Below are 144179 nucleotides of genomic sequence, written 5' to 3' on the forward strand. Positions count from 1 at the left end.
CACATATCAACCATCAAGGCGGCATGCGCTCCTCCAAGCTACACGCTCTGGCTCACAAGTTGTTGGTATGGAGCACACGGCATTTCCTGTCGTTACGGGCGACTCACGTCCTGGGCGTTTTAAACAGGGGTGCAGACCTTCTGTCGAGAGGAAACCCGCTCTACGGAGAGTGGCGGCTCCACCCGCAGATAGTGAGGCTGGTATGGGAGAGGTTCGGCCAGGCTACTGTCGAGCACGCTGCTTTACGCTTTCCCTCCGCTCTGCCTGATAAGCCCGACCCTGGCCAGGGTCGCAGTGAAGGGGTTGTCTCTGATCCTCATAGCTCCCAGGTGGCCCAAGGCACCTTGGATAGCAGAGATAATTCCTCTTCTATATGCGGAGCCTTGGCCCCTCCCGTTGCGCACGGACCTTTTGGCCCAAGCGAACGGAGAAATCTATCATCCTCACCCAGATAGGGTGGCTCTCTGGGCCTGGCCCGTGAGAGGGCGAATTTAAACACCTTGGGGCTTCCCCCATGTGTTATTGCCACGATTCAGAATGCCAGGGCCCCTTCCACTCGTTCTCTCTATGACTGAAAGTGGCGTGTGTTTGAGGAGTGGTGTGAAGAACACCAGCTCGTTTCATATCTGTGTTCAGTCGCTGACATTCTGGGTTTCTTGCAGGACCTTATCGATCGTGGCAGAACTTTTTCGACGATTAAGGTCTATTTAGCAGCTATCACTGCGTGTCACGCCGGGTTCAGCTACACTAGGGTGGGGCAGCACCCCCTTATCCGTAGATTTATGAAGGGCGCGCGCCGCTCCATTCCGGTCACCAGAAGTGTAGTCCCGGATTGGGATCTCTCTATGGTGCTGGAGGTGCTGGCCCAAAAGCCTTTCGAGCCCCTGGGGGATATCTCCCTCAAGCTGCTGTGCTTCAAGACAGCCCTGCTTAAGCTTTGGCTTCCGCCAAACGTGTCAGTGATTTGCATGCGCTCTCGGTTCATTCCTCGTGCACCAATTTCTCGTTCAATGGAGATAAGGTTTTACTTAGGCCCTATCCGGCCTTCATGTCTAAGTGCTTTCCAGCTTTCACTGGTGAGGTGATTGAGCTCTCCGCCTTTCACCCCCCTCCTTTTTCCTCTGCAGAGGACCAGAGGTTGAATGCTTTGTGCCCTGTGCTAGACTATGGATTTACATGGACAGGACAAACTCTTTTCGAAAGAGCGACCAGCTCTTCATCTCTTGGGCCCTGCTGAATACGGGGAATCCCATCTCTAAGCAACGCCTCTCTCGCTGGCTGGTAGAAGCCATCTCCTTAGCGTATGAATCTAGGAGCATGCAGCCTCCAGGTGGCCTTAGAGCGCACTCCACTAGAGGCGTGGCTGCTTCTTGGGCTCTGTTTGGGGGAGTTCCCTTGCAGGGCATTTCTGCCGCTGCGAGCTGGTCCTCTCCGCACACCTTTGTTAGGTACTAACAGGTCCGGGTGACACTTGATGTCACCCGGACTCCGGTGTCTCATGCGGTCTTAAGTGTGGGCTCTTCATAGCCATGTGCTACTAGGCCTGCTCTCCTTTCAACCCCATCTGCCCGACCTAGTGATGGATGTTTCCTTTTCATGGCTGGGTGTTTTATCACGAGCAGTGTGTTAAGTCTGCTGCTTTGTGACGTGCCGTGCACCACCTTTTTGGCCGTCCTCTGGCTTACAGGGCCTAGCTGTGAGTGTATTGGGCAACCGGGGAGTTGTCTATATCTCCCATTAAGGGGATCTCGAACACGAGATGGTAAAAGAGAACAATAGGTTACTTTCGTAACCCTGGTTCTTTGAAACATCGAGTGGAGAGATCCACCAAGTTTGCCCCGCTTGCTGCATGAGAAGCGAATATGCTCACTGAGGATAGGGAGCGCGTCAGGTGCCTTATGCACTCGGGTAAGATGCGTTGCCTTACCTGCCATTGGGCACGCGCTTCTGTCTGTCAAGCCAGACTTGGTGCAATTGGATGCTTCTGCAGAGGTCAGGTACGGATGCTCTTCCCATAGGTGGATCTCTCCACTTGATGTTTCAGAGAACCGGGGTTACGAAAGTAACCTATTGTTTTCCTGGTGCTCGTGTTCTCAATGTCGCTGCACAGGTACCCGCGATCCTGAACGAGAACTTCGGAGCGGTTGTTCTCCATGCTGGAATGAACGACACCAGGCTGAGGCAAACGGAGATCTTAAAGATGGATTTCAGGATTCTGGTGGAGACGGTACGCAGCACATCGCCCACAACGAGGATCATAGTGTCAGGACCTCTTCCCACTTACCAGCGAGGGGCTGAGAAGTTTAGTAGACTCCTTGCAGTAAATGAATGGTTACAGTCATGGTGTCGAGAGCACAAACTTCTCTTTGTTAATAACTGGAACTGTTTCTGGGAGCGTCCTAGGTTCTTCCGCCCTGATGGCCTGCACCCCAGCAGAGTTGGAGCAGCAGTGCTATCAGATAACATCTCTAGGATACTTCACACCATCTGACTGGTAAGACATCAGGAATTCTTCAACTATGAGAACACGCATACAACAGACCAAATAGTTACAAGTGAGCACACAGCCCATCTTATAGAAACCGTATCTATTCCTCGTGTAGTAAAACCAAGAATTAAATACACAAGATCCAGAAATAATCTTATTACAGTTAAAACTGAAAAATGCCAGATAAAAAATCACAACGAAGTTTTAAAGTTTGGTCTTTTAAACATTAGATCACTTGCACCCAAAGCATTGATTGTAAATGAGATGATCACAGATAATAATCTCGATGCACTCTGTCTCACTGAGACCTGGATTAAACCAGGTGATTATATGGGTCTAAACGAATCTACACCTTTAGGATATGTTTATAAGCATGAGCCCCCATCAGACTGGTCGTGGGGGAGGTGTAGCAACCCTTTATAGTGCCTCTCTTAATGTTAGTCAGAGATTAGGATTCAGTTTTAAATCATTTGAAGTGCTCGTTGTTAAAATTGCACTTTCAGACATACATAGAAAACTCGCTCTGGTCACAGACCCCCAGGGCCCTACGCTGATTTTCTTCAAGGGTTTGCTTGTTTTCTATCAGACCTCTTGATAAATTTTTATAAAGTGCTGCTTGTAGGAGATTTTAATATTCATGTAGATGATGCAAACAATGCACTAGGATTATTATTTGTCGACTTATTAAACTCTTTTGGGGTTAAACAAAACGTCACCGGACCAACTCATCGCTTTAACCACACACTAGACTTAATAATATCCCACAGAGCAGACGTCACTGATATAGATATTTTACCTCAGAGTGATGACATCACAGACCATTATCTCATACTGTACACACTACCGGTGGAGCAGACTAGCCGTGTTTCACCACGTTATCGACTTGGTAGGACTATTGTTCCGACCACTAAGGAAAGATTAATAAATAACCTGCCCGATTTATCTCAATTTCTCACTAAACCCATAACTGCTAATAATCTTGATGAAATGGTTAACAACATAGACCTTATCCTTACTAGCACATTAGACACAGTTGCCCCCATCCGGTTAAAAAAGGTTAGAGAACAAGCACCTGCACCTTGGTATAATAGTCATACGCATGCCCTCAAGAGAACAGCACATAATCTGGATAGAAAATGGAGGAAAACTAAATTGGAGGTATTTAGAATTGCGTTTAAAGACAGTATGCTCAGCTACAGACAGGCGCTAAAAGCTGCTAGAGCTGAACACCTGAGCAAACTCATAGAAAACAACAAAAACAATCCCAGGGTACTTTTCAGTACAGTAGCTAAACTAACTACAAATCATGGATCTGAAAATTGTGTTCCATCACAGTTTAGTAGTGAGGACTTTATGAATTTCTTCACTGAAAAAATAGATAACATTAGAAAAACAATTGTGACGGTCCAACCTCTGACAGCATCTCCTGACATTATCTCGCCTACAACTCCACAACTCCACTGTTTTAAATGTACAGGTCAGGAAGAGCTGTATAATGTTATTACCAAAGCTAAATCAACATCATGTCAGTTAGATCCCATTTTAACTCATCTATTGAAGGAAGTGTTACATACAGCTGGTGAGCCTCTTCTTAACATTATTAACTCTTCACTATCGTTAGGTCACGTCCCTTAATCCCTCAAGTTAGCAGTTATTAAGCCCCTCATTAAAAAACCTAATCTGGATCCAAACCTGCTATCGAATTACAGACCAATTTCAAATCTCCCATTTATGTCTAAGATTTTAGAAAAGATTGTCGCTGCCCAGTTATGTTCCCACCTGCAAGAGAACAATATCTTTGAAGAGTTTCAGTCAGGTTTTAGGCCCCATCATAGCACAGAAACTGCCCTAGTTAAAATCACTAATGACCTGTTTTTAGCTCCAGACCAAGGCTTCATCTTGCTGTTGGTTTTACTAGATCTTAGTGCTGCATTCGACACTATAGACCATGATCTCCTCCTAGATCGCTTTCAGAATTACATCGGCACTCAGGGACAGGCATTAAGCTGGTTTAAATCCTACCTGTCTGATCGTTACCATTTCGTAGAATTAAATGAAGATTTATCCAGGCTAATTCTAGTAAATTAGGGCGTGCCGCAAGGTTCAGTTCTGGGACCCCTGCTCTTCACAATATAAATGCTTCCATTAGGAAATATTATTAGAAGGCATGGAATTAGCTTCCATTGTTATGCTGATGATACCCAGCTATATATCTCAACAAAACCAGGCGATACAGCTCAATTAGCTCGCATAACTGAGTTTGTTAAAGAAATAAGAGATTGGATGACCCATAACTTTCTACTACTAAATTCTGATAAGACGGAGATTTTGCTCATCGGCCCAAAAACCAGTATACAGAAGCTCCAGCATCTCAACCTGCATTTAGACGGATGTTCTGTAACCACTAGTTCAACGGTAAAAGACCTGGGAGTTATTTTAGACAGCAACTTGTCTTTTAAAAATCATATCAATCAAGTTACAAAAACAACCTTCTTTCACCTTAGAAATATTTCTAAGTTAAGAAAAATTTTATCTATATCCGATGCAGAGAAGCTCGTCCATGCGTTCAGTAGAATAGACTATTGTAATGCATTACTAGGTGGATGTCCTGAGTCATTAATAAACAAGCTTCAGTTAGTCCAGAATGCGGCAGCAAGAGTTCTTACAAGGTCAAGAAAATATGACCATATAACCCCAATCTTATCATCCCTGCACTGGCTTCCTGTTAAGTTTCGAATAGACTTCAAACTACTGCTTCTCACTTATAAAGCACTAAATGGTTTGGCTCCCATGTATCTATCCTGTTAGTGAAGAATGCTCCTAAGAGATGTCCTAGGATGTCTGTAAGTTGGAGCTGAATAAAAGAAACAAACAGAGATCACAATAACTAAAAACATACAACTAATATGTGCATGTAACAACAAATGTAATAAGCTTACAATCATTATAGTTGTGAAGCTTAACACAGTATGCAACAGTCAGTTTAGATAATATAAATGAAGTGTGACCTAGACGCTAACATAACCATGTAGAATAATGTAGTTAAACATATACAAATAGACAATTTAAGTAAAATAATATAGCTTGATTTAATAAAAATGGAATAGCAAATAGCATTATAAAAGCAGAACACTTACACAGAGTAGATGTAGGGAAGATAAAGTAGGCCGCAAAATGGTTGTCCACACATAAAAACCTGAGAGCAGGAGGAAGCTGTGCCTGGCTGTACCAGAGGGAGTGAAAGTTGTATACACATTCTTTTCTTAAGTGACATAGAGAAAAGGCCGTAAATAAGGGTAATGGGGGAACAGGAAAACCCAAATATGGAATCACAGGAAGGGGACTTTGCTAGGATGAAGAAAATAGAAAAAAGTAAAAGTGTCATGTAACACCAGGGTATAAGAATGAGTGTGTGCAAAGTGTGTGTGCGCTTGATCATTTTGATGTGTTGAAGTGACCACCTTCTATGGGCTCATCAGAACGTGTCTGGAATAAAGAAGTTTTTGCTCTTTTTCATCCAAGACTGAAGATCTTTCATTGGCTTTTGAGGTCCATTTCATTTAATTTTATTAGGTTAAGAGTGCTACATTGGGAATTAACTGAAACAAAGAATCCACCCGTGATGTGTCTGCTCAGAGACGGGTTCTGAGTTCCGACAGTAGTTCCTGGGATAGCAAAGTCCACTAAAGGCGGTAGATCATTTTCACATTTAGCTCCTAACTTTGGAATAGTCTTCCTGACAGTGTTCGTGGCTCAGACACATACTCCCAGTTTAAGTGCAGATTAAAAACATATCTTTTTAGCAAAGCCTACACATAACATACGTCTCACACCATAACCTTGTGCTCCAGAACATCTGATCACATGCACATTATCAACTTGTGCTGTTAATATCTCCACTGCTTCTCTTTCTCTCCCCATCCCGAGGCATCCTGAGGTTGGCCAGCTCCAGTCATGTCCCACCTCATGATGATTATGGACCTTTGAAGAAGTAGATGCTGAACTCGCAAACATCCCAAACCATCTAGAGACGTACCAGTGCCAATTGGATCCCGCTACATGTGTGGTTTTGACATTGGACCTTCTGGACCTTAAAGCCACGGCTTGCTCATGGGGGATAAATGCACACCAGTCACCTTTACTGTTGATTTCTGTAAAGCTGCTTTGAGACAATGTCTGTTGTGAAAAGCGCTATAGAAATGAACTTGACTTGACTTGAATTACCCACTGAGCTATCAGTTCCCTTTTGTGCAAGCAGTCAATAAGCCTAATGAACCAACATGGCTTTTTTTCCATACTTCAACACCATGTAACTCATATTCAATGTAGGCCAAACAAGTCTTTCAAAAAAGACAAAGAAAAAAGCAATCTTTTCAACAGGTCTCTTTATTTAACAAATAGATTTACAGTTTAATGTCACAAAGAAGACAAACTATTAGATTTCAAAATAAAAATGTTTCCTTGGCTGTGCCGGGGATTGAACCTACAAAATTGTGGGGACCTGCTTAACGGTAAACCAACACCTCACCCACTGAGCAATCAGTTCACGTTTGTGCAAGCAGTCAATAAGCCTAATGACCCAACATGGCTTCTGTTCCATACTTCAACACCATCTAACTCATATTCAAAGTAGAACAAATAAGTCTTTAAAAGAAACAAACAAGAAAAAACAATCTTTTCAACAGGTCTCTTTAATTAATTAATAGATATACAGTTTAATGTCACAAAGAAGACAAACTATTAAATTTCAAAAAAAAAATGAAAATGTTACCTTGGCTGTCCCCACAACATTGTGGGGACCTGATGATCGGTAAACCAACACCTTAACCACTGAGCTATCAGTTCCTATTTATGCAAGCAGTCAATAAGCCTAATTAACCAACATGGCTTCTTTTCGATACTTTAACACCATGTAACTCATATTCAAAGAAGGCCAAACAAGTCTTTCAAAAAAGACAAAGAAAAAAGCAATCTTTTCAACAGGTTATTTTAATTACAAATTGATTTACAGTTTAATGTCACAAAGAAGACAAACTATTAGATTTTAAAATTAAAATAAAAATTTACCTTGGCTGTGCCAGGGCTTGAACCTATAAACTTGTGAGGACCTGCTGATCGGTAAACCAACACTTTACCCACTGAGCTATCAGTTCCCAGTCATGCAAGCAGTCAAGAAGCATAAGGAACCAACATGGCTTCTTTTCCATACTTCAACACCATGTAACTCATTCAAAGTAGGCCAAACAAGTCTTTCAAAAAATACAAAGAAAAAAGCAATCTTTTCAACAGGTCTCTTTAATGAACAAATAGATTTACAGTTTAATGTCACAAAGAAGACAAACTATTAGATTTCAAAATAATGAAAAAAATGTTCCCTTGGCTGTGCTGGGGCTGGAACCCACAACCTAGAGGGACCTGCTGATCGGTAATCCAAGAACTGACCCACTGACCTATCGCTTTCTACTAGTGCAAGGAGTCAATAAGCCTAATGAACCAACATGGCTTCCTTTTCGTCCTTCAACACCATGTAACTCATTTTAAAAGAAAGCCAAACAAGTCTTCAAAAAAGACAAAGAAATAAAGCAATCTTTTAAATAGGTCTGTTTAATTACCAAATAGATTTACAGTTTAATGTAACAAAGTAAAAAAACTTTTAGATAAAAAAAGCGAAATAAAAACTTCACCTGGGCAACACCGAGGTTTGAACTCACAACCTTGTTTGGACCTGCTGATCGGTAAACCAACAAATTAACCACTGGGCAACACCTGGGTTTAAACCCACAACCTTATGGGGACCTACTGATAGGTAAACCAACACCTTACCCACTGAGCTATCCCTTTCTACTAGTGCAAGGAGTCAATAAGCCTAATGAACCAACATGGCTTCTTTTCCATCCTTCAACACCATGTAACATTAAATGTAGGCCAAACAAAAAAAAGCTAAATAAAAATTTCACCTGGGAATCACCCACAACCTTGTGGGGACCTGCCGATTGGTAAACCAATACCTTACCCACTGAGCTATTTGTTTCTACTACAGCAAGGAATTAATAAGCCTAATGAACCAACATGGCTTCCTTTCCATCGTTCAACACCATGTAACATTAAATGTAGGCCAAACAAAAAAAAAAGCTAAATAAAAACTTTACCTTGCCAACATTAGGGTTTGAACCCACAACCTTCCGGAGATCTGCTGCTCGGTAAACCAACACCTTACCAACTGTGCTATCCCTTTCTACTAGAGCAAGGAGTCAATAAACCTAATAAACCAACATGGCTTCTTTTCCATCCTTCAACACTATGTAACATTAAATGTGTGCCAAAAAAAAAAAGCGAAATAAAAACTATGTCTTGACAACACCGGGGTTTGAACCTACAAACTTGTGGGGATCGGCTGAGTTCTAAGCTAACACCTTACCCACTGAGCTATCCCTTTCTACTAATGCAAGGAGTCAATAAGCCTAATGAACCAACATGGCTCTTTTTCCATCCTTCAACACCATTTAACTCATATTAAAACTAGGCCAAACAAGTCTTTCAAAAAAGACAAAGAAATAAAGCAATCTTTTAAATAGGTCTGTTTAATTAACAAATAGATTTACAGTTTAATGTAACAAAGTAAAAAAACTTTTAGATAAAAAAAGCTAAATAAAAACTTCACCTGGGCAACACCGAGGTTTGAACTCACAACCTTGTTTGGACCTGCTGATCGGTAAACCAACAAATTAACCACTGGGCAACACCTGGGTTTAAACCCACAACCTTGTGGGGACCTACTGATAGGTAAACCAACACCTTACCCACTGAGCTATCCCTTTCTACTAGTGCAAGGAGTCAATAAGCCTAATGAACCAACATGGCTTCTTTTCCATCCTTCAACACCATGTAACATTAAATGTAGGCCAAACAAGTTTTTCAAAAAAGACAAAGAAATCTTTACAACAGGTCTCTTTAAATAACAAATAGATATACAAGTTTATGTAAAAAAGGAAACAAACTATTAGGGGAAAAAAGCGAAATAAACGCTTTACCCTGGCAACAACGGGTTTTGAACCAAAAACCTTGAGGGGAACTTGCTGATCGGTAAACCAACACCTTACCCACTGAGCTATCCCTTTTTACTAGTGCAAGGAGTCAATAAGCTTAATGAACCAGCATGGCTTCTTTGTCGTCCTTCAACACTACGTAACATATTAAATGTAGGCCAAAGAAAAAAAAGAGAAATAAAAACTCTACCTTGGCAACACCAGGGTACAAAGAACCCTGGTGTTGAGCTATCCCTTTTTACTAGTGCAAGGAGTCAATAAGCTTAATGAACCAGCATGGCTTCTTTGTGCTGAGCCCTGGTGCTGAGCTATCCCTTTTTACTAGTGCAAGGAGTCAATAAGCTTAATGAACCAGCATGGCTTCTTTGTCGTCCTTCAACACTACGTAACATATTAAATGTAGGCCAAAGAAAAAAAAGAGAAATAAAAACTCTACCTTGGCAACACCAGGGTACAAAGAACCCTGGTGTTGAGCTATCCCTTTTTACTAGTGCAAGGAGTCAATAAGCTTAATGAACCAGCATGGCTTCTTTGTGCTGAGCCCTGGTGCTGAGCTATCCCTTTTTACTAGTGCAAGGAGTCAATAAGCTTAATGAACCAGCATGGCTTCTTTGTCGTCCTTCAACACTACGTAACATATTAAATGTAGGCCAAAGAAAAAAAAGAGAAATAAAAACTCTACCTTGGCAACACCAGGGTTTAAACCCACAAACTTGTGGGGACCTGTTGATCGGTAAACCAACACCTTACCCACTGAGCTATCCCTTTCTACTAAAGCAAGGAGTCAATAAGCCTAATAAACTAACATGGCTTCCTTTCCATCCTTCAACACCATGTAACCAAATAAAAAAAGGCCAAACAAGTCTTTCAAAAAAGACAAAGAAATAGAGCAATCTTTACAACAGGTCTCTTTAATAAACAAATATATGTACAGGTTTATGTAAAAAAGTAAACAAACTATTAGAAAAAATAAAAAGTCTAATTTGGAAAGTCCAGGGTTTGAACCCACAACCTTGTGTGGACCTGTTGTTTGGTAAACCAACATCTTACCCACTGAGCTATACCTTTTTACAAGTGCATGGTGTCAATAAGCCTAATGAACCAACATGGCTTACCTTCCATCCTTTAACACCATTTAACTTGTATTAAAACAAAAAAAATAAAAATAAAAATTTACCTTGGCTTTGCTAGGGCTTGAACCTACAACATTGTGGGGACCTGCTGATCGGTAAACCGACACCTTACCCACTAAGCTATCAGTTCCGATTTACGCAAGCAGTCAATAAGCCTAATGAACCAACATGGCACCTTTTCCATACTTCAACACTATGTAACTCATATTCAAAGTAGGCTAAACAAGTCTTTCAAAAAAGACAAAGAAAAAAGCAATTTTTTCAACAGGTCTCTTTAATTAACAAATATATTTACAGTTTAATGTGACAAAGAAGACAAACTATTTGATTTCAAAATAAAAATAAAAATGTTACCTTGGCTGTGCCAGGGCTTGAACTCACAAACATGTGGGGATCTGCTGACCAGCAAACAAACACCTTACCCAATGAGCTATCAGTTCCCTTTTCTGCAAGCAGTCAATAAGCCTAATAAACCAACATGGCTCCTTTTCCATACTTCAACATTATGTAACATTAAATGTAAGTCAAACAAAAAAAAAGCAAAATAAAAACTTTACGTTGGTAACACCGGGGTTTGAACCCACAACCTTGTGGGGACAAGCTGATAAGTTAACCAACTCCTTAACCACTGAGCTATCACTTTCTACTAGTGTAAAGAGTCAATAAGCCTAATTAACCAACATCGCTTCCTTTCCATCCTTCAACACCATGTAACTCATATTAAAAGAAGGCCAAACAAGCCTTAAAAAAAAACAAAGAAATAAAGCAATCTTTTAAACAGGTCTGTTTAATTAACAAATAGATTTACAGTTTAATGTAACAAAGTAATAAAACTTTTAGATAAAAAAAAAAAAAGCAAAATAAAAACTTCACGTTGGATTGATCCCACAACCTTGCGGGGACCTGCTGACAGGTAAACCGACACCTTACCCACTGAGCTATCCCTTTCTACTAGTGCAAGGAGTCAATAAGCCTAATGAACCAACATGGCTTCTTTTCCACCCTTCAACACTATGTAACATTAAATGTAGGCCAAACAAAAAAAAATCTAAATAAAAACTTTACCTTGGTAACACCGGGGTTTGAACCTGAACCCTTGTGGGGACCTGTCGATCGGTAAACCAACACCTTAACCACTGAGCTATACCTTTTAACTAGTGCATGGAGTCAATAAGCCTAATGAACCAACATGGCTTACCTTCCATCCTTTAACACCATTTAACTCGTATTAAAAGAAGGCCAAACAAAAAAAACGCGAAATAAAAACTTTACCTTGGTGGTGCCAGGGTTTGAACCCACAACCTTGTGGGGACCTGCTGATCAGTAAACCAGCACCTTACCCACTGAGCTATCAGTTACCGATTATGCAACCAGTCAATAAGCCTAATGAACCAACATGGCTTCTTTTCCATACTTCAACACCATGTAACTCATAATCAAAGTAGGACAAACAAGTCTTTCAAAAAATACAAAGAAAAAAGCCATCTTGTCAACAGGTCTCTTTAATTAACAAATAGATGTACAGGTTTATGTAAAAAAGAAAACAAACTATTAGAAAAATCAAAAAAGCAAAATAAAAACTTAACCTTGGCAACACCGGGTATTGAACCCACAACCTTGTGGGGACCTGCTGACAGGTAAACCAACACCTTACCCACTGAGCTATCCCTTTCTACTACTGCAAGGAGTCAATAAGCCTAATGAACCAACATGGCTTCTTTTCCATCCTTCAACACTATGTAACATTAAATGTAGGCCAAACCCAAAAAAAAAATCGAAATAAAAACTTTACCTTGGCTTGAACCCGAAACCTTTTGGGGACCTGCTGATCGGTAAACCAACACTTTACCCTCTGAGCTATCCCTTTCTGCTAGTACAAGGACTCAATAAGCCTAACTAACCAACATGGCTTCTTTTCCATCCTTCAACACTATGTAAAATTAAATGTGGGCCAAAAAAAAAAAAGCAAAAAAAAAAAAACTTTACCTTCGCAATACCGGGGTTTGAACACACAACCTTGTGTGGATCTGCCAATTGATAAACTAACACCTTACCCACTGAGCTACCCCTTTCTACTAATGCAAGGAGTCAATGAGCCTAATGAACCAACATGGCTTCTTTTCCATCCTTCAACACCATGTAACTCATATTAAAAGTAGGCCAAACAAGTCTTTAAAAAAAAACAAAGAAATAGAGCAATCTTTTCAACAGGTCTTTTTATTTAACAAATTGATTTACAGTTTAATGTCACAAAGAAGACGAACTATTAGATTTAAAAAGAAAAATGTTAATTTGGCTGTGCCGAGGCTGGAACCCACAAGCTTGGGGGACCTGCTGATCGGTAACCCAACACCTTACCCAATGAGCTATTAGTTCCTTTTTGAGCCGGCAGTCAATAAGCCTAATGAACCAACATGGCTTCTTTTCCATACTTCAACACCATGTTACTCATATTCAAAGTAGGACAAACAAGTCTTTCAAAAAAGACAAAGAAAAAAGCAATCTTTTCAACAGGTCTTTTAAATTAACAAATTGATTTACAGTTGAATGTCACAAAGAAGACAAACGATTAGATTTCAAAATAATAAAAATAAAAATGTTACCTTGGTTTTGAACCCACAAACTTGTGGGGACCTGCTGATGCGTAAACCAACACCTTACCCACTGAGCTATCAGTTGCTATTCCCCCCATCAGTCAATAAGCCTAATGAACAAGCATGGCTTCTTTTCCATACTTTAACACCAGCTATCTCATATTTAAAGTATGCCAAACAAGTCTTTCCAAAAAGACAAAGAAAAAAGCAATCTTTCAATGGGTCTTTTTAATTAACAAATAGATTTACAGTTTAATGTCGCAAAGAAGACAAACTATTAGATTTAAAAAATAAAAATAAAAACGCTACGTTGCCTGTGCTGGGGCTTGAATCCACAACCTTGGGGGGTCCTGCTGATAAGTAACTCAACACCTTACCCAATGAGCTATCAGATCCCTTTTGTGCAAGCAGTCAATAAGCCTAATGAACCAACATGGCTTCTTTTCCATACTTCAACACAATGTAACTCATATTTAAAGTAGGCCAAACATGTCTTTAAAAAAAGACAAAGAAAAAGCCATCTTTTCAACAGGTCTCTTTAATTAACAAATAGATTTACAGTTGAATGTCACAAAGAAGACAAACTATTAGATTTCAAAATAAAAATAAAAAAAGTTACCGGGGCTGTGCGAGGGTTTGAACCCACAACCTTGTGTTGAACTGCTGATCTGTAAACCAACACCTTACCCACTGAGCTATCAGATCCCTTATGTGCACGAAGTCAATAAGCCTTATAAACCAACATGGCTTCTTTTCCATACTTCAACCACATGTAACTCATATTCAAAGTAGGCCAAACATTTCTTTCAAAAAAGACAAAGAAAAAAGCAATATTTTCAACTGGTCTCTTTGATTAACAAATAGATTTACAGTTTAATGTCACAAAGAAGACAAACTATTAGATTTCGAAATAAAAATAAAAATGTTACCTTGGCTGTGGCGGAACGCACAACCTTGTGGGGACCTGATGATCGGTAACCAAAAACCTTACCCACTGAGCTATCAGTCCCTACTCATGCAAGCAGTCAATAAGCCTAATGAACCAACATGGCTTCTTTTTAATACTTCAACACCATGTAACTCATATTCAAAGTAGGCCAAACAAGTCTTTCAAAAAAGACAAAGGCAAAAGCAATCATTTCAACAGGTCTCTTTAATTAACAAATAGATTTACAGTTTAATGTCACAAAGAAGACAAACTATTTGATAAAAATGTTTTTTTAAATGTTACCTTGGCTGTGCCAGGGCTTGAACCCATAAACTTGTGGGGACCTGCTGATTGGTAAACCAACACCTTACCCACTGAGCTATCAGTTCCCTTTTGTGCAAGAAGTGAATAAGCCTAATAAACCAACATGGCTTCTGTTCCATACTTCAAGACCATGTAACTCATATTCAAAGTAGGCCAAACAAGTCTTTCAAAAAAGACAAAGGTAAAAGCAATCTTTTCAACAGGTCTCTTTAATTAACACATAGATTTACAGTTTAATGTAACAAAGAAGACAAACTATTCGATTTCAAAATGAAAATAAAAATGTAACCTTGACTGTGCCAGGGATTGAATCCACAACCTGGTGGGGACCTGGTGATCATTAAACCAATATCTTACCCACTGAGCTATCAGTTCCCTTTTGTGCAAGAAGTCAATAAGCCTAATAAACCAACATGGCTTCTGTTCCATACTTCAACACCATGTAACTCATATTCCAAGTAGACCAAACAAGTCTTTCAAAAAAAGACATAGAAAAAAGCAATCTTTTCAACAGGTTTCTTTAACAAATAGATTTACAGTTTAATGGCACAAAGAAGACAAACTATTAGATTTCAAAATCAAAATAAAAATGTTACCTTGGCCGTGCTGGGGCTTGAACCCACAACCTTGTGGGAACCTGTTAATTGGTTAATGTTAGAGTTTTATCATGCCCAAACGAAACTTAATTCTTGGAGAGGTTTTCCATATGACCTGCGATGCCCGTAGGCCTTTCTGATATCAGGAAAGAAGAAATACAGAGCAGTGCAGCAAATGTTCTTCCTCTTCGGTTTATTGCAGCCAGCAGAACATATATATACACACATCACAGAGAAAAGGCTGACCTAAGGTTGTTTCCTGTTTAGATAAGAGGATATACTAGCCGGAGATGTGTGAGCCCAGATAAGACTCCCTGTTTATCTAACATACTAACATCTTAAATATTCTATAGACACTGAACAGACAAAGGAATGTGTGTGAAACAGTGTGAAAACCATCTTAACACTAACAATGGCCACTTTAAATCATTTATTTTATGTTCATCCTGGGAACAGAATCAGTGACAAACTGCAAATGAAAAGATGAAGACAAACAAAACATACAGGTTCCATTTTATTATTTCCCTACATGCATATAATCCTTCATCACTCCAATCGAGGCCTTTATGGCCTGTCTTACCATCGTCATCAAACATGGCAACATACAAAGTACAATTCCAACAATCAATACAAGAATCATTCCTAAAACAAAATAGTGTTCAACACTCGTAAACAAACTCTTAATCTTCTCAAAAAAACTTTGTTAAGCAGTTGTTTCACGTTCTCTAAGACATCATGAGACAATTATTTCTCAGTGCTTGTTTAATATGTCTATAAGCAGTATTATCAGGTATGCTTAACAGTTTACTCTCTGAATAATGTGTTCAAGAGAATAAGAAAAATTCGGAGTCTAGTTACAACTATGCACATATTGTTATAGAATTTAGACCTAGAGCAGGTATCAGTCAAGTGAGTCATATCTTCACCCCGGAGGTGGCCCCCTTTCTACTATAAGGAAAGGATCTTTCCGTGGGCTCTCAACTGTTTCAGCCCTGAATACTCACTTAGGTAGGCTTCTTAGGCCAACAGACCAATTAGTGCATAGAATAAGTGGGTGCTGTTTTGATCTTGCTTGCGTGTATCCAGTGGCTGATAATCAGTCAGAACTCCAGGTCTGGTTACAGCTAGAACAGTCGCTGGACCCAGATACTTCGGCTCAACGACCTTGGTAGGCTTCAGACTTCTTACCAGGACCTGCTGATTAGGCACACAAGGGTGTGTTGGCTTATCTGTGGGCAGAGGAAGAGTTAGAGAGACATCAACACTGATTGAATTCAATTTCTCAACCAGGGCAGAAATGTAGTCATCCACCATCACTTCCAGGTTGCCTAAGGAAGAAATGCCAGTGCGTCCCCTGACCCATGGGGTCAGGAAAAGCTTGAACATAAAACTTTTAAAAGGTGACAGTTTAGTAGTTGAAGATGGGGTCATTCTCATTTCTGTGAGTACTACCGGGAGAACAACAGTCCAATTTCTGCCTGTTTCAATGCAGGCTTTAGTAATACGCTCCTTAATAGTTCTGTTTGTTCTCTCTACCACTCCAGCTAACTGTGGGTGATAGGGAATATTAAAGTCTAAGCATTTAGCCAAAAGTTGTGTTACTTTCGAAGCAAAAGGTGTGCCGTTATCACTTTCAATCACACTAGGAATACCAAACCTAGAGATGATCTCTTTCGTTAATACTTTGACAACCGTTTTAGCATTCTCTGTCGCACATGCAAATGCTTCTGGCCACTTGCTGAATCTGTCAACTATAACCAACAGGTATCTCAAATTTCCTACTGGTGGCATATGTGTAACTATGGCCACTTTGGCAGGGAGTTGAACATCTTTTAAAAAGTCGCCTATGAGATTAAAATGTGAAAACAAATATGGGATTTCCATCAGCTGTTTTAAATGCTTTTTGCTTCCATGTTTCGGCAAAATCATGCACAACACCATAAGCATACTTTGAATCAATGTATATAGTCACTACTTTACCTTCAGACAACTGACATGCTTTTGTAAGTGCCACCAACTCTGCAGCTTGTGCTGATCTGTATTGTGCTGTGTTTTCTGTTCCTGGGCTAGGATTCCCGCAGCCGTACCGCCACGTTCGTGCACATAGAGGTGAAAAGGCTTAGCATAATTCGGAAGACCTAGAGCTGGAGCAGACTGTACAGCCTTCTTGAGGGCAGCAAAACGGTCAGTCATCTCATGCGTCCACAGAATAAGATGTTATGGAAGAGCTTTGTGATCAATAGCACTACGCAAAACTTTATCATGCTGTGCGCAGTCAGGGATCCATGCTCGGCAGTAGTTCACCAGTCCCAAGAAGCTCTGCATCTGTTTCACAGTCTGAGGTCTTGAAAACCTAGTCACAAGCTGTACTCGGTCCTGCGATATCTTACGTTGGCCTTCTGAGATCACATGGCCCAGATATGAGACCTTTCTCTTCACCCACTGTAGTTTCTGGTGTGAAGCTTTAAAGCCAGCCTGAGCCAGGACATTGCAGACGATCACTGACACTTTGTGGCAGTCATGCTCAGTCAGTCCTGTGACAAGGATGTCATCTGCGTAGGATGAAGGTTGTTTCTGGCAGGTGGATATCAGCCAAAGTTCTGTGCACTTCAGCAGAGAATACGGCTGGCGAGTCAACAAAGCCCTGAGGAAGACGTGTCCAGGTGAATTGACGTCCCCTATAGGTAAACGCGAAAAGCGGCTGCGTCTCTGAGGCCAAAGAGACACTGAAAAAAGCAGAACAAAGATCAATCACAGTAAAAAAATCTGTAAATCGCTGGTAGAGTTAACAATGGTAGCTACATCGGGCACCAAAGGAGCTAACAGAATAACTATTTTATTAATCTCACGTAAATCTTGCGTTAACCTCCAGCATTTTTTATCTGCCTTCAAGACGGGATTAATCGGTGTGTTATAAGGTGAATGTGTCTCGATCAAAACACCTTGTGACAATAAATTGTCAATAACTGGAGCAATGCCAACATTCTTCTCTTTCAACAATTGATATTGTTTAACAAAAACCGGATGGTGTGTTTTCATGAGTGCATGATACGGTTTTACCAGGATTAAACCTGCCTCATCTTTGTGAGAGGCCCATAATTTAGGGTTAACTTCACCTAAATTTGGTTCATAAGGCAGGACCTCTGTACTACCCTGGAAAAAATCTTCCGGATATGGCTGTGGCTCGGTTGAGAGCATGAGGACAGAAGGAAAAGACAGTGAAACATTGGTTTCAAGAAACAGAATTTCCATTCCCATTTTGTGCATCATATATCTTTCTAAAAGTTTTAAAGGCGAGTTTGGAATTATTGTAAAGCTATGATAAAAATGTGTACCAGTCGGTGTCACCACAGGCAAAAGGTGAGTTACAGGACATGAAATTGGAACTATATCCATTCCCTAATAGATGAACTTCCCCTTTTTCCTAGGACCTCCTCCTTGAGTTTTGTGCTGAGGCTGGAATGCACCACTTCCTGTTGCAGTGAAGAGCATAACGGGTTAACTTAACCTGAAGCATAGTAGAAACCTCTAGCAGCATCTAAATCTCTAGGAAAAAGTATCTAGATGTGACACAATTTCAGTCCATAATGCCAAATGATCTAAATAAGGATTAGTCCAATAACCAGCACAATTCCTATACATAAAATCTTTGGGATTTTCTTCCGGCAATGGGCGAGAAATGTCATGACCCATCTTCTTTACACAGAACAAAGAAGACACACACAACAATTAACACTCAGACAATACACACAACACATAACACTCAACAAATCCATTCTCTCCAATTGGATCACAAATTTTGTAAGTTAGGAGAAAAAAATAGACTATAAAGCCAAAACAAGATTAAAGTCTTTTGAAAATTTTTAAAGTCTTTTGAAAATGTCAGTTTTTCTTTAGTTCCTTTTCTCTTTTCTCTCACTTTTTCTTTTTTTTTTTCTTTGTTTTAAAACAATTAATTTTTCATTTATCTATTTTTTCGGGCATACTTCAGTCAAGATCGCCTATATTAGACAGACCGTAAAAAACGTCTTCTAATCTTGCATCTTACATCTAAGGTGAGGAAAACAATCCCACCAAAGGAAATGATCATTAATTAAACAATTAATGCATAACCAAGATACGAACACACATGCAGCCCTATTGGCTGGCAAACAGGACAATCCACGCAAACAAGGAAGTATCCTAAAACTTACCTTGATGCGTGATCTCCCTTCGGATATTGCCGGAAAGTATCTCGCTTCTGACACCAAAACTGTTAGATTTTTATCATGCCCAAATGAAACTTAATTCTTGGAGAGGTTTTCAATACGACCTGCGATGCCCGTAGGCCTTTCTGATATCAGGGAAGAAGAAATACACAGCAATGCAGGAAATGTTCTTCCTCTTCTGGTTTATTGCAGACATAAACCTTATATATACACATCACAGAGAAAAAGGCTGACCTGAAGTTGTTTCCTGGTTAGACAAGAGAATATACTAGCCGGAGATGTGTGAGCCCAGATAAGACTCCCTGTTTACCTTACATACTAACATCGTAAATATTTTATAGACACTGAACAGACAGTTCAGACAGGAATGTGTGTGAAACAGTGTGAAAACCGTCTTAACACTAACACGCGGAAGCAATGACAGCCGCGGAAGGGGGGCGTGGCAGGTGGATTCCTGACACCCCCCCCAAAAGGGGCGGCACCGGATGCCCCCAACCCACAGAAAGCCTGGTGGGCCAGGGCATTAGGAGGAGGGCCCCTACGACCGTCCAGGGTCGAAGGGGGCTCAGCTGGAACCGCCACGGAACCGGGGAAAGCAGGGAAGGACCCGAGGCGGAGCGACCACCCATGCGGAGAGCTGGGACGGGACAGCGACCCCAGGGGGGACCCGGAATGAAGCACAGCTCAACGTGGAGGCCAGGAACGAAGCGAAGCCCTCAGCGAAGACTGGAGGTGGAGAAACGTCCACCACGGAGACTTGAAGCGGAACGAGACGTCGCCAACGGAGGAGCACGAGGCTGTCACGCCATCCTCGAGGACACCTGGTGGCGTTCCGTTGCCTTCAGGTGAGCACCCAGGGGAAAACTTCGCCGTTGGAGGAGCTCAGGGGCGAGACGTCACCTGGAAGGGAGCTCTGAGGCATGGCTTTGCCTTCAGGGAGACCTTGTGGCGATCCGTCGCCTTCCGAGGGACTGTGAGGCGAGCCGTCGCCTTTATGGAGACTGTGGGGCGAGCCGTTTGCCTCCACTTTCGCGGCGAAGGCAGCGGTTCAACGACCCTTCCGCGGCCAGGCGGCGGTTCGATGTCCCTTTCGCGGTCCTGGGGCTGAGCTGAGTGTTCTGGGGATCTCTGGAGCGGAGCGGAGCTCTCCTGGAAGCTCTGGAGCGGAGCCCTCCTGTAAGCTTTTGAGCAGAACTGTGCTCCCCTGGAGGTCCTGGAGCGGAACTGTGCTCCCCTGGAGGTCCTGGAGCGGGGTTGAGCTCTACTGAAGGCCCTGGAGCGGGGCGGAGCTCTCCTTCAGACCCTGGACTGGAGCGGAGCCCTCCTTGTGACCCTGGAGCGGAGAGGAGCTCTCCTGGAAACTCTGTTGCCGAACGGAGCTCTCGGTAGTGGGGGAGAGGTAGTGGAGATCCGCTGTGACCATCCCGAGTTTTCTGGTGAGAAGCCGGACAAAACGGGTGCACGAGCCGAATTCGCCTCCAGTCACGCTCCACAACTCACTGGCTAGAGAGAGGGATTCCCCAGACAGTAGAGAGGTGTGAAGCGCAATCCTTGCTCTTTCTGTTGGGTACAAAGGCGAAGACAGATATCCGTCTACGCTCCGTAAAAATCCGCCCCACTCTGCCCTGTCGCCGGAGAGGCGAGCCGGGAATTCCGTGACGTCATCAACGGCTGCGAGTTTTCGGGTTTTCCCAGAGGCGGAGCTTAGCTGCCGCTTGATCGCGGCCAAGCAAATCCTACCGCCGAGGTTTGGTTCGCGCCGGGCCCACGGCGGTAATCCGATCATGTCTTTTTTCTTTTTTTTTCCCCCTTGTTCTTATATTCCTTTTCAGGGGTCGGTTATACTGTCATGCGGAGATATGGAGGCGGAAGCCGAAATACAAACAAACAGAGTTTATTAACAAAAAGTCAACGCAAACACAAATACTCGCTGTAAAACGGATTATCCGGTGGTGCGCTCCGCGTAAACAATGAAAGCAGTACCGGGAGGAGCGTGGTAATCCGGGGTGCGCTTCAGGAGGGAAGCGCAGCGGTGGAGCGAGTGAGGAGTCCGAGACAAACAGGTACGTAGCTGGAAAGCGCATTCGCGATAAATACCACCATGAGCCTATACATGCATACTTAAACCGACAATAACCGACCGGGAGTGCGGGTGAACGAAGGGTTTAAGTAGGGGCTGGTGATGAGCTGGTGAATGAGCCTAAGGTGTGCCCAATGAAGCCGAGAGCTCAGGAGCACGCAGAGGCAATGACAGCCGCTGAAGGGGGCTTCTTGATGATGGATGAGTAATTTTTTTACATTTGGATCCAGATTGGATTATATCTGTACTATTCACCTATTTATCTTTATAAAGAGATATGTCTCTGGCCCCATTCTCCCTTTCTCCATTAGGTCATGCAAAAGCTATATCATGGTATCACTACTAGCCAGAGACTGTCAGATATAGACTGAGGGTAAGATAAGTAGCTCTGTTATCTAAGTGGTTAGCAATTACAATAACTGTATACATTTATAATAAAGTCATGAAATATTTATATGAAAATAGTGTGTTAGTAGTTCACTTTTAAGGCCTTGAAAGAGCACAGAGCTATGCCGAATGTCTGTAGTTATCTAATACAGATAATCCCCGAGTTACAATGGTAATAATAAAAATACATTCCAATAACCAAATCACATTAAAGTATTTTTGAACCTAAATTAACAATTAATGAATGTAGATTCCCCTGGCATACAACAGTCCATGCGAAATTAGGATTGAAAGACCTGGAATTCGCCAACCTCTTTTTTATTAATTTCCAATTGCCATTAATAATGAGTGTTTGAATATAGACAGATTCAGAATAAATTACATTAAGGGCTTCAATTTTAACAGATCTATTATATTCAAATTATTTAATGCATTTTCATGTAATCTAACAAAAATAATTTGCTTAGTAATAATATAATTTGTGGCTCAGTGTACCCAGAAGTTTCATTCTGGTGCATCAACAGTAAATGTACTTAATTTTGTTAATTTTATAAATTAATATACATTTATAAGTAAATAGTTAAATAATCTATTCTGTAATATACATTACATTTATATTCTATTATTGACCGATAGATGGCCCTAGAGAGTGGGAAGGACATGACACACACTTCCAGAACAATGTAACGGTGGGGTTGGCAACACTGTGTGTGACCTCTGGTGGCGCATAGATTACACAGTCACACAGATTTTGTCTTGAAAATGGACCCCATGGGGTCTTCAGAGAAAAACCTCAGTGGGCGTGTCTAGACACTGTTTGGGAGAAGCGTGTATGGCAGGGGTGTCCAAACTACGGCCCGCGGGCCAACTGCGGCCCGCGGGTCAGTTTTTATTGGCCCGCAGCAAATTCTGAAAATGTAATTGAATATGGCCCGCACATGGCGCTTGAGCTCAACTCTGTTGCACTTTTCAGTTTCAAAATTAAGCAAAGAAAAATATTTACCACGAGTCACCAGAAATGGCAGCACCGAAGAAACGCAAGATAGCAAGTGAGTGTAGAAGATTTCAAACACGATGGGAAAATGAATATTTCTTTAAAGAAATCAATGGAAAGTGTGTCTGTTTGATTTGCAATGAAGATGTTGCCGTGATGAAAGAGTATAATGTCCGTCGGCACTATGAGACCAAGCATCAGAGCTACGCATCGTACACAGGTGCTGAACGAGCACAGAAATTCAAGCAAATGGCAGCTAGCCTGCAAGCTCAACAACAGTTTTTTTTTCGTGCTAACAAAATACAGGAAAACGCCACAGCATTGCCCAGCATGGCAAACCGTTCTCAGACGGTGATTTCATAAAGCAGTGCCTCATCAAAGTCACAGAAGTAATGTGCCCGGAAAAAGTGCAGGATTTCAACAACGTGAGCTTATCCAGAAATACAGTGGTGCGGAGAATCGAGGACTTGTCAGCTAACCTGAAACTTCAGCTGAGAGAGAAAGCTTGTGCTTTTGATTTTTACTCGATAGCATGCGATGAGAGCACAGACGCCACAGACACTGCACAGCTTTTAATTTTTTTGCGGGGAGTCGATGATAATTTTTGCTGTACGGAGGAGCTGCTTGATATGATGAGCCTAAAAGGCACAACGACGGGTGGAAATATTTTTGACGCTGTGTCAGAGGCAGTTGAAAAGATGGGGCTTAAATGGGACAAGCTCTGTGGAGTAACAACGGATGGAGCTCCGGCCATGACGGGTGAGCGCAAAGGAATGGCATCCATGGTGTGCGTCAAGGTAAAAGAGAGCAGAGGTGAGGCTGTTAGGATGCACTGTATAATCCACCAAGAAGCACTGTGTGCCAAGACTGTCCAGCTGGGCGATGTGATGAACACTGTTGTAAAAACTGTCAACATAATTCGAGCTAGAGGACTGTACCACAGGGAATTTCAAGCTTTCTTATCTGACGTGGATGCTGAATACGGGGACGTACTCTACCACACTGATGTGCGCTGGCTCAGCCGCGGCTCTTTGCTGAAGCGGTTTTATTCGCTGAGATCAGAAATCGACAAGTTTTTGAAAGAGAAGGGCCAACCTCTTCATAAACTGAGTGACCCTCTGTGGCTGGCAGACCTGGCATTTTTAGTTGATCTCACTCATCATCTGAATACACTGAACAAGAACCTACAAGGCAAAGAACAGCTGGTGTCACACCAGTATGCGCACATGAAAGCCTTCTGTGTAAAGCTCCGCCTGTTTGAGACACAACTACGAAGCTTTAATGCTGCACACTTCCCTGCGCTGTCTGAAATCAAGTCTGCTTTTCCAAAGGCAGACCTTTCTGCTAAAAAGGAGAAATATGCTTCTGTAATTACATCTCTCGTGACAGAATTCAACCAGCGTTTTCAAGATTTTTCTGTCATTGAAAAACAAATCAAGCTGTTCTCGACCCCCTTCCTGGTGGATGCAGAAGAAGTGGAGCAGAGTCTGCAGTTAGAACTGATTGAAATGCAATGTGATGATTCTCTGAAAAGTCAACATCAGCTTCTCTCCCTCCCTGACTTCTATCAGAGTTTGGATCATGCCAAGTTTCCTCTGATGAGACGCCACGCAAAAAGAATGATGAGCCTGTTCAGCTCAACATACATATGTGAACAAACATTTTCTCTGTTAAATCAGAACAAAAGCAGACTGAGATCCAGAATGACTGATAGCCATGTCCTTCTGTGAAGTCCTTCGTGTCTCAACCACCAAACTTTCTCCTGACATCCCAGCCATCCTCCAATCCAAAGGACAGCATCACTGCTCCCACTGAGAGCAATGTTCTTCACATTATAGGTGAGTTAGAAATACACACAGTAATCATGTGTCAATATGTCACCTCTTGTGTGTGGCCTGGGCCTTTGCTTATTTTTCTGTATTTGGCCCTCTCCAAAAAAACTTTGGACACCCCTGGTGTATGGCTTTGCCGGTGGGAACCTCAATTCCCAACGGTAACATCGGTCCCCATGAGTCAGTGTGCATTCGGGTCGAAGTCCCCACTGGGATAGGAGAACAAGAACACACACACGCACGCACGCACGCACGCACGCACGCACACACACACACACACACACACACACACACACACACACACACACACACACACACACACACACACACTTAACTCATGCACTGATGTAGTAGGTGAAGTCCTCTCCTGGATCTTCCTCACTGTAGCTGCAGCAGCTGGGGGTCCATGGCATGTGCTACCTCCGTTGTATATGCGGTACCACAAGCACCTTCCCCGGTTCCTCAAGGAAGAGGCCCCTCTTGTACAGCTTTGATGCGTTCCACTTAGACAAGATCTCCACCCAAATAACAAATGCGTTGTAAGCAAGGCTTCCTTCTAGATTAGTTTTTTCGAGTATAATTTTCTGTATTGAGTTGGGCATGACCAAGCTGTCTGTCACACGAGTCACTGCCATCCTAGTGGGCCCTTGCACTGCATTTGTTTTCTGCAGACAGTTTTGCCTGATGCATATATGGGGATAAAAACCACTGTATTTCAGAATTTTTTTATGAGAATGTCTTGCATAGAGGAATATAAATAACAGTTTCCTCATTTGGTTCAGAATCAGAATCGGCAGAATCTACCTCTAGGTGGTCTTCAGACACATCCTCCTATATTTCACTGTCATGATTGAGGTCTGTCACACATTTACTTCTGCTGTTCATTTTGTAAAGCTCTGACAGAGAGTAAATAATATGTAGCTGCAGAGTGTAATGTTGGTAGGACTTTCACGCAGAAAATCTTTACATGTTTTGCCCCTCACCTGCCAAGTGTCCACTCAATGTGGATAGAGTTTGCCCATGGAAACAGAAAAGGCTCCTGTCAAAAGTCATAATACCTGCATTTTTGCACATTACAGATGAGGTCGAGAGATTCGGGCGAGAGAGAGAGTGAGTGAGTGAGTGAGTGAGTGAGTGAGTGTGTGTGTGTGTGTGTGTGTGTGTGTGTGTGTGTGTGTGTGTGTGTGTGTGTGTGTGTGTGTTTGAAGAGTGAGAGAGAGAGAGAGAGAGAGAGAGAGAGACACACTGGGGTAAAATATGTCTAACAGTTGCAAAGAAAGAAATATACATTGAGACTTCTTTTTGGCTTCAACTTTGACTGTAATGTAAACATGGAGGTGGGGGTATATTATTATTTTCATTTTATATGTTGATCACAGTAAAAAAAATAATTTTTTAAAATATAAAATGGGTCAATTTGACAGGCAACATAACACAATGGTTAAGTCATACAAATTAATAAAATAAGGCCTGTGCAGAGCATGTCAGGTTTAGAGCAAAAAATATATTTAATGAGAAATTTATGAGCCAATTAGTGTCAACCTGAGCCAAATGATCTGATTCCCAGCTGAGATTCCTATCATTAATACACCATGCTTTGCTATCAAATTAACTATTCCTTACCATTTATGACAAAGTATTTTAAACACATGATTTTAGCAGTTATTTTCTAATTGCAGACAAATATCAAGTCAAGAATCAAGAAACTTTTATTGTCATTTCTACCATAAATAGATGACCCAGTACACAGCGAAATGAAACAATATTTCTCCAGGACCCTGGTGCTACACACACAACATAAAGCTATAGAACAGAAAACACAGGGCTAAGGACTGCTAAGTGTCCTCACCACATAAAGTGCATTGTGTGCAACCTGGTGCAAACAGTGCAAGACAGTGTAGGACAAATAAACAAAACACAAAATAGCTCCGCCAATAAACCTGCTGTATATTGCACAGTGGGGTGTGTAAAAGTGAACTGAGCACGGGAGTGAACATTGTAATAGTCTGCACACTTAGGACCATGTAATATTTCAGTTTTTCTTTTTTAATAAATCTGCAAAAATGTCAACAATTCTGTGTTTTTCTGTCATTATGGGGTGCTATGTGTACATTAATAAGGAAAAGAAATGAACTTAAATGATTTTATCAAATGGCTGCAATATAACAAAGAGTGAAAACACTGTGTGTATATTGTGTGTATATATATATATATATATATATATATATATATATATATATATATATATAATATGTAAATATTTGGACTCATTAAGAGTGCAGGGTTTAGTAATGCCATTTGTTTCCAATTGCAAAAGCTCTCATATAATCCTAAGCATAAACGTTTTATATTCTCAGTGATTAATTGCATAGCGCTCCTTACTGTATAAACATAGCTATTTTGAGGTGTACCTCAATTTCTTTTTGCCAAACAGACGGTCTTTGTTTCCTGCGTTACTCAACAATATTATTTTAAGTATCTTTTTTTGTTTGCAAATCACAGTGAAAAAGCCTATAAATGATCGGCAGCTCTCGCATTTATTTAGTATCTAAAAGTTGTGTAAAGTGAATTATTGCAGATCTTGAATTTAATAGCAACACTTTCTTTTTGCCATTTCATCAGCTAGTTTGAAAAACACGATTTACATTTCAAAGGGGAAAAAAAGGACCTGGTACCAATAAGACCACTGATATATCCCACATTGAGCTCAAGGCACATGGAAACAATGCCTGATTTACTTATAATCTTTTTACTGTGTTACACCAGGTATTGGGTAAATTTAGTAGCTAATTAAATTGCTCTAGAATTTGAGCCATTTCATTCAGACATACACCAACAGCATGTGGTGTTTTGTACATTACTTCTTCTTCTTCTTCTTTCGGCTGCTCCCATTAGGGGTCGCCACAGCGGATCATCCGTCTCCATACCACCCTGTCCTCTATATCTGCCTCTTTTACACCAACTACCTGCATGTCTTCCCTCACCACATCCATGAACCTCCTCCTTGGCCTTCCTCTTTTCCTCCTACCTGGTGGCTCCATCTTCAGCATTTTTCTACCAATATAATTCATGTCCCTTCTCTGCACATGTCCAAACCATCTCAATCTCGCCTTTACTTTAAAAATAAAGTAACTCCGTTACCGTTACCGTATGGTGCGTTACCCGTTATTTAAAAAAAAAAAATTGGAGTGTAGTGTTTGCCCAGGACGGGTGTTCAAACCCCAGTGTCTACAAGCTGCCACTCTTGGGCACATGGGCAAGCCCTTTAACCCTATGCACTCCATGGATGCTGTATCATGGCTGACCCTGCACTCTGACCCCAGCTTCCTAACATCATATAAATAAGCGAAGAAAGAATTTCACTCTTCTGCAATGTATATTTAATAATAATAAATTAACTTTACCTTTACCTTCCTTAATGGCGTTGATTAAAATGATCTGAGTCGCAAAATTCCAGTGAAGTGAAACAGCGTTGTAATGAGCGTCCTCCACCTGGGGCGGCACTGTTGAGTGCAGAGCAGACGGCGACGTGTGTGTGATATAGGGGCAGAAGAAGACGTGTTGCAGCTGTTTATTATTACAGAGTAAGTGTGTGCATGTGTATGAACTGGACGCTCACAGCTCGAGGTAAGTAAACAAACATGCTGTCTGTATTTATATAATGAAAAGAATAGGAAACATTTCAGTAATAAGGAGGATTTAGCAATATGTCACTGTATCAGCTTCTCTGCTACACCGACCTACGGGACAGAACTAGCGAGCTAGCTGAGTGTCTAGCGGGGTTCAACAGTGCGGGAGAAGATGCTAATCAACATGCGGAGTATCACACCACCTCAAGCTCTAATAGCTTCAGTGTAGAAGCATTAAGTTCTAGATCTACACACCACTTCCACCACGGGGGTCATCTCTCTCTCTCTCTCTCTCTCTCTCTCTCTCTCTCTCTCTCTCTCTCTCTCTCTCTCTCTTTCTCTCTCTCATATTCATTCATAAATCTCGTCACTCCTTTAATTCATTCAAATTCATTTAAATTTTCACTTCATTCCTTGCTCTCTCTCTCTCTCTCTCTCTCTCTCTCTCTCTCTCTCTCTCTCTCTCTCTCTCTCTCTCTCACACACACACACACACTCATATTCATTCATTTATATATATAAATCTCGTCACTTCTTTCATTCATTCAAATCTTCACTTCATTCCTATCTCGCACTTTCTCTCGCGCGCTCTTTCGCTCATTAATTCATAAATCTCTTGTTTCCTATTACTCACTATCCCTCATTCACTCCATTCCTTTCTCTCTGTCTCATATCCCCCTACTTTATTTGTATTTAATTTAATTGTACTTTATTGGCAGGACAAAAACTTTACATTTATACTGCCAATCAATTAAATCTGGGCTGTATACAAATATTACAAATCTCTCTCTCTCTCTTTCCCATTCATTTACTCCATTCCTTTCTCACTCTATCTTGCTCTCTCATGGTTGGGGTACTTCTTCTTTCTTCTTCTTCTTTCGGCTGCTCCCATTAGGGGTCGCCACAGCGGATCATCCGTCTCCATACCACCCTGTCCTCTATATCTGCCTCTTTTACACCAACTACCTGCATGTCTTCCCTCACCACATCCATGAACCTCCTCCTTGGCCTTCCTCTTTTCCTCCTACCTGGTGGCTCCAACTTCAGCATTTTTCTACCAATATAATTCATGTCCCTTCTCTGCACATGTCCAAACCATCTCAATCTCGCCTCCCTCACCTTGTCACCAAAACATCCTACATGTGCTGTCCCTCTAATAAACTCATTTCTAATCTTGTCCATCCTCGTCACTCCCAACGAAAACCTCAACATCTTCAGCTCTGCTACCTCCAGCTCCACCTCCTGTTTTTTACTCAATGCCACTGTCTCTAATCCATACAACATCGCAGGTCTCACCACAGTCCTATAAACTTTCCCTTTCATTCTTGCAGATACTCTTCTATCACAAATCACTCCTGTCACTCTTCTCCACCCACTCCACCCTGCCTGCACTCTTTTCTTTACTTCCCTAACACACTCTCCATTACTTTGCACTGTTGACCCCAGGTACCTGAACTCCTCCACCTTCTCCACCTCTTCTCCCTGCAACCGCATCACTCCACTGCCCTCCCTCTCATTCACACACATGTACTCTGTTTTACTCCTACTGACTTTCATTCCCCTTCTCTCCAGCGCATATCTCAACCTCTCCAGGCTCTTCTCAACCTGCTCTCTACTCTCACCACAAATCACAATATCATCTGCAAACATCATAGTCCAGGGAGACTCCTGTCTGACCTCGTCCGTCAACCTGTCCATCACCACTGCAAACAGGAAAGGGCTCAGGGCCGATCCTTGATGCAGTCCAACCTTCACCCTGAACCAGTCTGTCGTACCTACTGCACACTTTACTGCCGTCACACTGTCCTCATACATGTCCTGCACCACCCTCACATACTTCTCTGACACACCTGACTTCCTCATACAATACCACAACTCCTCTCTCGGCACCCTGTCGTACGCTTTCTCTAAATCCACAAATACACAATGCAGCTCCTTCTGTCCTTCTCTATACTTCTCCATCAACATCCTCAAAGCAAATAAGGCATCTGTGGTGCTCTTCCTCGGCATGAAACCATACTGTTGCTCACAGATAATCACCTCTTCTCTCAGCCTGGCTTCCACTACTCTTTCCCATAACTTCATGGTGTGACTAATCAACTTAATTCCCCTGTAGTTACTGCAGGTCTGCACATCTCCCTTATGCTTAAAGATCGGTACCAGCACACTCCTTCTCCATTCCTCAGGCATCCTCTCCCCTTCCAGAATCCTGTTAAACAATCTGGTTAAAAACTCCACTGCCATCTCTCCTAAACATCTCCACGCTTCTACCGGTATGTCATCTGGTCCAACCGACTTTCCATTCTTCATCCTCTTAATCGCTGCTCTCACTTCCTCCTTACTAATCCTATCTACATCCTGCTTCACCAACTCCACATCCTCCAACCTTCTCTCTCTCTGATTTTCCTCATTCATCAGCTGCTCAAAATACTCCCTCCATCTTCTCAACACACTCTCCTCACTAGTCAACACATTTCCCTCTCCATCCTTTATTGCTCTAACTTGCAGTACATCCTTCCCAGCTCGGTCCCTCTGCTTGGCCAATCGGTATAAATCCTTTTCTCCTTCCTTAGTGTCCAACCTCTTATACAGTTCCTCATATGCCTTTTCCTTGGCTTTCGCCACATCCCTTTTAACCTGCTGCCGCATCTCCTTGTACTCCTGCCTACTTTTCTCATCACTCTGTCTATCCCACTTCTGTTTTGCCAATCTCTTTCCCCTAATGCTCTCCTGCACTTCCTCATTCCACCACCACGTCTCCTTGTCTTGCTTTCTATTTCCAGATGTCACACCAAGTACTTTTCTAGCTGCCTCCCTCATCACTCCTGCAGTAGTTGCCCAATCATCCGGCACCTCTTCACCACCACCAAGCCCCTGTCTGACCTCTTCCCTGAACCTCACACTACACTCTTCCTCCTTCAGTTTCCACCATCTTATTCTTCTTTCAAACCTTACTTTCCTCCTCTTCTTCTTCGCCTCCAAAACCATCCTACAGACCACCATCCGATGCTGTCTAGCTACACTGTCCCCTGCCAACACCTTACAGTCTCCAATCTCCTTCAGGTTGCATCTCCTACACAGAAGATAATCCACCTGTGTGCACCTTCCTCCACTCTTATACGTCACCCTATGATCCTCCTTCTTCTTAAAATACGTGTTCACCACTGCCATTTCCATCCTTTTAGCAAAATCTACCACCATCTGCCCTTCCACATTCCTCTCCTTAAAACCATACCTACCCATCACCTCCTCATCACCTCTGTTCCCTTCACCTACATGCCCATTAAAGTCTGCCCCAATCACCAATCGTTCTTTCCTAGGTACACCATCTACCACTTCATCTAATTCACTCCAGAATCTTTCTTTCTCCTCCATCTCACAGCCAACTTGTGGAGCATAGGCACTGATGACATTTATCATCATCCCTTCAACTTCCACCTTCACGATCATCACCCTATCAGAAACTCTCTTCACCTCCACTACACTCTTACTGTACTCTTCCTTCAGAATCACCCCTACACCATTTCTCTTCCCATCCACACCATGATAAAACAGTTTAAACCCACCTCCAATGTTCCTGGCCTTACTCCCTTTCCACTTGGTCTCCTGAACACACAACACATCTACCTTTCTCCTCTCCATCATATCAGCTATCTCTCTCCCTTTACCCGTCATAGTACCAACATTTAAAGTACCAACCCGAACCTCTACTCTCCTACACTGCTCCTTTTCCTGCCGTCTCTGTAGACGTCTTCCTCCTCTCCTTCTCCTCCTTCGGCCAACAGTAGCCCAATTTCCACCGGTACCCTGTCGGCTAACGATACCTGTGGCGGTCGTTGTTAACCCGGGCCTCGACCGATCCGGTATGAAATTCTCATTTGTGATCCGCATATTTGATTTGGCACATGTTTTACGCTGGATGCCCTTCCTAACGCAACCCTCCCCATTTACCCGGGCTTGGGACCGGCACTAAAAGTACACTGGCTTGTGCCCCCCTAATATACATTATTGCCAAAGCACCCTATTCATAAGATAGAAGTGATGTTGAGACCAGATTGCACACTTGCACACAGACTCAAACAGGTAACAGTGTAAGAATGTGACTGCTTCAGATCTCCAACTGCTTTCTAGCTGAGGCAAGCGGCTGCACATTAAACTGCTCTTATGATCAGGTGTGAGTTTTTCCCCCCTCAAACATATCGGGGTCGGGGTCACTGTCAATGTTTTCTTTAATGTATGATCTCTAAAGCAAACCTAAGATTTTGGGGTTGGTTTGTAGTCTGTTTTTGTCTCCTGATAGTGTTCGAGTTTCCTTTGTGATGTTTGCTTTGTGATATTTTCAGTAGGTATTGTAATTATGTTTTTGTTTTATAACTTGGCCCTGTATTTTTTGGAATGCAGTTTAGTCTTCTGTGGGAAAGGATTCTAACCCTGGTTCTCCTCCTCCTCTGTAGTTGGTGCTAAAGGAAGAGCTATATATATATATATATATTCTTTTTAAACGGATGATTAAGTTTTCATGGACTGGATTAAACATTCTTTTTCTAGTTGTTATTTTCAAGTTTTTGGGATTCTTCTGTTTTTGTAAACTTGCTCATGTCCTACCAGGGAGCTGCTGCACATAACAAGATGTCCAAACAGAGTACTCTCACTGCAGCAGTAGCAACATTGTTAGGAGCCACGCTTGGAGGACTGTTCCTGTGGCGTAGTATATATAAACAAAAGAAAAAATCTCTCAAAGTCCCAAAGGACACTCATCTATTGCCTGTGGAGCGACTTGGACCTCTGGAATTGAGCAGCAATGCTGTTCATCATTCAAAACAAGAGCTCACGCCACCATCAATAGCACAAACACCCAAATGTCTATCACTACCATCCATTGAGAAGTTACTTGAGGTGCCAGCAGTGGTGGTGAACTCATCAGACGAGTTTGAAGAACTCTGGCCCATGTTCCAGAGGGACCTGTCTGTCTTTCCTGTCCTGGGCTTGGACTGTGAATGGGTAAAGAGCATGCGTGTAAGAGGGGCATTTTCAGTAATTAAAATCCTTTGTTGTTTCAGACGGTCTTCCTTCACAAGGTGCTTTCTTTACTTTAGGTGTCCATCAAAGGCAAAGCATGTGCGGTGTCTTTGCTGCAAATGGCTACGTATTCAGGTCGCTGTATGCTGGTCAGACTGCTGGCATTCCGCGATGCCCAGCTGCCTCTTCCCAAAGGTCTGCTGGAGGTACTGAGAGACTCTCACGTGCTGAAGGTAGGCGTCGGCTGCTTTGAAGATGGCAAACGCCTGGCCAGTGACCACGGCCTGTCCCTCGTGTGCACAGTGGACTTGCGCTACTTGGCACTTAGACAAAGGTTAATATAGCAAACAACACATTTCTGTGTAGTCAAAAGAATTAGAGCAATGAAATATTTTAGATGATTAGCATTATTAGTTACACGCCACCTAACTGGGATTAGAGCCCTTGGCACTTGTGATTATATACATGTCACATAATTTGTGATTATTGAAGTGACACAAAATATTTTCATAAATTCCCCCCTATAGCTAGCATGTTTATTTAAAAATTGCTCATAAAATTTTATGCCCTGTGCATTTTAAGGGTTTTTTTTTTATATGGCAGAATCGCCCATACCTAGTTCCTAAATGATACGTACTAAATTGCACATGGAAATTACATTTTTAATATGTTTAATGTGTCATGTAAAGTGGGAGCTTTCTATTGTAAAAAAAAAAATAAATAAATAAATAAATAAAAATTCGGCATTATATAAACCTGCATTAGCCACCATATCAGTTTCTACATTTTGTAGACATGACAGAAAATGGATTGGATTCCATTATGTATATTGTCCAATCCAGAATGGAGCTGCAAACTTTGATAAATAAATCTTTTGCATTATGACTGCTGAGTGCCGTAAACTGGTGCTGTCAAGAAACAAAGTTGTTACTTGTGGTAACATGATTAAAAAGTGATTCGGCCATTGTATATGGCTGTGGTGCATCCCGATGCTTTAAATTCAAATGGATCCAAGGACTCACTACCATCTTGCTCTTTTTTTTGTTGCCTCTTAGATTAAACGAAATATTTTGACACCAAAGCTAAACGTTGCAGTCATATTACAATGTTGGCTTGACATAAAATTTCATATATAAACAGCATTTTTGTTGTTTGAACTATATTTTTTTCCTTAGCCCAAGTAGGAATTTTTTTTATTTTATTTATATATATATATATATATATATATATATATATATATATATATATATATATATATATATATATATATATATATATAATGATTTTGTTTCTGTTCACTCATTGCCACTGAGATTAAAGATTGCAGATATATTTTTGATAATTATTCAGAAAATGTTTTGATTATTTCCGTAAGTGACTCTTAATGACACTGCACAACTTTATTTATATCAGTTATACTTATGTGAAACTGAAGATGGTTTTATAATTAGTTGCTGTTTTTGGATTGATGAAGACATGCAGTGCTAAACAATGGGCTGAGTTTAAAGTCCCTGGCTGGAGACCTGCTCAATGTCACCCTGGATAAATCCCTGGAGCTGCGTTGTAGTAACTGGGAAGCTGAAAACCTTAGTCAGGAGCAGGTGGAGTACCTCAGTTTTTAAAGTTTTTATTTATTTATTATACATGTGGATTTTTCCCAGTTTATGACCATGTGACTACTAGACTTATGCATTGTAAAGACTTATTTGAGCTGGTAATGGTTTGCTAAGAATAATTCCTTCTCACAGACATGACACTTTCCTTGTATATGCTTTAGAGGTCATATGCAGCACGTGATGCCCAGGTTTCGGTCTCTCTGTTTCTTTACCTGCTGGGACTCTATTCTGGTCCGTGCCTGCTGACCGAGGAGGAGATATCCTTCTCAAAGTTGTCTGGCCACTGTCAGGGCCTGGTGGATGTGCCCTTCAGGTGGCGTGGTGAAGGTGAAGAGGGGGAACGCAGACGTCGGTGCCGCAGGTCTACTGTGGACAGTCCGGAGTCCGGTGATCAGCAAGTACCAGACCCACGAAGGAACAAGCGGAAACCTCTTGGAGTCGGATATTCAGCCAGGTGAAGCATAGGTTTTTTCATATATATACAGTGGGTACGGAAAGTATTCAGGCCCCCTTAAAATTTTCACTCTTTATATTGCAGCCATTTGCTAAAATCATTTAAGTTAATTTTTCTTGCTCATGATTGTACACACAGCATCCCATATTAACAGAAAAACACAGAATTGTTGACATTGTTGCAGATTTATTAAAAAAGAAAAACTGAAATATCACATGGTCCTAAGTATTCAGACCCTTTGCTGTGACACTCATATATTTAACTCAGGTGCTATCCATTACTTCTTGTCATCCTTGAGATGGTTGTACACCTTCATTTGAGTCCAGCTGTGTTTGATTTTACTGATTGGACTTGATTAGGAAAGCCACACACCTGTCGATAAAAGACCTTACAGATCACAATGCATGTCACAGCAAAGGGTCTGAATACTTAGGACCATGTGATATTTTAGTTTTTCTTTTTTAATAAATCTGCAAAAAATTCAACAATTGTGTTTTTCTGTCAATATGGCATGCTATGTGTACATTAATGAGGAAAAGAAATGAACTTAAATGATTTTAGCAAATGGCTGCAGTACAAAGAGTGAAAATTTAAGGGGGTCTGAATACTTTCCGTGGATGGATGGAAGGAAAGGAAAGGAAGGAAGGAAATTTAGACCTATTAGAAACACCGGAACACCATTTAATCAGCAAATTGTGTTAGCAGTGCAATATACAAAACCATGCAGCTAAGAACCAGCAGCTTCAGATATGTGCATCAATCTTGGGTATAATATATATATTTTTTTTATTATTATTTGTTTTGTGTGTTTCTGTAATTGCTGATTTTAGACTTTCAAAATGTACTCAATGGTGAAATAATGGAAAAACAATATCCAGTAAGAAAAGGAATGTTTGTGGAATCTATCTTGTATTGAGGTTTTAGCATAGTGCTTTTAATCAAGTGCTAAGTGAAGTTAGATTTTCATGGGTATGCAATTTTTTGCTGAATATTAACTAATTATGTGTAAATCTGCTAAATGACGCCCACTGTGTATTATTACCTTCAGAAAATCCCCCTTGTATGACAACTGCTTCCTTCATGCTCCTGATGGTCAGCCACTTTGTACATGTGACAAGAAAAAGGCAAAGTGGTACCTTGACAAAGGAATAGGAGGTACATCACAAGCACATCGACCTAATATTTACTAATAACTAGCTTTTATTTGTAGCTTGTTAAATGTATTTGTGTAAGAGACAGAATAGAGCATAACAGTAGATTGAATGGCTTTTGTGCGTTACTTGTATTCAGGGATGATTTAAACCTTGTAAATATTCTGCATGCAGTGATATTCAATTTGTCCTGTTCTTCAGAGCTGGTCAGTGAAGAGCCCTTCATCGTGCGTTTGCTGTTTGAGCCCTCGGGTCGCCCTGACTCTCAGAAAGACTATTACCTCACGGCAAAAGAAAATCTCTGTGTGGTGTGTGGCAAAGCGGAGTCTTACATCAGGTTTGTACTGAAGTATAGGGTAATGTATGTTTGTTTGTTTTTAGGGTGGACTGAATATCATTAGTCCGTTGTAGCTTTAGAATGTACATACACAAGAAACCAATAGCAATTTTAAATCTTATAGATCTTTTGCCCTCACTCTTTTAGAAAGAACATTGTTCCACATGAGTACAGACGCCACTTCCCTGCTGAGATGAAAGATCACAACTCTCATGACATCCTGCTGCTGTGCACTTCCTGTCACGCTGCGTCTAACGTGTATGATGGCTTTCTAAAGCAGCAGCTGGCAGATGAGTTCTCCGCCCCACAGGGTTGTGAGGAGGGTGTAAGGTTGCTGGAGGACTCGGATCGGCGGCGGGTACGGTCCGCTGCCCGTGCCCTTCTCAGTACCAGCAACAGCATGCCCCCGTCCAGACGAGAAGAGCTCCTGTCTGTTGTTCATGCGTACTTCTGCAAAGAAGAAGAGGAGAAGGAAGTCACGGAAGAACGGCTGCACACAGCTGCCAACCTGGAGACTAGGTGACAGTCAGCATCACACTCATGGACTTTGCAAAGTTAATTGTTTCAGTAGTCGGATTGTGTAACTGGAAGGAAATGAACTAATTAATCAAAATGCATCTTTTGAAATGAGGGTCGGTTCATCCAAATTTTAGGTGAATTGTCATAATTCACCTAAAATTATGCATCATAATTTAATTTGTCACTTTTCTTCGGTTGCATAAACGTACCCACTCCATAAGGTGAGGTGGTATTCTTCAGATTCTGGGCTGTTCCTTTCCTTCTCCATACTCCTCTCTTTCCATCATTCTGCTACAAGTTAATCCAGAGGATTCTATACAGGCTGTGTTAGATGCACACACTAATCTTTTCTTGCTGTTTTTGAGGCCTACCAATGGTTTACATATTGTGGTAAAACCTCTTGATTTACTGTGGCAAGGACTTGTCTTCAAAAGTCTCGATTGCTGACTTTGGTCAGCTCAAAAATCTTATCTTTTACCATGTCTACCATGTCACCTACCATGTCTATGAGGAGATTTTGATTTACATGCTTTATTGGCAGTAACCACACATTTGACTTCATATTAAGAGTTAACATATGCAAATACTGCATTTAAAAGCGGCTCTAGATGTTTTATATGCTCAATTGTATGTAATGCAATGAGTTAGTAACATGACACCTGGCCATGGCACCTTTATGCAAAACCAATTGTCCGATTACGTTTGGTCATTCGTTCCACTTTTTTCTCTTGATTTGGGTGTAAATCCCCTCAAAATGAAGCTGAAAGTGTATTATTTAATCAAATGCAGCACACTGATAGACAGCTAAACTTTTAATGTCTAGGCTGACCTAGGTTCTAATGCCCAAGTTCTGTGATTTCTTGTTGATTAATTAACACACAGAACTCGGTGGCTCTGTGTTAGGGCTGAAACGTTTCCTCGAGTAACTCGCATAATTCAAGTTCAAAAAAGAATCGAGGCAAAATGCTTAGTTTAGTAAAGGAGAGAAAACATCAAGGGACGTTTCCAAAGTTTGTGATCATTTAAAACTTAAACATGAAGAAAACGCCATACAGTGCGTTTACCCTTTTTAAAAGTAATTTGTAAGGGGTTTTTATTAGATTTTTATTAGATTTTTGTATTTATTTATATATTTGTATTTGCATTTTGATGTAATATGGCAATTAAATGCAATAAATGGGTTTAGTTTTCAGATTGCAACTTCAGCAATAAACATGTTAATTTTTCTAAGAAGGAGACAAATTACTTGTTCGTTTTAAGTTAGTTTTAACAAGTTCGTTTTACTTGTTCGTTTTAAGTTCGTTTTATATCTCTTGTATATTAAGTATTGCTTTTAAATGAAGAAAAAAATGTTCTCATCTGTTGAATAATTGATTACCAAAATCATAGATAGCTGCAGCCCTACTTTGTATTGTTTAAATGTATTTTTTCCACTATGCTTCAGTGTAAAAGGTTTTTAGGCACATTTACAGAACAATTATTGACTCCTGTGCAGGGACACAGTAGATTTTTCTTTTAGCTCTATACTTGGATATAAAAAGAACCAAACCATGTAGAGGTTTCACTATAGTTCATTGATTTTTGGCTTTTGTTAGAGTGCAAATCACCTGTTCGTCAAATCCTTAATGTGTTTTCAATTAAATATTAATGGCTTTTTTTAAGGGTAGACATTTATAAAAAAAAAAGTGTGTGGTATAATAAGACTTTTGTGTGTGTGTGTGTGTGTGTGTGTAGGATCTTTAATGAGAGCTATGTGCCACATGGGCTGAAGGTGGTACAAGCGTACGCTGAGCAAGGACTGCGTGGTCTGATTGACTTGGAGCGGCGCTGGCGTCAGCACTTCCTGTCCAGCATGCAGCCCAACTTCCTTCCTCCACTCTGGTCCGTGGACCATAACCATGAGAAATACCTGCGCAAGTACGGAGAGAACCTGCTCATTAATCTGACCTGACTCAATGCATGGAGGTAGGCAGAGGCAGTTAGGGCAAGACCCAGACTGCCCAGTCTCAAACCTGTGATGGAGATGGACTTGTCCTAATTTGATATTGACTCCTATATGAAGTGAGCCTGTAGATGAACTGGGAGAGACCAATCACAGGCTCTTGATTATGGACTCACTGTGAGGAGTTTGCACTGATCACTAAAAGGATGATGAGAGTTAAAAACAAAATGCTGCAGGAAGTAAACTGATGAAACGCATCATACGTCTGACATAGTGAGACCAGTTCTCAGCTTTCCCTAAAAAAAGAAACTTGTATATTTTTAACAGCTCAAACCTGCTCCTGATTTCTTAAAATAAAAAAATAGACGTCTAGATTATAATTGTTGCAGGTTTGCAGTCCTATTAGATATTTTGTATAATTGTGTTGTAAATCTCGGGTTTTGCGATATGGGGCTGTTGACCTATATTTATTTTTTACATTTTCACTCACACTTCTGTGATTACGATATCAGCGTATGTTGGTCCTTTTATGACCGACTTGGCAAGATTCTGAACACCTTAAAATGGGTAACTCATTTCTGTCTAAACTTTTTAGCCACTCTAATCCATGAACGATTTATTTTATTTTAGCATATGTTTGGGAAAGATGTTGCCACATCTTTCCTCCGTAGGTTTTTCCAACTTTCCAAACCTCAGTCAGGACACCTCAATGGTGCACCTTTAGTGCATCTTATCCCCCTGACTGCACTGATTTGGTGTATAACTCGTGATCGGAACACCGAGTGGCATCTAAAGTTCGCCCTGTAACAGCCAGCCAGAGAAACCGCTCCATTAGCAATAATGAGTAACGTCAATCTTTTGCACATGAGATTTCCACGTTTGAGCATGACGAATTTGACTTAAAGAAACTACAGCTTTTTTTTCCCCTCTTTTAATTTACATTTGTCCAGATGTAATTACATAAAAGCTGTTATGTTTCCTTAAATTGTTATTAAAAATATATATTTAATGTTATGATGTCTCCGAGGTGTTAATTCCTGTAGTAAAGTGTCCTGCTCATCCCACGATCCCACGCTGTTCGAAACACACGCCTTACACACAGCATTCCATTCACAATTTAACTTTTTATTATTTACAAAATCACAGTTAAATAAATAGTTTGTAAAAATGTATACAAAAGATTTTCTCTCTTAATATGTTTAAAATGAATGACTAACATGACAGTGGGTCAAAAGAGTCATTAGTTGGGATTTAACATTTCCTTCCCCCCCCCCCTTTTTTTTTCTTTTTTTTTTTCTTATTTTTTTACAATCTGGTACTGCAGAATTAAGGCCTCTTTGATTTTGGCATCAGAACAATCTGTCAGTAAAATGTGTCGTAGTCTAAAGCAGTGTCCAACACATGCTACCTTATTCACAGTATTTAATAAACTGAAACAGGAGAATGACCAGAGAACAATGACATCATCTATCGGGGAAAAAAGATGGCACCTTGTCACATTTAGGGCTCGTCACAGTTCGTAGGGTTAAGTGCATTATACCGTCACCTTGGTGTTCGTGACTCGAGTACTCTGAAACGTTTACCAGTGCATAGCATGTCCGGGGGCATTACGGTTAAATTACTGTTAAAAAGTGAGAATGTGTCAGACATGGATATCAAAGTCTGTGGAGATGTGGGTAATTAACTTGATCATTAATTATACCTCTATCTGGCTTGAGTCCTAGTAGTTACTGTTAAATACCAAAGTATCCATATTTCCACAACCATATATTCCATCTGTTCTGAAACTTTTGCTGATAAGGACTTACTGCTTAATCTTAATGATGTGGGTTTTTTTCCATTTTTTGTGACACACAGCACTAACACAATTTTCAGATTGTCAAAAAGAATCAAACACAATCATTTGTACTTCGGGATGCGGCGTTAACTAGAAGTGATTTATGGACGAGCTCATTTTTTAAACATGAAATAAAATACCTTTTTTGTATCCTGACAACAAATTTGATTGGTGGCGATTTACCCAATGATCTATTACTATTGCTGCTGTTTCTTCTTTTTTTTTTTTTTTTTTTTTCCTTTCTTTAACAAAATATTTTCCTAATGCCAGAATACAGGCGATAAACGGCTGGGATCACGATACAGAAAGCAAAAGCGTCAAGAAGTTGGACTGAGGCACAACCATGTATTCAAGACCAACTGCTCATTATTGCTTTTTCAGAATATCACTTAGAGCATTATTATGTTTTGTCTCTGTAAGATGTCACAGTTTACTACAGGCGAAAAAAACAAAAACAGCTGCTAATTTGTAACCGGAGTCAAACATCTCCCTTTCGGTAATCACTGTTGCGAAAATGATGTCGGAGACAACTTTTAGTTTTTAAGAAAACAATCTCTTGAATGCAGTAATAGGTTTTGCTGGTGATTTTCAGAATTAACTGTGTGTGTTCTTTGGGGATAAACAAGCTGAAACGGACATCATTATCCATAAACTATCCACTTGTAGTGTACAAACGTTCTTAAACTGTAGTATATCTATGTAGTCAAGCAAACTCCCCCTTCACGCATGAATTATTGTACTTGTCACACAAACACGCACACAGACATACATTCAGAAAAAGACAACAATACACACAGGCACTCGGCAAATGCAACTGACAACGTTGTCAATGTTGGCACAAATCAAGCACATTGGAAGCTTCCTTACTTTAACACTAAATCCAACATTAAAAAAAATTACTGTGGTGCATCTTAAGAAGAAAAAAGAAAAAAAAACAAAAAAAAAAAAACAGGTGCTCCACTTAATTTATTCACATCAGGTCTCCCAGTCTCATTTATATAATCAATCAGCTTTACGTCAAGTCCTTTTTCACACCTATACGGAGCCCCTCTTAGAGTGGGAATGAACAAATTAGGAATTTAGCATCTGTTGTGGATGTCAGACCGTGTAGTTATACTCAGCTGTAGGATGGAAGCGGCACTTGTTTTTTTTGTTTGTTTTTTTCCTCGCAAATTCTTGTTCTGTGTATTACATTTCTCCCTCCAGCACACAGCTGATGCTCTGCTCCAGCGCACTGGGCTGCAGTTTGGGTTTGAGACAAGCTGCTGGTCCCTGAAGCCTCTGGAGCTCCAGGATGCTGTCTATTGCACTCTGCAGGTGCTCACTCAGGCCACCTTCATCCCCCAACCCATCTGCAATTTCCAGCTTGCTTCTTTTAAGCTCTGGGGGGTGAACATCTGGAAATGATCCCTCTGTTCTTTTCAGTTTGTGCTCTGACTTTGTGATAAAATTGCAAGCTGTCCTGTCCATGTCCACACCAGCTACCGCTTGATTTTGCTCAGCGATTGTCTCTGTTGGACTGAGGGTGCTTTCCTGCCCCTCCTGTTTGCTCCCCCCTCTGTTAGTTAGCTGCACTTCTAATGTGCGTTTATGTCCGGTAAGGGCATGTGGCTCATCGCACGCAGAGTTGTGGATGACTTTGCGAGATCCTGACTCATGCTTGATGGTAAGGCGCAGTGACCCCCTGCTCCTAGAGCAATATGTCTTAAGACCTGGGGGTCTGTCTGAGTGTAGAGCCCATGCAGGGGGTGATGGGGGACTCGCTGAGGCTTCAGAGTGGCGTGAAGGCAGCATGCCACGGTGCCATGATGCTTTACGCAAAGACATCAAGAAGGACTCTGTTAAAGGATTCAAACATGATTACAGGGGGGGGGGGGAGTCTGTGGATTGCGCCATAATGCTATCTTATATATGAATATATAATTCATAGTGTTTACTGTTCACGCTGTGTTTGAAAGAACATGCAGTTGATTCAGATTTTTTCAATTTATATAACAGTCAGTATGCATTCTACTTGTATTTAGCAGTAAAATTGCCTGATAACCAAACATCCTAGAATATGATGCTCTTGTTTTAGAAGTAACTGTGCAGAGTGGAAGGGCTCACCTGGATCACCTCTTGCTCTGCGTCTCTCCTCCCCGAGTAAGAGTCGCTCAGACTGCAGGAACAACCGTTCTAGCATCACCATCTCTGCCGAAGGACTTTCTTGCTGCACAGGTTAATGACGAGGACCGTTAAACTGATTTCCAACGAAATGCCTTCATTGCTTATTTTTTGTCTCCAATCATTTCCAAGGTATAGCCGTTAATACAGCGGTCATTAGATCCTGCTCGTTTTTAAGCCGCTTCAGCTTTTAACGATTAAAAATGCCGGCCCAGTTTGACCGAGTTACAGAACATTCCACTTCTTTGCCTTGAAAATTTCTGGCCATATGAAAAGTGTTTCCTAACTGTTGGCCCCCAAATACATGTAAATACCTTCAAATAATCTTAACTTCGATATATAAAAGACAGCTTGAAAAGTAAGTTTGTCGTTGTCCAATTATTAATGGACATGACTATATTTACACTATTTGGCCAAACTTGTGTGTGCACCTGACCTCCGAACCCAAGTTAGTCCAACCAATGCTGTTATAGCAGCCTGCTTACTCTGCCTTTCCGTTAGATTTTAGAATGTGGCTCTAGGCCACAAGGGCAATAGTGAGGTCAGACAGTGATGTAGAGTGAGGAGGCCTGGCACAGAGTCAGCATTTCAATTCACTCTGAAGGTGTTTAGTTGGGTTGAGGTCTGGGCTCTGTGCAGGTCACTAAAGTTTTTCCACACCAAACTTGGCAAACCATATGTGGCAGAAGGCATGTGGCCAAGCGCTGGTTTGTGACTAGTGGGCGGAGTCTAGGAAAGTGAACAGTAAGGATCACACACCTGTGATGAACGTTCTTTTTTGCAGTGAATGAGGAAGAGGATAAATAAGAGAGAGGAGAGCCTCAAGAGAGAGACGAGCTCTGTGTGTGTGTATGTGTGTACTTGCCGCCTGCCTCCTATTTTAACCTCTCTGAGCCAGAAAGCTCTCCGCACCATGTCTTTATAGAGCTTGTTTTGTGCACAGTGGAATTATCACACTGGTACAGGTTTGGATCATTTACTTCCACATGATTAAACCTACAGCATAAAAATATATACTATACAGTTTGGTACTTTTAACTTTGTGGCAATAATTCAGAACAGTCTTGGATGTGATCGTCAACCTGTCCAGATACTTTTGGCCATAAAATGTATATGCAAAACTGTGGCTGTAGTTGCAAAAAAAGAAATACATGACTATTTATTTTAGTCCTGTACTTCTTGTAACCATAACTTCATTTATGCATACTCTATATATTGGAATTTGTTAGTCCTGAGTTACAATGGATTCAACTTCGTAATTTTCTAACTTACGATAGCGATATGATTGTAAAGATGTTTTACGTGGCAGGCAAACGTAGCAGCATATGCTCCACCCTTCAGTTACAATCGTCCACATGCCTGCTGCCACATACATATATATATATATATATATATATATATATATATATATATATATATATATATATATAATATATACTAGTTTATAAAGTATTGTACTGTAAATTGCTCTGTTTAGCTAAATGATGTACTGTAATTTGTTACATTATTACCAAAATAGAGTATACTACCCCCATACTGTTCACCGTTCTTTCTTAATATTTTAAGGTTATGATGGGGTCACCTCCAATTCGGGGACTACCTGTACGTACGATATGATCTATGATGGTTATAAAAAAAAAATAATAATAATTATCCTGGTTGAAAATTAAGGCAATCAAATTCTAGACATGAGTGGCAGGCAGGTTTCATTAAGAAATGATAAATGTGGAATGCTCTGACTTGCCTGAGACTCTGCCAGTAGGAGCTGCCGGTATTTGTTCAGCATGTCTGTAGTACATTTCAGCAGCAGCCCTGATACATTTTCAAACTGCTTATCCACTACACATCAACAGACAAGAAAGAGGCATGTGATAGAAATTTTAAAATCACTAGATAAAATGGCAACAAACTGGATTATTTCGATTCATTATGAACTATAGATGTACGTCTGGTTGTATGCTTGACTTCAGTCTTACCTGTAAGCAGATCAGCTTGGCTGGGTAAGGCTCTGGAGCAGGTGTGGTAGGGCAACAGGTGTTTCACAGCATCCTCTAGCGAAGTGAACCGAGAGCAAGTATATGGATTAAGAACAGCATCATAGTCTGAACAAAGCTGCTGCTTGATCCTGCGAATTACACACATATGCACACAGGAGTGTTAAATTAAACTGCTCTGCATCATGGATAGTTTTCATTAGTGTTCTCGACACCGAGGATACTAAGAATAGCTGTTGACCTCTGCTGCCGCATTGCTGGAGTGAGTCTTTCTCTCGCCTTCACACTGACACAGGGCACCTAAATCAGCAGGATTTGGATGAATTAAATAATTTCATAAATCATAATATTTTCAAATGCATTTATAAATATATTACATAGTGCACTACCATTATAATCTCTCAGATATGTCCTTTGTGATTAATAAACCATATACAAATGTAGAATTTTTACCTGAAGGACACTGTGGCCCTCGATGTCCTGGGATGACAAGCTTTCAAAACTGTCCTGTAGGTCTAGTGAGATGATTTCTTCATCGTCTACTAAACCAGGAACTCTGAGTTCTGTTATGAACCAAGAAAGGAGCTGTTATAATGATGCAGCTTGCTGGCTGCAGTTGCCTGCAGAGTTTTGCAGTACAAATCAGTAACACTTACTACTTTGTTGCATGTGCTGCTGGGCTTCAATAAGGCCAGACTCCAGAACTTCATTGAAGTCAGTGGATAGAGGAATGGGTAAAAGCTGTTGCTCAGTGATAGAGATCCTTTCGGAGGTTGAAGATGGACTCATGCACATCATCAATTCCTCTTGCCCCTGCATTTTGGCACTGAGAACTACAAATGCAGAGGAGTGTTGTCTGTCTGAAAGTGGGGGAGTTGGAAACATGGTCAAGGGTGTACTTTCAGGACACTGGGTGATGGGTGGCGAGGCTAACATGTCACCATGCTCCGACCCAGAATGCACTGGAGTGGGGATTCCTCCACACTCCGATAACACGGAGAGAACCTTCGACGATGCACACACAGCCAGGACCATGGGTGAAGACTCTCTCTCACTAGCTTCAGGAGAGATGTGGCTGTCCAAGGATTCAGCAGAAGCTGAAGAATTAAGTGCTTCCTGTGAGGACATGCATTCAAAATATTTATGCCGGTTAAAAAAATCATTGTATATCCAAAGTATGAATAAACAATCACAATCATTATAATAAAATCAATAACCCAACAGCTTGATTTACCTGTTGGGGGTGATAAATAAATGCTTGGTTTGGTGGTGTATGGCCTCCTTCAACAGCTTGCTGTTTCTCTGGATGTGTAATTAGGTGTTTGGACAATAATGCAACAGGCTCAGGGGAATTAGTGCTCTCTGTTGGTGCCTGCAAAATACTAATGACTGGGGAAGGCTGTGTGTGCATTTTGGCTACAGCAGCTTGCATTGAAGCTGGAGGAGACAGTGTGCCTTTCTAGAACAGGTAAACAAAGAAAAGATCAAGAGTCAAACTAATGCTTAGTTTTGAATGAGCTGCCACAACAAAACATGATCTATAAGATAAACAATACAGAACTTACGTGTAAGATACTCTGTAGTTGCTCATTTGTTGCATTTTTTTCTGCAGCAGTTCTTTCAGGCAACAGAAGCACTGGGGTCTGCGGAAGACTTAGCTGCTCCTCATTGCCCCCTGCCATAGGTCTCTGTGCCTGGGACACTAAGGGCAAGCTTTGCACCATGGACGGCCCATTCACTATTGATATGGCAGTCATATCAGGGGCAAGCACACCAGGAGTGTTGATCAAGGTGATCTGCTTCCCTAAGGCAGGTGTGTGGACAACACCACCATGCTGCCCCTGTGCATGAGCAGAATAGGCCCCTGCTAGCTGCGCCGGCATATGGAAGACGGTAGGGGGCGCTGACTGAAGCTGCAGGGGTCCAGACAGAAGAGCTCCCTGTCTGAGAGTGAGCTGCCCAGTCGGAGTGGTAAACACAGGGCTAAAATTCAGTTGCCTGGGGCGTACTGTTACAATCTGTGAGCCATCAACAAGCTGTCCTGCCAGAGGGGCTGCACTTGGCATTTGATTGTTTGTCGTGCTGAGCAGTGGCCCAGAGATGCTTGTAGACTGGTTTACAGAGCCTTGACTAGGCAATATGAAGTGGCTCTGGCCCTGGAAGAGACTCTGGGGCTGAATAACAATTGAGCCTCCCTGGTTGACTAGCTGCAGACTCACAGGCTTGTTGAGTGCTGTTGTAGACTGTGATGACAGAGGCTGCCTGGGGCCCACAGGAGAGGACAACAGAATATTTTGTGATGCAGCTGGAGGAATGAAAGCAAGGCCTGGAGATGACTTCTGCTCTGACGGTTTGGGGCTTATCTGCACCAATCTAGGCTGTATGTTGACTGGCAGCTTGGGTTGGATAGGCAAAGGGGTCCTTTGCAATATAATCTCTTGAGGTGCTGCTGTCCTAACAGCAGGGCTCAATGTAAGGCCTGGAAGAGTTTTGTGGATGATCATGTTGGAACCTTGTGCATGACTCAGGCAAAAGGACGTGTCAGATGTGGGAGGTGCAGGAAATACGTTTCCAGGTAGCAGCCCCATTAATTGTGGTGGCACTGGCTTGAGCGAAGGGCAACCTGGTCCCACAGCCAACAAAGATGGTTGAGGAGGCTCCACTGCAACTTGTGTGTCCCTGGGCAATGTTGTGACCCCAGAGACGTTAAGTGGTTTAGACATATATGGAGGTGAAGGTGGGGTTAAACCAGATGGGTAGAGTGAGAGCACTTCACTAGACTGGGAAAGACCTGCCTCTAAAGCCAGTGTGTGCTCAGTGATGTCAGCCTCCTGGAGACTTTGCTGAAGGATGTCACATGTCTCCTCCTCCTCTTCCTGTTGCTGTGGCACTTCGGCCTCAACTTGTGGAGGTTCACATACATCCTCAGAATCCTCTCCTCCTGCTGGTGAGGCCAATAAAGCCTCATCCAGGAAGGAGAGATCCACACAGCCCGATATAGGTGTGTCATGAGAGCCAGATTCATCTGCCAACAAGGAGACAGGGCTCTAGATAGTAAAAAGAAAGAACAATTAGTGAGTTGAGAAATGTGGATATGTCATATGTTTTTTAGAGAGAGAAAACAGAAGCCAACTATTAAAAACTATCAGACCAATGTCAGTAGTGACCAAATTAACAGCTGGTAAATTTAAAAGAAATAGGGAGACATGCAGGTGATGGTGATCTTAACTAGAGGTAAAATCTTCTCCATCTATTATTTCAGCAATGGGGACAGAAGCCCAGACTTACCGGCGTGTCTGTGAACAGGGACGGCTCCCCAGAGGAACAATTAATGAGCAGGTCTCCACTTAGCAGCTGCTTGAACAGATAGGGAAGAAGATGACTAATTGTAGGCAGGGCTTTCACAAGTCTCCCAAATTTCATTCCCATATAAACACAGACAGTTTACAAAGAGTCTAAATGGTTACAGCAGTCTAAACTATTGCATGTGATTCAATCAATACAGTTTAATGAATGTTTAACAATCTAGTAAATTATGGTTGTACATTTTACATGCGTAATGATTTCATGCTATATGTTGTAACACATAGAATGACTACTTATTTCATGTATAGTTAGGTTACAGTTTGTGTATAGAAAAATATATCGTGAACCTCTTTTGTCCCATGAAGGAAGTCATTTAGGGCTTGTGGGTCACTAGTAACACAAAAACAAATTCATGAATCATTCAAGACAATGAGCAAATTACTTATCCTTTATTTGCTTCGTGACCAGGTCTGAAGCAATGGCCAAAATTTTATTACAATGTTTATGATCTCTGAACAGTGACAGTCTGGTAGAACTTACCACAACACATCAAGTAAACATGTGCCATCCTCATCCTCCATTTCAACTGAGGCGTGTGAAAGAGATAAGTGAGTAGCTTCAATTTAAAGTTAATTAAATCCAAAATTAAGTGCTGTAACAGGAAATCAATGTTCCATTGTGCATCTGGTTTATATGTCCCAGCATAAGCAATAATCATTGACCATCTCTGATAAAGATAACATTTACAACTAACAACTACAATTGTAGGTATACATTCCAAACCAATTCTTTTACTTTAATGTTTTAAGTTATTTTGGTTCACATTTGGAGGTATACTTAGGATCATGGTCCCCCTGGAATACCCAGCTGTGACTAAATTTTTACTTCCTGGCTGATGTCTTGAGGTTCTTTATGTGTTTTAGATAAACCTAATGATGCCATATATTGTCTAAAGTGCAACAGTCCTCTTTCACCCTTTCACAAACATGATGCTACCACCCCCATGCTTCACACTTGGGATAGTGTTGCTCAACCTCAACTTTTTCATTATTAATCATTATGGCTAAAAAAATCCAATTGCTCCTTTATCTGACCCAAACCCTCTTGCAAACTTAAGTCCAGCATTTTAAATCTGTAATAAAATATGGTCTTCTGTCTTGAATGAAAACATTTTGGGCAATGACTGTGTGGAACTTTGTTATTGGTATGCATACATACTTTGTTTCCCGAAGCCTTTAGTATTTTTGTGTTGCTGGTCTAAAGCTAATTTGTGCCTTATTCCTGAATGATGCAGAGTCTGTGTGATCACAAGATATTAGATTTGCAATTGTGGACATTTTCCCATTATATTAACTGCAAAGAAGCAGAAAAGGTAGGACCTTTTATACTCACAGACACACTCTTGATTTACTGTTAATTACAACATTTAGCCAGTCATAGGCTTTGAAAATGAATTACAACAATTTCCAGAATTTCCAGAAACCGTCAACTTCAATGTAAACTGTGAGCCAATGTAATTCTGATATAGTGCATTAAATCTGAAATATGTCTGTCTCTCGTTGTGTGTAAACTCTGCAAATCCACAGGGGCCCAGTAACATACCATGAACATTTTTAACGATCAAGGTAATTGAGAAACTTTCATTAGTAGAGAAGCGACTGGTCTTGTAGAATCTAATTTTTTACAGCTCATGTTAGGGGCTTCATAATTTCTTTTGACATTCTAGTACAACTTAAGCAGCAACACATGCTCACCTCAGAAGATGGGGGCTCCATTAATAGCAGGGGAGTCGAGGGATGGTGGACATCTCAAAGGCCACACATCAGGGACTGAAACCAGGCCTGGGAAGCCAGCCACCGTGGGTTGAACTCCCATACCAGGTACATAACCGTCTTCTGCAATGACAGACGTTGGCATCAAGATCGTTCAAAAAAGAAGTACAAGAGGATACCATGAACACTTAATAATGCACTTAACCTCTATACTACACAATTCCATGTGAGACATTGTGTTTGGGATTACACTGCATGAATGATATCCACATCATTAAACAAAAAATACCTTAAGATGTGCTTGGCCTGTTACTTCTGGCTGAGGAAAGAAAAATAATTACAGCCCAATAATGTAACCTAGGCTTGATGTAATGCATGTGATTGGAATTGGAGGATGCATGCCATTCTCAGTAGGCTAATAATGACATTCTGCCTTCAGGGTGGTATGTAAACAGTGTGGGCATCTGCTTTGGCGGAACGGGGACACGCCAGAACAGGACGATCGGCTTCAATTAAAACGCGCAGTCCGTCCGACGCAGGGCTGCTGCATGTCGTGTCTTAATTTTTTATTTAATTTTTTGCAGGGGAGGTCCTTTCAAACAGCCAGACCTCCTCCAAACATCGCATTTTTATTTACGCACCACCGCAATCCGCATTTGAGACTAGTTACGGCGTGGCGCAGCGCACAATGAGCGCTCACTCCGGCGAATCCGCTGCCACGAGACGCTCCGCGTCTATACGTTAAAAGTATAACTGCTCGGGTATTTGTTTTTGGCCCAAACAGTGCAAAACGCTACATCGCAAATGTGGGTTCAAAATGGAGCGTGTGAGCTTAATGAGGGGGGTATAGCGATGATGTTTCTTGAAGAAGGGTATCAGGGAGGCTGGCTGCTGCCTCGTAGCAACAAAAAAGGCAGCTGGAATAACACGAGCTGGGTTTTTTGCCTTCTTCTTTTTGCGCCTGCACGCCGGAGCGCATCTCGTCTCGCTGCCTGTCATTTCGTGATATAACTGGAAAGGCGAAGGAAAGAAAAAAAAAACTCACCGCTTCTTTGTGGGGTTTTATTGTCCTGTCAGGCGGGCCTCTGCGCCATCGATTCTCACTCAGTAGCCTTTTGAGATGCTGAGGCTGAGGGAGGAGTGTGAGGGGGGGAGATGGGGGAGACTGGGCTGGGTGAGAAACACAAGTGTGAGGCGATCTGAACACAAAGGTAGAAAAAAAACAAAAAACACACACACATACGGAGAGGACCGATTGGTTTATCCTCATCGGGCAGAAAGAGGGAGAAAAAAAAAAACAAAAAAAACCCGCACAAACTCTTTAAAAACATGACTAAAATACTGGAGATTTTAACCCTGTTATAATAAAATACATATTTAGACACATGCACCAATATAAATATCTTTATTATAAGTGTTTGCTACAATTACACTTGAAATGTTTTTGGACACATGACCATAATATGCTTTTTGAACATTCCATTCCACATTCAGTCCCCATTTGCTGTTTTAAGAACCTCCACTCTTCTGGGAAGGTGTTCCACTGGATTTTAAAGTGCTTGTGGAGACTCGTTCATACTGCTGTAGGCTAAGGAACCTGAAGTTTAGTCAGCGGTCCAATTCATTGTTCAGTAGGGTTGAGGTCAGAGCTCTACAGCAGGCCACTGAAGATCTTCCACTCCACTCACTTGGTGCACAGAGACATTGTCATGCTGCCATACAGATTTGGGCCTCCTAGTTCAAGTGAAGAGAAAAATTAAATCCAGACATCCTATATAACTGTGTGCCAATAATCAAACATCATTCTGATCATTATTTCCTTTCATTTCTAGAAGAATTATTAAATGGAACAAAAATACAGTAATTTCTCTATTTGTAAACATCAATTTAAGTCTTAAATAAATCTTTAGATTGATTGGAATAAATTATTTTATTTTTCAGTATCTGATCAATAGTTGTTTTTGCTGGTAATGCCTGATACCAGAATATACAGCCCGCAGGGTACTAAACATATAAAGTACTCAAACACAGTTTAAACAAAGCCATTTTATTATTTATGGAGGAAAAAAAATCTGTAAAGATACATTTCCTTTAAAAGAGGGGTTGGACACATAAAATGAAAGCAGTTAAAATTTACAGACAAATGGTCCTCAATTCCAGTATTATATGTATCACAGAACACAATTCAGTCTATATATCTGGCTTGTTGAACTTAGTCTGAACACTTTACTCTGCCTTGTGCAGCTAGGTAATAGTCTTGTGTATCTTCTGTGTTATAAAATACACATGTTTAGGGTTGGTGCTAAACTGCAGTAGTAATTTTCTTCCAGTGGCCTTAATAAACTCATAGTGGTCACCCAGGACTTGAATTGAGAAATATCTAATTATCTGGCCATCATCCGTTATGTCTTTAGAAAATGTTTCTTCTTTAAATTGACTAACTTCCCTGCCAAACTCTTGAAACGTAACCTCTCTTATCAGCACATTTGGGGCAATTTTATTTCCCAGCCTGCTGAGCTTGGCGGCGCAGCAATATATAAATCTTCTCTTTGATCCAGTCTTTGTTGTTGGGTTGATATGTCTGTGTGTCAGCTCGGTACCTGTGGGACAAACAAAGCGCTTGTGAGCAATCTATTTTGCAGTGACAAATGCACAGCACATTTATTTACTGTACGCAGGCTATGCAGCAGCGGTTTTCCCCAAAAGAGCGTTTTTTCCCCGAAGAATATTGGTGATTGCATAGTTTGAAAATCTAAGCTGAGATAACTGTTCGTGTGTGGTAGAAAGATCGGGAATAAAAATACATTCTAAATTCCAGTTCGACAAACACAGTGAGAATATGACCTAGAAGATTCACTCGCTCAGTCACAAAGCCGGGGTGATGTACTGAGACATGACATTGTAACCCTGTCCTGGCAGCCCTTAATGTCTCTCCAACTTCAACTCAAACTACACAACAAAATTACAAGTAGTTTATTTTAATTATGCAATTTATATAACATTACACTGTCCTACATGCACTGTGGCTGCAAAACGAGATCTGCTCAGGGAACACAGAAAAGTCATACAGTACCAATCAGGGTTTTAATTCAGTTTAATTTAATTCAATTTGAAAACAATATGCATTAGACCTGTTGCAATTTAGCTGTTACTGAGACTGATCACCAGTATCAGGTTAGTGCCCGAGACACAAACGGTAACTGAATCTAATGCTGCAAGTCTTTAATGTCTGGTAAATTAAAAACTGCATTGTCACCTTATACAACAGATAGTTAAATAGCATATATATGGTAATCTTTATTTTTCTGCAAAAACCAGCCATGACTATTGACTTTACTCGATAGAGCTGATACAGAATGCTCTAATGTTACGTTTGTGACTCTGACAATAGAAAGTCAATAGTGTGTGGACACTACAGTCATTACTCTAAACCACAGCCTATATTTAATATGACTAGCCTGAAATCAAGACACAAATATTTTTACTTTTACTCGGTGTTTAGCCAATGGGATTTTTAAGTTAGATTTCTCATACACAGAAATAAGAACATAAATAAACATAAATAAACCTGTAATATTATGAAGTGCGTAGTCAGGAAAGATGATGGTTTGGACATGTGCAGAGGAGGGACATGGGGTATATCGGTAGGAGAATGCTGAGGATGGAGCCACCAGGAAGGAGGAAAAGAGGAAGACCAAGAAGGAGGTTTATGGATGTGATGAGGGAAGACATGCAGGTAGTTGGATTGAAAGAGGCAGATGTAGAGGACAGAGGGGTATGGAGACGGATAATCCGCTGTGGCGACCCCTAATGGGAGAAGCCGAAAGAAGAAGAAGAAGCAGGGAAGATGACTTGAATGAAACAGAACAGAGATGTTAAAATTTGGCCCGAGTTGTAACTCTATCTGTGTATAACTAACAAACAAATTGTAGCATTTTATATCACACATTGAGAACATTGAGAGGTTTATAAATGTATCCATTGGTGTGTTATTTATAATGTGTTTCCTTTTTGTGTCCTTAAAGACTCGAGAAATCTTTTCCCTGCTGGCTGCCACGATCAACTTTTGTACGCCTGCTTTGTGACTATTTTGTGTCAAATAGAATAGCGTCAGTACACATACTGATACTGCTGTCTTACTGCTTAAATAGTTTATGGTCACATACAGTTCGATTATCTGTAGACTGTGTAGAGCTGGACGTCACACTGACGGCATTTTGTCTGAGCTTATGCTGATTTCTGACTTTCAAACGGTGGGCTGAGTTGCAAAAAAATAAATAAATAAATAAATAGCCTACTTACACCAAGCAGCTGAGGTCTGCCAGGTCATCGATGAAATCAAACAACTGACTAATGTCATATGTGATGGATGGGCTGTTAGGATTCATTCTCTTTAGATGCTCTTCATACATTTTACACACTCCTGCCCAAAGAAAACATTTCTGTATTAAGTATTGTAAAAGCATGTTCTTTTTTTAATTAATTTTTTTATGAAGTATGACAAATGTAAATAACTTTAAGGTATAACTGATCTGAATATCTTACCTTCCATGCACTCATTAACCGATTCATAATCAGCATATGTCCTTCCTTCTGGTCTCTTAGTGGGCTGGACAAGTAGAATAGTATGGGACTGCAAAAGAAGTCATTTAGATTGATGTTAGAAAAATACAGACCACAACACCATGTTAATATTGAAAGGAAACATCCTCTCTGAACGAGTCGATATCAGTCTTTAACATTTTCAGTACAATATTGTGATGAAATGCTGAGTTGACGTTTTTTGGGTTAGGCCATATACATTATTACTCAGAGATAAAAGTTTGGGGACACGTTACCAGAACAGTACTGGGCTTGTTAAACATCCAATTCCAGATTTACATACCACCCAGGAGCTCTTCTGGGAATGCTTAAATCTATGCCATACACACTGCACACACACATTTGTTTCATTCATAACAACTGAGCAGCTTTGTGGCCCTGAAGTGGCACTTTGGCATAGATTGGATTTGAACTTGCCACCTTTGGATCCAAAGGCCAACATCTTAACCTCAAAGTTACCACCTCCCCAACTTTCAAATAGATTTTAACCATGACTGTGGGTTTTTTGGTCCTCATTCACCCACAAGAGCATAGTGAACTCAGGCACTAGTGCAAGGTGAGCACAGCCTGGCAAATAGCCTGCTTTACACTTCATCCCAAAGATATCCAGCTAGGTTGGGGTCAGAGCTCTGTACAAGACACACAGCATTGTAATGCTGGAACATGGTTACCTCTTAGTTCTAGTAAAGAGAAATTGTAATTCTACAGCAGGGGTGTCCAATCTTTTCCACAAAGGGCCAGTGTGGGTGCAGGTTCTCATTCCAACCAAGGCATACCAGATTCCAGTGTGGCGGTTTTTATATTTACTTTCAATGATCAATTTCAGATGTGGCCCTTGTTTGGTTGGAATGAAAATCTGCCCCCACACCAGGGTCTTTGTGGAATAGATTTGACACCGCTGTTCTACAGTATAAAAGAAACCTCCAACACAAGTGTGTTTCCAACTTTGTGCCAACTGGTTGTGGGGGAAAAACTGCATATATTATCTCTGTCTAAAGACAGTGATGCAGCAGTGCTCGAGTCTTTAAACGCGTTCACCTGTCTCACTGACTTATTAGTCGACTCTCCTCGAAAAAATAGCATTTCAAAGCCAGAGCTGGGACTCTGATGTAACTCAGTTACTCTGTATGATCCTAACGTCGGTTCACCACTGTTCCTTTTTTGGAAGCCCACAAGAGCTGCAGTTTTGGAGATGCTCTGACCCAGTCGTCTAGACATCACAATTTGGCCCTCATCAAACTCGATTAAATCCTTACGCTTGCCCATTTTCCCTGCTTCTAACACATCAACTTTGAGGACAAAATGTTTACTTGCTGCATAACATATCCCACCCACTAACAGGTGCCATGATAAACATATAATCAGTGTTATTCACTTCACTGGTCATAATGTTATAAATGTCATATGTGTGGTTGGTGTATATCTGAGGTCAGTAATGTTTCAATATGGACATGTAGTTCAGGGTGGGATTCCTCCTATATTATGTCTTGTATTATTCAAATATTTAGCCAGGAGTAAACTGACTTGAGCGTAAATTAGAGTTTTCGTTTATCTTTCCTTTTGTATGACCTGGAAAAAAGCTCTAAAACAGTCAAAACATTCAGTAAAACCCCCGCGTCTCCTATACAGAGAATGTTATTACTATAACAGCAGCATAGCAGGCTAGCATAGGCTATATATAGGATCCATTAGTAACCATTGATGCACTGATTTTTCTTCCAACTGTTATAGTATAAAGGAGGTTTACAGTATTAACTGACATGTTTCGAAAGAAGAGCTCAATAACTAACCATGTTTGAACAGTTGCTCCGCAATCCACGAATGTAATACAGAAAACTGGCTTTGGGATACACCGCGAACAGGAGGAGTGAACTTCCGGCATTTCAAATTTCAAAACAAGAGTCGTTCTACCTAACAGCTCATCACCTTATCTTTATCTATATCTATCTATCTATCTATCTATCTATCTATCTATCTATCTATCTATCTATCTATCTATCTATCTATCTATCTATCTATCTATCTATCTATCTATCTATCTATCTATCTATCTATCTATCTATATATATATATATATATATAGTCAAGTCAAGTTTATTTGTATAGCGCTTTTCACAACAGACATTGTCTCAAAGCAGCTTTACAGAAAACAACAGTGAAGGTGAATGGTGTGCATGTGTGTATGTATATATATATATATATATATATATATATATATATATATATATATATATATATATATATATATATATATATTATATACAATTCTAATAAAATATATACTAATATCAGTCTAATTTTGATTATACAGCAAGTTTAGATTGCAGTTTCTTTAATTAGTTGGTTTAGCGTTTAATATTTCTGCTACATGTCTACATTTTTGTTTGCTTTTTGCTTTTCCAAGCGCTTCTGGTCTCCCACATTCATTCTTTGAGTGAATGCTGAAAACAAACAAAGATGCAAAATAATTAGTAAAAATAGAAAGAAAAAATATATGGGGTAAATAATAAAAAAGAGAGGAAAACTTCAGTTAAATGGTCAGTAAGAATCTGGCTCTGAAAACCTCCAACAACAGGATATTTGTGGGAATAAAACTGACATTTTGATTTCTAAATCCACTGACAGGGTCAAGAGCCACCTTACTATATTTCATAAAGTTATATAGCAGATGTTTGTTTTTATGCCATAATCAAGAACATTAAGTAGTGATCAGCTCACTGTAGAAATAAAAAAAGGCCCAAATGTATGTTTGTACTGCAACAAAAAACATGCCATTGACATTGGTGTGGTTGATAAATTGTCCACCTTTTACAATATTGCAATTTTCAACTCGTTTTCAATATTAAGCATGACCAAACCCAGATCCATGCCTTCAGAGTTTCCCCATGGTACTGGGATTGTGAGGCTCTCTGTACTGAGCTGCTGCGGTTCACTCTGGACCACATTAAATGTGAACCTAAATTTCACTTTATTTTTTGCCATGCAAAATTTGCTAATGCTTCCACAGTTGTTGAGGAACCTTTCTGTAGTACTTCATAATAATTGCCTTCTACACTATAGATGTTAAAATGATTTAATATTCAATTAATTTGAGTTTAATATCTCTTTCTCCGGGTGAAGTTTAATTTAGACAAAGCATAGACCCTTCACTCCTTTTTCAAATACTAGTGACGTTCATTTATTTTAAAATTTGCCCTGCTGTTTCTGGAATCTTTCGTCATACGATCTTTACTGTGATTGGACGCCCTCTAGTGGAAGAGTATTCTGTAGTCGAGAAAAAAAAATCCTGGAAATATAAAGCAAAGAAAGTTAAAAATCTAAGGCAAAATTTTGTTAAAGTTTTCTAGTAAACGGTTTGTAATGATTGAAGAAAGGTTTGTTTTGTTGATTTGGAATAACATAAATATGTAAAAATATATATTATATATAATTAAAGAATAAATATATAAATACAAATGCACACACACACACACACACACTATATATATATATATATATATATATATATATATATATATATATATATATATATATATATATATATATATTACCAGTCAAAGGTTTGAACACACCATCTCGTTTAGTGTTTTTCCTTTCTTTATTTACTTTGTTTATTTACATAGCAGTGTACCTGCAAGAGTGAAAGGGAAAGTTTATAGGACTGTGGTGAGACCTGCGATGTTGTATGGTTTAGAGACAGTGGCATTGAGTAAAAGACAGGAGGCGGAGCTGGAGGTGGCAGAGCTGAAGATGTTGAGGTTTTTCTTGAGAGTGATGAGGATGGACAGGATTAGAAATGAGTTTATTAGAGGGACAGCACATGTAGGACGTTTTGGAGACAAGGTGAGGGAGGCGAGATTGAGATGGTTTGGACATGTGCAGATGAGGGACATGGGGTATATCGGTAGGAGAATGCTGAGGATGGAGCCACCAGGATGGAGGACAAGAGGAAGACCAAGGAGGAGGTTTATTAATGTGGTGAAGGAAGACATGCAGATAGTTGTTGTGAAAGAGGCAAATGTAGAGGACAAAGGGGTATGGAGACAGATGATCCACTGTGGTGACCCCTAATGGGAGAAGCCAAAAGAAGAAGTACATTAATACTGAAGACATACTATGAAAGAACTTATGTGGATTTATGTTATCAAAAGAAACGTGTTAAACAGCCCAGAATGTTCTTCACAGTAGCCACCTTTTGCTTGTCGGTTGCTTTTCCTTCACTCTCCAGTCCAACTCATCCCATACCATATCAACTGGATTAGATCAGATAATTGTGGAGGCTAGGTCAGCTGATGCAGAACTCCATCAATTGCCTTCTTGACAAATAGCTCCGACATAACTTAGAAGTGTGTTTAAGGTCATCGTCCTCTTGGAAAACAAATTATGGTTAAGTGCAAACCAGATGGAATGTCATATCGCTGCATATTCATCTGCACGAAGCAAAATAATTTTAAGAAGGTAAAAAAAAATTTCATAAATGAACTCTTGACAAAGCACACCTGAAAACTGTATAAATATAAACAAAAAAAAAAAATTAAAGAAACCATATGTAATTAGCTAGTACACCTGTATTCAAGATGTGTTAAACAGTGACTTTTTAAAAAATAATAATAACAATAATGAATAATCCCTACACTTTTTTTTTTCAAAAGATTACAATTTTTATTTATTTTTCATTTAACTTAAGTCCATTATATTTTCAGTATTTTCAAGAACGCTTTAATACATACAATGAAATATGAATTTTTCTTTTTTTTTTTTCTTTTTAAACACAATTACAAGATAGTTTTTTTCTTTGTTCAGAGCCAAACATTTCTGTTTTATTATGACATGTATGCATTTTTTGCTATCCATGATTTTAAAGTTATTACAGAGGACTTTTTCAAACTATATGTTGGATTTCTGCAGTTGCAGGATGTATGGTGCGGCTGCTCTGGTTGCATGGTGCGGCTGCTCGGGTGCAGTGGTGTGGTTGTTTTGGCTGCATGTTAAGGCTGGTCTGGCTTCATGTTGCAGCTGCTTTGGTTGCAGTAGTGCAGCTGCTCTTGTTGCAGTGGTGTGTTGCTCTGTTGCAGTGGTGTGTTGCTCTGTTGCAGTAGTGCAGCTGCTGTAGTTGCAGTAGTGCAGCTGCTCTAGTTGCAGTAGTGCAGCTGCTCTAGTTGCAGTGGTGTGCTCCTCTGAAATCAGTAGTGCGGCTGCTCTGGTTGCATGGTGCTGCTGCTCTGCTTACAAGGTGCGGCTGCTCTGCTTACAAGGTGCGGCTGCTCTAATTGCGTTGTGCGGCTGCTCTAATTGCGTTGTGCGGCTGCTCTGGTTGTCGTGGTGCGCCTGCGCCGGTTGCCGTGGTGCGGCTGCGCCGGTTGCCGTGGTACGGCGCTCAGACTCAACATGGCGGAAGGTGAAAATCCAGTAAACGCGCTCCAGTTGTGTACGGTAAGAATTCAGGCTGGTTGCGATTCCCACACCATCTCTTAGTTGTTAATGTCTCTCTTTTACAGCAGCGCGGTGTTTGTTTGCGTTATAAGGCTGGTTCGTGCGACACAAAGTTGTTTCTGCAGCCTTGTTGTTCTTTCTGCTTTTGCTTTCAGTAAGCGACTAGCCTGCTGCCCAGGCAGCTAACGTCAACCTGCTATAGTGCACGTAAATGTTTAACTAGTCCGTGAGCCCATATAGCTGGTTCACGTTATACAAATACGACACGTTTTTTCTGCAGTGAGCTGGAGAATGTACTTTATCCTGAATCTGGTTCAGATGGCAACATCTGTAACATTAGCAGGCTAGCAAGCTAGTCATGCTTCATCATTTACCCGGGCTAAAGAACACTAGTACATGGTGCTATAAAGATAGATTGAGCATTTAAGCAGCAGATCAGCATTGGGTTATTATGTGGTAGTGTTTCTTTCTTCTGGGTATATGAAGTATATTGATATACATTTAATACATGACTATATGATTAAGAATTGTATAGAAATTATAGCCAGCTGGTCAGAGAGTTGTGCTAATGAAACCTTAAGATAATTATAAGTTTCATGTATTCATGATTGAGCTCTGTTATCAGCCTGTTTGACTGGCCACATAAAAAGAAAACCCCACAGGAAGTCGAATAGGCCCAATGTGCATTGTCAGCAATGTCAAAAAAGTGAAAGCTCAGTATCTGTAAATAACAGTCAAATTGGTATCGTACACATTTACAGAATAATCCTAATATTGCAATAAGCAATATTCTGGCTGTAGCAATATTCTGGCAATCCTGGCTTTAGGATCCTTTATACTCTTCTTTCTTTCGGAGCGTAATTCTCTATTTTGGTTTGCAGCCAAATTTATTATTTCCCTGTTTATTGCAGTTTGTGCTTTCACTATTAGTAAACAAGAGGAATGTCATTCGTCTGCTACACGTTAATGTATAAACACCACAGATATAAACACAGCAGTGTTGATTAGTTTGGATTCAGGAAGAGTGCTATCATAATAATGGAGATGTGATTTACATTGTCTGTTTGCATGGAATGCTGACACATAGTAATTTGCATAATGCGAACTTAGATTTCTGCTAGGGTTAGAGCTCCCATCCAAAAACGAAGCGCATAGACTGTGAGTTTGTACATGGTTAAAAAAAAAAAAAAACCCAGATAGATAAAATTATATATATGTGTGTGTGTGTGTGTGTGTGTGTGTGTGTGTATATATATATATATATATATATATATATATATATGTGTATATATAGAGTTCCTGATGAAAAAAAAAACCAGATAGATAAAATTATATATATATATATATATATATATATATATATATATATATATATATATATATATATATATATATATAATTTTATCTATCTGGTTTTTTTTTTCCCATCCATGTACAAACTCAGTCTATGCGCTTCGTTTTTGGATGGGAGCTCTAACCCTAGCAGAAATCTAAGTTCGCATATAAGTTTATATTCACTGAATAAAAAAAATATACCTAGGACGTGATTTCCTAGTTTTGTGTGTATATAGTTTTGTGTGTATATATTCTGTGTGTGTGTGTGTGTGTGTGTGTGTGTGTGTGTGTGTGTGTATATGTATGTGTGTGTGTGTGTATATATATATATATATATATATATATATATATATATATATATATTAATTACACACACACACACACACACACACACACACACACACACAGAATATATACACACAAAACTATATACACACAAAACTAGGAAATCATGTCCTAGGTATATTTTTTTATTTAGTTTAGCAGCATTATGGATTGAACACTTTTTTTTAACACAGACAAAAAAAAAAAAACTTAAAAAAAAAAACTCTCTAAATTAATATACACAGAAGCAAAAGCCTGTTGATTTTGTGTAGATTTCCGAAAATATGATGCCGTGGATCTGTCTGATATGAATCAGCTCATTTACATATACTATACCTTTACTATACATATTTACATTACTATACATATAATATTAAAATTGCAACTATTGTCGAAATAGCAATTAAAAGTGATGTGTATGACCAAATAGGATGCATGGCAGGCAATGAGAGACAGACTGTTTGGTCTGCAGCTATACTTTGTCTCTCATCACCTGCATCAGCTGTACTGTGGGGTTTGTTTCCTGTGACTGTCAGCTCTCTCCTGCTCTCACACCTTGTGTTTGCACTTATGACCAAAAAAATCAGCTTAATTCATACTGCGAAATAAAAAGCAAAAGATATGCTTGTTTCTTTTTAGCGATTTATTCTTTTATTTGTATTTTAATAAACACGTGATTTTTTTCACGAGTTTTTGTATCACACTTGCCATTTGTCTGCATACCTCAGTGTACCACCACAGTACCATCTATATGTGGTAAACAATAAAATGTTACTTTTGATCAACATTGTTATGCATCACAGAAAGTTAGACACATTTATTATTATATATTTTTTTACAAATATCTTGCTTTAGAGATGGTGGGAGGCATCAGATCGGCGGTCTGCAATACTCCAGTATGTGGCGGAGATGGTCCCCCGTATTTATTGCCTGCAGGCTGAACCCCAGCCTCTGGAAGAAGAGGAAAGGGTACAGGAACTCATCCTGCAGCCTTTGGGCTACTTCCTGTTTGGGGAGGACCCTAGTGTCGGCCTAGAGAAACTCCAACAAAGAAGCGGTGGCTCTACCTCTCAGCTGTGTGGGCGTGTTTTTAAAGAGGGAGAGACGGTCTACTCCTGCAGGTTCGAGCTGGAGGGGTTTACATTTTCATTGAATTTACCATTTAAAGAAATGTGAAAATGGGTGATAAAAAAAGGCTCAGTTTCTAGATTGAGTGTTAGAAATGTGTTTGGAATCAAAGCAGTGTTGAGGTTTTTTTGTTTAATGAACTACACTATTCAAATTGTCTTTCAGTAGAATTTCTTTCTGCATTAATGTGATCATAAAGCATCAGATCTTAAAATGAGTATGGTTATGTCCAAGCCAGGAGTAGTTAATTAATGCAAACATTTTCTTCTATAAAGCAGCAACATGCATGTATACGTTTTCTTTGATTTGTATGCAGGGACTGTGCAATAGACCCTACCTGCGTGCTGTGTATGGACTGCTTTCAGAACAGTGTACACAAAAGTCACCGCTACAAGGTCGGTTACAAAATCTGATGAATGGCCCTTTTACATGCTCAAAATTGATATTGCTGATTTATTAATTACTATCTGTTTTTCTCTTAGATGCATGCATCATCAGGAGGAGGCTTCTGTGACTGTGGCGATTTGGAGGCCTGGAAGAACGGCCCCTGTTGCTCCCAACACGATTCCATAGCCATGGAAACAGTAAGGCCTCCTTTTTTGCTCAATCTTGTTTGGCTTTGTTAAGGCAGTTCTTGGGACAGATATTTTCCATCCGTTGCTTTGTATAAGCTAAAGTCCTCCCCTGAGGTCAAAAGATGATTGCAGAACACACTGTACTTTGCTGGCCTGGGAAAACAGCAGGCTGTGTGACGCATGGACAGGCCTGCATCCTTAACAAGCTTTATAATCATATCTGATGTATAGCAGATCATGCATGCAGAGGAAAATGTTATCTGACTATTATTCGTGTTTTTTTTTTTTTTGTGGAGGGGTAAGAACAATCTTTTGGGACCACATTACATATAGTCTTAATTTAGCTGCTATTAGGGTTTAAAGGAAGGAAAAGAAAGTTTTTTGGCTTCAGCATAACTGTGGTGATAGACATATAGTTAGGAGTGTTTCCTTAGAGACCTTGTTTTGATAGGAGGTTTTAATCAGTGTCCATGTCACTTAGACTCTCAGTGATAAGATTATGGTCACACATGCCTGGAAAAGAGCAGGTTTCTGCAGCGCTGCACGTCCTCTTTTTGTAATTTTTCTACAACCAGAGCAGGCATAATCTAATCCATAACATGCATCCACTGACCCAAGCAGCAGAAATGGTAGGCTGTTTATCTTTGAAATATTTTAATCCCAAACACGGTTGTAGGTATTGGGTATAGGGTTTTCATATAGGGGCTGTTGTGTTGAATATGAAGTGGCTTACATACAAATCTCAGCTGCTTATGTAGTCTCTTATTAACCTGAGTATTATGTATAATTGTAGATTTTGGGTATATGGAGGGTTGTTATTTGCTTCATAAATTGTTGACTGAGAGATGCTTCAAACGACACGTACACTAAATAGCCAAACGTTTGTGGAAACAAAATTTGTGGGACATCGCGGGGTGTTTTCTCAAAACTGTTGCCATGAAGTTAAAAGCACACTATTGTCTAGAATGCAGTGGAACACCTTTTGGAAGAACTGTTAAGCAGACTGCACCCCAGGCCTTCTCACTAAATATTAATCTGTGACCTGGCAAATGCCCGTGTACAGTATATGAATGACTAATAAGTGGACGCTATTGCAACAACAATGGGATGGGATTTTCCCGAAGCACATATCGGTGTAATGGTCAAGTCTTGATAAAATTCTGCAGTACAATATGGTTTCTGGAAGCCGTATTAAAAGATGCTGTTTTGTGTGTATTTTTCAGGACGAGTGTGTGTTGGAGGCAGCTCTTCAAGAACGGGCTCAGGTGCTGTTCCAGGTTCTGTTTCAGTATGTTACTGATCTAATGGTCTGGGAAGAAGAGGATGAACTTCCAGTGGAGTTGGAACCTAGGTCAGCAAAACCGGATTCTTTAAGCATCTCACTCTCCGAAATGATTCATTTCTCCATTGATCTTTTTAGTGATTGAGTTACAGGGTCACTTACACATGACTACTGCCTGTTGACTGACATTGTAGAAATGTAGTATCCAAAGAGGAAATCAATTTTGCCTGAACACGCTTGTATTTATTGTTGTCATTAGATCAACGGATAGCATGTACTACTGTGTGCTTTACAATGATGAGCACCACTCATATGATCATGTGATCTACACTCTTCAGAGGGCCATCAACTGTAACCACTCTGAAGCTCATGCACATACTGCTCTTATTGACAAGGAGGTACTATATTCTGCACATTTACATGCAAATGTACTGCTTTTTAAAAGCCTGTGAAAGGTTAACTCTGCCAAAAAAAAATTTATTGTCTTATAGAGGACATCTTGTTTTTGTTTCATCCGTGATTCAGGGGCGCAGAGCTGTCAAAAGAGGAAGCCTAAGAACTTGTGAACAAGTCAGAGAGCTTATAAAGGTAAAAAAAATAAATGTTTTAGAATCATAGTCTACCAGCATTTTCAATCTAACAGTTTTCTTTATATTGTATTTTCAGTCCAGCTCAGAACATATTACCCAGCAGCCCTTGCGAGTGGAGCTCTTGCGTTCAGCTGTCATGGCTCAACAGACCTTTGCCCTTAGGTTGTGTACCTGGTTACAGCAGATCATTGGCTACTCAGGTACACCATACTTTTAGCATTATTGTGGAAGCAAAAAAGTGCTCTGATGTGTCAGAGAAAGAAATTGAAATTGTTCAATGGTTGTTTTTTTAAAGGTAATTGTAGCTAAAAAGTAACTTTGTTTTAACCAATGAACATACAGTTCCACTATTTTTTTTTTTTTAGACCCATATTTGTAAATGGTCATTGAATTATTTTTCTTTTCTAAATATTCTCTCTCTCTCTCTCTCTCTCTCTCTCTCTCTCTCTCTCTCTCTCTCTCTCTCTCTCTCTCTCTCTCTCAACCCCCAAACCCCCCCTCCCCTATCCTCAGTGGGCTTTAGACAGGTGTTTTGCCAGGTGGCTCTTGAGCCCAGTGCTGACAGCAGTAAACTTTGTTTGATCAGCAGACTCATGTTGCATGATGCCAGACTTTACAAAGGCAAGTTTCTAAACTGTGCATTTTATGTTTTTCTCTACATTGTTGTCTTAATATTATTGGCACCATTTATAAAAAATAAGCAGACTTGAACATATAAAAAGAATAACATATGCAACAAGGGACATTTTAAGCTAAAACATACCGGAATGCTACATTATTTTAATTAAGTTGTTTCTAATAATCTATCTGCATATCTCTTGTTTTTGTTAGGAGCTCGCAAGGCTATCCACGAGTTGATTTTCTGTAGCCTGATGATGGAAACAGAATACAAGAGGCAGTTTGCCATGAAATTCACAGAGGTTTGTTGTATTCCCACATTGATAAACATAGTATCAAAATACAATACCCTGGGAAGACTCCTGGTATTATCTTTGTTTTTTTCATGCGTCTTTCATCAGCATTACAAGCAATTACAAGAGGATTTCATTAGAGATGACCATGAGCGGAACATCTCCATTACAGCCTTGTCTGTACAAATCTTCACTGTTCCCACTCTGGTAATTAAATTACAAAAGCGTTACACGTTTACATGGGAGATACAGATTTTAAAATAACTATGAAAATAATCCTAAATAATGAATATTCTTTCTGTTTGATTTTATTGTCTGAAGGCCAGGCAGCTGATTGAAGAGGGCAGTGTGATAAAGGTGATTATTGACACAGTAATGGAGATGCTGAGGGAACGTCTAGACATCAACCAGCGCTTTTATTTTCAGGGCTATAATTCTGACAAGTTCTTCAGAGTTCAAGTGATATTCCATGACCTCAAGTAAGCCTTTGGGTATGTGTACTATAGATTATTAAAGACATGTAATTGCATATAATTTTGTAATTTTTGTGAGGATTTTTTTTCCAGGTACATTTTAATCAGTAAACCCACAGTATGGACTGAACAGTTAAGAGAAAAGTTCCTGGAAGGTTTCACAGTTTTTTTAGGTTTCCTGAAATGCATGCAGGTACTTGTCATCAAAGATGAGTTTAAATAAGAGCTTAAGGAGTTGCTTGACTTTTGCAACCAAAATGTATTTTCTCATACTAGGGAATGGAGGAAGTCAAAAGGCAGGTTGGTCAGCACATTGAGGTGGAGCCAGAATGGGAGGCAGGTTTCACAATTCAGATCCAACTCCGCCACATTCTGTCCATGTTTCAGGACTGGTGTTCCTCTGATGTAAGCATTGATAAGACTTTAATTAGCTCACCCTTGTTTAACATAATTATATTCTATAGAAACAGTATTTTTTACTATGCAAAACTATGTTTCTTTTACAGGAAAGACTTTTACTGCTAGCCTTTCAGGAGTGCCACCGTGCGCTTCAGTGCTGCACCAACCAGCCCTTCCACAGCGAGCCCACGGATTCCTACATGTGCAAGCATATTCTTCATACTCGCTCTTACAAAGTCTCTCTAGAACCTGTCTCTATCCACCTGCCCATTACCAGACTCTTAGCTGGTGAGCTTCTGAAAAATCAGATGATTATATTGATGTAGTTTAATTACATTAACTGTTTTCCAATGTCATAAAAATCGATGAAAATAATTCTTAAAACAGTCAGTTAAACATAGTTATATTTTCTATTTGGTTGCAGGTTTGTATGTCCTCTTGTGTCGAACAGGAGCTGTAAAATACCTCCCTGACTTTGTGGATCCTGTGAGTAGATCTTGTGAGGTTCCACCCTCTAAATATGTCTTGCATTATCATACAGTTACTATAGAGCTGTGTATAACTTCTCAGGAGCAGATGGATTTCCCCTACTTTGCTGAGTTCCCTTTGCGTTGTGTGGTCCTAGCTGCTCAGGTGTCTGCGGAAATGTGGCGCCGAAATGGCCTTTCCCTTGTCAGCCAGGTCAGATGATGTACAACATAAACAAATTTGTATTTGAATGATATCAGCATGATTTGAACAGATGGCATTTTCTAACATGGAAACTAACACCATAGTGTCGCACTCAGTCACAGTGTGAAACTCGCCACTTACAGTAAACTCAGCAGTGCCTTATTAGTCAGAATAAATGAAACAAATTTCAACATTTGTAATTTTCCGAACCTAAAATGGACCAATGTTATCGTGACATTTGTTTTTCGGTGTAGGTCTACTACTATCAGGATGTGAAATGCAGAGATGAGATGTTTGACAAAGACATCATTATGCTTCAGGTTTGTTTCAGGCTTCTTTATTTTTTTGCTGCATGCCTTAGTATATGCAAAAAACATAAACCTAATAAATGTTATACATATAAATTGGATATTTTTGCCTACAGATTGCTGCTTCCAAAATGGACCCCAATCATTTTGTCATGCTAATTCTACAGAGATTTGAGCTCTTTGAGATATTTAATGGAAATTGCTCAAGTAAAGATCAGGTTTGTTTAAAAACATTTTATTAGTCACTTAGTATGCAATGTAAAATTAGTTTGAAAACTTGGACAAATGTAGATGTTTACTTCATGTGACCATAATCTCCATGTAAGTCCTGTAAAATTTTAACTCTGCAAACACTGTAAACTGTGAAATTAATAGTACTAATATTTGTATTTGTGATATGTTTTTTTTCTCTCGGTAGGAGCTTCAAAAACAGTGGAACAGATTGACAGAAGAAATGCTCTCCTTGTTGATTATCATCACAGGCAAGTCCAAACATTGCCAACATGCTTTTGAAAAGGAAATAATTGCTGCAATATTTCCACAGTCATTTTCATTTTGTCTATCATTACTGCAGATTAGTGTTATGGATTCCTTTCGCAAGCATTTTTTTGCAGAGAGACAATTCTGAATTATGGTGTTTGGTTTATAAAGGTGAGCGGTACGTCCCTGGGATCAGTAATGTAACTAAAGAGGATGTGACGATGAGGGAAGTGATTCATCTTCTGTGTATAGAACCTATGGCACACAGTAGCATGGTTAAAAACCTGCCTGAAAATGTAAGCAATTTGACCACTTTAAAAATTTAGTCAAGTGACTAAACAAATAAAAATAAGCTGTTTGTATATTTTATGAATCTTAGTTAATCTAGAATGATGTCATCGTTTTCTCATTGTAGGAAAATCAGGAAACTGGGCTTGAAACCGTTATCTCAAACGTTGCCACATTCCGGTAAGTTAGTCGCATAAAAATAAAAAAAATATATATTTTTAATGGCCTGTACAAAGTCTTTTTTATTTTTATCTTTTTTTTTTTATATTTCTTTACTTTGCACCCTTGTTCAGGAAACCTGGAGTTTCTGGTCATGGTTTATATGAATTAAAAAAGGAATGTCTTAAGGAGTTTAACCCCTTCTTTTATCATTACACCAAATCACAGTACAGCAAGGTACATTGCAATCTTATTGTATTTCTTTTTAATTACTACTTTAATGCTCCATTTGTATTAATGTTTTATCATGTTTGTTGCATGTTTGTATCAACCTTTCCTTCAGGCTGAAGATGCACAGAAGAAGAGAAGGGCCCAGGAAGGGAGTGACAAAGGTATGGACACTGCACTAAACCAAAAAAATACATTCAAATCCTCATTCTTAAAAATGTCTTGTATTAATCTTAATATATTCTTCAGTAACTAACTTGGTTAGACATTTCTACTGCCCGTAGAGTCCAGTGTTATTCTCAAGAGGGAATTTTGGTTACTACTTTTTTGTTTTTGTCTACGTTTTCCAGCTCTTAGGCCTCCAGTACCACCTCCCTTCTCCCAGGCCTTCTCCAGCATAGTGCAATTGCTATGTTGTGATGTGTTTATCCATGTGCTGAGGAGAGTGCTGCAGAGGGCAGTTGAGGAGCGTTCTGCTCTGTGGACCGAAGCCATGATCCAGAGGGTATGCTAAAGCTCATTTCTTTTATCTTATTCTCCTGTTTTGCACTGATGGTTGTGTGTATTGGTTACTGGTACAAGTGTTTCTGCTGTGTAAAAAAATATTTTGTGTGCGTGTGTGTCCTCCAGGCATTGCATCTTGTAGGCCAGGCTTTGCTAGAGGAAAAAAATCAGTTGGAGGCCTGTACAGTTGAAGAAGTGACATTTGACTTCAGTCTCAAAGCGCGGAGTATGTTTATCTCTGGGTGGACAGGGCCAGGTCAATAGCATGTTTCAGGGACTACAAAATTAAATTTTACTTTTTGTGCATTTCCTTCTAGAAGTTGGCTCAGACCACGGCAAGTCATTGTTTAATTTTCTGTCCAAAATGAAGTCACAACCTTCTCTTGAAGTTCACAATGACATGATAAGTTGGACACTACAGGTATAACCTAATAAATTACAGTCTTCTTTTTAAGTTGAATATTCAGAAGTCATGTGTCTGTGCTGTTCATTGACCCTCTTATTTTTTCAGATGTTTGAGATTGTGAAGTGCCTTCGTGAGAAATCCATCCCCTCACCTTCATATACAGCAGACCAGGCCAAGGTAGAGGAGGTAGTGATATTTCTGTGGCCTAATTGCAATACATTTCTCTGTTATAATTAGCTTTATTTAGATATTGAAAGATTTGAAATTTATCATGTCAGTCAGTCATTACATCTTAGTTTAGGATGCGCTCTAGGTTGAAATCTGCTGCCTATAATTTTGTGATGTAAAAGATGCTTTGTCACAGTACTGTGCCTTGATGTGTTTGTACAGAGCATTCATGATAAAGAGAAGGCAGAGCGGAAACGGAAGGCCGAGGCTGCTAAGCTTCACAGACAGAAGATCATGGCTCAGATGTCTGCCATGCAGAAGAATTTTATTGAAACTCACAAGATGCTGTATGATAATATGCCTGAGAGTGGGAGTCAGGGCGAGTCAGTGGTCTCAATGGAGAGGTAAAAAAATAAAAATACAGTAGCGAGAAAACCTGGACACCGGACACATTTTCAGTATTGTTGTTTATTTCAGATTTTGATGTAAATGAGCTACAAAGTAATTTTAGATTTTCAGCTGGTAATCATGAATCTTGGTTTTGGAGCCTTTAAAATTGTAGTCTTGTAGCCCTAACCTCTGGGAATATTGCTGTTTTTTTACAGGGACGCTATTGATTGGCAGTATGATAGATGTAGTTGGGGGAAAAAACAGGCTTATTTGAATGTGTCTATTTTGTACAGCAGCATATTGGCGCTGGAGAGCCGTGTGGCAGTCGGTCCTAAGCACGGAGTGTGTCAGGCTGACTGGGAAACGCTCACTTGCATCCTGTGTCAAGAGGAACAGGAGGTACAGGCTCAGGCTCCAGCCATGGTTCTTACTGCCTGTGTTCAGAGATCTACAGTTCTCACCCAGTGCAGGGGCAAAACCCTCTCTCCAAACGGTTAGTAAAGACACGAATGACACATGAATGCACCTTCAGTTTTAGGATGTTTGCTTGTATAAATGTATAAAATATTACTTGTTTTGTTCTACAGAAAGCTCCTATCCATTGTTCATGCCTCCTGATCTAGCTGTGGGCATACACACTGGAAGCTGTGGGCACGTTATGCATGCCACCTGTTGGCAGAAGTGAGTGAATGATTAAAAGTATCACCATTAAAGTATGTTTGCTTGTTAAAGAAATAATGCCATTTGAGAGTTTTTTTTCCCCACAAATCTGCTTTTGTGTTCACTTTTCTTTCAAAACCTCAGATGTTTCTGCATTTTCTCTTTGTGCAGATATTTTGAGGCGGTACAGAGCACCACTAGGAACCGGCTACATGCTGAGCTGATTATAGATCTGGAGAATGGAGAGTACATGTGCCCACTCTGCAAATCTCTCTGTAACACTGTGGTCCCCCTTGTTCCCATGGAGCTAAGCAAACTTAACTAGTATGACAACTCTGTTCTCTACTAAAGGCATTTTTGCTATTGTACTTTCCTTTTCAAATGTTTTTCCCCCCAACGGGAAGATCTGTCTGTCTGTCTGTCTGTCTGTCTGTCTGTCTGTCTGTGTGTGTATATGTTCCTACAAAAGAGTCTTCAGATAGACTGTTAATTTATGTGAAGAAATGTCATGTGATTAATAATACACATCCATAAGCTTGAATAGGTGAATTATCTCTTATTTTTAAATAAAACTGCACGGCAGAACTTGTGTATAAAACAGACAACCCACAATTTAGAATTCATTTGTCTGTATGATCAAGGTTGCTAATGTGGCATGTTTTAGATCAGTTGTGAAAATGACCTACATATAGTTACCATGAGGTATTACCTGTATCTCTCACTCTGTCATTTAAATTCTCTTCCTCCTGTTTAGTGAGAGTGCTGAAATGATTGGTCAGATTCTCACTCTTCCTCGTTGGATACAAAACGTGCTCGCTCGGATCAAAGGACTCAGAATCCTTCAAGGAGCTGGTAAAAAGCTTCTAATGTTTTGAGTACTAGCTCAGTGAAATGTATTTCATCTAAAACAATTTAATTTGTTATTGTTTATGTATTTAGAAAATATAACTGGGACAGGAAAAGAGGAAGCTGGGTTGTTAGAGGACACACAGACTGACTTCAGGTCAATCCTTAGTTTTGGAGTTCAGCCTCCGTGAGTCCTACTTTGCTCTCTTATGAACAGTTTATTTATGCAACATTCATCATGACACAACTAAAGAATGTAAATGGTTCTTCGTCTCTGTTAGGCCAAAATACTCAAGCAGTATAATGGAAATGCTGGTAGTGTGTGCCACTACAGTGCACAGGGTGGGTTTGCAGACAGCACCCAATGAACTGTGCCCTCACGTGCCTGTCATGACCTGGAACACTTGTGCCTACACCATTCAGGCTACAGGTGAGAAGCTCCTCCATTTCACTTCATTCCTCCCATTATCCCTTGTATGCACTACTGAATATTATTTCCTGGACCTCACTGTTTCATGACCGGTTTCATGCATGTCCTGACTGGTGTTTTCTACAGAAAACATGCTACAAGAGGAGGGAAAAGCTCTATTTGGATCTCTGCAGAACAGACAGGTTTGTCTCTGACATTTCTGAATGCATGTGTGTAGTTTCTGTGTGTTTTGTGTTGTGATGATGGAAGAGTAATGGAAGTGAAATATATATTACAGCTGTCTGGACTCAAAGCGCTGGTACAGTTCTCTGCAATTCAGCGAATGAAGAGTTCTCAAAATGTTATTCAGAAGCATTTTACAGACATGCTAGCAGGTAAAACTGCATGTTCTGTGCGCGTGTGTGTGTGTGTGTGTGTGTGATGGTACAGAAATGTAGAGATATTGATACTTGAATTGGAGTGCTCTTTTTAATCAATACAGAACTGTACTGTCATTTTTCTCTGTCTAGTGGTGTTGCCTGTGCCTAATGCAGAAAATACACCCACTATATTGGAAGTAGACTTCTTTAATCTTCTGGTAAGTGTTAAACAGAAAGTATGTTTGGATGTTGTAATTTTAATTCAATCTTCAATATACTTTAAAAGTTATTAACTGAATTTTTTATCGATTTCTCATCAGGCGTGTAACGGTACGCATATTTATACCAAACCGCTTTGGTACAGGGCTTTCGGTTCGGTGCACATATTTACCGCATGCAATCCTTTTTATGTGCGGAACATAGTTAAAATCTGAGTTGCCTCAAGAACGTGTTAGGTGGAACGCAAGCTTTAGTCTTTGCCTCGCATTTTGAGAGTTGCGTCACTGTTTTTTTTTTTTTTTTTTTTTTTATTATTACTTTATTAAACTTGAAAACATACACAACATAGCAAGGGGTATTAAAAAAATGAGTTAGCGCGGTGTCACTGTGGCTACTCATTCTGTACCAGAAATACAATTTGTAGTGCTTTGTAAAAAAGATTTTGTTTTGTGCATGGACGAAAAATGCTGCCACTTATTAATTATAATAAACTGCGCTAATAAAAAAAAAAAACAACAAGCAATTTTATGTTTTGCATTTCTTCCCCCTACCTGTACCAAAATTGAACTGAACCGTGACTTAAAAACCGTGGTGCGTACTGAACTGTGAATTTTGTGAAATATTACACCCCTACTTCTAATAGACTACATGAATAAAGTTGTCATTCCACAGGTGGGGTTAGTTCTGTCTGTTCCAGTGATGTACCAAGAGGAGAGTGTTGACCTGCAGCCTTCAGCAATCAGTTCTGCATATAATCAACTCCACCTAGTGCACCTAGTCACCATGGCCCACATAGTACAGGTCCTACTATCATCACAGGGTAAAAACACACACTGATTAACTTTTCGATTAACATTGTTGATTGAAATCAGTAGCTGGTATCAAGTATTACACGGTCTGTAGGAGTGTTTTCAACTTTTGCGTGTACATTTGACCAGACTCGAGTGCAGAAGCAGTAGGTGGAGGAGATGCGGAGGAGGTCAGCGCAGCAGCAGTCCTGCAGTCTACTGTATCACAGCACACAGACGGGTGAGGCTGTCAAGTATTTACATGAGCTGGCAGTGCCTTGCTTGTAAAAAAAAATTCAATCATTTAATTACTCATGGTTGTTTTTGTTTTTTTTCTTCCCAGGCTGAAGTCTGGTGTATCTGCTTCCGTGACTGTAGACACAATAAAGAGAGGTGTTCTACCCTTTCTGCGCTGTGCAGCACTTTTTTTTCATTGCCTTACCGGAGTGCCTGCTCCAGAAGAGCTGTCAAGTACTGCAGGTGAATTGAGTCATTCAACAAATATGAACACAAAACAATTTCAATTGAATGATTTCTATTCATCTCTCCTCTCTTTCCCTTCCTCTTCCTCCTGCACAGTGTCCTGTGAAAATCAGTTGCCCCTTTTGTGTAGTTACCTGGCTCTGCCCTGCAACCTGTTTCAGCTCTTCCAGGACCACCAGGACACCGCAACATCCCTAATACAGTGGTATGGCACTCTAGTATATTCCTGTTTACTGTATTTTTTTATTTATTTCACTGTGAAAGTATAGACAGCAGCTTGGTCCATTCTTATTTTAACTGTGATTATATTTCAGGTGGTGTGGGAATAAATCCATATCAAACATCCTAAAGGGAGAAATGAACATCAGGTTAGCTCACTTTTTTCAGTTCCTAACTTTCTCTCTTACACCTGGAACATGGCATAACTTTTGTTTAACAAAACTAACACAGGTATCCACGGAGGAGAAACCGGTTAATAGACCTTCCAGAGGATTACAGCGTGCTGCTTAACCAGGCCAGCCATTTTAAGTACGTGCATTGCTTTAACATATTGTCTGATTACTCATGATATGCACAAAATATTCAAATATATCAAGCATGAAACCCATATATGTGCAGACTGGTGAAAAAATTATGGAAAAACTGGTAGCTTTGTAATTTTTTTATGCTTTTTGTTTGTGTGGATTAGGTCCAGTTTATTACATCCATCATTCTTTGATTAATGTTTCTTTTGGTAGTCTAACACAAATTTACGCAGGATTTGTGATTTAATTTGTAACCAATCTGTAGATAAAGTATACACTTACAGTTTACATTACATTTACCTACACAGCTTACAGTGGCTATTCATGTAGTTATCTAATTAGACAGTCATGTGGCAGCAGTGCTCTGACAAACCTTGCACAACACAACAGGCTTTGGGTCATGTTTATATTAAACTTTAGAATGATTATTAAAAAAATAGCTAATAGCTAGCTTAGTAAAAAATAAATAATTACCATCACAATTATTTGTTTCATTGAATAAACATGTGCATGTAGATTAAGCAGTTCACATCTTTATTCCCTTCAGGTGTCCAAACTCCTCGGATGATGAGCGAAAGCACCCGACACTGTGTATGTTCTGTGGGGTCATGCTGTGCTCTCAGAGCCCATGCTGTCAGGTGCAGCTGGATGGTGAAGAGGTGGGAGCTTGCACAGCCCACGCTGCCACTTGTGGAGCCGGAGTAGGCATGTTCCTCAGGTTAGGGCACATTAACATGCATTTCTCTGGAGGATGTGGTCTGTGGTTTTAGTATCTTTACAATAATTATTTGCTGTTAAAGAAATAAGGTATTCTAATTTGTGTATTTGTAGTGGTTGTGAAAGATAAAGGAGAAATAAACCATGATTTTTTGTTAATGGACAGGGTGAGAGAGTGTGAGATTGTTCTGATGGCCAGCAGGACACGTGGAAGTACCTATCCAGCTCCTTACCTCGATGAATACGGGGAAACAGATCCTCAACTAAAGTACATCCAAATTTTTACATACAATTTGTTTTTTTTGTTTTTTTACTATATAATCATTGTTTTATAAACGTTACTTCGAACAAATCTGCTTTATTAATTACTTATTGATAATTACTTTTGTAATTTGCTTGTCTGTCGTGGCAGCCGTGGGAATCCGCTTCATCTGTGTCCAGAGCGCTACAGGAAGCTGCACCAGCTATGGCAGCAACATTGCATCCTTGAGGAGATTGCCCGCAGTCTGGAGGTGCTCAGTGTCATGTACGCTTTTGATTGGCAGATGCTCTGAGCTCAGGAGGAGGACTCTTAAAATATTTTACAAATTCTCTGGGGGCTTTTGCAAAGCAATGTTTTCTCTCTCAGCATTTAAAATAGTAGTTCAAACTGAAAATTGCAGCAGCACAGGATTATTATTATTATTATAATTGTTTTTTTTTCCACTTAATTCCAGCTTTGCATCCAGAAGTGTATTACTGTGAAGTGGGGGTGAAAACACACAATGTTTATTGTACAGCTATTGCTGTTTCCAGAATTCAGTCGTCTCTGTTGTATACGAGTGTCAAGAGATGAAAAAAAGTGAGACAGCTTTCTATTGTCTTGCGTATGCACTTTTTGCAAAAAAAAAATGCTTTCCATTGTTGTTTGTGTAATTGCTCACCCAGTGATCATCCTCCTCAGATATGAACGTCACCTTTTCTCTGTACTCTATTAAAAAAACAAAAACAAAAACAAAATAACTGTGAATATAGTATACTTAATGTAAACATATGTACATTTGGCACATTATTTTGCCAATCTGTTTACTTCTGGTGCAGTGTAGGTTTTTCCTCATATAACACAAGTATGTATATAAAACACAAATGATAAAAAATTATATTTTACTATAAAAATGCAGCAAATATATAAGAGAAATCAGCACTACACAAACAGTTCCAAGTTGATAAGCTCGGGAAAAGGCAAACACTGATAACACCTACCTGTTTATAAGGTATATATAAATGTAATGTTATAATAAGTAATATTTAAATTCATGGTTGTGTTAAACTCTCTCACTACTTATTATATTTCCACATCAGTTCTTTCAGGAAAATTAAAGCTGAACTCCTAAATGGTTTAATTTTACAGTTGCTCGTTTGCATTGCTTGACAGTGCTGAAAATCGTTTTCTGGCTAAATAAAATACTGTTATAAAATATTCTCATGTGCTTAATCTTGGGGCCCATACATTATGCCGTATTAGACACCATATTGCATTCTATATGAATTGCCTTACTACAGAATTGTTTAAGAATTCCTAAAAAGATCCGTTAATGTATAAATAGTTTCTAAACGCACTTTTTGAAAGGCAATTACATTTCCAACTGTATATTATTCAAGCGAAGTGGGTAAGACATTGGACTGATTGGAAGATTGCAAGTTAAAATTGCAGTTTTATAAATGATATAATTGTATGTCGCTCTGAAAAAAAGGTGTCTGCAAAATGCTGTAAAGGTAAAGACAGGATTCAGCAGAATTGAAATAAACCAGGTCATTAGATTGTAAAAATTAAAATGAACGTTTAAATCCCTTTAACTATTCATTAGGACCACAAAGGCTTCTAGTGTTGTAAAATTTTTATTTCAGTTTTCAGCAGGGTAACAATGCACAACCCATTCAAAAGCATTCCCGCTGTACAGTCTGTTCAGTACGTGTAACAATTGGACTCTTCAGAACCTCCCTTATCCTCCCCCCTCATCGTGCTGAATTTCCACTCTTTAATTGTTCTCGTAGGTCTGTCCCTAATACTTTTTATTTCAATACTTCAACATAACTGTCTGTCACTGGCATATTTTGTTGTACAGCTGTAGATATATGTTACTGCCATTTTTACCAAAGTGTCATATAAAGTAAGGTTTCTGGATTAAAATCCCTCTTTTTTTATGTTAATTAAAAGCATTTAAGTAGTGCAGTATATTCAAATTAGTGTTGCAATATTTAAACGCAAGAGGCTTTGGAGGTAGTTTCTCACCAGCTTTCCAAGTTCACCACTCAGTTTTAGGCACAGGTTGAGATAAAATACAATTATTATTGCTGTTCTACGTAATCATCCATGTTGCATGCAACAATGACAGACTGCAGCATCTGTGCTGATGAAATATAACACCAGGAAGCAGCATCTAAATTCTAAAGCAAGTAACAATATTAGAAATTTGATGAAAAATATCTATAGTAGGCATTCCCAAAAAACTTTCAAACTGTAAGACTGAGGTGTGATCACAGAGTGAGTTTAAGACTTTATGTTGCATTAAAATTTTTGATGGGTTGCTTTAAAGTTTTGACTTTCTCGTCATGATTTGAAAAGTGAAATCATCTTTAATAAGTTTTGTCATTGTGTTTAGTTCCTATAGGAGTGCTTACCTATTATCCACTGAATATAATAAAAATGTCTCTTATGCTGTCCTGTCTACACACGGCCCAAGTCTAGGGTTACAATTTCTTCTCGGGCTTATAGGAATGGTATAAGATTGGAGAACTCATTGTAAGCTGTTCAATATAATAGTGACAGTTTGGACAAAAATTACAGGGATACGGTTAACTGGCCACAGGCATTTGCTTAGGTGGTACATTGTCAGGACCATAGTGTGCTGTGGATGGCCTGTTTACATTGGGGTCCCCATTTTCAGCCTCAATCTGATTTCCCTTGCCCAGGTTTTTTATCATGTTGAAGCTAGAGCGTGCAGTTTCCGCAAAGCTGTTTTCCAACAGCCATCCTTCTGATTCAGATTCTGCATCTCCTTGAAGCAGCACATTCTCCAGAGCTGTCTGTAAGTACCGGACACCAGTGAGCACAGAGAGCTGTAATTATAGAGAGAGAATGTGTAGAAATAGGCTGTTAGATAACCTCTTTGTTATTAGAAAACAAATGGCATTACAGGACATTCAAAAGTATTAAACCCCCTTCACTTTTTTTTCCCCTCAATTTCAGCCTGATACTACAACTGTTAAGATAATTTTTTCTGATTACTCCAGTCAGTAGATTAGTACAGACTAAGTGAAAACAGAGTTTTAGAAATGCATGCAAGCATCATGAGCTGTGTGTGTGTGTGTGTGTGTGTGTGTGTGTGTGTGTGTGTGTGTGTGTGTGTGTGTGTGTGTGTGTGTGTGTGTGTGTGTGTGTGTGTGTGTGTGTGTGTGTGTGTGTGTGTGTGTGTGTGTGTGTGTGTGTGTGTGTGTGTGTGAGAGAATTTGGAAAGCTACACACCTCTCTATAGAAGGCCTCACAGCTGGCTGTGCATATCAGAGCAAAAACCAAGCCATGAGGTCAAAGGAACTGATCTTTAATCATAGATTAATGAGAACAATTAATCTTTGAGAATTTATTAGTAATGAGAATCTTAAACTTAACAGTAGTAAAACTGAAATCCCTGAAGAGCTTATCACATCTGTAATATAAATCGCCTCTGCTAGGTTCTCTCAATGAGGAGAGCCGCTATTATGGTTCATGCTCTTGTCATGTCATGCCTCACGCATAGACTACTGCAATGCTGTTTTTTTGGTCTACACCATAAAATCCTACACAAGTTACAGTTGGTGCAGAATTTAGCTGTATAAATACTCAATAGAACTCCTACAATGGCCACATAGCTCCTGTTCTTCAACAGCTGCACTGGTTTCCTGTTAAACAGCACACTGAATATAAAACCCTGCGTTTCATTTATAAGGCTTTACATAATATGACTCATATTATTCTGACCTACTTCTAACATATACTCCTTTTCAAACTCTCAAATCAATGTCCTTACTCAACTTAGTTCTTCCTCGTATGCGTTTGGGACTATTATATCTATGGGATCTCAAGCTACGCTGCCCCATATGGAATTTACTACTTCTTAATATCTGCAACAGCAAGTCTATCTCTGTTTTCAAATCTCATCATCTTTTCAGACAGGCATATAATTGACAATGTATTTGTGCAACTTTCTGGTTGTATAGTGTTGATAAAATATTTTATTATTATTATTATTAGAACAAAAATAATAATTTTAACAATTGTTGTATCAGGCCGCAACAACAAAACTGAAAAAGGTGAAGGGGTCACCTTTGTGACCCCTATGTGTCTCAAAAATCAAGTATTTACATGAGACTTATACACAAGGCCACTGGATGTTCATGGCTTCATATAGGTTATATATTGAATATAAGGTTGAGTGAAAATGCAAAGAAAGCACATAATACACATATACCTAATTGAAAATGCAAAACCAACCTCAAAGAGCCAGATGAGAAGCACGATAAGGCCGATTGAGTGCATTATGTTGGTGAAGTATTCCACCAAAGCCTGGTGACAGCCTTTATTCCATAAGTTGAGCTCCTCTGTCTTATAGTCATAGTTAAAGTGAGCTGAGTTGTTAGTGATTTGATACTGAATACACGGTCGAGGTGAATTGACGTTACAGCAGCTGAAAGGTACTCCATCAACCAGGTACTTTCCTTCAACGTTGCTGCGGAAACGGCTGCGCAAAATGGAAGTTATACAACCAATCAATGTTTTTAAGCATACTTATGTACAATATCAATCATTAAAACATCTTACTTACTCCACCACTTCCTGCTTGGACATGTCCAGGTAGCGAGTGCTAATCCACTGAATCTGGAACCAGTCCCTGTGGTTTTTATTACCGCAACATTGGAGTTGGATCTGCAGCAGGTCAACAGTGCTTTTAAGGAAGCAGCGACCCGGTGTATCCGTATCTTTATAGTAGCGTATAGCCTCCTGTAGGCCTAGTGCTAGTGATTCCTTCAGTTCCCCATGCATGGTGTAGCACATTAGTGCGCCGACCAGCACACACAGGGTGAAGAAGAATGTGCAAATTATATAAGGGAGCATCAGAAGCTTCCAGCGCAAGAACTTGTTGGTGTCTACACAGTCATAGCAGATCTTTCCTCCGACAAAATTGATTATGCATGCTATCAGCCCCACTGCAATTAGCATATCTGGTACAGAATGAACATCCTGCTTAGCCATTAGCTCCATCCTCTTATTGATCTCCACTTTTAGGAAAAGGCCCAGGCTAAACAGTATGAGGCCTGTCACCACAGAAATCCAGTTCAGCAACCATAGCACCTGGGCAAGCCTGTCTCTCTGGGTTTTAGTGAATCTTACGTGTAGGACAGCCATTTATGGATAGATCCTTGGGCTTCAGTTTAGGGAGTGTAATAAATTGTTTAGGGCAGAGGAAACAATTGGGGGGTTTAATATCAGCTGTTCTTTAACTTGATGCTGATGAGGACATCAAGCCAAAATTTAAGTTCCCTTTAAAGCTGCTTTGGTTTTAAAAGCAAGGCATTTTAAAATGGATTCATTGTCTGTTCAGTGTTGAGAAGCAAATCAATAAAAGCAAGCAGAATAATGCTGTGTCCGTAAGCAACAGTATGTTTGGCCTTTTGGAGATACACATGTGTGGATCTGCCTTTGGGAAGCGGATGTCAGCCTAGTTTGTAGCTATTTCTTCAAGTGACCTGAAAAATGCTCACATGCTTACACACAGTCAAAAGCAACAGACAAGTTAGTTTTTCATTCTAGGGTTTCTCTATTAGAAATAGATTTCCAACAATGTATCACCATGACAAAGCACATTTAACTTGAAGACTGGAAATGGGCATCAAGATTTTTCAGGTTTGGAAAGTCTGCACTATTAAGAACTATTTGCTTCAAAAACAAAATTACATTTACAAAGCAAATCAAACAGATTTTGCTTTCACTTAAACACACACACACACACACACACACACACACACACACACACACACACCTGCTTGCATTTGGTCAGACAATAAAAAGGATCCTTAGACAATTAGCGGGAGTAGTAAACGCCTTAATACTCACCAAAACATGTCTGTTTCTGCTAAACCTCTGAAATAACATTTCGGACTGGTTCTTTGTTCTTCATTAGCTATTCTCAGTTTCATTGTGAGCACACATTTACACGTTGATAGGTCAGAAAAGCTGATGTGTCTGTAAGATATTGTTACAGGCCCCGGCTCTATAATCTCCTGTAAGCACTAATCAGCCCAGTTGGATTTGGCATAGTACCTTCTGTCACAAGCACAAATCTCACTGATGCACTGCAGTATATGTGTGTAATGCAGTTGATAGGAGTAGTGTTAGTAAGACCAAAAGAAATATTCTGGGTTTCCCTATGAACTCAACATTTCTCATCTTATTGTAGTGCAATGATTTAACAAGAGTTAAATCATGTTTTATTTATTTTATTGTTTTGACTCGACAGTTACTCTACTAGCTTATAAAGGAACAGTATTTTCTTTCTGTGATAACAACCAAAAACTGCAAAAAATACAACAGCAATCTCAAACAAGGATAATTGTAACTACCTTCAATTAAAGTTTGCTGGGAGTTTATCAGTCTCTTACATTGTTTAGAGACATTTTGTCCCCTTTACAACATTGCTTCAGTTTATTATGATTTGTGGACATTCATTTATTCACAGCTCTCTTATGATCCTGCCACAGCATCTCAACACAGTTTAAGTCTGAACTTTTTTTTTATTTGGTTAGTGTTTTAAACAATAGACATTGTCTTAAAGCAGCAGGCACTTGTTCTTGATTATTGTTCTGTTGCATGACCCAAATTTGGGTATTTTAAATTGCTGGAAATATGGCCTCATATTAATCTCAAGAATATCTTGTGCATTTTGCAGTTTAGCACTATCTTGCTGAAATATAAAAGGCCTTCCCTGAAAAAGATGTTGTTTTAATAAAAGCATACAGTATGTTACTCTAAAAACTGTATATACCATCCTGCGTTGATTTTTGCAGTGATTTTTATGCCAGAATCATTCCTGCTTTAAATGCAGTGCCGTCTGCAAGCCCGAAGATCACGTGCATCCAATATTGATTTTCACAATTTTGCGCACAGTGACTTTCCCCAGAGTCTCTGAATCTTTTGATGATAAAACAGTGTGTACTGTAAATGATGAGATTAAATGTCGTTACAATTTTATGTTGAGAAACATTATTTTAAAATGGTTTTAAATTTTGTAGAGGGTTTTTTTTTTTGCAGAATGGTAAACCTTTGCCTATCTGTAATTCTGAGAGACTCTTCCACTCTAAAACACATTTCTATACCCAATCATGTTACAGACCTGCTGCTAATTAACCTAATTTGTTGCAAAAATGTTCCTCCAGCTGTTAGTAAAACTTAATTTTCCAGCATTTAGTTGACCTGTTCCAAACGGTCTTCTATTCTCTGCTATGAATATAATGAGTTTATGAGATTTGCAAATCAATGCATTCTATTTTTATGAATATTTTACACACTTCTTTGAAATTGGGGTTGTATTAGAATTTTGCTTTAGACTCTTAATCTCGGTATTACCTATGTGAAATTTGCCCATCCATATAACATTTTCTTATGCAATAAGCTCCTTTATGTTACATGCATATTTCATTTAATATCACATATACACTCTCTTCAGACTACCTACAGAACTGTGTACATGTCTAGATTATTGGATTATTCTGACGTTGACAGGATTGAGTCGGAGTAAATGCATGCAGATGCTCGGTCAGCAGATTTGGACACATTTCTTATTCCAGTGCTGAAATAGACAATTGCTTACTGGTGAGTACTGGATTTTTTAACATTGGCGACACCATATTTATAAAAAAAAAAACATTTCTCCAGTATTACAGCCATTACAGCCAGTATTAGTGAAAATGGAGACAATGCTCAATACAGAAGTCCTCTGGAACAAAGCTTTAACAGACAACAATGTGAAAGGTATCATTTGCTGGCTCCGGAGTCTCACCACCGAAGGCAAGAATAGGCCTAATGACTTTCTTGTAATTATGCTTGCACATTACACAATGTATGACAATGAATTTATGCTTTGGCTTAATTACAAATCTGATGTCATGACTCTGTAGGTCAACATGATGCTGAGAAGAGCCTTGCAAAGTTTAACTGTTGGCTTCGGTGTTCCATAGAACGGATCAAGAAAGAATTACTAACTCTCTGTAAGTAGAATGCTATAAAAAGATGCACTATTAAGATATGTATAAGTAAATGACACAGCTATAGAGTTGCCACTTCTCTCTGTGGCCCCAGGCTTTGACCACTGTCATGACCTGTGGATGTTTCTAGGCCGTACGTCCTTCACTAAATTATCTATAGTGACACAGAAACTTAAGATTTTGCTCTTATTGACTCGTTGGGGTAAGTCACACTCTGGTCATTTCTGTTCAGTTCATTTTAGCATGTGGTATTCTTACACTAAGTAATGTGAAAAGGTACAGAGGACTGAAAAGACAGATCCTTCTTTTTTTTTGTTCTGCCTCTCCCCTCTCCTTTAGATGTGTCAGGGCACACATGTGTAATGTGTCAAATTAATCCCAAAGCTATGTCGCAATGTGGATGCTGGAATCGGGATGTACACACACTGCGACAACACATCCTGTTGGGAAGACTGGTACAGTGGTGGAGCTTCAGTGGACTTCTGCCACAATACCCAGGTGATGTTTTAAATGACAATCAGGATTGTACAGTATGCACATGTTCTTATGTGTACACATTTGAAACAATAATATAAAACCAGTCATTTAGCATTTTTATAGCTGTGCATGTGAGTCTTTGCATACCTCAGCTTGTTGTCATCAAAGCACTGGGTCAGGCATGATTAAGCGACTAGATCAAGGACCCAAAATTGGCTAATGGCAGCAGACATTTCTTCATATCACTAAAATTACAGCTTGACCCACTGAGCCATAGGTCTTTCTGAGAAATCAAGAGCAATATGACATAATGTAGGAAAATAAGTAGATGCACAATTACATAAATAAGGGTGTTATCTTAAAAGAAGATCAACATAAAGAAATAACTACAAATGTAAAATACTGGCATCTTCTCTTTAAGATGCCAATGAGCTGGAGCAGATCTCTCAGATGTGGCAGGATATGAAGCAGCACCACAAGACAAATTGTTTGCAGCTAAGGTAATTTACTATACACAAATAGTCAAGTGCGCTGACACAGTATATTTCCTGAACACTCCTTGTTATACTTTGCTTCTGTATTGCTGAAAAAGCTTTACAGGTTCTGCACAGATTAAAAATATATCTCTTTGTTTTCTCTTCTCAGGTGTGTTATTGAGGATAAATATAGAGGGAGCTCCATTATACAGGCAATTGTGGCTTATATGCACAAACAATATGGGCCACTATGGGTTTCAGAAGATTGCACCAACCAGACTTACCCACCACCTTCCCTCCAATCTCTCTTAAAGCTAGTACTGGTCCCATATACAGACACTGCATACAACACATCTGCTCTAGCCATTGTATCCTTTTTGTGATTGGCTAATTTATATTAAATGATAATACAATTAGATTGATATGTGGCAAAGGTTCATCTCTTGGATCAACATGGATGTTCTTTGCATATGTTTTTCACTAGGATTTCTAGGTCTGTATGATGGTGTGAATATTGGTGTGAATAAGTGTAGTCCTACTTTGTACCCTGTGATCCCTGGGATAAAAAACATTTCAACTGAAAACCTGAAAAAACAATTACTCTAGAAAAATACATACATAAATGGGTGTGGGTTTTCTCGCATTCTCTTTTCTTTATGCTCTATTTAACTCTTTATTTACAGATAATGTATTTTATTCTGGATGTGTCTAGCATTCAATGTAAAGGAAACCTGCTGGAGTCTTTCCGCCATACCTTTTGCATACCATCCAGATTCTCGCAACAGATCTACGGATTGTGGCTCCTAGACCATGGCTTTGTATCTGTATGCCATCTTGTAGTATCACACTTATATAATCCAAAAGTTATAATTTAGAATAGTTATCATGTCACAGTTATGCTGTGTTAAGGACTTTGCTAAGAGAGGGGCAGATGCAAGCAGCAATGAAGTAACTTTACTACATCAAGCCTGCTATAGAGAACATATTCTTTCAGCTATGTTGCTAAGGCTAAGAATCTGCTCAAATGGGGCCAATCAGGAAATAAATATCCACTCAAACATATCATATGTGGCTGTGAAAATTTTTATCTCTGTAGAGAACTACTGACCAGTGTATGTAAGGTGACACAGTAAGATGTGCCTTTGCACAGTGATTACTCTGAGCTTAGTAAACTAGCTATTTTCAAACGAAAAATTACTTAAAAACATCTTGCATATCCATAAAAATAATTTACTAACCATTTCCTTTTATTGCAGGATATTCTACATCTCGGCTTATCGGAAAGACAGAATTCAAGGAAAACTGACAGCATAAACCAAAGAGATCTTGGTGATAAGGTTGCAGAAAATAAGGTTGTTGTAAAAGGTGACCTAATTTTATTCATTGACTGATAAAAACTTCATTATTATAGGATCATAAATATGATCATGTTCAGTTCTTTAGTCATCTTTTAACACTTTCAGGATGTGCTCCTATTCCACTGTCTGCACTGCTCTACCAGTGTCTGTTTAATGGCTCTCTGACTCCTGGAGATTTTCTCAGACTATTTAGAGAAGCTGTAACAGAGCTTAACTCATCAGAAAAACATACAAGGTATTACAGTATGCAATAATGCCTATATACAGTAGTTAAAATGGTAAAACAATAATAGAGGAATAACTCATGTTGTACAATTACATATGTTTATGTTGTTCCTGCATATTAAGAATGATGGTGGTATGGCCAAAATACTTTGGGAGAACTGAAGAAAACAGGATTGTGTCACAGTCACCTGAGACCTATTGTGAATTACCAATCTCTTCTAATCCTGAGCTTCAGAAAGAAGAGACAGAGTTGTTACAGTATGACAGAATGGTAAACCGTGCCTCTGCACAATTCTGTATTAAACACTATGATAAAGTAATAGGCAAATATATTTAGGGGTGTAACGGTACACGTATTCGTACTGAAATGTTTCGGTATAGGACTTTTTGTTCGGTAAAAGCAATAATTTTACATGCGGAACATCTGAGTTAAAACGTATTAACGTTTAGAACGTACTAGGTGGCAGACAGCAAGTTTGTTTAATCTCCTCTGAGTGCATTTATTATTATTATATTATATTATATTATATTATATTATATTATATTATATTATATTATATTATATTATATTATATTATATTATATTATATTGTGCGGTAGCAGGGAGAAGAGGTGGAGAAGAGTGGCAGGAGTGATTTGTGATCGAAAGTTATCTGCAAGAGTGAAAGGCAACGTTTATAGGACTGTGGTGAGACCTGCGATGTTGTATGGTTTAGGGACAGTAGCATTGAGTAAAAGACAGGAGGCAGAGCTGGAGGTAGCAGAGATGAAGATGTTAAGGTTTTTGTTGGGAGTGACGTTGGAAGGCCAAGGAGGAGGTTTATGGATGTGATGAGGGAAGACATGCAGATATTTGGTTTGAAAGAGGGAGATGTGGAGGACAGGGGGGTATGGAGACAGACCTAATGGGAGAAGCCAAAAGAAGGAGAAAGATTATAAAATATTATATTTAACCAAGCAGGCATTTTATTTTTAATTTGTTTAAAAATGTAAACTGTTTATGTTCACAAATCTAAAACTTTCTTTCGGCTTCTCCCCTTAGGGGTCGCCACAGCGGATCCTCCGCACGTTTGATTTGGCACATGTTTTACGCTGGATGCCCTTCCTAACGCAACCCTCCCCAATTTATCCGGGCTTGGGACCGGCACTAAGAGTGGCTGGGGATGGTTCCCTGACCGGGGATCGAACCCGGGTCGCAGCGGTGAGAGCGCTGCATCTTAACCACTAGACCACCAGGGGACCTACAAATCTAATTAGTAATAATCTGTGTTGATAAAAAATTACAAGCAATTTTATGTTTTGCGTTTCTTTCACCTAATCATAACGAAATTGTACCAAACCCAGACTTAAAAATCGAGGTACATATTGAACCATGAATTTCTGTTGCACCCCTGCTATATATACACATACTAGAGTCACAGGGATTTGACCTGTCTATCATCTTTATTTTTATTTACTGATGAATTTCTCTTCTTTATTTGTCTTTAGGAGGTTCATATATCTCCAGCAGTCCTCTCATCTGGCTCCACATCGCCAGACCGCATGGACTCTGCACCACATGCCGAGGGAGAACAAGAGAAGACCGATGATGAGGACTGTGACCTGCTAAGCAACAATCGCATGTCATGTAAAGATGCCAGCCAGTGCTCTTCTATTATCACTATTACTAGAGACGTCCCAAAGACTGCGCTCATCAAAAACTGCAGAGAAAGCATCGATGAGCTGGCCATGTCTGAGAGTGAGTCTAGCTGGGGGTTTTTTTTGTTTGTTTGTTTTTTATTTTTGATTGCTTGTTTTTCTTAATTTTCTTTTGACATTTTTTTATGTTTTTAATTTAGATGGTATTGAGCAGAGTTTGGCCTGTGCAGGAAATCTTGTAGATCCAAATGAGAGTCACATAATGAAAGTCACACAGATAGAAAGCAGGTAATTTTAATGGCCTCTTGCTGAATGTACGAACTGCTTTGGAAGACAATCAGTTAATAGCAATATGCAATGCACTTTTTAAAAGGCATTCAAAAGACTTTGTCAAAAGTTTGAAAGCACTTAGTCTTTTATTGTTTTTATAGACATGTACGTGTTCCTTTTGTTTATATGCCACAAACTATGTAGTTTAAGGGTATGGGGATTTTCTTTGACCAAACAAATGTGAAAAATCTATTTCCATTTAAAAATCCTTCTTTAGAATTAATTATAGCTTTACCCACTCCTAACATCTGGATAGTTGGTTTCTCCAAACATTTAGCTGAAATTCATTGCCATACCTCTTTTAAAACTCGCTAGAGGTGTTCTTCGCAGGTTGGATATTACTTTCTGACCTTTTGATCCAGCTCATTCCAGAGCAGTTCAATAGGATTTATAACTGGTGACTGGTGACTGGGTCAGCCATTCTATGATTGATAACACTCCAGCCAACTGTTTGCTCTCCACATAAACCCTTACAAAGCTTAGACATTTGCTTTGGGTCTTGGTCTTGTTGAATCGTGACACTGGTTCCAATTAACCACAATTAAGACAAAAAATTGACAGAATTCAATCATGGCATTAAAGTAGGGAACAGTAGACATGTTGGTTTAGTATTCCTTTAACTTGAAATAAGTCTCCCCTTCTCGGCTCCAAAACACCCCAAACCTTTAAGCTTTCACCTGCATGTTTGACCGTGGGTGTGAGCAGGGCCTGTTCTAGGCAATTATAATAGGGTGGGCTGGTACCAGTTATAGGTGGGCAATCAGTGACAGTGGCCCCAACACCAAAACCAGTTCTCCCCATAACTATTATTTACAAAATTAGAATAAATCTGATTCAAAAACGAAACATTGATAAACAAAAGAACTTCGACAACTTGAAGCATTTAACTGTACTTTAACTATAAACTCCATCAGTCTTGTTTTTATTGGTTCAGATTATTTCTCAATTAAAATTACTTTGTAAATCAACTTAAGCCTATTTTCAAACTTTAGTACAAAATCAGAACATTCTATAATGTGTCTTTTTTTTTTATTCATTACTTAATCAAAGATAGTCTCAGAACATTATAGAACCAATTTTCTTTTTTGGCATTTTTTTATAAAACAAGTAAACTTTTTTTTCCCCCTCAATTTATTTGTATTGTTAATCAGTTTTATCAGGCCCATACATCTGTCTATTCTAGTCTCCTGCTTCCCTTGGCAAGAATCCTTACAAACACATCTATATCTGAAGTATTTGTTATGGATTTCTCATGGGCCAAGATCTCAAAATTACAATATGGGGTAAGGTTTCTTGAAACTGTGGAGAAAGAATCTCACATAATGCAAAGACACCAATCCAGGTCTGCAGTTATGGCCATGTGCAAACCAGAAAGAATTAAATGAGTGGCATACATTACCGATAGCATGCTTTGGGTAATTAGCTAATATTAGCTGGGATGGAGCGTCATTATTAAAATTGCTAAGCACCTGAACTGGGGCTGAAACAGTCAGGAGATGAGTCTGCTTTGTTGCACTTGTAGAGAACTGGGAGTTGAATAAAGTGTAATAAAATTTAATGTAGGTTAAACAAGCATTGGTTAGATTCTGCACAACAAACACAAGCCAAAAAAAAGTAGACAAACTTTCAAAAAAGGCAGTATGGAGCTAAAGCCTGTAAGTGTGTCTAACTGAAAGCAGTGTGAGGCGAATGGTGAGAAAACTATTCTGTGCTGCTGGGGCAGAGCTTTGGGCTTGGCAGTAGGCTGCCCACACAATCAGAAGTTAGAAATCCGGCCTCTGGCCTTTTGTGTGAAGCAACATCATCTCTCCTGTTCTTTGTCTTATAGTTCTTAGAGCCAAAAAAAAAATTGTTATTTCTTAATCGATAGAACATTCTTTCAGTCATTTCAGTCATATAAACAAAGGGATCATGCGTGTCTCAGAAATGATATGACTAGTTGTTTCCAAACTTCTGACATGCACATATACTTGGCAAATAAAACAGTTTTGATCTGATATGTTTTACCCTGACATATAAAATTTACAGCAGTGAGGACAAACAGACCATGCTGCATAGTACTGCTATGACCCCTGTGAATGGGGACAATTATTTAATTCCTGATTATGGTAAGTATTTCTATTAACTTTTTTTAATTATTAAAAGTATTACATTGTTTGCTGCTGTAGTTTATAATCTTACTTTGTTTTTGTGATAGAGGAACCACTTGATGATATGGTCCAGGAGCCACATTCTGAGAGCGTAAGGGCAGAAGATGAGAATGAACAATTTAATGTTTTATATTCTAAGAGTGATAATTGCCAAAACACCATATGTGAGGAAACATTTGGATCAAACAGCTTTTTGAACCTGAATCCTTTAAAAGTGAGTAAAATCATTACCCTCATCTGTTCATTATGGACTATATTTTTTAGTATAGACTGCAACATTTACAATTGTATGACCTATTTCTTAATAAGTGGTTGATGTTTATTTAATATTCTTCCCTTTCTTTGTTTAGAGAGCATTGCCTTACTCTCCAATCGAGAAGAGCTTCAGGTCCTTCTGTTATGATTCCCAAGATGCCATGGATCAGCCGGAGATCCTTACCTCCTGTGCAATTACTGAGACCATGCCGGATCTCCTAGAAGAGCTTAGTGAACAGAACCTCACACTGGAGGAGGAGGAACCTAACCAACCTTCTGTTTTATCATCTGTCAAAAACTCTATTCTGGTAACGGATTTAAACTCTGTGAGGCATGGTTCTCGTCCTCATCAGCTTCAGATTTCTCTTGGAGCTCCAGTACTGCCCCTCAGCCATGCTGAGAAGACCAAAGACAAAGCAACCAGTGAGAGCAAAAATGCAAGACTTAAGGAGGTAGTTTGTTTTAGGACTACGTCAGGACGAATGGGTGACTGTAAGCTGGGCAGCTGGTGGAAGCAGGCTCTGGACACTAGAAGAGCCTCCACAGGATTGTTGCCTGCTTTTGAGCAGCTCCCTGCTGTCACAAAAGGTTACACTTTGCTACACAAAAGCAATCAAAGTCTGAAAGACTGATTGCAATTTTTTAGAGGTTTTCTTTTTTTTTAGTTCTCGTTAACTGAGTCTTCTTTTTCCCTCTTAGAAAAAAGACACTCTATTGTTCTAGGATGGCCTCAGTGTCATGGGCTAATCAGAGGATGCAAACAAGAGGTTAAACAGGTAGGATAATGTAATTTATAACTGGTATTAGAAATGACAATACACTTCACCTCTCACATCTTATATACCGGTACATGAATATCATATATATATATACAGGTGGTCGTCGACTTACAACCTATGCAACTTACGACCATTCGACTTTATGACCACAATTCGTACGTTATTTTTTACCAGCTTCCGGCATAATTTCACAGTACTGTACATATAGCCTACTCTACTTACGACCAAATCGTGTTACGGCCGATTTGTCTGTCCCAATTGTGGTCATAAGTTGACGACTACCTGTATGTATATATATATATATATATATATATATATATATATATATATATATATATATATATATATATATATATATGTGTATGTACAGTGAGAAAAATAAGTATTTGAACACCCTGCTCTTTTGCAAGTTCTCCCACTTAGAAATCATTGAGGGGTCTGAAATTGTCATCGTAGGTGCATGTCAGCTGATACAGCTGCAAATGATACAGCTGCAAATAAGTATTTGAACACCTGAGAAAGTCAATGTTAATATTTGGTACAGTAGCCTTTGTTTGCAATTACAGAGGTCAAACGTTTCCTGTAGTTTTTCACCAGGTTTGCACACACTGCAGGAGGGATTTTGGCCCACTCCTCCACACAGATCTTCTCTAGATCAGTCAGGTTTCTGGCCTGTCGCTGAGAAACACGGAGTTTGAGCTCCCTCCAAAGATTCTTTATTGGGTTTAGGTCTGGAGACTGGCTAGGCCACGCCAGAACCTTGATATGCTTTTTACAGAGCCACTCCTTGGTTATCCTGGCTGTGTGCTTTGGGTCATTGTCATGTTGGAAGACCCAGCCTCGACCCATCTTCAATGCTCTAACTGAGGGAAGGAGGTTGTTCCCCAAAATCTCGCAATACATGGCCCCGGTCATCCTCTCCTTAATACAGTGCAGTCGCCCTGTCCCATGTGCAGAAAAACACCCCCCAAAGTTATGACCCAAAAGTTATATTTTGGTCTCATCTGACCACATGACTTTCTCCCACGACTCCTCTGGACCATCCAAATGGTCATTGGCAAACTTAAGACGTGCCTGGACATGTGCTGGTTTAAGCAGGGGAACCTTCCGTGCCATGCATGATTTCAAACCATGACGTCTTGGTGTATTACCAACAGTAACCTTGGAAACGGTGGTCCCAGCTCTTTTCAGGTCATTGACCAGCTCCTCCCGTGTAGTTCTGGGCTGATTTCTCACCTTCCTTAGGATCATTGAGACCCCACGAGGTGAGATCTTGCATGGAGCCCCAGTCCGAGGGAGATTGACAGTCATGTTTAGCTTCTTCCATTTTCTAATGATTGCTCCAACAGTGGACCTTTTTTCACCAAGCTGCTTGGCAATTTCCCTGTAGCCCTTTCCAGCCTTGTGGAGGTGTACAATTTTGTCTCTAGTGTCTTTGGACAGCTCTTTGGTCTTGGTCATGTTAGTAGTTGGATTCTTACTGATTGTATGGGGTGGACAGGTGTCTTTATGCAGCTAACGACCTCAAACAGGTGCATCTAATTTAGGATAATAAATGTAGTGGAGGTGGACATTTTAAAGGCAGACTTTTGGGGTCTTTGAGGGTCAGAATTCTAGCTGATAGACAGGTGTTCAAATACTTATTTGCAGCTGTATCATACAAATAAATAGTTTAAAAATCATATATTGTGACAATTTCAGACCCCTCCATGATTTCTAAGTGGGAGAACTTGCAAAATAGCAGGGTGTTCAAATACTTATTTTCCTCACTGTATATATATATATATATATATATATATATATATATATATATATATATATATATATATATATATATATATATATATATATATATATATATATATATATATATATATATCATGTGCCGTACATGTGGAAAAGGAGGGTAATATGCCTTGCCCACACAGTGGCAGTGTTGGATTAATGTTATTCACACATTAATCTTTGTATTTCAGTACTGTATAATCCCTATCTTATGATATTGCATGTCCCATCTTTATCATAAACTAATGCATTGGTTTTTACTAAACCACAAATATTTTTAAACCAAATTTTTTTTTTTTGCAACATAGTTAAGATTGCTACATACTGTATATTCTTTTTGGTACGATGATGCTGGCCTAATACGACCTTATTAAAGTCTTTGGTCATGAGGTATGTAGAATGAAAAAAAAAAAACTAATTAGTTAAAAACAGATTACGAATTCCTGATATTCTTTACAAATCCAAAGAGTATAAAACCAATACTGTTCATCAGGATTAAAATGTTTACTATTTATTTATAATAATAATGCTATAACTCATGCAAGTGACCTTGTTGTTGAGAATTTTAAAAGCATTTAGAAATGCTGCAATATATTATTTTTGTTTACTGGTAGATCAACTGGAATTCATAAGTAAGGCTGAATGATGCACGAATCCATGTGATATCAAACTGATATTACATGCATAATCATTTGGCAAGGATTGTAAAATAGCCATCATTTATTAAATCCTCCACTTCATTTCCCCTACCTCACTGTAAAGAGCAGCTAGCTGTTATGATATATCAGCGTACTTTTGAAGGAAAAAGCTGCCCTTCATCATGGACTCAATTTGCTATTATATAGATTAATGGGATCAGGATATTTTAGCCCTGACTCCACCCACACATGCACAGAGGAAATGAATTGCAGCACAATGTAAGCTCCATATGCAACAACATTCTATTCGACTGTAGATGCGTGAAACTCTTCATGTTGAATTTTTTTAAAACTAACTTTGACAAAAACTGCTCATGCCTGAATGTTCACACTTCATAATTTTAAGATCTGTAGTAGGCATAGAAGTTTTTTTCCTTCTTTTTGACTGTATGATTCAACAGTTTATTGAAATTCATGCTATTGAGAAGTAATCCAAATTTAAATTGTGTTTCTAGACCACTAAAGAAGAATAAAGCAGCAGCAAAGCTAAAGGCAACAAGGGCAAACGGGTCAAACAATGCTGAGAGCAGGAGAAAGAGAGATCCATTTCTAATTTGCTTAGCATATATCTGCCATGTTAGATATGATTTACATTTGCCAATGTATTATATAAATAAATCTATTAAAATATATTTGAAATTTGCATTTTAATGAGGAGAATATATAAAAATAGCATCTGATGCCTTGGGCTTGTACTATCTTTCATGACAAATGAATGTGAATAAAACTGTATGATTCTGGATCCATTACACCTATCTTAATCATGTCAAAGGCATAGATTACATCCATCAGTGTCAATTAGATTTAACATGTTTACATGTTTTTTTGGTTTGCTGATTTTCTGATTTACATACTGTCCAGTTTTTTCTTTTTTCCCCCAATGGACAAATCCTGCAGCTTCAACAAAAACAGCTACATAAGCAAATATTTGTATCAGGAACAAAATAATAATTACAGGGTTCTGATTGCCCTCTGTTCTATGGGAGAAAATGATGAATGAATGAATGAATCAATCAATCAATCAATCAATCACTGTTTGCAAACTGATTTACAAATGTTTGATATTATTTAAATTGTAAAGGCAATGCTTTGGTTATAGAAACCCCCAGTTTTTCCAAGGAGCATTTAGAAAGTCAACATCATGAAGATCAAGAAAGACTTGTGCATGACAATCCTAAAAGATTACAAAAATAATTTTATAACTATATACTAGCAATATTAAAACCAATAATTATTTATACATTTTAAAGGAAGTATTTGGCACAATCACAAGGAGGCATCCATCAAAAATCTGGGTAAGAGGACTTAGTGTGTGTTTTTCCTGGTTCATCAGCATCCAATTAGCCTTCGTTTCTTAAACTTAGACCTTAGTTTTTTCCACTTCACTCCAAAATTTTAGTCCTGTTGGACTGGCTGTGTCTTCGATACAATACGCAACAAGTCAAATTAAATCAGAATTTCTTTTCTAAATGCATTTCGTTCTTGTGTCACTGTCTTAAACTTAGTAGCATTGCTAAAGCTGCAACACAGTTACTTCACTTTCCTTTTGGCCTTATGGAACCTTTCGTGTAAAACACAATGCAAAATGCATGTGGTCCATTCAAACTTCTTTCTGTACTGCATGTGTATAGTATTTGAGCAGTCAATTTGAGGACTGCATTTTTTTTCCAGATGTGAAAGCCTCTTTAGTATAAATTCCTGGGCTACTCCTCCTTGTAGCATAATGTTAATGTTAATATAAGTTAACTTGTAATAAAATGTATTTCATTCTCAGAAATTATTCCATCTATGAAATCAATGTAATGCAAATATATTTTATTAAATGGTTTGTTGTTTTATTCATGGCAAGTAACTGTATCCTTCAAGATGTAAAGCCAGTCTGCACTTTCCTGTGTCTTTTCAGCCTGGAAGCATAAACAGGCTTGTTTGCTTGGTTTAGATGGTGCGAATCTAGTTCATTAAAAATTAATGAACACCTTGATGCTGCAGAAGCCTTCAATGCAGCTGCTTTGTCCTGCCTCATGCAGATCTGTATAAATACAACTAAACTGAAATGACAGTCTCTTTTCTATGCTTGAACTAAAATCCAAACACACAAAGAGTCATACTGTATGTATTGTGTGGGCAGATATTCATGTTTCTGCAAAGTACATGTAAAGGAAAATGGCATTAGAAATTGGAGAAAATGTTCTCCCTGCATGGGGGTTTAAATAATTATATTAGTTATTAGAATATAATTATAATTATAATAGTTATTTCATTATTAGAATCAACATACTTTAGAATACATATAAAAATTGAAAGTAGACATTTATTTAGAATGTCTTTGTATCTTGTAGTATTAGGTTCTCCCTTCACTGGATATAAAAGATCCAAACCTGTTTTATCATGACAATGCCCCTATGAGGTCCATGAAGACATAATTTGCCATGGCTGGAATAGAATAACTTCTGTGTCCTGCATAGAGACCTGAAAACAATCTCAATGAACACCTTTTGATATGAACTGGAAGATTGACAGGCTTCTTCATGGCCGCAGGAAGTGGGGGTGCTGGGGGTGCTGCAGCACCCCCTATTGGCGAGAGAGAGATTTTTTTTAAATGTAGGCCTATTAAAAATATTTTGCACAATTTATAAATTCCTTATGAATATTTTAGGAAATGATTTTGACACACGTAGGCTATTAAGTGTATTTTGGATTTTAATTTAATTATTTTGATTATTTTAATTATATTGATTTTTCAAGTTCATTTGTAAAGGTGATTTTAGTTTGGCTTTCTCTGGCAGCGCGCAAACATAGCCTAAATGCCTTGCCCTTGTGGAAGATAAAATTAGCTCTTCGTACCTTTTACAACAACATGAAGATATCAGAAAAAGAGATCGGCGGTCTCTTTCCTGCTTGTGTTCCACATCCCTCTCAAAGCGCAGAGCGGGAGGCTATAACGCGTCTTTGTGTGGAAATATAAAACTTATTATTATTTTTTTTTCTTAATGGATTCAACTTTATTATATTATGAAACCAGTATTTACTGATATTTATTTAAATGCTTAACAGGCTTTAGTGTGTTGTTTCTTTGTTTTTTTTTTATTTATTATTATTTTAAAACAACCCCCCAAATACCGCAACACCGCCGGTATTTGGTCCACTACCACCGCGGTGGTAAAAAAAAAAGTGACATCGTCACAGCCCTATGTTATTTTTTAAAATGTATTCTAAATAGGCCCATAGGCTCATAGGTTTTTTTGTAAAAAAAAAAAAAAATAAATAAAATTCACAGCACCCCCTGTTCAAAATTACTTCCAGCGGCCCTGGGCTTCTTCACCCCACATCAGTGGCTGATCTCACTAATGCTCTTGTGGCTGAATAAACAAATCTCTACACAAACGCTCCAAAATCAACTGGAAATCCTTCCCCGGAGATTGGAGGTTAATCGAACAGGAAAAGGGGGCATTAAATATCGAAGAGGGTGCTCAAGAAGCACATATGTGTGTGTTGGTCGTGTCCACAAACATCTATCATGATTAGGCTATTAACTAAAAAAATAATACAATCAGCATCATATAGTAAAACTATAATTGCTAAACAGTATAGTGTGCTTTAAAAGTGTTATTTTTCAGTATTACATAATAAATTTGATGTTATCCTTTCTCACGCCAGAAGTGGAACTGCGCATGCGCAGCGGCGATGCTCAGCTGCTTGAGCGCGAGCCGGGTGAAAATGGCAAAAAACAATTTTATGTTCACGCAGTGCGTCTTGTACTTTCTGGCTTTCGTCTTCGGCTTTATTGCAGTTGTGCCTCTCTCGGAGAATGCCGAGGATTTCGGCGGGAAATGCTTGCTGTTCACGCGGGGTATGTGGCAGAACGAGAACATCACTGTGTCCAAGCAGCGTTTCATCGTGGAGGAATGGGGACCGCAGTCCTCCTGCAGCTTCATCACCTTCGCCGGCGTGGCCTCCCTGGTGCTGGCCGCTGTTCAGGCCTGGAGACTGCTTTTCCTCATCTGCAAAGGCCATGATGAGTAAGTCCACTTCCATTTCATACTTTCTATAGCTTTCTACAGTCTGGCAGATCGGACAGATACAGTGATGATGACAGAGATGCACGATAAAGGTGTACCAAACCACCAGATAGTAACTGTGTGTTTTAGAAACTAAAACGCAATATGATTTACAGTATACGAACAGACACTGCAAAAAAACAATATATTTATAAATTGTTTTGCACCATTTTAGACAAATATTTGTATTGCTTTTTGCTGGATAATGTGTGCACCGTGATTTATCAAAACACCCACAGGAACATCTGGAATATCTGCAATTGGTTGGCATGCACGCAGCTCACAATCAACGATTTTATCACGTGTTTCTAAAATGTTTGCGTATTGTTGTAAATCATTATTGCAAACACTAATTATGCAGTAGTGTAGGGAAAAAACCCCCATTAAAATTGCATTATAGTTTTATAACTAATGTTTATCCCTTTTCAGAGTAAGAAATGTTAAAATATATTTTTTTATGTACTCCATTATTTTTTAACAGTCAGACAGCTTTCTGAAATTTTGCTTTATTTTCCACAGCTCCATATTTAATGCCTTTTTGAACCTGCTGATCAGCTTATTCGTGGTGTGTGCTGTGTTCCTGTCCAGCACCATCGTGACTGTGGGCTTTAACCTGTGGTGTGATGCTATTACTGAAGAGGGCAGTATGCCCAGCAGGTAACAATACTGTATAAAGTGCGTCTCTTCATCAGGAATTCAAGGCTACAAATGATTCGTAAACACACTTGACTAAATCGATTACGAAAATGTATTCGCATTGGTTTTCATAATTGCTGTAATGTTTGCATAACCTTCTTTAAAACTCATCTATAATGTAAACGAATATGAGCCTATGTATCTGAACTGAATGTGGTACAGAACTAAAACCAGCAGAGGCAGTGGTTTAGCACTGTGCTAAATAATGCTTTCAGTCAGTCCAGCAGTGATGCATACAAAAAAATAAACAATCTAGACTGGTTTTAATTTTCATATTAATAAGAATAAATAACTGAATTATTTTTTACATACAGCCTAAATCTTGCTTTCACAAGCTTCAGTCAGTAGCTCTCTATTATTATTATTATTATTATCAAAAGCAGCACTGGACCAGTTCAGCACCAATGTGTTAAAGATTGATCATGTTTCACAGAACACCACTGAATAAATATGAATTTAAATCTTATGCTGTAAATATGTGTAAATGCCACTAATGCTTCTTCATTTCTATTTCACATTGTAGTTGTGAGGATTTACAGGATACTGATTTGGAGCTGGGGTTAGACAACTCGGCATTTTATGACCAGTTTGCAATTGCACAAGTATGATTTTAATATATTACACATAAAGCTGTCAGTAGAGATATGTTATGTACTTATTTGTTTTGATACAAAATGTATGCCAATCTGTTTCCATTTAGTTTGGACTATGGGCTGCTTGGTTGACCTGGTTGGGTATCACATTCATGGCTTTTTTGAAGGTCTACCATAACTACCGTCAGGAAGACCTGCTAGACAGCCTGATTCATGAGAAGGAGTTTCTGCTGGGCCGTTCCTCACGCCGCTGCTCTGACATACTAGACAAGAAAAGTCCCATGATCTGATTCTTTAAGCACAACACATTTTCCAATTGTCTGAAGGTGATGATTTGAGATGAGGAGACATAAAACTGACATGCACTGAAATAAATTGTGTTTCAAGTTTCTTTTTTTTGCCACAGACGTGTTGGACTCCCACTGTTAATATACCTAACACAGCGTCTTGACAGCCTGCCTATTATCTGTGGGAGGCTGGTAAAACTGAATGAAACGTTGACACGTACAGTATGAGTAAAAGGCTGTCTGTGAGCTTTCCCCAAAGAGTTAATTATTTAAAAAAACATTATTCTTTCTTTTATTTTTTTTATCTTTAAACAGAATTTAAAAACATTTAGTAATTGATTTGATTATTTATTTATTTCTAAGTATTATTTTTTTTAATCCATGAAGTGGTTAAAGATCAAACGGTGTACAACAGTTTTGTGGCAAAGAGAACCGTGGCTCATTTTTAGTCTCAGAATATAGAGATTATCAAAGCTTTTACAGTTATACAGGGGCGAAACTTGTAAGCTTTCTGTAATAACTCTATAGTGCTATTAAATTATTGTGAACCCTGTTTACATTACAATTAGTATCAATATTGCACCTTTCCAACAACTCTTACTATTACCATTATATTTAATAGTACTTATACTACACTAAAGGCAACTTACATTTCTTTGAAACTTCACTTTACAAATGATTATACTGTGTCTAATATAAGGCTCGAATTCTGTACTACAAGTCTCCTTAGAGTCCTTGTTTCTTATAAATTAGAAATGCTTTTTCAGTTAGCGTTTCATATATACACTATCTATATTGGTTTACAGTAGGTATCTCTTACCATGGTTTCTGTTCTTACCGTTACACTATTATCTATATGTAAATACATATAGAGTAAGTGTGATATATGTGTGAAGACTTGTACAACCATACAGGGAGTTCAATATAAAAACGTTGTGCATTACCTTCTTGCAACTTCTAACGAAAGATCATGGTGGACTTCTTAATCATGAGACACTTTTCAAATGAAAAACAAAATGGGTATTGAAGCAAAAAATGGCATACAGTTGCACAGTGTGTTCATTCAGTATTACTTTTTTTTTTAATGCAATGTCTAAGTATTTGCCACCTAATATCTTGCTTGCATGCTTTAATAAAACTGTGTGTGTGTGTGTGTGTGTGCGCATTTTCAATAGCCAAATAATCATTTTGTAACCTCAATAACATTTATATTCTGTGAGTATATTGATTTAAAAATGCATGACTAATGTTTTAAGCATATCTTTGAAATCTGTTAAACCTTTTACCATGTCCCATATAAAACACGTTCCATATTTAACCGTGTCCTTTTCCTTTTTATGTTTGGAGCTTTGAGTGAATTCATCTCCTCATAATAGGCAATTCTAATGACATGTAATTTCCAGATGGTTTCTAGTCAAATATTGCTCATTACCCGATAACAGGAGCTTGTGATTTTATCTAAATATCACAAACCTGATTAAAACATGGCACAGAATTATTATCATACATTGTTTAGTCTTTTATGCTTCTTATGCTTGAATTCTTTAATACACTAAAGACCTATATAAAAGTGTCCTGCAATCAAATGACATCCAATTCAAGTATTCCTGCCTCACACCCAGTATTCCTTGGCTTGGCTTTGAATAATAAAATTGGTAACTGAAAGTGAGTGGGTGAATACAACATACAGCTAATGAATAGTTGTAAAATATATCAGCTCTCTGGTTTGCAATATTGTTTAATCGATATCTTTTATTGATGTCCTGTTACAGTGTCATTCAAAACCGAGAGGAAAGAGAACCTTAAAAAGGCACTTCTATTAAATGTAAATCTCATACAGTGTCACTGATGAAAAGTGGAGTGGAAACACAACCAACTGAACCGAAGCAGAAACTTAACAAGAGCATGTGCTCTGGACGATTTTAAAGTATCAAATCATCTACAGTAAATTGAATTCCCTTTTTAAGTGAACATTGCTTTATATTGCCTTGAAGAGTTAAAATTCAAGTACAAACCAGTTGGTTCATTTTTTTCTTCAAACAGTATACATTGTACAGTATTAAGCTGTGCTATGCAATGGAAAATCATGCGCTGCTAATTGTTTAGATTTTGATGCATTACTTATGTACAAAGATTCACTCAGTGTAATTACTCTTCAAAATTTTTATGACCTGGACTGCTTTTCATTTCCCTCAAATATCTCACAGTGTTTGAATTTTCTGCATATCACAGTAAGTAATGCATTTGTTGCACATTCTCTCCTAAGTATCACTGCTTATGCTGTGCAGTTTCTCAAAGTACAATGTGTACAGCCCCTAGAACTCCTTCCACCAAATAGCATGATACAGTACAGCATTAGCTACATAAATAAAAGTGAAAACACAACTAATGCCCAGCATTATTCTCTATTAGGGACTCTTATGACCAAAAATGCTAAAGGACTGAAAATGAGTGAATGATGGTAAGGCCCAATTAGTGTGCTTGAACCAAATGGTTATAAATTATTTTTAAAAACCCACAATCTTAAAAAGGGATTATATTAGACACATGCACTGAAAATATTCACATGTACCTTGTCTAATACTTCACAATCACTGCATTTTAGTATTTTTACAATAATTTTTGAGAAAGGTTTTGTTACATGGATAATTTATCTGTCAAACAATAGGAAAGTAGGAACCAGCTATTCATTCATTCATTCATTCATTCATTTCATTGTTGCATTAACCATTACATTGTTTCTCCATTTCTTTCAAAATACAGCACATTCTCTCAGTTTTACTGGCATACATAACGATAAAAGAAAGAACAAATTATTGCTTGAACATTTGATCATAGTTGATACTGAGTGCTTTTTTTTTTTACTGGAAATATACCACTGGATTTAATGGTTTTAAAATCTTCTCTAACAAAGTAAAGCATAATATACTTAAAATCACTGATGCTGAGATCAATAAAAAAATGAACAAAAACTACAATTATATTAACTATAGAAAAAGTGAACAGAAAAAATACAAAAATAGTCAAATAAATAGAGATATCGTATATACACAAGCTGGTTCACTCAAAAAAAATATCAACTGACAAACATAAAAATAATTCAAATCTATTCATTAGGATTTTTGTAAACAAAAAAATTCCCTTGCCCTTTGATTTATGAAGTTAATCTGACTTGGCAGAATATATGGCTGGCTACACTGTGAAACGGTCTGGTTTCACTTTTTTTTTTAAGTAACTGTAAAAGATGCAAATGTTGTGCTTAAATTTACATCATAGTCTATCATATGATATTGACATACTGAGAACTGAGTGTTATTCATGATTCTATGTACGGTACATTCAAATACAATGTGCACAATAAGATGGTTTACTTCATCCATAATATTTTCTATTTACATGTGTAACTATTCAAAGCATGTTGGATAGTAGTGAAATAAATAATTGTTTGCATTCTATATAGACAAAAAAAAGAAAGATGTAAGAAGGTGCAGCTATGTGATTGAGTGTGACATCTAACTTTGTATGCTAATTTAAATAATAATTATTATAAACCTAATTTTACTACATTAAGATTTTGTTGATTTTTGAGTATTTTTTAAATAGGTTGCAACAAACAGAAACAGATATATGGTCTAACCACAAGCATTGAAAGACAGATATACAAATTTGAAATGTATCTGCCTTTCAGTAAAAATGAAGATATGCCATTGAAGTCAAAAAGGGCATAAGAATGCCATCTGTGGATGGCGTGCAAAAGTTAACTGCTTCTCATGAATGGTATTTGAAGGCATTTTTCAGTCCCAGTGTGGAAACCATCAAATAAAGGGTCTTACTTTAAGTGCCCATTATTTCAGTGGTCTTTAATGAAACCTGATTCTGAGCTATAAGTCTTTCTGTGCCTTTGTGTGGTTTTCTGTACTTATGTGAGTGCATAGAAACACTGATGCCACAGGCTGTCTGGTGGTGGTCACTGCATAGTTAGCCAGATCCAGCAGCCCCACAGGATTTGCTTGAACCGCAGCAGATAGACAGCAAGTGCTGCCTGTAGTTCCTCACAGGCACGGTGGGGCCGTCGACGGTGTGTGCAGTACAGAGCTAAACCCAATGCTGAGAGCAGCAGGAACAGACATGTAAGCAGGGCCAGGTGAGGGCGGCTTTGAGATGGGTCATATCCTGCAAACGACAGAGGTCACAGAGGTTAGGAACTGCCAGTAAAACGCCTAACTATTTAAATGGCAAACAAGATGCAGCTGAGTGCAAAAGTTTGCATGTACCTACTGTAAAACTTGGAAAACATTATCACAAGCAAAGAAATGATTGAAAAGGGTATATTACCGTATTTTCCGGACTATAAACCGCTACTTTTTCCCCACGTTTTGAACCCCGCGTCTTAAACAACGAAGTGGCTAAATTATGGATTTTTCCTGGGTTTTTCCCGGTTTCACAAACTTCAAGCCAAAAATCGGAACCCCATAACATTAGACCAATGAAATTTTTGAACGGAAATGAAAAAACGCACTTCACCTGTGTTCTGAGCTGCACGGCATCGGGAGAAAAAACTTCCATTGGGTGATTTTTAAACGCACGGCGATGCCAAAAGATAAACTCCCGAGAGAAATAGTTGTGAAAGGAAGGAGGAAGACAGTGAACAATGACTTTCTTGGTTGGCTACTGTTTGATACAAGCCATGTAAAGCGTTGAGTCAGGGTGAAGGGAGAGCTCGCTTCTAGCATGCTATTCCCAAAATACCGCTATGCTCCTAAAGGAAGCGCAACATATTTCACCCGTTACACCGTGTGTAACGTGTCTTTCGTTAAAGCCTGTGTAAAGTAAATTAGTGTAGACACCTGAGGCTTATAGACAGGTGCGGCTTATTTATGTTAAAAATAAAAATATTTGTAAAATTCAGTGGGTGCGGCTTATATATGGGTGCGCTTTATAGTCCGGAAATTACGGTAATAGTTTGTGTAATGGTTTTATTGCCATAAACACATTAAAATATTTTTATACCCATCTGCAGCTCTGTGTCAAGGGGAAATAAATTGTGGATACAATCACAGTATGATATGAAAACCCTCATTTTTAAAAGTATTGATGCAAACAAAAACACAACAGGGAAAGCATAAAAAGGAGCAAGAAGTCAGAAACAATAAAGCAAAAGAACCAGACCTTTAAGTAAAAGGGACAAACCAACAAAACATAACAGGAAACGATGCTACGTAAACAAGAAGCTTCTTAGCTGCGTTTGTGGCAGTGGATGTGTTTGCTGAATCAGAATCAGAACCATCTTTATTGGCAAGTATCCTGGCTTGCATGTACACGGAATTTGTCATGGTGTGCTTGTGCTATTAAAATATGAAAAACTATACAAATCAGGCAAAAAAAAAAGTAAAGTGACTGTTTACTATTCTGTAGACAAATAAAGACCATTTAAATAAGTTGAATAAAACTTTTTAGAGTTTTACTTACTTTTTAAAAGTTTTTAGTATTTTTTTTTTCTTTTACTCACACTCCAAAAGGATACAAATTTTGCACACAAAATATGTAGTGTTCCATTCATGAAATGATCTAATTGTCCAATTCGTAGCAGCAGTGTGTTGCATAAAATCATGCAGATACGCTTCATGATGTAATGTTCAATTCAATCACCAAAATAGCGAAAAACTGTAATCACACTGACTTTGATTGTTGCATGAGTTTAGTTACAAACAGGCAGATTGAGTATTAGTTTAAAAATTAAAAGTCTGGTCTAATGAATTTTTGTTCACTTAGATGGTAGGGTCAGAATTTAGCAGCCTGAATTCATGGACCAAACATGCGTGTCAACAGTTCAAGCTGGTGGAAGGGGTATAATGGTTTGAGAAATGTTTTCTTGGCACAACTTGGGCCATAAATACTTGTCAATCATGACATGAATAAATAGTGTATCTGAGATTATTGCTGAGCATGTGCATCCCTTCTTACAGGGTGATAATGTGCCATGTCACACAGCAAAAGTATAATTCAGTGTGTAGTGTTCACTGGATCTGAATCCAATATTACTCCTTTGGGATGTGATAGAACAAGACAACTGCAGCTTGAAAGTCACCCTGTGAAATCTGTAGGAACTGAGTGATGCAATTAGGTCAACCAGAATCTCAAAAGAATGGGTTTTCATCATCTTTTGGAATCCATGCCACAAAGAAATAGGTTTGAGAGTAATAGGGCCTCTACCTTTATTAGTGTTCCAAATAAAGTGCACAGTGCGTGCAAATTGCACAGAGAAAAGCAAAACTCAAGCCTCAAAAAAGAGGTCTACAAAATTAAACAAGACAAATGCTTTAGGTGCATGCTGTGTACTGAATTCTTCAATTAATAAAATTGTGAATGCTACTTTTCCTTAATGCTGTTTTGGGTTTCACATCTAAACTAGTAAGCATCAAACTAAACTATATTTTGTGACAACAGAATATGTGAAGTTTACAAAAGATAGGTTCATGCATCATGCACATTACTTTAATTAAATGACTGTTTAATAAACAATACACTCACCTCCTAAACAGTCATAATATGGAATGTCTGTAAATAATGAAAATAATGAAATAATGCTTTAGATCTCCTTTTTCTTTTCTCTGACTTTAGAAAAAAAAACCCAAAAGAAAACAGCAGCTGAAAGAACAATATTCATTTTCAATTACAGGGTAGTCAAGTTGCCATCTAAATTGAATGTCTTGGTAAAACAAAAACAAAAAATTTAAAACTGCTAGCAAATTAGACATTTATTGTCTTCCTGTCATAAGAATAATAGCACCGACTACACAGTACCTCATTTGTAGTATAATTAATTATGTGTGTAAATCACTTGGGCACGTTAGTGTGCTGTTGATCCTGGTTGATTCATTAACTTCAGTCCCACAGGCAAATATCTGACACAGCTCTTACTCATTCTCTTTGAGTAGTAGATCTTTATGATCCAGGTGAGAAACCTGCAGGTCTCTTACCATGAACAGTAGTCTCTGGTTCAGTGAAACGAACACGCCTCTCGGTTTTCCGCCGATGAGTCGAGAATGGCTTGTTGGTCCTCTTTAGGATGGAGGTGGGGATTTTACTGTTAATGACCTGTAGCCAGAAAAATAAATATTATTCTTTCTTGTTGCATAAGCATATTATTTAATTCATAACCATTCTTGAGTGCAACTTATAAATATCAGTACCTTTGGTTTTGAAGTGTCTGATGGAGGATATGCATCTTTTCTGTGCCAGAGTTCAGAATCTTTATCGTTATGAGTGAAACCGTTGAGTGTATTGTTGTATGCTCCTGGGGCAGAGAATGTTTTTGAGAGGGCTGACACACACTGACCCAATGAGTCTGTGAAATAAGCATGTAGTGTTGAAGTATAACATTAAATATTTTTCATAAAATCATCTCACATTTGTAAGCTCAGAAAGCATTATGCAATACCTTTGAAAGAGCTATAGCATGCAGCTGAATTTAAATAATGTGCAATAGTCAGGGCTATTTTACAACACTAAGATCATCCTACAGTCGTAGATTGAGCATAACAATAGACAGACACTTTCACTGGTGCTTTTGGAAAACTAAAGTTTATTTTTAACCTGAAGTGTCTAATAGCAGGTAGAGTGTAGACAATAATAAATGCATTGATGTCCCAGCAAATGTGCATTGCTATGGCTATCTCTGTATTTCCTAAGGAAATTTGTGATGATATTCTGGTGTAAGAAGCAGAGCATGTGTTTAATAAACACATCTTTTCAGCAAGCATTATTTTGCACCTGTACTAAGATGCTGAGTCATTCAGTCTCTTAAAACAGCTTGACTCAGTCGCTTAGATAAACATATGGTATATATTTTTAAAACCATGTGAAACAGCATCTGGCATGCCTCCTGGCATACAAAAATAAAAAGGTATCGCAACTCTCCACAAAAAATCTTCACAAAGCTGTAGAGAAAATCTGACCTATTCCTTTCTTTTTCTGTATAGTTGTAATAACTATACAGAAAAAGAAAGGAAGACCTGTTCTAATAGTGTTAATGTAGAGAATTTTCTCTTTAATATATTAATAAAACTGATAGCAATAATACGGAAAAAGTCTACTCTCTCTCTCTCTCTCTCTCTCTCTCTCTCTCTCTCTCTCTCTCTCTATCTTATATATATATATATACATTGAGGAAAATAAGTATTTGAACACCCTGCTATTTTGCAAGTTCTCCCACTTAGAAATTATGGAGGGGTCTGAAATTGTCATCGTAGGTGCATGTCCACTGTGAGAGACATAATCTAAAAAAAAAAAATCCAGAAATTACAATGTATGATTTTTTAACTATTTATTTGTATGATACAGCTGCAAAAAAGTATTTGAACACCTGAGAAAGTCAATGTTAATATTTGGTACAGTAGCCTTTGTTTGCAATTACAGAGGTCAAACGTTTCCTGTAGTTTTTCACCAGGTCTGCACACACTGCAGGAGGGATTTTGGCCCACTCCTCCACACAGATCTTCTCTAGATCAGTCAGGTTTCTGGCCTGTCGCTGAGAAACACGGAGTTTGAGCTCCCTGCAAAGATTCTCTATTTGGTTTAGGTCTGGAAACTGGCTATGCCACCCCAGAACCTTGATATGCTTCTTACAGAGCCACTCCTTGGTTATCCTGGCTGTGTGCTTCGGGTCATTGTCATGTTGGAAGACCCAGCCTCGACCCATCTTCAATGCTGTAACTGAGGGAAGGAGGTTGTTCCCCAAAATCTCGCAATACATGGCCCCGGTCATCTTCTCCTTAATACAGTGCAGTCGCCCTGTCCCATCTGCAGAAAAACACCCCCAAAACATGATGCTACCACCCCCATGCTTCACAGTAGGGATGGTGTTCTTGGGATGGTACTCATCATTCTTCTTCCTCCAAACACGTTTAGTGGAATTATGACCCATAAGTTTTATTTTGGTCTCATCTGACCACATGACTTTCTCCCATGACTCCTCTGGATCATCCAAATGGTCATTGGCAAACTTAAGACGTGCCTGGACATGTGCTGGTTTAAGCAGGGGAACCTTCCGTGCCATGCATGATTTCAAACTATGACGTCTTAGTGTATTACCAACAGTAACCTTGGAAACGGTGGTCCCAGCTCTTTTCAGGTCATTGACCAGCTCCTCCCGTGTAGTTCTGGGCTGATTTCTCACCTTCCTTAGGATCATTGAGACCCCACGAGGTGAGATCTTGCATGGAGCCCCAGTCCGAGGGAGATTGACAGTCATGTTTAGCTTCTTCCATTTTCTAATGATTGCTCCAACAGTGGACCTTTTTTCACCAAGCTGCTTGGCAATTTCCCTGTAGCCCTTTCCAGCCTTGTGGAGGTGTACAATTTTGTCTCTAGTGTTTTTGGACAGCTCTTTGGTCTTGGCCATGTTAGTAGTTGGAGTCTTACTGATTGTATGGGGTGGACAGGTGTCTTTATGCAGCTAACAACCTCAAACAGGTGCATCTAATTTAGGATAATAAATGTAGTGGAGGTGGACATTTTAAAGGCAGACTTTTGGGGTCTTTGAGGGTCAGAATTCTAGCTGATAGACAGGTGTTCAAATACTTATTTGCAGCTGTATCATACAAATAAATAGTTTAAAAATCATATATTGTGATTTCTGGATTTTTTTTTTTTAGATTATGTCTCTCACAGTGGACATGCACCTACGATGACAATTTCAGACCCCTCCATGATTTCTAAGTGGGAGAACTTGCAAAATAGCAGGGTGTTCAAATACTTATTTTCCTCACTGTATATATATATATATATATATATATTTTTTATTTTTTTTTTCTCTTTTTTTTCTTCTTTTCTTTTACTCACACTCCAAAAGGATACAAACTTTTGCACTCAACATATGTAGCCTTAAAAAACTGAAATACACCCACTAAGCACTTTATTTTCTTTATTTGACATCTTCCCATTCATGAAATCATCTAATTGTCCAATTACGTAGCAGCAGTGTGATGCATAAAATCATGCAGATACGCTTCATGATGTAATGTTCAAATCGATCACCAAAATAGCGGAAAACTGTAATCACACTGACTTTGAATGTTGCATGAGTTTAGTTACAAACAGGCAGATTGAGTATTAGTTTAAAAAATAAAAGTCTGGTCTAATGAACTTTTGTTCACTTAGATGGTAGGGTCAGAATTTAGAATTTATACACTTATACACACACACACACACACACACACACACACACACACACACACACACACACACACACACACACACACAAACTAGTGTTATGGAACTTAGTTTCTAACTGCACAGTTACATAAGTGTGATTGTTCATGAACTTCTTCCACCAGCTTATTGTACCTGAGTATTCAGTCTTGCCAATCTCAGCATAGACTGTGCCCAGTAGCTCCAGGCTCCTGGCTGTGATTGGGTGATCGTTACCAAATGCTCGTTGATGTATTTTTGTGGCCTAAAACAATTAGGAGAAAAACACATAAACCTATAATAGTTCTATAACCTCATGGTTTATTTAACAATACTTTTTGATGGTACTATGACATACATACCTTGCCGCTGTACTCTAAAGCAAGATGGGGTCTAGAAAAAATAAATACGCCAAATATGAACATTTATAAATATTCCCAAAGCGTTTTAGGGTACATTACACATTGCTTTACTTACACACACTAAAAAGACTACTAAGTTATCATTGTCTTAGAATGTGATTGTCTGAGACAAACTCACTGATAATGATCTCTTCATTGTCATTAAACAATGAAAAAATACATACACTGGCAGTTTGGTGTATACTAGTATTCTCTAGTGATAAGCTACAAGTGTTATAATGAAAACATGACTACACAGTCAGAAAGGGAAAAAAGATCTGATGCTCCTAGGCTGCTTTGTGTCACCCTGGCAGGTATGTAATAATAAAAGTAATAATTCACACTCTGTGGTGTGTCAGAGATGTCAGGTCAGGAACTAAACAGTTGTAAGCTGTTTTAGCAAAAAAAGAAAGAAAAAAGAAAAAAAAAAAAACACTTTTAGTGCACTCTGTTTTACTTAGTGCTTTGGTTACCTTAGTGCTAACAAGGCACTGCATTGACTGCATTGAATTGTTCTACTGTGTTTATAGGTCTGTGCCAAACAATACAATAAGTACTCTTTTGTCCACTTTATGACTGTGATCCTAGAGGAATATGCCTCTCTTTTTTTTATATATGTTCTGCATATTAAAATTACAAGTAAAAGTAAAGTTAACAAATCTTTGTCTGCCTGTAGTGTGTTTGTGTACAGATATGTTTTTCCAAGCCCTGATTTTACTTTTGCATGCTAATATTAGTTGGCTAAAGTTACAAGCTTGGTCTATACTTTATTTATATATTTAAGCATTTACACTTTTATTGTATTTTATACTTGGTTATAATGGTTGCTTAGAGAAATGATTGTTTTTTGATATGATCTATTTGATAAAAGCACTAAATAAAATTAGAGTTTCAAATACTTAGGCATGTATAAACTCACATCCCACCCCTCAAATTACTATGTTGGCATGCCAGATGGTTTATTGAGAGTGACATGAGATTCATTTGTGACATTGCTTTTGCTTCTATATGTATAGTATTTGATAAACATTCAACAGAATTCAACATGGCCTCATGCCCTGTCACTGCTGAACAATGTGTTTATTATGCAAGAGAGATTTAAAGGATATTATATTGCAACATACCACAACTTCATACTATTTATTGATACTTATTGATGTATATTTATGGGCACCTATAGCACTGAAAGAGAGTCATGGACTGTTGGTCAAAAGACAAAAATAGCCTGTGACTAAAAATATCATTGAAGCATTTCATTTGTAAAGCCTACATTTAATCCATGATGGAAACTCGGCTCTCTGATCTGGCAGACTTAAACACAAATACATTCTTTCAAAATACAACAAAACTATGCAGTGTCAGGTACAATGTGTTGTTCTATTTGAGTGCATAGGGCACATCAAATCCAACCACACATGGACTGTTATTCCTGACAAGGTTTCAAATAAAGATCTGGCAGATTAGTTGGATTCTTCTATTGCTGTGCCTTCAACTGTTTGCAAGTTTTGCAAATTGCTTTAGACATTGGCATCACTAAATAACAAAATGTAAATGTAGAGGCAATGGTATGTGTGACCTTTGCTAAACCTGGAGGTGTTTGTCTTTGTGACTTTAGAGTGACATATTTGACATACTTGACACTGCCTCAGGCATTTTATATCATAATTTGTGTCACTTCAGCTTTATTTTCATTAAGGACACATTTCTTTCTTAGCAGAAGCAAATTGTTAACATAATGCATAACCCCTAACACAATAATACTTCTGACCTTCATGTGCACATGGTATGCACACATTGCTGCCTTATACTGTACATGAAGAACTGTATATCCTACTTTAAAATACAGGATTATGGCCCAGAAAATCACTTTGAATCTGCCTTTAAATCTGTTTATGATTATCATGCTCTTTCTGTGCAAGGCACTTACTAATGGATCAGTGTCAGTTTGCTTGGGGATTGGTCTGTTCACATAGGACATGTGATGGGCAGTTTCACTGCACAGGTCTAAGAAGACACTGCTTTCAGCAAGGGCAGAACTGCTTGCTATTATTGCACTGAAAGATTTAAGAAGCCTGTTCGCCCTGTGGGTGTGTTTATTCATAATGTTTGCAACAAGCTACCCCTGAGCCAAGTGCTGACAATTGCAGACAGCCTCATCTCTTTCTGACTCAGCTATTGAAATTCATATGTAAAATTGACATTTACCTGCAGGTGGATGATTGGTCAGCACTAATGTGTCTCTCTCTTTAGAACTGTCTGACAGAGTTGCTGGAATCAACATACAGCTGCAGTAATAAAAATAGTATGAACTATTTTGTGAATTTTTAATGGCTACACCATGTGGTTCATGACTTTAAAGAAACCCCATCCTTCATTTTTTATAAGCAAATTCTGCTGAGCTCAAGTGCTTGCACTGAGAATAATTGTACATGGTGCTTCAGTGAGCACGTACAACCTGAATCACTGCCCTTTTGTGCTTTCCTCTGTTACCTGACCCACAGTATCCTGGCTGCGATTAAAAGATTAAAATGCAAATACCAACGTCCATCCTGGTGTCCGTGGAAACATAATCTCACAATGATAATCTCAAAATGTAAAAAAATAAATTAGGTTTAATGTCTGTTTACTTATTTCAGCATCAGTTAGCAAAATTATGTTTAAATGGTACAATAAGGTTATAGTCTACAAACAGTGCAAGGATCTCTGTGTCCATGTGTAAATCATGTGGTGAGCAAAATAATGTCTCCCTGGTCATGTTAATCCCTCTGAGGAAACAGAACACCTATGCAGGGTGCCCTAGTAACACCTGAAGCCTTGGAAGTCACATAACACTCATCACTTTCCTGCCTTCTCATCAGTCGGTGCATTTGTGTTTCTGTCTATTTATTTATTTTACCTGTCTTTAGCATTTTACTTTTATATAAAATATAATGTTTATTTGGCAAATGCTTCCTATTAAGAAAAGCAACAGTGATCAAATACTACTGTTTACATCAACAAAAAAATATGCAAGATGGTGTGTCATTTAAAGACCTGTCAAACCTTAAATGATCTAATTTGGCTAGATGCCCTTACAATAATAGTATGCAGTATAAACAACATACCAATAATACAGTAATATAGAAATCAGAATGCAATATAAGTAGACCTAGGTAAACACGTCAGCGTTTAACACCATTTTTTATCATTATATACAATCAAAGAGTCAGTTCAATACTTTGCAAAACTGTGTAATAATGTGTAATAATTTTGGGCAAGTGGTTATTCTCAAATAATAATATGCTTGAAATGAGTGCAGTGAATTTATTAAAGGTGAGAAGCCTATAGACAAATATGTATAATGCAAGTGTTACATTTTTGGCCAAATAGATTAGACTGTTCCAGTAAAGTAAACTCATTCATAAAATGTTTTTGTTTCACATATACGTTGTGCGCATAATGATAAACACATAAGACTGAATTCAACAAAACATCCTAATTACAAATCAATCTCCTTATATCCTTATGAACTTTCTAAACCAGACATCAGTATTCCATTACTACCAGGGAAGCATTCTTCCTGTTAATAGATGTGCATTTAAACATGAAAATGATAGATCTCTCCGAGTTCCATCAAAATACATGCAACTCATTGCTTCAGTAATATCAAAATGCTTCAAATAATATCCAAAAAATATAATCTATATCAAAATGCTATAACTTATTGAACATTTTGCAGAAGACACATGAAAAGGCATGTCATACCCATCCTCCTGAATGATTAGAAATTATATACCATGGTAAGAAAAAACATACCTTTTACTCATGATGCAGAGCTGGGCTAGCCTCTCAAGATCCTGGCCCTGTGAGGCTTGTTCTGATAACTCCTCTTGGGAGAGCCATCCTGGAGAACCCAGTGTACTTTCCTCCTGAGAGCCTGCTACACAAACATATGCCTGAATTAGAAAACTCCTTTATGCCACATTTATGCCACAAGCGTCGAAACTCTACAGCGATCCAAAGTTCCACTTCACAAGCACAAGCCAAACTGAATTACGTAGACAGAGAGAGAGAGAGAGAGAGAGAGAGAGAGAGAGAGAGAGAGAGAGAGAGAGAGAGAGAGAGAGAGAGAGAGAGAGAAGGAAGGACACCTGATTTTGCCACACCCAGATATTCAAATGTTCTTAAGCACACACAGTCACACACTTAGCAAACATAAACATGAGGAATCATGAGGAAAAAGTAAGAGAAGACAAATAAAATATGATTAAATAAATATGATTAAAAAAAGTATAAAGAAGACATTTAATACTAAGTATCTTCAAATAAACTAAACTAGTTTTATATGTATAATACCTGCAGAATATAATAATACAAAAATTGTTATGTTCCTCAGTAGTTCATAATGCAGACAGATTGCACAACTTATATGTAAATGTGTTGAAAGGAGCAAGTATAAAATAAACATAATGGTAAAACCTTTAAACTGGGGTAGATTGTCAAAAAGAAAGCTAAAAATAGCAGATTTCTATGAATATGAAACTTAAGAAGCTGCAGGACTTAAACCTGACAGTACTCAATGGAGTCTCATTGAACAGGGAGATGGTCATAGCAGTGCAGTCTGCTGGTGCCGAGTCAGACTTCACAATTTCCCAGACTCTACTGGCCCTTTTATTGAAATTGTGGATAATGTAGACATTTATCTGTTTGACGTGATGCGCTTCCATTCTGAGCCCATACGCCAGCTGTCTGCTGCTTTAGCAGCATCAGACAACCAGGATAACACTATGCAGATATGCATCAGGAGACAAGACAAATGGCTCCTCTTGCTCTGTAAATAAGGCTGGCTTTGGGCTAAATGTACTTTTGCACTCTACAGGGAGCTAAAACCTTTAGTGTTTTAAGTCTAGTGAGCAGAACAGTTTAGCAATAACATCAATCAGTTAATAATTTTGTCGCTTATAGCACTGCCGTTCTAGCAAATACAAGCTCAAAACAAACCTGGCAAATTTCTTCATGGTTCCTTTTTTATATGAGGCTCTTTAAGTCTTATATTGATGTGCCCTAAGGTATTAATATTACTTTTTAAGTTAGCTGAAAACATAATAATACATGACTGTAGCGCTCCAGAGTGAACTATAAAACAGAAGTTAGCAGGAGGTGGATAAATCATAAAACAGACTTGCCTGTGCTTCCTTGTAGAGCGGTGAGTTCAATCAATGCCACCTCATAGAACATCTTCTCTGCCTGAATGAACTGCAGTGCTTTCTCATCTGTTTTATATAAGTGAAGGAGCAGATTTGCTTGTCATGAAGATTGCTGGGCTGTTAGAACACACAGCCAAGCACTTAGAATCAATGTAAAACAACAAAAAAAATTCCACAGCCAATACTTGATTCTGTATTGTTTCAATGCAATACAATTCCTTCCCAGATGAAGCAATGGAGCTATGCTTCAATTTTAAGCTTTTCTGCAGCTCACTGTGAGTTGTGATTGGGCAGTGTTTTTTGTACCAGTCACTCTCTTTCCATAGAAAGTCACAAAGCATGTGCTGGAACTATTAATAGACATGTATTTGTAAGTGTATTTACATAGATATAGGCATGCGCAAGGGAAAAAAAATCTCTTTGTAAGATGATAGTGTTTGTGCTTGACAAGGAAAATATACTTAAAATAGATATGAATGCCCTACTTTACTGTAGGTTTCTATTCTAGAAACATGTCTATTTTTGTCTGATATTGTCTGATGTATTTTACAGCATAACCCAAATAATATTTGCACAAATAATAATATATAATAAATTGATAACAGACATTGTAATGTGTAAAATTTCATACCTGTGCTATTCATAGTGTTTGGTTTACAGTGCCAAGTAATAATTATTCCAGGTAGATTAACAGTGTATCAGACTGGAAAAATGTAGCAGCAGGATGATTACAGCATTTTTATGCCAGGGAACACAACTCATAATTCAGACATCTGACTCACATACAAACTCTCAGATATAAACAACATCCAGCAATGATGCCATGGCATTTTGGCAGATACCAGCTGTCTTAAAATTAGGAGTTTGATTGCTCTGTGCTTAATCTAATATGTGAATCATCATTAGAGATCATTTATGCCGTTCCTGCAAAATCTTTTTTTCTGGATTATGACATCCTATATATTCCCTCGAGTCCCTCATATTATAATCAATTAATTGCTACCCCATGTGAATGCCCATCCAAGGTGCTCTAAATAATGTACTTTGAACGATCTTATCTTTGATTGAGATATTTGGCCCAAGGCAGGGAGTATATGTAAATCATATTGATATGCAGCCAATTTGAATAAAACCTACAAACATAAAGATAAAAGACAACTTCTTAACACTAAAAAAGTAAAGTCAGTGTCATTTTTGTCCAGTATATTAAAGACTTATCTAAAATCACTCACACACTACCTACCAAAACAACTGTGTTTAACTGGGTCAAATCAGATTTTAATTAGTTTCAGACTTCATAGATAGGGATGAACCAACAATTTTCAAGAAATAACCAATAGGAAACCAACAAGGACTGCTCTGGAAATGCTCAAAAGAAAGAATGGGAAACAAAGCAAAAGCTTGCTAATATGTTTGTTTGCAGGTTAATAACATGGAAAATAAAATCTTCCCCTTTGTCTGTTGTAATCTTGTATGGGTTTTTGTACATGTAAAGGCTATATATACAGTCATTACATGTCTCATGTGTGTGCATTTTAAATAAATTTGAGAAAACAACACAACACTAACCAAAGCACAAATCTGTAAATGTGCCAGCTACAAGCAGGATGTGTACACTCTAGAGCACAGGGAGTGTTTTATTTCTTTATAGAAAACTGTAAATTATTTACTGACTGTAAATTGCGTCAAACTTCTGGGTGACAAATCCACAGTCAAGAATACGTTGCAATAGAAACAGTGTTTGCACAATGGTGTTGTGTGTGAAGGCAAAAATGCTCTTAGCCTTTATGTCCTCATAGTGGATGAGAAGATACTCAGAGGAATGTTCTACATGTGCAACATTTCTTGGCTTTCCAGGGGAAAGGATACAATTTCTCTCATCGATGAAGAGTTCAGCAATCTAGCAAAGAAAACAAAAACACACAAATTTGCGTGACCTCATCTATTAATCCTAACATTATAACAAGTTTGTGGATGACAAAATGATTTGAACAATGTTACAATTCCAAGAAAAATCCAAAAGTAAATCCAGACTCTAAAAATGTCACTTTCTACACTAGTATTCAACACTGCAACCAGAAGTGAGAGGAGTTTAAGAACTTGTTTATATGTGAACAGACTCTGTGTCATGCCATACATTCCTTTATGCTTGTGTTACTGTTGATGTTCTGGCCATTTCCTGGGAGACTTGGACACTTGTAAACAGACTATGTTGATTAAAATGTTATCAGAGAATAGAGGTGTTAGCGGTGAATATGTCATCAGAGAGTCACTTCAAAAGCTAGATTAGACAAGGCCACTTTAATGTGAAGGCATATTCAGTTGCGGTGAATTAAATAAAAAGTACTATTGAATGATATTTGATAATATGGACCAGAAGCAGAGGTGGAAAATATTTAAATAATTTTAGTACTTATACAATGATAATTTTTTTAGCAGACTTATAACTCACCTGAGTGTTAGTGAAAGTGAATACTTATACTGTACTTTTACTTAATTACATAAAAAAAAAAAAAAAATTAGATTCAAAATTCTCCTTGTTGTTTTTCCATCTAATTATTGTATGCCATAGATTAATCAAATAGGTTCAGCTACGCAGTTTGGCATTTAATCAGGTTGCCAATTCATCATCCACAATGACCTTCTAATGATGGAGAAGCCACAGGCCTGCTGTGTAGAAATGAAATTGAGTGCCCCTGACCCTACCTCAGTAAAATGTATCAATATGGCAGAGTTAACAAAGTTTGGTGTCAAATGAGGGACAGGGAAAAAATCTCTCAAGAAGGTATTAAGACTCTATTTAATAATAATAAAAAAAAAAACTATACAAGTATGTTTTGCTGATGTTTACTAGCTTTATCAAACTAAGTTAGTCTGCTTTCTATACTAATGCTGGTTTACACTAGCATTGATGCCAGTAACCAACATACTCAAGAAGTAGCCAAATTAGTATTTTAGTACTTTTTTTTAAGTAAGAATTTATATATAGTAATTCTACTCTATATCCTTGCGTATATATAATTTAGTATATTCAAAAGTAGCAACTCCTTCTATTTCATTTCACTTTAGTAAAATTTAGTTCATATAATCTTTTACATAAGTATAATTTTATTTCTATACTGTATAATGTGTTCTGAAACGCCAGCATCTGTGTGCACACACATACAGTATGTGGTATGTCTTATTAGGAGTAAATGTTTGGGTTCTTCAGTTAACAGTGCTACGGCACTGGCCTGTGATTTAGCTTGATTTATGTTGCTAATAAATCAAAAGAAGCCACATAGCAGCCAAGGCTATGTGGGTCTTGATTGTTTATGAACCCCTGTTCACTGACTGTGTCTAAATACTGAGCACATTCTCATGCCTGTCCCTGTGCATGCAGACTGAGCCATCATGCCATACATGCAGAGATGAATCTAGGTCAAATATGACGTCTTTGAGGTCTGCATAACATTTACATAACTATACCATTTCGAAAGCAAATTTATATTACAATAGCAAAGCAAGATATTATAATTTTTTTCTGCAGCATTTTCCCCTTCTAATGTACAGTGAGTGATGAATGCAGTCTGTACATCCTGATGAATTCTGGTGTGGACCACTGTCCTGCAGACTGAATCTCACCTGATGCAGGCAGTTTGGCAGCGATTGAAAGCTCTGCACATGGGTGAGACCCAGCAGGCAGCTAAGGAAACACTGCAGAGCTGCCCTGGAGTCTCCCTCCTGTTGAAAGCGCCTGCCCTGCTCGAACAGGCCCTCACGGCCTCCGTTCAGCATTCCTTTCTCGACACTACCCACCTCCGTGCACGGCTACGCGCGTTCATGTAGCACACAGCAGTTACACCTCCCATCTGAGCCTCACAAGCTCTCAGTCCCACGTATGAAGATAAAGCACTGCAGGCGTGTGGAGAGGCCAGGGAATGAAAAGAGACTGAAAAAAAAAATAAAAGAGCGAAGAATGAAATGAGTGGGCGTAGAGGATCTCAGCTGTTATACAGCCTCTTCTAACAGCTATTCTGTAAGACTCAAGGTTAGGTAGCGTGGGCGGGCGACATCGAAGGAGGGGAGGGAGAGAGGAAAGTAGAGAGAGGGAGGGTAGGAGAAAAGAAGGTAGAGAGGGAGGCTGGTGGAGCTTGAGAGTAGATAAGAGAGGGGGAGCGCTGTTCATTCTCCACCCACACTTGCACACTTCCAGCACTTGGATTGGTAACCTGACTGACAAGGCTTTACTGCAGATTGGCACAAATAAGCATATAAACTACTTACACTAAATATGTTTAAGTATTAGTTCCCTGGTTAATTATTATTTTCATTCTTAATTGTTTTAAGTGAGCAAGTTTTATTCAAATTTACAGTACACTCAAAATAATAATCAGAATCAGAATACTTTATTGGTTCCCTCAGGAAATTGCATGGTTGCAGGTGCTTACAGTAAAAAATTTGATAAAATTCAAAGCAGCTGTGAAAAACAGATGGCAGGGAAAAGTTGACAGGCATACAATAATAGTTATAAAAGTTATTGCACATGTAAAATATATATTTTTGTGAGCATTATAATTTGATAATAGAACTAAAAGCTTCTTTACTCCAAAATCATATTAACTGAAGATGGACCCTCCAGGAAGGAGGAAAAGAGGAAGACCAAGGAGGAGGTTTATGGATGTGGTGAGAGAAGACATGCAGATGGTTAGTTTGAAAGAGGCAGATGTAGAGGACAGGGGAGGTATGGAGACGGATGATCCGCTGTGGCGACCCCTAACGTGTGCAGCCAAAAGAAGAAGTCTGAAGGTGTTCACCTAGTGTTATCAACATTCTTCCTGTCACTGACCTGTTTATATTTCGTAGGCATAATCAATGGAGTGAAGTCTTTTTTATTTAGTCACTTGGATGTGGATGGATATTTGTGCTTGTGATCTAATCTTTCAATGTCTATCTCAGGTCTCCAATCTTTGTCTCCTGTGCTGAGTGAAGACTTAATTTCCGATGTGTCTTCATCTGCACCACTGGCTCCTGCATAGTCTATAAATGGTGACTTTGTGGATGCACCCGTAATTCCAGTTCCAAATAACATCCACAAAGATGTGGAGAAGAGTGAGGTAAAGAAAACAGAGAACATAGAGCAGGACAAGTTAAAACAATCCCACAATGCTTCGTATTGCTATTACGTAGCAGATGACACAATAAACTTTGGGGTGTTTAAAGTTTTGGTGCATTTAAGGTGTTTACTGGACCACAATAATTGTATTAAAGTCAAAGACTGTGAGTACATTGTACATTTATGTTTTTGGACCAGGGTTTGCATTTTAGCTTTTTTAATATTGTGTTATTTATCACTATGAATTGATAGCATTTACTCACACTTATACAAATGTACATACTCTAATACTCATATACACTAAAACAAGTGTTTATATTTATATATTTATATAAAGTTTATATAAAGTAAATTTATATATTTATATCTATATAAAATAGCTTTATATTTTTATTTACAGGCAGTGCCAGTTCTGTTATTGGTTAGCCAAATTAGTATGTGTGTAATGCTTGCTTTCTGTACCTCCTTTCTGCCCCCTATAGGTGATAAGGGACAATGCCCACTCCAATGGCTTTTTCTGTTTGCCCCAGACCTGAAATGTATTTAAGTGGGAGTTTAATGCATCTGTAATTTGTGGGGGAGGGTGTCAGCTGCGTTAGCTTGACTGATATTTAACCAGGAGCTGAGCCCAGATTATTCTTAATCAAATGCCCCAAACACATAATACAATGCTGGTTTCACAAATGGTAAAAAAGGCCAATTTCTCAAAATGACTGAGTAAAGTTCATAATACAGTTGCAAAATCATTGACAACGGGCCTACTTGATATAAAGCACAATTCCCACCCTGACTATTTTTACACATTTTCCAGTAAACCGTGTCTAATTGGTCTTGCCTTTTTTTTTAAATAAACATAATATGCACCTACATTCACTGAAGATGCAAAATTACATCATTGCTATTTACTTTTACTGACTTTTGGTTATGCAGTGACAGACCACCCTAAGTGGATAATTATTTATTCCCCTGGGGAGTGTCATTATATGGATGTGCTATAACAGTGTCAGAGCAAGTAGCATTTACATTTACATTTACGGCATTTAGCAGACACCCTTGTACAGAGCGACATATAGTAGCACTGCTCACATATTTGCCTGTGCATCTTATGTACATTATAACAATTAAAAATATCATTTAAAATTAAGCAGAGCACCTAAGTGTTGGATTTAACCAATAGCTAAAGGATACTTTAGAAGTGTATAATGCTATATTCTCTAATATAACATCTTTTTTTTGGTTCTGCTGCCATAACGCTCAAGCTCTCACCTCTCTACTACATTTCACCTGTCAACTGTCTGAGAATGGTATAAAAAATTTATTTGACTGACATAAGCCACCAAAATATGTCAGCCACCAAAATATATATTTCATATATTACATTATTACTTAAATATATATATATATATATATATATATATATATATATATATATATATATATATATATATATATATATATATATATATATATAATAATGTAATATATGAAATATATATTTTATATAGTGCAATAAAGGTTTATCAGCTTAGTTACTCTCATTGCTAAATATCTCTTAGAATTCACGGTGAAGGAGCTACCTAGAAATGTGTTATTCTGTTTCCCTTTAGCTGCAGGTAAAGCTTTAAATGCAGCTGAAGATATTAAATACATTCTCAATTTAAATGCTCCTATTGAACACACAAACATACCTGTAAGACACACAAATGCTGCAGAGATTAATGCCACTCTGCTTTTTCTCTAAATTTGTTTCAGTCCAAAAGGAATGGGAATAAGAAAAAAAAGAACTAAACTCTGTAGGAGTCTTTTGTTTTTATTAGTGATCTACCTCCACCCCTGTCTGGTTCATTATCATTTCCCTCATGTATCCCTTTGTTTACGATTGCCCTTCTTTTACGCACTAATTTGTGTGGATGTATACACCTGTTTATGCATATAATTTTTTTTGTTCATGTTCATGATGTCCCGCTGTTTTGATATTGTTTCTGTTTCCTTGTTTCTCGTTCTTGCCATGCCTAGTTAATTGTTGTTTACTCATTGCCCAAGGTAATGGGGAAATTGGCACAGAGGCTGGGTTTGTCAGTCTGCTTAAGAGGCTTTTTGGCCATGATTGGCCCAAGCCCGACCACTCTTTTCCCACTCATTTATGAGGGAAGGAGAGCCAAGGCCCATGCCATGCTTTAGTCCAAGGTGGACAAAGTAGCCCCCAAGACAAATCTGAACCCGAGGTGGCCTCTCATAGACCGAGTCAGTCAGCCCCCCCACTCAAGGCCCGATTAAACCCGAGGCGGCCCCGCAAGACCCGTCGGAGTCCAAGGTCAAAGAGGTGGCCCCCAAAACCAATCTGAGCTTGAGAACGATGATGTGGCCTACTCCTACTACCTGACCAGGCTAGAGGGCAACTGTTTGACATCCTCCAATAAACTGACCATACTAGGTGCCTGCCTTTTTGTATTTGTTTGTCTGCTTTTAAAAAAAAAAGAAAAAAAAAAGGGTTTTACTCTGCACTTGCACCCCTTTCACTATAGTGCTTTCAGCACATGATATGGAAGGAACACTTAATGAAGTGCAGCTCTTTATGTGGGTTGTCACTTGTTCTGCTCAGTGTTTGTTGAGAGATAAATAATTCATTGAATGTAACATACTGGTGTGCCAACATAACAGTCACTCTTTGGACATATACAGCCTCTCCAAATCTAGGCTTTGGTGTGCAGGTCAATAATGGGAGGTTGACATGTTGCTTTAAATGGTTTACTCTATGGCAAAGGTACTCAAAAATAAATCTAAAAGGGTAATTATTTTCACAGAATTGATAGTCACTATAGTAAATAAGCATAAAAAATACTTATGTACTTTATGTTTCCTTTCAGGAACCGCTTAGGACATTGGCAGGTCTATAGCCACCCTAACCACCATAGAGAGACATCTGTGGCTCACCCTGTCCGAAATCTTCGACAGGGGCAAGGCCCTGCTGCTGGACACCCCACTCTCGCCCTTCAGGCCTTTTTTAGCAAATCCGTTAGTTTGGTAGTTTAAAGGTTTCAGGAAGCCAAGAAACAATCGGCGCAGCCCCAACCTCAAGCAGAAGTCAATAAACCTAATGAACCAACATAGCTTGTTTTCCATACTTCAACACCATGTAACTCACATTCAAAGTAGGCCAAACAAGTCTTTCAAAAAAGACAAAGAAAAAAGCAATCTTTTCAACAGGTCTCTTTAATTAACAAATAGATTTACAGTTTAATGGCACAAAGAAGACAAACTATTAGATAAAAAAAAATAATGTTACCTTGGCTGTGCTGGGGCTTGAACCCACAACCTTGTGGGGACCTGCTGATCGGTAAACAGGCTATGGTAATGGAACAAGAGTAATACACTCTTCTGAGGAAGGAGGCCATCGAGGTGGTCCCTCCGTCAGACAGAGAGTCCGGGTTCTACAGCCGATACTGCATAATTCCCAAAAAGCACAGCGGGTTGCTTCCTTTCCTCCATCTACGTAGCTGAACCGCTCTTTGCTGAGGCTCTGTTTCAAAATGCTGACCCTCAAACAAACAGGTTGTGTCTTGGATCAGATCTTAGAGAGATCCCGGGTTCCTATCTCAAGGTCCCATGTTGGGAGTCCCTGGTCGTTGCATAGTGCTAAGGTCAGATGCATCCCTCACGGGGTGGGGAGTGGTCACAAGTGGCTGCTCCTTGCAAGGTCTATAGGAGAGTCCCCATCTACTACTGCACATCAAGCGGAGGTTGGGCCATCCATGGTTCGCGGACTTGGTGGCCCACCTTGAGCAGTCTCCATAGGAGATTCCTCTGAGAAGGGATCTCCTATCTCAATCAGGAAACACAATATTTCACCCCCGACCAGAGCTGTGAAAGCTGTGGTTGTGGCCCCTGAAGCGGCGCAGCTCTGAGGTTCTGGTCTCTGCATCTATGTAGTAGAGACCATTTTCCAGTCCACATCTCCCTCCACGAGGAGGTCGTACACCGTGAGATGCCGTCTGTTCAAGGTGTGGTGTGCTTAGCACCAATTTGACCCAGTCCACTGCCCGGTTGGTTTAGTGCTGGAGTTCGGCGTATCATGCCCCATTGTCGGGGCATTCACTAGGCAGATCCGCTCCTGCCGTGTGTCCCCTGCGAGCTATTGGCCGATATTTCATGGAGGCACTTATCTATTAAGACTGCGTTCTTGCTGGCTATCTGCTCTCTGAGGAGAGTAGGTGATCTACAGGCCCTCTCTGTGGCCACCTCCTTTCTGGATTTCACTCCAGACATAACCAGTGCCTCCCTGCACCCTAGAGCGGGTTACATCCCCAAGTTTACCTCTGTAGGGTCACGACATGTCAGGCTCCAGGCATTCAATCCTCCTCCATTCCAGACTCCAGACCAGGAAAGATTCAACTGGCTGTGCCTGGCCTGAGCACTGGATTGTTATGTCTACAGGACAAGTCCCTGGAAGAAGTTGGAACAATCTGCTATGGCCCTCTGAGGAGAGGCCTTCCTGCTCATAAGCAAACCCTCAGCAGGTGGGTTATTGACGCTATTGTGTCCTCTTATGGGTCCTCTTGTCCCCCAGCTCCATTTGTTGTCGGAGCGCACTTGACCTGGAGTGTGGCAGCCTCTAAGACTTGGTCCACTCACCTTTGTCAGGTTTTACAACCTTGACCTCTATGCCACTCCTGACACCTCTGTCATTCAACCTAGCTGTGCTCTTTCACACTAGTCAGGGACTGGTCAGTGCGGTGGTATTGGACTCTCATTCCCAAATCGTTCCGACGCAGCTCGAGTTCCTGAAAGGGAAGGTTTTTAGGTTGCATATGTAATCCAAGTTCCCTGAGGACGTCCCTATGCCACGTTTAGTAGTTCCTAAAATTCAGTAGTTCCAAGAATAGCAAAGTCCACTAAAGGCGGTAGAGCATTTTCACATTTAGCTCCTAAACTTTGGAATAGTCTTCCTGACAGTGTTCGGGGCTCAGACACACTCTCCCAGTTTAAGTGCAGATTAAAAACGTATCTTTACATCAAAGCCTACACATAACAAACATCACATCATAACCTTGTTCTCCAGAACATCTGATCACATGCACATTATCAACTTGTGCTGTTAATATCATGAATAGCAGCTACGGTAATTCCTCTCCACTGCTTCTCTTTCTCTACCCATTCCGAGGCACCCTGAGGTAGCTCCAGCCCCAGTCATGTCCCACCTTATGAAGATTGTAGACCTTTAAAGAAGTAGATGCCGACCCTGCAAACACCCCGAACCATCTAGAGATGTACCAGTGACAATTGGACCCACTTCATGTGGAGTTCTGACATTGGACTCCCCAAGCTCTGGCATGGAGAAGCTGGTGTTGGATCTGTGATGTTTGCAAATGTTGAGCTATTTTATGAGTTACAAAGTAGCTCCTTGTTTTATAACGACAATGACTGTAAAAGACTGTAGAAAGATCATTACTCATAATATTACACTCCGGTGCTCATGTTAGTTCTCACTCTCCAGTGTTCTGCATTGTTTAAAAACTATAATTACAGTCTTGATGTCACTCAAATGAGGATGGGTTCCCTTTTGAGTCTGGTTCCTATCAAGGTTCCTTCCTCATAACATCTAAGGGAGTTTTTCCTTGCCACAGTCGCTTGCTCATTAGGGATAAATGTACACCGTTCACCTTAACTGTAAATTTCTGTAAAGCTGCTTTGATACAATGTCTGTTGTGAAAAGCGCTATAGAAATAAACTTGACTTGACCTCCGACGTCCCTTCAGTGCTTCCTTCTCTGTTACAGAAGCTGGCGCCGGCTTCACTCCATGTGCGTTTTATACTTCCTGGTCGTTATATCACCCCGCCAGTGACAGCCTGCCTCCAAGCGTTCCCAAAGCTTTCCGACGCAGCGTCTCGTTCCCTCAGGGAACTATGGTTACATATTTAACCTAGAGACGTTCTCCCAGGTTTATTGCACATTATTTTGGCATCAATTTGCTTTCCCATGCAAACACATTTTGAGTCTTGGTGTTATTGTTTTACACATTATATTTATTATTCTGTTTGTAAACCGAGAAGATCATTTAACCTGGTGTATTCGTGTGGTTCTTACCTCCATGTAAGTAGTTTTGTTGTAAATTTGCACGCTGGGCCTCACAGTGGCACCTGACTCTAGCTCTCTGCACAACAACTTTCCGGTTTGAAGCACCTGGTTTCCTGTTTACAAGTCGAACTCGTATTTTTTAGGTTTAGTTTTCTTACATTTCTTTTCTAGACACTAAGCAATTTAAAACACATAATTGTAATTTTTGCACGAGATAATATCCTAAAAATACATATAAGTCAAACGTCTCTTGAGTCGCTATTTGTGTCAGTTATGTCCATTGTCAAGGAAACCAGGAAGGCAAATGTAGACACATCATTCAATCAAGTAGAAGGACATATACTCATGTTTTAAAATTGTAATGACTACACTTTTTTACTCAAGATAAAGTAAAGATGTTTGGACTATGACACGTACTTAAGTAGAAAGTACCCATTACTACTACCTGATATAATTTTTTCAATATGCCATCATACATTTAATAATACAAATAATAAAGTTCATTCATCATTCATTTTCTCCCGCTTATCCGTAATTCGGGTCGCGGGGGCAGCAGTCTAAGCAGGCCCCCGCCTTCGACTGCTGCCCAATCCTCACAGCACCGTCCCTTACGGTCCCTCCTGCAGGTGGTGAGCCCACGGGAAGGCGGCCCCACGTCACGGACCTTGATATTTCCTTCGTAAGGGACCCCCGGAGCATAGAGGGTTAAGGGCCTTGCTCAAGGGCCCAAGAGTGGCAGCTTGGCGATACCGGGGCTTGAACCCCAGACCTTCCGATCGGCAACCCAGCGCCTTAACCGCTGGAGCCACCACTCCCCCAAATAATAAAGTTAACATTTATAAATAAATTCAATTATATCTCTGCATCATATGTTAATTCATACAGTATTGTACTTTTGCGTACAGTCGGCATTCATGGCTTTGTCTTAAGGTATAAAGTGCCCTCTAGTAGTCGGCCGTACTACCACTAATAACAACCTACAAACTGTTCAAGGAATCATTAAATTCAATACATTTCCTAAAACAGCAGCCAAATATGGACCTATGCCAAAAGTAATCCCCAAATCAATGACGATAAAATTGTGAGAAATCAGCTCAAACATTTATATGGAGCTTCTGTGTGCTGACAAACTCCTAGAAGCTAAAACACCCAGCATATCATCATTAGGTATTAGCCAGTAGTTGTGTCATCATCAAGTGTCTTGACCTTAGCAAGGCATATGTTTTTTCTTGTATATTCATGTAGTTTCTATTTAAGCAGCATAAAAAAGCTTTGGTATAAACACTTTATTTTGGGAACACCCAACAAAACCTAACAAATCTGGAGATGCAGTTTGCCAAAGTCACTCAGATATTAATATTTGGCAAATTCTCCCTGCTTCCAACACACCAACTTCAACAAATGACTGTTCACTTGCTGCCTAATATATCCCACCCCTTGACAGGTGCCACTAAAATGAATTCAGTGATTTGAATTTTAAATGATCGTTGATTATGTTATCATAAACTCAATTATTTTTCATAGTTTATATCTTTCCTCCTCATTTTGTTACTACTTGTTCTTATTTTGAATGGTATTACGGATACTCCTCTGACTATTATCACTTCTCTTTAAATCCTATTTCTCCTACTACTCCTATTATTCATTTTATTCTTTCCTTATTCCACTAATAGCACTTTCTATCAATGTGTAATTAAATGTAATTCTGTCATTTCTGTAATTATTTTTACTGATATGAGAGGAACTGTTTTATGCCATTCTCTACACTCTAGCCTCATCTAGTGGACATGTCACGCAGCACACTGGAATTCAATTAAAAAACAAAACAAACAAAGAAACTAACAAAAAACAAACAAACAAACAAACAAAAAAACAATAAATATATTGTTTCTATATTTGTCTGTTCTTTTTGTGGTGGCATGTCTAGGCATATTTTTAACTGATCTTTGCTAAAACAAAGTGATCATCATGTGTTAAATTGTTTAAAAAAAGAGGAAAAAATAAGACAAACAATATATTTATATTATTATTAATATTAATATTCCAAGCTGAAATACAGATCAAGCCCTGGCAAATAATCTATTAAATTTAATAAATCTATTAAATAAAATAAATAAATAAAATGTGCCTCCAGTAATGCCAATCCTTTTCTTCTATTTTACAGCTACATCTGGCTACAAAAAAATATCCATGTATCACAAGAATGGCTAATTTGCACTCTCCCAGTTTCTCCACCTCCACTTTCCTCATCTACAATCCTCCTGTCAACACTAATTAGCACAGTCTCTTCTACACTTTCATTTGGAGCAATACAGCATGTGCTGATGAGGGCACATGTCCTCACAATGGACAAAGAAATACACAGGTGTCTGGTTATACCAGTCTTTCATTCATACAACCTCATCAGAGAACCAGGGGTCAAAGGGCACAGTCCAGTTTTCCACTCAATGATCTCGGTCACATCAGACATGGTATCATTAGCATCAAACACCTGAGCCTTATTGTAAGCATTCAAACTTCCTAAGGAGATTCTGATTGCATGGGATTATAGTGTGACCCAGAAAGCATGGATTACTGAGTAAAATAATCTTATTACCATGCTGTTGAGCCTCTCTAAATTTCTTTTCCAGCTCTATGAGGCAAAGAAATATTGAAGGGTCCTTATATTTTTTTAAAGTATCTATTTACACTTACATAATGATGGGAAGAAAGTCAAGCAGAACTGTCTACTATTAGAAGGGCCCTATTTGTAAGACACAGCTTCTTCTGTGCCGAGTGATAACAAGCAGCACCCACAGCTCTGTCCCTGCTTCCGTCCTGTCTTTCTCTCTCTGCCTTTGCATTACTGTACAGTTAGGCGGTCCCATTCAGGCTGCTTCTGGCCTGTTAGACTGACTGAGTGGAAAAATAATGATGGCCATATGAAAGGCTGAGTGTGTAGAGTGGATTGTGTGTCTTGAGCTGCAGCTGAAAAGTGCTTGCCTGAGCAAGCATGTTCAGCCCTTTGAATGTTTCATTCATTGTGACAGGGCAAATCATTAAATGAATTATTAGAATCTATCGTAAAAATTAGATCATCTTATAAATCGGCTACATAAAATGGAATAGGCCATCAACTCACCGTCTGTCTTCTGGATTGACACACGAAAAAGGCATCTAGTTAGTGGATCTTATCAAATCTAGCAGAAATGTAGGTATCATAAAAACTGTATGTCTCTACATTTTATGTATGACCTTTACACATTACATATGTGATTTAATTTATATATTTCAGCTCTTCAGGTTTCAGCTCAGAATCTGTGATTATTGAATCTGCGAACAAAAATATATATGTTTCTGACTCCTGTGAGTCACACTGACAGTCCTGTGGTCTCAGGTCAGTGCTTTGCAAGGTTTAAAACAATATGAAAATCACATATAACTTAGATATAAACACCATTAGCCATAGAGTCATATTACACAGTGATTTGCAAAAGCACCAGCCAGTCAGGAAAAAGAATATGCATAAGAGTACAAATCGTGTTCGATAAATATTCGATAAAAGATAATAAAAAACACAGTCATGTTTTATTTTGCTGAATTGAATAGTTTCTTTTACTATTGTGAGAAACCAGACAATTTATTTCCTTTGTGAAACTGCTAGCTAAAAATGATGGCTTTTCTGGTGTGTTTAATGAGTTATAGGTATATTTTTTAGGTAGGTTTTTAGGTTATTTCAAATTTTTAGGTCTTTATCTTTGTTTTAGCAACCTTTCTAGCTGACAGAATGGTGGGCACACTTGGTATGTTTCTGTAGTATGCTCATTTAACATAATTTTTGGTGAGATGGAATTGAGGTTTTTGCTCACATTTTGTGTGCGTTATATATTTTCTGCTCCGTTTCACATAGCAACTCATTTGTAGTGCCCAATTCATGCTCCTCTGTTCTTTATGCATTTATAAATAGATTATATTTGGTGAGTTAATGAAGCAATTATAACTATGAGTTTTTATCCTCAAAACACTTCTGTAAATCTAAGGGGAAATGATAACGGCAGATAATTATGCGCTCGTTTGTGAGTGCTTAGGATGCGTCTACTCTATTAAATAGTAAGTTAGTTAAAAATGAAGTCATTGCTATTTAGGCTATTTGGTGTGTACGAGGCAGTTTTGGATGCAGCCCTGATTTGTCAGTGAATATGTATTATTTGGCATTCACAGCCACAAGAAAATTGTAGCGGTTTTGAATTTAACGGCTTTAAATTGTGCATCACTTAACAACATAGATTCTTCTGTGTAAGTGTTTCAGCCCTTCTCATTAAATTACCCCATCCCATCCTTTTCCAATGCATTTGCTTTGATGAATGAGTTCTAGATTCAAGCCATCAAGAGGTAACTCTCTGAAACTGTTCTTGCCTCTTGCATATGAGAGCAGTTCAATTGCTAAGGGAATTAACTCACACTGCAATTGGACTTCAATAATGGTTTTGTAGCTTGGGGTAAATTTCTTCAGCTCCAATTGGGAGATGTTTGCAAGCAATCTGAGAGAACGGCCAACTGTTCAAACACTGCTACAATCATCTATTTTCTTTTAGGGAAAATATAGACAACACCATGTAATATAGTGTATTATATCACTTTCATATTATATAATGCATTTTCTTTCTGTATATGTTTTAGCCAATATATTATTGTACATTTTCTAAATATATTTATTCTGAGGGGGCTCATGGAATTGATTCTACTGTTAAAATCATCACTGACTGCAATATGTTTAGAAAATTGTACAAGATGGATTAAATCATGAAATTGGTAGAGAATTTTTTTGTTAGGGCAAATTAAGTGCAAAACAAATTTAATGGGAGTACAGCAGGTTGCATTGCACCCTTGCAGTTCTAGGATTCCTGTTTTGACGTGTTGTCCCTGTGTAGGTTTCCCCTGGGTTATCCAGTTTCCTCCCACTATAGATTAGTGACTATAAATCACCTGTGAGTGTGTGTGTGTGTGTGTGTGTGTGTTCTGGCTTTATGGTAAAAAAAAATATATAATTGTTCAGTCTGTTTGACAAATGAAATGCATTTTTACCCATTTTTTCTTAAAATAGCTTATTCAGGTGTGCTGCCTCGTAGATTTTAGCCTTACGTCCAAATTAGTTTCCACATATTGATCTTTGTTTTGATTTTCATTTCCAGAAATAAAGAATTCTGAATGATAGGTGATGCATAATGAATGCTTTGTATGAGACTAAAACATTATTCATAAATGGTAGACCAGAAACTTAATTATTTTTCCAAAAACTGCTGCATAAATTATCAAAGTTGGATGACTGAGGGTACTGAAATCATGTTTATTATAATATGGTCACATGAAGTCTTGTGCTATGAATAAAATGCCCTGCGGTTACAGGTATAAAGGCCTCTTCTCAGTAAGCACAAAAGGTTAACTGTCTCACTTGATTCTTGGACACTTATGACCAGCATCCAACTTCACGCTCCATCAAACAGTGTGTTTGTGTGTGTGTGTGTGTGTTTATGTGTGATCTAAAACGTGGTACAGTGCTGTAGTAAGTCAATAAGAAGAAGGTTATAGGTGAAGGCTTCTGTTCAGCACCATCTGTTCACAGAAGGCCATAAACGCTTCAAATGTTTGTGTTCTCATCATCAACTCTCCTCCTACTCATTGTCCCTCGCCATTGTTCTGGTATCCCCGAGTGAGGATGGTTGCGCTATTAAATTTAATCAAGCAGAGAATTTCGTCAACATTATCCCAAGACAGAGAGGCACTTTGAGTATTTATCCCAAAATATACAGTAAATTTCACATTTAAAACTGTTTGATCAGAGGCTTGTTTAGAAGGACAGCGGAGGTATAGGGATATGACATCAGCCTTGGCAATGGAAAATAATATGTTTATTGATCCTGTAGAGTCTGCTATTTAATTTCATTTTCCATTACACTGACTTTCATGATTTAACACTTGTGAGACAAGAGCATTATAGATCTGCTTTTATGGAAATGGAAACAGACAAGGGAATAAAAAGCATCAACTTTATGTTTCTGTAGAGAAGTGTCGATATATTGTCCACACCTTCCAACATGGTGTCAATATAACCTATAAAAAGTGTTGATTTCCAATATATCACTTTATTAGACATTTGCTAAAAGTATCTATGATTTTGTATCCTCTTCAGACTTAGACTGTTATATCTAGTGATATTGAGTACCTGTTGTGGTTACTTTTTTTGACAGGACATTAATCTACTTAAAGAGAATAAAAAAGTAGCATTTATACTGGCAGTTTCTCATCTAACACAACAAAACAAGTCACTAACTCATGTGACTTCTCATTTTTGCAGGTGCACAACTATTTTATATTCATTTATTTGAAGTCTGCACTTGTGTTAAGTATGTTTTGTATATTGATTAAGTAAAATGTTAAGTATATGATCAAGGACTATGAATGAGCTTTATTTTCCAGGCCTACTGCTCTGGCTGTCTACAATCCATGAACAGGAGCATGATAAAATTTTACACAACACTCCACTAATATTGAAATTTTTAAACTGAAATATGAGCAAAGCAAATCATATTTACAGTATGGCGTGAGTTAGCTGACACTAGAGTTTGTCTCTAGTGTCTTTGGACAGCTCTTTGGTCTTGGCCATGTTAGTAGTTGGATTCTTACTGATTGTATGGGGTGGACAGGTGTCTTTATGCAGCTAACGACCTCAAACAGGTGCATCTCATTTAGGATAATAAATGTAGTGGAGGTGGACATTTTAAAGGCAGACTAACAGGTCTTTGAGGGTCAGAATTCTAGCTGATAGACAGGTGTTCAAATACTTATTTGCAGCTGTATCATACAAATAAATAGTTTAAAAATCATATATTGTGATTTCTGGATTTTTTTTTTTAGATTATGTCTCTCACAGTGGACATGCACCTACGATGACAATTTCAGACCCCTCCATGATTTCTAAGTGGGAGAACTTGCAAAATAGCAGGGTGTTCAAATACTTATTTTACTCACTATATATATATATATATATATATATATATATATATATATATATAAATAAATAAACTGTTAGCACCTGTTTAGTCAATATTACTTTCCTTCGACAAGATAACTTTGAGTCATCTTCTCGTCTCCTAGGGGTGTAACAGTACAGGAAGTCTGGATATTGTACCAGTTCAGTACACTAAATACAAACCTTTTTACAGTATGTGCGGAACATCTTACTTAAGATCTGAGTTCCCCTTAGGAACGTATTAATTGGCAGACTGAAAGTTTGTTTAGTCTCCGACTCGCACTTTGAGAGCATTTAAATTTTTTTTATTATTACTATCATTTAAATTAAAAACATACACAGCATTGCCAGAAGTATAAAAAGAAACTAGAGTTAGCGCAGTGTCACTGTGGCTACTCACGCCATACTGGAAATATGATTTGCTTTGCTCATGCATGAAAACTCTTAAGAATCCATATGGATTCTTTAGCGTTTTATGTCCAGCTTCAAGAATTTCTCCTAAAAGAAAAAAATCCTGATCTTTAGAAAATTATATATAAAACACACATACACACGCACACACACGCACACACACGCACACACACACACACAGACTTACCCAAACAACTGCCCAAACAAATGTAAACTACTTAATTGAATTTTTCCATTTATTACATTTTATTTGATTCATTTAACTTGTGCCAATTTAATTTATAATTTTTAAAAAAGTGTATTGCTTCAATTTGACTTTTTAAATATTTAGAAAATATAATTTTATATAATTAAACCAAGCAGGCATTTTATTTAAAAAAAGTTTTTAAAAATGTATACTCTTAACAAATGTTAATCTGACCAAGATAGATGAACCATAACCCGATCCCATTTGAAGATCTAGAAAAGTCTGGCAAACCGAAGGTTTTTTCTTAAAACCTTTCAAACCTCCTGTGGTGATACTTATAAGTGATGTTGGACTAGTGTTGGTACTTTCTGACCCTAAGATGCAATTTAGAATATGTATTACATCATTCCAAGTAGTCTATGCTCTATACTAGAGTGTAATTTTAGGTTGGAGTTTCTATCCAATCATATTTCAGCTGTCACATCACATGTTACAGAGGTCAAATATGTCTATCTGCCATAAAAGCTTCAGAGTCAGCACTTGTGGGTTCTTTTATGCTAAACTGCATGTTGCCTAAAGCTGTCAGATTGCAATTTGGGCACTCCAAGGCCCTCTAGAAAGCATCCAATCACGTCAACATTTTCACGCTTTTTGATTGGATGGTCAGCGTTTGCACTAGTCAAAGACAGCAAACCGCATTTGTAGCAAACTGCACACGCTCAAATATATTTGTGTGCATTTAATAGCTGTTTTTTTTTCATTCCACAATGGCTGACAGAGGAGAAGAATCTGTTCTGGTCACAGGTCTACTTACAAGGGCTTTTTGACAATGGACCTTTGAAGAAAAGCTGGATATTGTGAGGAAAATGCAAAAATGTGAAAATTAAATTGTAAATGTAAAACAAACACACACACACACACACACACACACACACACACACACACACACACACACACACACACACACACACACAAATAAATGTAATACTGCTGCTCTCTTCTGATCATTCTATTATCTCACAACATATTTAATGATGAGACTGAAACACAAACACAAAAAGGGTAGAAATAAGAACATTAATCAAAGTCGGATGGACAGAAATGGGTGACCCACTCCTGGAGGGGGGCAGAAAGTAAAAAAAAAAAAAAAAAATTCATGATTTGAGCATGGCTTATATATGTTGTGGCATGAAAGGCATGCTCTGCAGGGATTCATGACAGCAACTGCACTCTGAATATGGCCAACTTGACTCTAGCTCATCTCTTTCTACAGACCACTATCTATGCCTTTTACTCCATCTATCACTTGAAAGGGGCCACCAGAGGACTAGCTATTATCTCACTTCTGAGAAAAGTCGATCCACCAAAACTCTCTGGCTCGCGGCAGTCCTGAGATTATTGGAGATCTAGAAAACATATAATACAAAACCAGTCTTTAGTAAATATACACCGATAATGTGGAACAACATAACAAGTGAGTCCACTTAAAAGGCTCCAGCAAATCTTTCCACTGATGGATGGGGTAGAGTGAGAATAAAGTATTGTGAGTTGGAAATGTGTTGTAGTCCCATAATTGAGTGTATATTGTTAATGTTTTTCTGCTGCTGTTTCTGGATTTTCCTTTAAAATGGAATCTGCCATCCATTTTTGTCATGTCAGTATGTGTTGTATCATTTGCGTTTTATGTTGCTCATGTTGAAAGTTGAAATAGGAATTCTAATTTCCTCTCTCTCTCTCTCTCTCTCTCTCTCTCTCTCTCTCTCTCTCTCTATATATATATATATATATATATATATATATATATATATATATATATAATGCTTCTTTTACATTTTATCATATTGAGACTTACTGTACAACCCTTGACAAATTAACTATAAGCATAGCCGTCTAGTATAAGACATGGGACATTAAATGAAATCTATAATATGCTTTGTTTTTGCTTGATGTGTAAAGGCATATAAAATCGGAGGCTCACTTATGGCATCAGAAGATACAACCTCTTTTTGCAGTTAATATTAATAGTGCAACAGGGAAAACCATTTGTAAACAAGAAAGGCAAATGCAGGATGTGCATGTATTTTATATTACTGAATATGGTTTTTCTCAAACAGTAATCTAGGACCATGTCAAAAATCACCAAAATAACGAAGCCAAAATATATCTGTAAGCAAAAAAAAAAACGAAGCCCCCAGGCAGTATGTACTCAGGTAATAGGTATCAATAACTGAAAGTCATGAACTCACTCAATACCTCACACATCATGTAACACTAAATTAAAAACACTATACATAACTGTTTCATTGTGTATTGATTTAAATACCATTATAACAATGCACTATAGCAATAACATACTTATATTCAAAAGAAAGACTCCAACTAGAATGTCCCTTTTGGTCTAGTTTCTGTAGTGTACAGACAGCAGTAAAATATAGATGAGGACAGCAGTGAGCTCCTTTGGGAAATCTTGTGATTTGTGTGGTGGGGAACAAAGAAAGGCTGAATGCAACTCTTCCTGTGAAATGTATCTTCATGTTGTACATGATGCTCCTCTTGGTGCCTCTGTCAAGCAAATAATTCAGGAGGAAGACACAAGTGGAGGTTCGTCGATAAATTAATAGAATCCCCACCAGGCAACGATCTCATGTATCAAATACGCTACATTTAATGCTATGGATGGGTTTGAGTCACAGCGTTCAACACAATCAACATTTGAAGGAAACTTGTGTTGCCATAGCTCATTATTATTCAAACCAGTATTTTGCGATATTCACAGATGGGAACAACATCTGGGTGGAGAAGTGCTGCAAAGTGCACTTCATTTTGCCTGTCCATTCTTTGCCTCATGGTCACATTGTGACCATTTTAAAGCAATTTTGATTTAAAATGCACCTAAAACATGGATGTGAATTTAGAGATAGTAGTATAATGGAAATGATTGCCAATAAAAAAGAAGAAGCACAAAGCACCTCCCTATATGGCATCTAGTAATTTTACACAGCTGCTCCTATGAATTTGATAATAAATTATTGGTGAGTGATCAAGGTTTGATCGTCCAATAGCTTTTGTTAATTGCCATCTGTACATCTGTTCAAAATGTCTAGCCTTCGTATGAAACAAGCAAAGAGGCCCAAATGTCAATACATATCAATCGCTCTTCAAGAACATTATTTATTAAAATCAGAATAGCAATTTCATCGCCTTAAAAAGGTTACTGTCCCCTTGAAGTTCAGTCGCTTACTATAGTGCCATTACAAATGAAAACAATTAACACCAAAGCCATTTCATTTTATATAGCTAACTGTTATAAAGACTAATTTTACTGTGCGCTCATAAAAGGCCAATTCAATCAGTGGAAATGCTGACAGATTCCCCTTTAGGAAAAAAATGTGCTCAGCATTGTAAAAATCCATGATAATTATCATGCAATATTAGTTTTGTCACTGGAGGCTCATGTTATTTGGTTTTCCAATTTCAGAAAATATGGCTTGTTGCATGCATATTTAAGTATTGATTTGGGGCAGTTTTCTGCTTCATATTTTCATACTTTAAGACACTCAGATTTACTTTTAAAATAATCACATACACTGTTACTTGTAATGAATTAAAATGATAATGCTCTGCAATAGTTAAACCATACCTATTTTCTAGATACTGTAATCTACTTATCTATACTATACTAAACACTATACATGATTCAGGGAGAGAGAGAAAAAAAAAAGTAAAATCGAGACAGAAATAAAATTTTAGCATTTAGGCTACAGCCCATCAAGAACCTTTCCCCATAATTGCATTCCTCATTCTGAGGTCACCTGATGCCATAAGGCACATGGCTGAATGGGCATTTACAAGAAGAATCTCAAATGCTATTACTGCAGCTAGGCAGAATCAACTTTCCACTGTAGCTGTGTATGAACATGGGAACCCATGCTGTGAGTCTCTCATTTACCACCTCCATGAAATGGTGAAATGCGGAATGAAGCTCTCGCTCAGTTAGGGAGCATGTAATAGTGCAGCGCGAAATGTGTACTTCGCCTCAGGCCCCATGTGAACTGAACTTATCATATGTGGAAATAAAATGTGTGCCACAATTCCAGTGAAAGGACAGGCAGAAAGGATAGGATTGTGTCACAACAGTTTTATTTGAGGACCAAAGTAATTCATCATTGTCAGATATAAAGAAAGTAAAGCAGGGGATGTGGAGATGATGGCAGAATACAAAGCTGTGCATTCTTTGGCTGCTTGGGATTTGCTGTTTGTATGGAAATTTTATGTATTTTAACACTGCATTATAACACTGCATTATAAGTCCACATCCACTGCGTTTTTGACTAACATACAGCGATTACTGAAAATGCATGAATAAAAAAATTATAATTTTGACATAAAGGAAACATATGAAGCATCGTGGTTTCTCAACTTATAATTATATTATAATTTTATATTTTATAATATAAAATATGAGGATAACTTTATATAATAAAAATACAAAATACTGTATATGTGAAAACTGTATATGACATTTACTCAACTGAAATCTTAATTATATGCATTTGTTTTGTGCTGTTTAGCTACAACTTGTTTAAATTAGGTAATACATTACTTATATTATATATTCATTCAATCTTAATTTTTTTCTGCAACTGGATGCTGTGAATACCAGAATGGTGGGTGCCATCCATTGCAGTGAAGTATAGCATGTCCAATCTATTTGCTCCATACAGTATGATGAGGAAGTTATTTACATTGCATGAAGCCTCATTGCTTCCTGGGTGATATACCTAACTGGTTAAACTGTGACAATGGCTTAATAAGTGCACTCAGCAGGCAGTGCAGAAGTGCCACTGTATATCATAATGACACATGGCATAAAAGGTTTCCATCTTTTCATCTACTGTGTATTTGTATAGATAGCAGCCAACAAAAGTCTGGTTAAAAGGGAAAGCAGTCTTATATTTACGATCAGGCCCCCTTGTGTAACAAGTATTTTTTTTTTTTTATTGTTAACAGAATAACAATGGCATTTTTTAAAAAGAAATATGATTGACTTTTTTAAATGAGGAAACATTTTTTACATTTTTTTTAAAGAAATCTATATTTCAGGGAAAGGATAAAATTTTTTATTTCTTTTTGAATGACAATGGAATTTTTACATTAATTGAAGGTTATGAAAGGTAAAGTAATGATATTAATATTAAAAAAGAAATCCCACTAGCAAAAATAACTAACTTTTTTAATAACTTTTTTTTTTTTTTTAGAGTACTCTATATCTTTATATGAGTATATGGCAGTATTGATTATACAATTCTTGTTCATGTTCACTGTGTAGACATTTCGAATCACACTGACCAGTAAACAAAGAAGAGATTGGTCAGTATTTGTTAGCATGCTGTGACTAAAAATAATGTAAGTTTATGGGATACATATATACTGAATTCATATCACAGAGATTATTTGCAGTGAAAATTATGAAAGCTTTAAAAAAAAAAAAAAAAAAAAATCAGTCTGAGTGTAATTTTGTAAAAAAAAATGCAAATCCATACATTTATTCTGGATGTTCACTGTGGAGTATAGATATAGGACTGTGATAGATGTACTTTAAAACAGGCAATTTCTTTCAACTGTACACAGTAATGGAGAAATAAAATAAAATAAAATAAAACTGTGGTATAACTCAAACAGTCCTTCCATTTTGACTTCTTAGTGAAATAAGTGATCAAAAGCAGCACAGACGATGTGAGGCAATTTTCACAAACACTTTCTCATACACACATTGGAATGCTAGGTATATTACTGTACCATATACCTTAAAGAAGAAATGATAGAAGAGGTTTTCTTCTATCACTCATTCTTTTATATGTTGAAGTGATTTGAGAGGGATTACACCTCAGGCTTTATAATAGCCTGCACACATCCACACAATTACCTCTGAGCAGCTAAAGTGCCATGATATCTCAGAGTCTTTGAAAAGTGAATGTTATGGCTCTGTCACAAATGCACTGTCTTTTGTTTTCACCTCCCCTATCCCATCATCCTGATAGACTGCACTGTAGGACCCAGGCGCTGAAGCAACAGAGACGTCACTGTTATCACTCGCCTTTTCACACACACTGTGACAGGCAGATAATAACCTATAACATAAAAAAGCGTCCATTCCTCCCAAAGCCATCCTTTAGTTTAACAGCTCTATAATGTACCAAAAAAAAAAACGAGGTTGAAAAAAGGGAGAAATGCTCGATTATGGGATGGAGGGTTCAGGGGCTGAGGAATGTTTTGGGATGGCAGCAGGAGAGAAACGGGTAACATTTGTGATAGGCTGGACCTTACAAATGCTGCATCCTTGTTGTGCTGAACGGACACTTATTGTCTCAGTGCACAGCTGTGCTCCTGATGTGGGTCTTCACTTGAAGGCATTATGCTGCCACATTGCTGCCATCACTCCCCATGCTGTGTGCAATAACAGAGATTCACAGCAGAATTTCCTATTACTGGAGTGTGACTTATGGATTCATACAATAATGAATTCATATGATATAGTCAAAGATAATGTATAGAAAAGTTATAGATTGTACTTAGGATAGCTAGATGCAGAAATAATGTTTTTTCTTTTTGCTGTGCATCCACCCAAATTACATTCAGAGCTAAGAGGAGGACAGTCTGGAAATCAATGCCATATAAACTGATTGACCTGTGTAAAAGGAAAATAAATAAAAATGAAAATGTCTGTGGGGTTCTGTGGTGAGCAGTAAGCAGCAGGCAGATAGACAGCAGGGTGATAGCATGAGACTATAATGTGATTACAGCTGTGTGCTGCACCATGAACAATAGCCATGCTGATCAGATTAGGAAAAAGACACTCGAAAAACTTTTCAAAAACCAATAATTTCATTGCTCCTCAGGGACAGTTATTTAACATTAGGCTCAATGCATCAAATGCACTCTTGCTTTTTTTTATTTTTATTTTTTTTATACTCTGTAGCAAAAATGGGCCAAGGTACTTTTTTGTTGCTACTGAAGTGTTATAAATAATTTAAGTTAAAGAAGACCCATACCTAATACAGCTCCTAACAGACTGTCAGGAAGTGGGAAGCTATTAAAAATGAAAGGGACTAAATTGATACTGTCATGTAATTAGAAAAATGCAATTGACGATTATGATGGCATTTACATCAAAGCAGGTAAACAAATCGAAATCGTAATCGAAATATTGTAAACGTAAAACAACCATGGGTCAGATGATCAGCAAACAACATAAACTAGGCAAAACAACAATGAGAAAGTAAAACCAAAACAAGATAAAAAAAAAACTAAAACACAGAACAAAGGCTTATTAAATGGCAGGGAACAAAGTCTACTTTGCAGTGAGTTGATTGAATGAATAAATAAATGATTGTCATTTTAGGCTTTGGCTGTGTAATTGGAAACAGGTGAGGCTGATTAGTATAAAGATGATTGTGAACATGCGAGTTGGGATTTAGAGTCCTGGTCGGCCATGTTTGGAACCCAAGATGTCTGATGAAAAATTATGTTTGTGTCCAGTAATGACCTGACAGATACGTTCATGTACAAATGAAAACCCCACAAATGTAATTATTTTAACAAATGATGTTATTGAGCAATTAGTAAAAAAACAAACATACAAAACATAAAACAAATAAACAAAGTAACAAAAAATGTCATAACCTTAGCATAATTATGTTGATTTCAGTCAACAAAAACAACCATAAAGGACAGACGTGATATGTGAATGTGAGTCAGGTACAAAGATCATGTGATATAGTACAGTGACTGATGAAAAGTCCCTAGTCACAGCATGAACCTGATAGTTGCCATTGTCTGTTTTTAAGAGAGCCATTTTTGGTTTAATTCTTGCTCACCCACTGCTGTGTATCTCCATCGTGCCCCATTTCTCCACCCCTGTTTCTCAGCAGTCCATTAATGCCAAGTCACTCTTCACTAATCCAGCAGCTGCTTGGCTGGCAGATAGAGCTGATTAAGGAATAGATGAAAGGTTAATTAGAATGCAGGGGAGTAATGATACCATGTCCAGAGACACAAAAAAAGAATGACAATAGTGCTCCCCTATAGGGTTTTTGTAATGTGTGATGTTAAAAGTTATTGTGAAAGACATCGTTAGCTTACCCTTTCTCCATAGGACCCTGCAGTCTTCATTTTTGCTTGTTATAATAATAATCAGCAGCATGGGTTACAATGCTGGTGTAGAGATGGCTGGATATGGTGATGTAATACCGTCATTAGGACTGTCAGCTTATGAAGTGTCATATATTGGTAAGAATTGAACTACACGTATTTGTTTTTAACGTAGTGTTAAAAAGTAAGCTTATATACTGCTAACTAAGTACACAAAGTATTTTTTACATTTGCTATGTCATCTTAATTTTTGAAAAGTGAATTTACTGTATATCCGCCTCTTTTAGAAATATGCAAACTTATGACAGGAAGACAGAAAGAATACAGCAACAATATCCAGAAGTCAATCCATATTGATAGTGTTTTTCCCAGAAAAATTAAAGTGACCTGTAATGTCACTTTACTAGTTTTGATCTCTTTAATAAAAATGTAAACAATGCTTATGAGTTTGTGATCAAGGTTATGTACCTTTATTACGCTTTACACGCTTTAAAAAAAAAAAAAGATATTTCAAGCTGCAGGTTTCAGACAATTATTTGCTATTGTAATAAAAGGAGATTAAGAATTATTGTTAAAATTGTATTGTTTTAATTCTTGTGCATTTCATATACATTAACATTCTGATTATATTTCATCTTATACAGTACAGTAACACTGCTAAATACTAACATCCCAAATCCTCAAAAGTAACCCATTATAACTCTAAAGGAATTATAGAAAATGATGATAATTAATTAATATATTTAGTGCCACCCAAACAGTGCATGCTTACACATTAGATCAAATTCTTAATTTTTTCCCCTAAACTTGTGAGAGAGTGTAATGTAGCTGTCAGATTCAGCGAGGTATTTGGGATATAAATAAATCTGTTTTATTCTGTCTACACTACAGGAGTTCAATAAGTGGAGAAAAAGAATGAAGCATAGGAAATTCTGGGCTAATATTGATTTAAAGAATGAGGCAGAAGCAAGAACATGAAGACAATCTGGATAAGATTGGCCCTGGCTGTGAGATCGCTCCCAGAATTCATTGCTGAATTTACACTGATAAAAATGATCCTGCTAACCGGGGTAGGATAAGGCAGGGGTCCAGACCTGGATAAAGGCTAGTTGGATAGTAATCTTTGTATCAATACATAATACAAACTACAAAGAAAGAATATTCAAAATATGACTGAAAAGAAGAAAAATGAAGGAAAAGAACACAAGTTCTCTACAATTTTCTAATATTTAAGTACAATCAATAATTCAGTTTAATGACCCCCTAATCTTATTTATTAATTTATTTATTTATGAGAATTGTTTGGCTCTCTAATTATTTGGCCATTTATAGTGTTATGGTATATTGTATTTTCTATCTG

The 144179-nt window shown here is 38.5% G+C and overlaps 9 protein-coding genes across 35 annotated transcripts; 5 read left to right on the forward strand and 4 right to left on the reverse strand.

Moving 5' to 3' along the window:
- Positions 1-23170: 23170 nt before the first annotated feature.
- Positions 23171-24508, forward strand: LOC310727747 (general transcription factor II-I repeat domain-containing protein 2; the record flags this gene model as incomplete). Its single annotated transcript, XM_083544490.1, has 1 exon — positions 23171-24508. The coding sequence occupies one exon, from the start codon at positions 23171-23173 to the stop codon at positions 24506-24508; it is 1338 nt and encodes a 445-aa protein (XP_083400616.1).
- A 3584-nt stretch (positions 24509-28092) lies between these two features.
- Positions 28093-40291, forward strand: exd2 (exonuclease 3'-5' domain containing 2). 2 transcript variants are annotated; one of them, XM_083544107.1, is made up of 9 exons: positions 28093-28237; positions 32848-33255; positions 33336-33592; positions 34733-34859; positions 35036-35328; positions 36377-36483; positions 36681-36816; positions 36964-37335; positions 39070-40291. In XM_083544107.1, exons 2-9 carry the CDS (start codon positions 32869-32871, stop codon positions 39284-39286), a joined length of 1896 nt encoding a protein of 631 aa, XP_083400233.1. In that variant the 5' UTR covers positions 28093-28237; positions 32848-32868; the 3' UTR covers positions 39287-40291. The 2 variants fall into 2 exon arrangements, with proteins under 2 accessions (XP_083400233.1, XP_083400234.1); XM_083544108.1 differs by having other exon boundaries at positions 32848-33240.
- A 253-nt stretch (positions 40292-40544) lies between these two features.
- Positions 40545-51572, reverse strand: LOC310727528 (BRD4-interacting chromatin-remodeling complex-associated protein). Of its 3 annotated transcripts, none has more exons than XM_083544090.1 (15): positions 51395-51550; positions 50639-50664; positions 50332-50472; positions 49118-49163; positions 48925-48967; positions 48560-48625; positions 46837-48318; positions 46506-46730; positions 45928-46387; positions 45725-45834; positions 45513-45571; positions 45254-45402; positions 45022-45116; positions 43221-43323; positions 40545-42952 (listed from the first exon to the last, which is right to left on the reverse strand). In XM_083544090.1, the coding sequence occupies exons 4-15, from the start codon at positions 49156-49158 to the stop codon at positions 42303-42305; spliced, it is 3483 nt and encodes a 1160-aa protein (XP_083400216.1). In that variant the 5' UTR covers positions 49159-49163; positions 50332-50472; positions 50639-50664; positions 51395-51550; the 3' UTR covers positions 40545-42302. The 3 variants fall into 3 exon arrangements, with proteins under 3 accessions (XP_083400216.1, XP_083400215.1, XP_083400214.1); XM_083544089.1 differs by having other exon boundaries at positions 50639-50668; positions 51395-51516; XM_083544088.1 differs by lacking the exon at positions 50639-50664 and having other exon boundaries at positions 51395-51572.
- An 808-nt stretch (positions 51573-52380) lies between these two features.
- Positions 52381-56869, reverse strand: LOC310727538 (enhancer of rudimentary homolog). The gene is made up of 4 exons (XM_083544114.1): positions 56742-56869; positions 54895-54982; positions 54652-54772; positions 52381-52949 (listed from the first exon to the last, which is right to left on the reverse strand). The coding sequence occupies exons 1-4, from the start codon at positions 56742-56744 to the stop codon at positions 52847-52849; spliced, it is 315 nt and encodes a 104-aa protein (XP_083400240.1). The 5' UTR covers positions 56745-56869; the 3' UTR covers positions 52381-52846.
- Positions 56870-59963: 3094 nt separating this feature from the next.
- On the forward strand, positions 59964-77487 carry ubr1 (ubiquitin protein ligase E3 component n-recognin 1). 13 transcript variants are annotated; one of them, XM_083544073.1, is made up of 48 exons: positions 59964-60069; positions 60185-60384; positions 62899-63164; positions 63488-63566; positions 63654-63755; positions 64970-65097; positions 65288-65426; positions 65554-65616; positions 65695-65818; positions 66132-66239; positions 66450-66538; positions 66638-66736; positions 66851-67008; positions 67096-67195; positions 67279-67407; positions 67509-67689; positions 67826-67887; positions 67972-68082; positions 68328-68393; positions 68498-68599; positions 68800-68863; positions 69033-69157; positions 69277-69329; positions 69443-69545; positions 69652-69700; positions 69887-70041; positions 70167-70266; positions 70358-70461; positions 70552-70632; positions 70837-71018; positions 71298-71497; positions 71592-71685; positions 71836-71988; positions 72419-72516; positions 72604-72697; positions 72792-72940; positions 73067-73122; positions 73218-73314; positions 73450-73517; positions 74191-74338; positions 74457-74547; positions 74650-74786; positions 74886-74994; positions 75104-75157; positions 75240-75317; positions 75861-76031; positions 76197-76298; positions 76443-77487. In XM_083544073.1, the coding sequence occupies exons 2-48, from the start codon at positions 60340-60342 to the stop codon at positions 76582-76584; spliced, it is 5208 nt and encodes a 1735-aa protein (XP_083400199.1). In that variant the 5' UTR covers positions 59964-60069; positions 60185-60339; the 3' UTR covers positions 76585-77487. The 13 variants fall into 13 exon arrangements, with proteins under 13 accessions (XP_083400199.1, XP_083400207.1, XP_083400201.1 ...); XM_083544081.1 differs by lacking the exon at positions 59964-60069 and having other exon boundaries at positions 60160-60384; positions 67978-68082; XM_083544075.1 differs by lacking the exon at positions 59964-60069 and having other exon boundaries at positions 60204-60384; positions 70361-70461; positions 70552-70623; positions 71301-71497.
- Positions 77488-77889: 402 nt separating this feature from the next.
- Positions 77890-81452, reverse strand: prph2la (peripherin 2-like a; the record flags this gene model as incomplete). The annotated part of the gene is made up of 3 exons (XM_083544111.1): positions 77890-79129; positions 80541-80787; positions 80872-81452. 3 exons carry the CDS (start codon positions 81450-81452, stop codon positions 78866-78868), a joined length of 1092 nt encoding a protein of 363 aa, XP_083400237.1. The 3' UTR covers positions 77890-78865.
- Positions 81453-83823: 2371 nt separating this feature from the next.
- LOC310727529 (uncharacterized protein) lies at positions 83824-95144 on the forward strand. Its single transcript, XM_083544091.1, has 18 exons — positions 83824-83915; positions 83987-84110; positions 84221-84310; positions 84402-84509; positions 84647-84805; positions 85206-85284; positions 85430-85628; positions 85944-86084; positions 86517-86625; positions 86724-86853; positions 86967-87114; positions 88332-88581; positions 88682-88769; positions 90840-90919; positions 91009-91175; positions 91312-91804; positions 91916-91992; positions 94934-95144. Exons 2-18 carry the CDS (start codon positions 84011-84013, stop codon positions 94949-94951), a joined length of 2436 nt encoding a protein of 811 aa, XP_083400217.1. The 5' UTR covers positions 83824-83915; positions 83987-84010; the 3' UTR covers positions 94952-95144.
- A 2978-nt stretch (positions 95145-98122) lies between these two features.
- tmem179ab (transmembrane protein 179a-B) lies at positions 98123-101430 on the forward strand. Its single transcript, XM_083544181.1, has 4 exons — positions 98123-98497; positions 99056-99193; positions 99756-99834; positions 99933-101430. The coding sequence occupies exons 1-4, from the start codon at positions 98163-98165 to the stop codon at positions 100113-100115; spliced, it is 735 nt and encodes a 244-aa protein (XP_083400307.1). The 5' UTR covers positions 98123-98162; the 3' UTR covers positions 100116-101430.
- A 416-nt stretch (positions 101431-101846) lies between these two features.
- On the reverse strand, positions 101847-119932 carry cUnh14orf180 (chromosome Un C14orf180 homolog). 12 transcript variants are annotated; one of them, XM_083544176.1, is made up of 10 exons: positions 119515-119932; positions 117760-117790; positions 115870-115956; positions 114500-114623; positions 110666-110696; positions 110460-110568; positions 107306-107409; positions 107093-107210; positions 106644-106670; positions 101847-104285 (listed from the first exon to the last, which is right to left on the reverse strand). In XM_083544176.1, exons 1-10 carry the CDS (start codon positions 119665-119667, stop codon positions 104080-104082), a joined length of 990 nt encoding a protein of 329 aa, XP_083400302.1. In that variant the 5' UTR covers positions 119668-119932; the 3' UTR covers positions 101847-104079. The 12 variants fall into 12 exon arrangements, with proteins under 12 accessions (XP_083400302.1, XP_083400303.1, XP_083400299.1 ...); XM_083544177.1 differs by having other exon boundaries at positions 114500-114620; positions 119515-119917; XM_083544173.1 differs by having other exon boundaries at positions 107306-107460; positions 114500-114620; positions 119515-119917.
- Positions 119933-144179: the final 24247 nt, after the last annotated feature.

Source organism: Silurus aristotelis (genome assembly GCF_946808225.1).
Source record: "Silurus aristotelis genome assembly, chromosome: 6".
Classification (NCBI taxonomy): domain Eukaryota; kingdom Metazoa; phylum Chordata; class Actinopteri; order Siluriformes; family Siluridae; genus Silurus; species Silurus aristotelis.

Excerpts from the sequence above, each read along its gene's own strand:
- LOC310727529 (XM_083544091.1), top strand. The coding sequence starts at position 84,011 with ATGGAGACAATGCTCAATACAGAAGTCCTCTGGAACAAAGCTTTAACA. Across the intron at positions 84,111-84,220 it reads CCGGAGTCTCACCACCGAAG|GTCAACATGATGCTGAGAAG; the intron begins GCAAGAATAGGC and ends ATGACTCTGTAG. Across the intron at positions 91,805-91,915 it reads GCTCCCTGCTGTCACAAAAG|AAAAAAGACACTCTATTGTT; the intron begins GTTACACTTTGC and ends TTTCCCTCTTAG.
- tmem179ab (XM_083544181.1), top strand. The coding sequence starts at position 98,163 with ATGCTCAGCTGCTTGAGCGCGAGCCGGGTGAAAATGGCAAAAAACAAT. Across the intron at positions 99,194-99,755 it reads GAGGGCAGTATGCCCAGCAG|TTGTGAGGATTTACAGGATA; the intron begins GTAACAATACTG and ends TTCACATTGTAG. Across the intron at positions 99,835-99,932 it reads ACCAGTTTGCAATTGCACAA|TTTGGACTATGGGCTGCTTG; the intron begins GTATGATTTTAA and ends GTTTCCATTTAG.
- LOC310727538 (XM_083544114.1), bottom strand. Across the intron at positions 54,773-54,894 it reads GGTTAATGAGTGCATGGAAG|GAGTGTGTAAAATGTATGAA; the intron begins GTAAGATATTCA and ends TTCTTTGGGCAG. Across the intron at positions 52,950-54,651 it reads GCAGACCTCAGCTGCTTGGT|GTACCGAGCTGACACACAGA; the intron begins GTAAGTAGGCTA and ends TTTGTCCCACAG.
- exd2 (XM_083544107.1), top strand. The coding sequence starts at position 32,869 with ATGTCCAAACAGAGTACTCTCACTGCAGCAGTAGCAACATTGTTAGGA. Across the intron at positions 34,860-35,035 it reads AAAACCTTAGTCAGGAGCAG|AGGTCATATGCAGCACGTGA; the intron begins GTGGAGTACCTC and ends TATATGCTTTAG. Across the intron at positions 35,329-36,376 it reads GGAGTCGGATATTCAGCCAG|AAAATCCCCCTTGTATGACA; the intron begins GTGAAGCATAGG and ends TATTACCTTCAG.
- ubr1 (XM_083544073.1), top strand. The coding sequence starts at position 60,340 with ATGGCGGAAGGTGAAAATCCAGTAAACGCGCTCCAGTTGTGTACG. Across the intron at positions 65,427-65,553 it reads CTGCTCTTATTGACAAGGAG|GGGCGCAGAGCTGTCAAAAG; the intron begins GTACTATATTCT and ends TCCGTGATTCAG. Across the intron at positions 67,009-67,095 it reads GTGATATTCCATGACCTCAA|GTACATTTTAATCAGTAAAC; the intron begins GTAAGCCTTTGG and ends TTTTTTTTCCAG.
- cUnh14orf180 (XM_083544169.1), bottom strand. The coding sequence starts at position 119,667 with ATGCTGAACGGAGGCCGTGAGGGCCTGTTCGAGCAGGGCAGGCGCTTT. Across the intron at positions 107,211-107,305 it reads CAGACACTTCAAAACCAAAG|GTCATTAACAGTAAAATCCC; the intron begins GTACTGATATTT and ends TTCTGGCTACAG. Across the intron at positions 104,286-106,643 it reads ATATTATGACTGTTTAGGAG|GATATGACCCATCTCAAAGC; the intron begins GTGAGTGTATTG and ends TGTCGTTTGCAG.
- LOC310727528 (XM_083544088.1), bottom strand. The coding sequence starts at position 49,158 with ATGGAGGATGAGGATGGCACATGTTTACTTGATGTGTTGTG. Across the intron at positions 48,968-49,117 it reads TGTTTACTTGATGTGTTGTG|TGACCCACAAGCCCTAAATG; the intron begins GTAAGTTCTACC and ends TTGTGTTACTAG. Across the intron at positions 45,572-45,724 it reads AGGGCCACAGTGTCCTTCAG|GTGCCCTGTGTCAGTGTGAA; the intron begins GTAAAAATTCTA and ends CTGCTGATTTAG.